Source organism: Anopheles marshallii, chromosome 3, assembly GCF_943734725.1.
Source record: "Anopheles marshallii chromosome 3, idAnoMarsDA_429_01, whole genome shotgun sequence".
NCBI lineage: Eukaryota > Metazoa > Arthropoda > Insecta > Diptera > Culicidae > Anopheles > Anopheles marshallii.
The window spans coordinates 44,591,495-44,699,772 of record NC_071327.1 but is presented as its reverse complement, the minus strand read 5'-3'; the positions used below and the strand labels follow the sequence as shown (position 1 = coordinate 44,699,772).

At 39.6% G+C, this 108,278-nt stretch overlaps 2 protein-coding genes across 2 annotated transcripts; one reads left to right on the top strand and one right to left on the bottom strand.

Moving 5' to 3' along the window:
* Positions 1 to 6,673: 6,673 nt before the first annotated feature.
* Positions 6,674 to 87,289, bottom strand: LOC128713818 (SCY1-like protein 2). Its single transcript, XM_053808686.1, has 19 exons — positions 87,113 to 87,289; positions 52,324 to 52,449; positions 52,046 to 52,144; positions 44,770 to 44,910; positions 42,169 to 42,385; positions 41,952 to 42,097; positions 39,566 to 39,696; positions 39,101 to 39,215; positions 33,418 to 33,563; positions 32,978 to 33,131; positions 31,792 to 31,968; positions 31,639 to 31,711; positions 29,075 to 29,211; positions 28,771 to 28,984; positions 28,535 to 28,693; positions 27,490 to 27,584; positions 26,060 to 26,125; positions 20,059 to 20,208; positions 6,674 to 7,192 (listed from the first exon to the last, which is right to left on the bottom strand). The coding sequence occupies exons 1-19, from the start codon at positions 87,287 to 87,289 to the stop codon at positions 6,674 to 6,676; spliced, it is 3,042 nt and encodes a 1,013-aa protein (XP_053664661.1).
* LOC128713819 (general odorant-binding protein 72-like) lies at positions 62,162 to 62,954 on the top strand. The gene is made up of 3 exons (XM_053808687.1): positions 62,162 to 62,272; positions 62,519 to 62,686; positions 62,757 to 62,954. The coding sequence occupies exons 1-3, from the start codon at positions 62,162 to 62,164 to the stop codon at positions 62,952 to 62,954; spliced, it is 477 nt and encodes a 158-aa protein (XP_053664662.1).
* Positions 87,290 to 108,278: the final 20,989 nt, after the last annotated feature.

Genomic DNA, 108,278 nt, shown 5'->3' with positions numbered 1-108,278 from the left:
TCACAGAGTAGAGATCGATCGCGAACAGCATCAATATATGTCTCGTTGTAAGATTTTCTCTTAAATAAACACCCATGTACCATTGCAATCACGCTTTGATTGTTTATTAATTTAATCATTTGATCAGGGTTAGTACAAATCTCGAATTTTGTGTTAGTTAACATGTTCGTTCGTCCGATGTGTTTGATATTCAGTTCATTTACATCAAGATAGTTGTTAATATGCGCTTCAAGAGCAATTTGCATTTGCTATGCCGTTGCCGAATGGTATGATTGTTTGTCTTTGGTTTTAGTTTAAAACATTTATCCAGCTAGGATTGCTTTTTCCTCTCAAAGGGCAAAGAGCAGTATCAAAACTGTCAACTAAAAGATACGAAATAACGCACGGTCCAAAGTGTGCCAATAGGAACAATATGCAGTAGCAGTTATGCTATGTGCTAGGGAACAATGTTGATATATAATAAATACGTTACGATCAATCTTTATACGCATTGTGAAGGGAAATATGTGTATCTAAATGACGATGCGGTGTACGAGTGTGGCATGAATTTGTATAAAAAAGATTTATAAAAATAGTCATTGGTGATTTGCTCTGTTCAAAATGTACCAAGTGTTTGAGGCTTCGCAAAAAACATTCACAATCTAATGAACCGGGTGGTTTGTTTTGTTCTTTTTTTGTTGCTGCATGTTCAAACTATGCTCCACATTTTTGTGGCAGGTTTTCATTCGCCTTGGGTTGTTGTTATTATTATTTTTGCATTGCTAACAGCTATTGTAAAATATACGTTTAAACACTTGTTTTTCTTCTATCTGTTATGTATGTACGCTATCAAGAATATCCTTTATTGTGTATTATTTTAATTCCCATTCAATCGGTCACATCTATCCGCTGTGTGCAACACACTGATGTTTGATAATTTATCCAGTAAATTGTTGAAATGTTGCGTGACAAAAGTTGTCCAACAGTATGGGAAGGATGATTGTTTTGGTTTTGTGTACAGTTTGGGTTACAGCTCTGCTAGGTAGGATTGTCTGATTGGTATGATAGGTTCTCACTGCAAGCGCAAACAGCACAGGGAAGAGCGTGGAGTAAGAGGAAGTGAACCTGTACGCTTGTATTTGGATAAAGCTTACCCCCGACAACCAGTGGCACAAGAGTTGTGTCCATGTTAACGTTACGTTCAACCGACTGACGGTTACAATTGAAAGCATGGTACAGGCATGCGGTACAAAAATAATGGTTAAAATCCTTAATCTTCAATAAGCGATGCTACAAAAATATGCATGTTTTGTGCTCTTTTCCAGCTACGGTTTGACGGTTCCATCTCTAAGCGATGTTGTGATTTGTTTTTTTTTTAGTATCTTTTTCTCCGTTTCTTCCGTGTAAATATTTGTTCCTTCCAATTCACGAGATATTCACTCCAACAAGTAACATCAATCTTGCGTTCAGTAGACACATAGTTCTAGCTATAGGCAATCCTCGTCTTTAACATTCTATATTTTCCTTTCCCATGCAAATGACCGATTCAAAAGCTATGCTTCATTCAAGCACCAAAGGTGTGCGCGTATGGTTGCGTGTATGATATGTGATACCAACTGAATCTAAACCTATCGAAACAAGTAGCAAGTGTATGGTACCTAGAGAGTTTTTGTGCTGCCAACATTATAGTTTGACATTTTGAAAAATGTGACGAATACTAATTTATCAGATACATGTACAGATTATCACAGCAATATCCGAAACGAAAGCTAGGATGGACAAATGATCGGCAACGGTTTTGATGTAAGGTTTCCTTTTTGTTTTGCTTTTGCATTGTAAGGTGTCAGTCCCTTTCACGAACCATCATTCCGTCATGCGTTGTCGGTATCGTATAGGAGGGCCCTTTGTGCGCGTATGTGTCGATAGGTTTAATCTTTTGAAAGGATTGTCTTACAGCTCAGATACATCGGTTAGTGTGTTAGTTTCATTTCACGTACCATAATTACTAGTGTGCACAGTAGTGATGCCTTAACCTATGTCTACAACAGTTCTGTTCAAATGATTTAATGAGAAAATGTCTCTCTTAACCGGTTCTAGCTAATATTAACATGACCATACCACGAGGTGAATGTCGAATGGGCTTTTAGAAGATGGGAAAAATAGGTTCCCAGACAGTTAGATCGATGTGTTGTGATTTATATATTAATGTATCCATCATAGGCTCCCCCATAGAGCTTCAGGTGCTGTAGCTAATGGAATGGGGGTTTGCATTAGATAATTAGGGTGCTAGCATTATACCTTCGGATCGCAACACACAGACACATACACACATGTTTATAACAACATACAGTAGAATTTCGTACAATGGATCAGTTTTGCGTATAGATATCTTCCCCGCAATACACCAGTGTAGGATACCATCTTAGTGGGTTTGAAACATGCATTCAATCATCGTATTATTTTAAATTACATATGTTTGTTTGCAGTGCCCGTACATAGTATGTGCGTAATACTACTAATGCTACTTCTGAAATCCATTCGCTTTTTGCGAATTGTACGTTATGAAGTTGATCACTTTCAACGATCAACTGCTGTGTGGGGTTTTTTTACCATTTCTTTTCGTAATGCCGCCTGCGGTGGATTTTTCTAACGACACGCTTTTGTTTCATTTATGTAAACAAAAATGTATGCTAATAACAAACCGGCTATAAAGCGGTTGCGATCGTCTCGACTTATGTTATTATGAGTTATGAGAATAAAAAGAATATACGAAAAAGCACACTATATAAAACAAACCGGTGCACAGGCGTTTTCAATTGGATATTGATTGGTTGGTGGTTAATTGTAAAATGTACAGGGCTAACAAATTTCGATACTTCTTCTCTTCATGTCCGGTGAAACGTGCACTGTGGCAATCATATCACATCTACGGGAACAGCTTTCTTATCCTATTGATTTGCATGTTGTGTATTTGTCCTTTTAATATCAATCGCGAGCACCATTTCTCTCGCTAACTCCGAGCATTTCTCCGTGTATGTTCACCATTACACAGTTCGTGTGCCTGTGTTTTTTTGTTGAGCAATAGGTTAAAGACTTTCTTTAGTCGTAGTAATGGTTAATGGACAACAGGTAAAGGTAGAGGGGGAAAAAACGTCACTAAGTGTACGTTTGGTGATTGTCAAGGATTAATGCTATACGGACAAAACGGAGGTAAGGAAGTGTATGTTGTAGTGCGTACAACAGAGGTAAGGACGTTCATCATAAATAGAAGGACTAAGGTTGATCGGTTCGTTTGGTCTCATATTTTTAAAACGCACATACACACACACATTCCCTGACATACGTACGCACACATACTTATAACACATACACACACTCACGAAAACGCACATGAAACATACATTATTATATGCTTACATGCTTACAGGTGCATATTAAAATATGAATGGAAAACAATAGGATGCTTTTATTTATAACATTGTTTCTACAGGCTATGCGGCACGTCTGGCGAGCGTGCGAGATGAAAAGTGTGTGTGTGTGTGTGCATTAATGCTATTTCTAGGTTCATATTTTTCTATAGTAATAATTCCTTCAAATGGTGTGGCGGATCGGCTGCACAACTGCAATACCGATGGGTTGGTAGGCAACCATCTGATCGATGCGACTGCACCTGCGTTTCCAGTTGATCCCCTACCATCACCATTTGTTATGATTTGTTTTTTTTTCTTTTTGTCGGAATAAATTAGAATGAGCTACGCTATCCTCTCGTTCTGAGTGATTTACTTTTTATATACTTCATCTTGCACTTCATCGTTCTCTCTCTACCTCTCTCTCTATTTTTTCTCTTTCTCTCTCTTTCTTTACTTTATCTTCGTCATGGTTTTAATGCATATGTATATCAATATTACGAATGCAACGACAATGTTTGATTGTTTTAGATACATTTAGCTTTGTGATATGTACAACGATTCGCGTATTTATTGTGCGCGTTTTGTTTTATTTCCAGTACGTTTACTTGAGCTTGCAATGGACAGCCTACAAAGGATGTGGGAAAATTATCCTTAATTCAACGAAAAAATGTCTTAATATTGATTAGAGAAACGATGTTTTGCGTAGATTTAATGTGAAGCGAGATAAATAAATGCAAAGCATAAAAAAACACTTAAATGACTGTATAATTTGGGATTGCATCTTTTCTGTGCAACATCGCACAGATGTTTCTTAGTTTTTTGCAAAAAGTATGATTTTTTAATGTACGTTTTGCATTTATATGTTAGCTGTTTCAGCTCGTGTTGGTTAAGATTTACAGGATAAGACACGGAGGGGAACGTTGACAGATCAGATTGTAGCGTATATTGGTATACCTTCACCAATGTGAGTTCGTTTTCAATATTAAATCTCATCTCATCAGACTTGTGCATTTGCTTCTTCTTACTGAACTTTGCTACACGGTGTGCGACATGCAAATGTTACCCATTATCCTCTACTCCGCCTGACTTTATTTAACAACGGATCCATTATGTTGTGGAATTGACATGATTTGTGTTATTGTGTTTGGTTTTTTAGATTTAGTTTTTGTTTCGATAACATTCCACGTAGAAGTAAAGTGCTTTATATTTGCATTGCCCATTAAGAAAATTTAAAAACAATATTAAAAAATGGTTTTCACAACACACACGTTTCAATACAGCGATTCATGAGCCTAATGGATTATGTAGGGCTGTGATTCTGGGTGCAATTTGATCAGTCAAATAAACATTAGTTGGAATTCTTTGAGAAGAAGCATCGAGATTAGTACATTACACACGAGTTTCCTTCCATATGAACCTAACCGAAAGATTCGTTAAAAAACCATCCCATGTAATGTAACTCCGCGTGACACTGTTTGCCATGAAATCATGTTAATGAGCTGTAAGCAAGGAATGGAGGGTGTATGCCGAGATGAACAACTATTCATCCCCTGCAAAGAAGTTCCATTTTCCGTTGCGCACCGTTTGACATTAAACATTCATTGTAAGAAGCGTGGAAATGAAATAGTTACTCACTACCATCTGCCTTCCCTATGGGTGCTGATTGCTTCGCGGGCCTCGCACGAAAGTTCGCAAGCAGCGACGCTGTGCTTGAAAGCACAAAATTCACAGCACGTCATACTAAACCCAACCTTGCCACTGGAGTGTGTCTACTCGTGCACACTATGGCTGCACCATAGTAACTGACGATCATACGGTTGCTTTCACTTTTGAGCGACGGGCGTGAAGTTTGCTTCATTTTAATCATTCCGCCGCCATTTTACACAACCGGGGCACCGGGGCCAGTGGTAGAGATAGTGTGTTAAAGAGTTAAAGCAGCACGATGCTAAGTGCTTGATGGGTTACGGTTAAGAAGGACCACGTATGGAACATATTTTTTCCACGTCACGTATGATGCAGCGGCTCTTTGATGCGTTTGATTATGCAACAGCTAACGAGCGTCTCTTTTTGAGAAAGTGTAAGGGCGGGGATTAAATGTTTGAACACAGTACAGTGCGAGCAGAGAAACACAAATAATATTTTTTTTCTACAAAGTTCTACAAAGAACCACTTGTTGTCTACATAAACCATTTTACGAGAATGGGTGCATGGAAATGAGCTGTCAAGCGACAAGGGTGTTGCAGTGTATACCGTACATTTAATGTTGCGTTTTCTTACGATATAAATCAACGTGTGTTGTGTTTTACATCGAATGGTATCACGTCCAGCGTGATACCGTGCGTGCGACACATCTGTTTAACAAGGTTTCATTGAACAGCTCTTAGCTGTCGGTAGTTTAACAGGTAAAATATAGAACATCCTCTCGTTTGATCGTTGTGTTCGGTCTGACCGGCTATCCGCCAACGTTAACGGGTTTCAGTTGTACAAAATTGTGACCTATGTAGATTTGCAATACTCCTCATTAGATTGGAAGTGGTGTTTGAATAGATAATGAATCTTAAATGAATCTTAAACCAGCAGCAATGTCGAGAATAAAAACTGGCACAAATAAAATAGATTAATAGAAAGCAAAAATATTTTGCTAGGTAAATCCAGGAATTGCCATTTTATGTGACAACAAAAAGTTGTATAACTACCAATAAAAAGTGGGTTACAATTGTACATGCGGTTTCGCAATATCTGTTTTTTAGAATAAAAATAAGTGTAATGGAAAGCTTTACAGGACACACTGCACACATGTTCATGCTTGTGGACATGCAGCTTACTCAAAGGCTACTGAGGCTAAATTTAATTTTCCACAGTTATTTTGTTCTTCTAGAATCAACTGTATTCCTTTCCCAGATGATCAGACTGATAATTGCTGTAGGGCAGGTGCAAATATGAGGCCATTTTTTGTATTATTCACATGAAAATTGGAGGGCCACTTTAATGATCCTCAGAAGGTCGAAGCGCTAACAAAAATATGTAGCTCACAAGTAATGAGATTCACTACTGACGTAAACCGAATACTGTTGGTCAAGTTAATTAAGGAAACCCTGAATTTTAATCGTAAAAGATAAATATTTTTTTTTTACAATCTTAATAGATTTATAAATGTAATTAGTTTAATTTAAAGCGCATGCATAAAGCCTTCCTATAAGGGCAGTGTTACTAACTGAAAGTATTAATAAATGGACTGCAATGGAATGAATTTTCTCTGCCACCTATTTTACAATAAAGTTAAACTAACGATGTGCACTAGTTCCAAAGGTTGGTGACTTTGCGGCCATACTTCCGATTGGCAATGTCGTCGGTGGAGGAACTTGTGCAGTGATACGATTTGAAAGGGAGGTCGAAAAGGAGGTAACGGACGTCGGCGCACCCAATGTGGTACTGGCTGAACGGCTTCTCGTCCCCGTGGAAATGGTACCGATCGTGCTGCCCTGGGACGAACATTTGGAGAGTTGGCTGGCGATGGTCAATGACGTTGTAGAGCCGTGGCGACCGCACGAACCTACTAGCGGTGTGGTAATGTTGGGTGTACCGGAAGTAATGCTTGCATTGGTAATGGTTGCGATCCCACCGCTGGTAAGTTTAATGGTGCCGACGGTGACGTTAGCCGAGCAACCAGATGTAACGGATGCAGTGTTGAGAGCGGTAGCGGATGCTGACAGAGGTGCGTGCGGTTTGGGTGGTGCCTGCTGTGCACTACTATTACTGCTGAGCGTGAATCTATCTTTGGTCATTAATGCGTACAGCTGTCGCTGCAATTCAGAGAGGAATGGTCGATTTTTTGTTTTCGGTTTTTGATTTGGCGTGATGCAGGCGAGTGGGTTGTGCATTCGTGACCGATGCAGAACCCCCCTCCCAGATGACGGACATCAATATGGGTTGGTGCACGTGGACGATTCGACAGAGATGAGGGTAATGATCATAAGATTATAAGAGCAGAGTGATGATTCATGAGCAGATGAAAGTAAAGTTTAAGAGGGAAATGTAGAAATTGAAGAAGAAAGAGAGAGAGAGAGAGAGGCAAAGAGAAAAAGAAAAATACTACCATGAGCAACTAGAAATAAGAGCATGGCCACATTGAACTACCAACTACAATATATAGCAACACACTGCACATGTACATCCTACACACCTATGCACCTATTCGTACGGACAAATAAAACACAATCGAATGCAGAGATGATTTGCATGGTGGGATATGTTAAGGCAGATGAAGTTTTAATTGTAAATATAGTTAGTATAGTTATAATATTTTTATTAGCGCTGATTAGGGCGTAGAGAAAATATAGCCGTACTTTTGAAATTCAAGAACCACTGTAGTGCAATGGTGCGAACCACAACAGTGATTTATATTTTCTTTCACCGTTTCCGGGAACGGTATGAGAGAAATGTAATAAAATAAGCATTCTGAACCGCTTGTTGAAAACGAACCGCACAATTAATGTTTGATTGAACACAAACCGCACGAAGGACCGAACGCGATTGATCGGTGGCAACAAAATATGGGAGTACTTTTTTTAAGTAACGTTGCAATTATGTAATTATGTTTCAGCTTCATACATTTATTTATTCTTCAATTGTTTTTGCCTGAATCGCCGTATGAAAATGTTTACAATCGAATGACTTTCATGAAACCATGGAATACGAACGTTCGAAAAGTAGAACTTTTTTGGCGTAGCGCTTTAAAGTTGGATGTTATTTAATTTGTATTCACTGATTGAGGTTGGAAAACGTGATTAAATTTGAAGGTTATTTGTTTTTTTTTTTGCTTCATTGAAGATTTGCTGCTGGCAACGAAATTGCAACGGAAGTGTGTGTTTGGGAATGTGCCAATGATGTGATGTAATTTTTCCAATAGTAACTGATGAGCTGATTCGTGATTAATGTCAACCGATATTAAACCATACGATTTCACGCATGAAAAGTGTTTAAAGAGCAATTGGTCGATAATTATCGTTAATTGGATCTTGATCATGTTGGTAATCGGATTATAGGTCAGGAGGACCATGCCTTCAACAGTGTTGATCACCCGTCGGCGCTATGCATGATTATGGGATGTATGAAACATTCAGTACGGTCCATTTACTATCTGTTAGCACTAAGAAACAAAACACATCGCTCAACAACCGTCGATAGGCATGCAATACTGAAACATTGAATACACAGAGCAGAGTTATTAACCAAACTATTTACGCTTCAGCTCTATACATAGTAATGCCTTTCATTCTTCAACGGGAAAACAGGAACGGCCAGATAGACGAGCAAGCTGAAAACGACCAATGTTTAAGAACAAGCAGTAAATCAGTGAAGGTAATTCAAAACCAAAAAATACTACGAGATTTCAACATAGTTCGGTTGCGGGTCAAGCATCACGACACTTCGAAATGTGTTGTTTGGGGAATTTGTTTGTGTTGAAGATAAGGTTAACCTCGGAAAAATATGATAATTTTTATGCGAAACATGCATTTGATGATCAATATGTAATTGTTGAAGGAAATGTAAATTATGATATAGTGTAAAAACTATGTGTTTTTAGTACATTTTAGTACAACATCGATAAAGGTTCGTTGAATTGATAGCACCTTGCGCATATTTGTCTTCAAGTACCGCTTTATGTTTAGTAATGTGAAATAAATAATTTTTTTTTTACAAAACTCCTGTTAAAGATAACATACATACAATTAACAGTTGTTTGTGCATGTGTATTAAGCGTGATAGTCTTTTGTCTGTAAAACATAGCTGTAGGAACTAATAACATATCTAAAAACATACATAACATTGCATTCAATACAATTCTGACCCTAATTCCGATGTTCCATCAAAGGCCAATCTGTGCATTGGTTGACGAATTATTATGTACACTCTTTAGTACATTATGCTTTTTCTTTGTAAAGGGAGGAGGAGTAGTGGAAAAATGGTATTTTATAAAATACATACTGTATCGAATTGGAGGATATGAAGAGGTTTTTTTGTTTCCAATTGCACTGCACAAGATAGCAGTAGCGCTATAAATCAATTGACAATTGTACTAAAACGGTTGACATAAAAATTGAAGCACAGTAAGTACATTTTTGGTTCCGTTCTCCTGACAACGAGACGATATGTTGTTTCACGGATAAAATGATCAATAAAACAGCGATATTCTACGATGTAACTAAAACCAATAGGAAAGACAGAATGAAATATCCCACCGGTGTGACGGTATGCGTAATTTTGACTCGATCCAATACTAATCTAAACATCCGTACTAAAACAGTACACCAGCAGCGTGTGGCACCAGTACGCTGTCTACTTGAAGATAAGAGCAACTTTCAAACTACGTCATTACAGCGCTATAGGAAAAAAGAAAATTCACGACATCCTGAATGCGTCCGACGCTAAACGTAAATGCGTATGACATGATTGCTACGACTAAAAAGGATGTCTACTAGGTATGTTGTCTACTCTAACCGGCCGGTTAGTTGATTTCCGTTTGCAACCATCGCGGGCCGGATTGGCTAAACATGGCTTACCTCGGAACGCTTCGGTTCACTAGGTTGTCGTAACCGATCACTCGGAGCATCGGAATGAGGGGAAGGGCGTTGGACAAATATGGCTTTTGTTGTGGTGTTGGGTTGTTAGATGCGCGGCGGTGCGTGCTGTCTGTCGGGTGGTTATTTGTTTTATTTATTTTTAAGCACAGATGGATTCAACGGTGGAGTACGTGTGGTTTGGTGTTGATAGTGGCTGGAAACGTTCACCGATCACTCGATTGGTGGTGTGAGGTGGTCGAAAAATGGTCTTGTATTCATCGATCTCAAGGGAATAAAGACGCACGTGCACATACTCACACATACACACATACATTCATATATATATATATATATATATAATATAAAGACATGATGTAGCTATATTCTCTTGTCTGACGGTATGTGGTATGTGGTGTATCGGTGTGTAGGAAGGTGCTTTGACATTTCTTCGCCAGATGGCGCTAATATCCTTTCGCTCTAATCCAGGATTGGACGCTACAGAGCGTTTGTACACTCAGCTGGGGAAACCATTACAGAGGATCTTGTGCATCATGTGTGTATCGTGATGGGGTGTTTATCTTTCTCTATTATCATTATTTCCCCCCTTTGTTTAGATGTGCTTCGGAGGGCAATATAATTAGCGTTAATAGTATTTTAAACAGTCAGTGCTCTTTTAAGGTGCATCCATATTGGATTTATACTTCTAACGATCATTGTCCACGCTAAACAGGGATGATGATCGGGGACGATTTTTAGTAACTTTTTCCAGAACGGATTTGAAGTTTTTGGTGTTCAGTATCTGAAAATATACAGATGATTGTGGTGAACAAACGGGCCGTCAAGCAGATACGTGAGCTGGATGATGAATGTTGGAAGATGAAGCATGCATCACAATGGTGAGTGGAGGTGTGAGTAGAGTTTGGTGATGGTAGTATGAGTGCAAGCAAGGGATGAGCTTAGCAAATGTAACAGAAAGTACCAGTTTTGGAAAGAAAGTAAACACCCGGAGAACCAAAATTAAACAGAACTTGCTATTTAGAGTATTACGAAAACTGATAGGAACTGTACGTGTTTTGTGTGTGCAATGTTGTTTGTAACTAGCGGTACAATTGCTACAGTATTTGTTTACCAGTACAGTACTTTAAATCGATAGATAAGGAAGAGATTGTTTAAAAAAGGAGTGGAAAATTACGGTGTGGTATATGAAGGACTCCATGGAAAAACCGTTGGTGTTGCGAACTCCTAAAGGTTCTACTTGGAAAAGTCTACTGTTTCTACTGATACGATCTTACTTGTTGTGCCTGTGGGGCAGGGATGGTACTAGTTTATCGGGTCGGGTCGAAGATCCGCACTGTCTCTAACGCTACTTTGCGCAAAAGACGATACATTTCTTGTACTGCTCATAACTGTTTCTTGTTCTACATGCACAGCAACACACTCATACACCCAACACGATGATTGCGATACAATCGATGAATTGACGTTCATTTTGTAGTCCTAGCTGCGGTTAGTGGTGAAATTGAACATCGTAGATTTGTGTCCCATGTGTGTTTGATTTGATTAGTTTGATTTTGGTTAGCCATTAGCGATGGTGTTTAATGTTGTTAACAGGTGATAGCCACCGAAAGATTGATTTGTTTCATTATTATTCTACAGCCAGCGTTCAATTCCTTACTCCTAACAATAAACATCGGATGATTGCAGTTAGAAACCGGTGGCTTCACAAAAATGCTCCTAATGCCACTTCTACTCTACGTTGGGGGCGGCACACGTTTAAATGATCCATTTGCTTATGTTTTTGTTCGTTTACCAGTTTGCCCTCTGACGGTTTCTGGTGTTGTTGTTACAGTGGTGTCGTACTTGTTGCATGCTGTGGCTTGTGTACATTGGTGTCTTAGTTATGATTAGAATCATATCATGACGGTTGGAACTGCTGTTCTGTTTTGTTCGTTTTGTTTTTGGCTTCAATTGGTCTAACGATATCGAGTATCATGCAGACAAAGGTATAGATTCTGACAGGTACAGAAAAAGCGACAGTGACAGTGCAGACTTAGTAATGGATTGGTTGTAGTAGTTTGTAACGAGCTACGGAAATGTTACGCAAGTCGCTACAGAATGAACTTCTTCTATTTGTTTCCACAGTCATCTTTTTGACGGTTTCCCGGTTACGACTTGTGCACGTCTTGTTCCATTCTAGCGACATAGTAAGTACTAAGAGATACATTCATTGGGCAGCAGTACCCCGATCCAAGTAGGCGAGATGCATTACTAAGTTTGACGGTGTTAGAGCTACCACCGTTCATGCAACGATTTCGGTCCATACATTTCGGTCCATATACACACACACATACAAGCCATGATGAAAACCAGATAGGTATATGAGAGCATATGTAAAGCGGAAAGTAGCGAGAGAATGTAAGAGATCGAATATGGCGATGTCGGCTTGGGACATTGTCTCGTCTTGGGGAAATTTGAAAACAATAGATCCGAAATTGATTCCAATCCATTCTTCCATTAAACGATGTGCTCGCTTTTTCTGCGTTGCTCGCTCGGTCCTACTTTCCCAATGCCTTCTGTACGGCATCGTCCCAGGTATGGCTTGTAGCTTTTCAGAGCTTAAAGCTTTTGCGCAGATTTTTGATCGCCTTTTTCTGGCTCTTCTGAAAGCTGCGCTGGAAGCTACTAGTTGCGCTGGTATTACGCGAAGCCGGAGCATAGGACAACAGTTCCAATGGCTTGAGGTTGGAAATTTTGGACGACTGCTTGACGACAGTAGACTGTCACGGTTGCGTTGTTGCGAGGGTCGAGATGGATTTAGTTGTTCGAGTTTATATGAAGATTTTGAAATATAAGTATGTTTGTTTTTGTATATTAGCACATACACAGATACACGGACATACACACGCACGGACGCATTAACACAATTGTACAATGTGTCAGTGGAGAGCAGATATAAAAGAAAGAGAAAGAGAAAGAGAGAAAGAGAAAAAGAGAAATCTTTTGTAGGAGAATGTTCGGTATCCAATCGATTCGGTTTTTTTTGTACGCTGTTCTCGTCTTAAAGCTTTCTCGTTCAAAAGCTACATATCTTGTAAGACTGTTTGTGCCATAGGTATGTTTTATTTTCGGTGCTTTGTGTCGTTCTGAACTGTGGTTGTTGTTAAGTGGTGATGATGTTTGACAGTTGACAGTTGTGGTGACTTTAGTGATTTTTTAGTAGCTGTAGTTTTGTTGTTGTGTTGTTTATAGTTCTACATGACATTATCTGTATACTGGTAGTGAGTTGTTATCATCTTCTGGGAAAGCCAAACACGATGCAGTGATAGCGTGCCACAGTGTGGAGCATTGAGTAGCGAAAGCATCCGCTCTATGGTGACTGTTGATGTTTGTAGGAAGATACAGTGTTGGTGTCGTAGTTAGCGGCTTATCTTAGTGGTGCGACGCCACATTCAATGCAGTGTAATTCGTTTTGCGTGCAACGTTTTTCTTTGTGGTTGTTGTTCTGATCGAGTAAATAAACTGTGCTCCAAGCATTTGTTCAAAAGCAAAGTTACGGGCGTACAGTGGAATCGCTGTGTGCTTTTTGTCCGTTAAAGGCGGTGTGCAGCCAAGTTGCTGGCATCGTGGTGCGGGTTTTGTTTATGCAGTGTGCCTCAAGCGCTTAAGTAAATGAAGATTGAGTATGTTGGTGCCAGCTTTGGTGGGTTCACTGAATTATTAAAATTCAAGCAAGGTTTCATAGCATTAGGCGGATTTGTGTTGACGTCAAAAGATCTATAACAAAACTTTATAAAACAAAGCGCGTATGTACAGGAGCAAAAATATATTAAAAACGTACAAAATATGCAAAAAATCTACAAGGCTCATTCCCCGGGGAAAATCTTAAAAAGTACCTGGGAAAAGGTGGCGTGTGCTATTGACAAGAATAATTTTCCATTGTTGCAATCGGTATATACTTTACTCTACGACGTATTGTTTCCACAAAAAGAAAAGAACAATGACAGAAAGGTTCCATTGTACGCTGCCAACCACTGTGAAAAAGTGGTATGAAATGTAGTGTTCCGCAAAAAATTCGAACACAGTTTTGGCAAGTTTGACAGATTTCTTTTGGGGGTTGTTGCTACGTTTGGGTGAGCATAGAAGATTGTTTTTATTCGCATCAGCCATAAGCGATCATGTTTTTCATTCTTTGGCCGAATCTTGGAGAGTATACAGATTGGTTGTCTTTAACGATTGAAACGCTGATGCGAGTCTGTTTTACCTTTGATACCACGCCATGTTGTCTCGTAGCACCGTCTCGAGGGAGCACTGGCTAGTGGAAAAATGACATACACAACATATTTTCAATGCCATCGTAAGGCTTATACCCAATTCCGCTTTCACTTTGCGTAAAATTCTACTCTCGGGGTTCCCATATAACAGATGGAGTGAGATTAGATGGTGCCATGGGTATGGGTCATCACGTCGCGAGGCGTCTGAGTAATTGCACAGGGGACCTGGCAGCTACCGTAGGCAATGCGAATAAAATGTTCATTCGCAAGAAAATGAAATTTTCATCCAACTGTGGAGTACAACGTTTAATCTGATTACAGACAAACATAAAATGGTTGCTCAGCGTTGTACCATGCGTGTTGCGCCCGTACAATATCGTTTTATGGAGCTTTTAGATAGCGGGGCAGATTAAAGAGCATCAGGGAAAAGCTGCTATTGTTATTGTTTTCTTTTGTGATTGTTTGCAACAGCTGATGATGAATATTCAGCCAAAAATCCTGCCCAATTGGCATTTATTTATTTGTGTTTTAACTGCGATGCGTTAGTTTAAAGGGAGTAAGCACCGGTTACTTTAACATTTCCAACGCAGGTTATACCGTTGCGCAATTTCAGCACAGAAGGATTAAGGAGCAAATGATTTGGTATTCATTTGTATTCGGGTACACAATGCGCATACACAGTGTATATTTAGATACGGTACGGAAGGCACAGTCACCGATTGGATAGGAATTTCACGGATAAATTGAGCCGAAACCCGTACACCGATAGGAGTGTGTAAAATTGGTACAAAACCTTCAAACAAGAGGCAAACAACTGGCCGACTGGCGGTCTGATACAGGTGGAAGGATATGGACGGAAATGAGAACAAATGACAACCATCAAGAAATATGGCCGCTCTGCGAGGGTCGCAATCCGTACGATGGGACTTACCACCGCGAACAAGAGCAAAGGGGCCAAACTCACGTAGCACATATGCAACATACCGCTAGCGCGCGTTACGTGTATGTAGCGCCGTAATACATCAAACTGGATTAGAACCGCAGCCTCGTAATGAAATACTAAAGCCATGCTCGTTGCCGGTGCGCTACTTCCACCTGTGCGTGTGCTGGAAGCGGAATGAGAAACCGGAAGCAGCTATCGATGCCAGTAGACCTGTGTTAAAGCGTGTATGGAGGGAGGTGCAGTGCCACTGATTCGATTTGTATTGTGTACAGTTGTGCATAGCGGTGAGCAGAGTGGTGATACGCTCGTTGACGCGCACATTCGATGCGCGTGAATATATGTGTGTGTGTGTGTGTGTGTGTGTGTGTGTATGTGTGGGCTCAGGTGTTGCATGCAAAGTGACGTGCAAATCCATGCCGAATCGTTTTTCACTACACCCACACTGAGCTGTGCAACATGTGTTTGTTTGTGTGGGAGGCAGGAACCTGTGTGGAGTTTCTGATGGGTGTTTGGTTTTATGTCTCCTTTATAATTAATTAAATATTCACCAGGGTAACTGAAACACACAAAAAAGGGAAAACCAACGAAGGGCGTAAAATGAACAGTTTAATTATTGTTTGTTTTTATGCTTTAGTGTTATGAAAAATTATATGATTCATTAGCTTTACCGCAAATTAGTACAATAGAATGAAGAATTCTGGGTTTTGTAAAAAAAACTTATGAAGCTGCCTGGTCTTTCGTTCAGTCAGTGGAGACGCATGGTCACGTGTTGGTTTAATGGAGACGCATGGTCATACGTTCGATGAGTCGAACCACTTGTTAGGTTTGATGTACAGAAACTCTAAACACAAGTTCAAAATCAAACAAATAACGCATATCATAATATAAAAAAACATAATATCCGTATATACAATAATAGCGTCCAAAATGTGTCAAACGAAATTTGCTGAAAAATAAGATAATTTCTTTAACTATAATCCATTTCACTGTACGATAAACGCTCGATAACTCGTACTTCATAACGGCATCAATATAACTGAATGATGCATATTTATATATGAAAATAAATTAACATCCTTATCGAAAACATATTTGATGGATGATAAATCGATAAGAGTATAATCAAAATTAATATAAAATATGATACTTAAATAATGAATGCTAAACGAGTTGTGCTGACTGAGTTACATAACAAGCTACCTTGTTTACAGTACTCAGCATGCAGATTAATAAAATAAAATTGGTCAGGAAATAATGTTGGTAAACGTGGTTATGGTCTGATACGTCGAATAACTTGACTCGACCGAGAACAAAGGCAGCAGATGAATTTTTTAGTAGGGCGATAGTGTTGTGGTTCTTGCAATGCAGTAATAGTACAGCTGCTATAGGTACGTTTGGCAAACGGAAATAGCAATCATACCATTGCAGAAATGTTCAAATGGTTTTGTGGAAATTTCCCTTGGAGTTTTCTGTGTAGAAATATTTGTTTATATCGTTTGACAGATAATGTGCAGCAGCATTGTGAATGAAGTATTGTTGTGAGCGGTTTGAGGGTTGAAAATCATATACAAAATGAATTATTGTAGAATTTGTTTCAGGTTGTTGAAGATAAAAAATAAACCGTAATTTTCAGATGAAATTTTTGAATGTGAGGAGTTATAATATATGGAATTGTATGGAATTGTACAACAATGAATTTTGAAAGGATATGAGAGGATCATCTAAATTTAGAGAGCTATATATATATAGTGACAAAAATAACATATAATAAGAAGATTTAAAAAATATATAAGGCAAATTATGTTAAGGAATGCGAGGACTCCGGGAAACTAATGGTGATTTTTAGCAGAAGCACGAACAGCCAAAATAAAATCCGAATATAATATTTTTTTTTTGTAAAAGAAGCATAAGCATCTCACACGATTAGTAGCGAAAAACCCAAAGCTCATTAGGTAAGACTTAGGTTGACTTAGACGGACTTCTTAAACATTCTCATTCATCATTGCAAAGATAGGATGCATCTCTGATAGTATTAGAGGCAAATCTGTAATATGAGGTTTGTAATAAAGTATACTACAACAAGATCATTATTGATTCCCGGGCAGAGAATGGTAACGATGACTCAAATGCTCTAAAGTAAAACAAACACAACTTTGTACAGCACAGATGAGTGTTGTGCGAACGGATCACATGTTAATTGGATGATAGTTTATGGTGTAATTAATTGCGACAAAACTCTGTGGAACCGATCTGGAGGCTTAATGCTATTATCATTTGATATTACAGCTATAGGTGGAAGGCAAACACAGAGCCATCGTTCTATTTTTGTCGATTGTTGTGTTTCTTGTATTTGTAACTTTAGCGACTTTATATTTACTTTTATCAACATAAATAAAAAAAGAAGATAAATCCTACAGCACGATGTGATACATCGAAACATCGACACATTTAGCAAAGCTCGCACAACGTTGTTCGAAGATAGCCACAATACAGAAAGGCGAATAAAGGTAAGTTTGGATAGTTGGTATTTAAAACCGCAGGCGTGTGTGTATATATTCATAGCATTCAGTATAGTAGGAAGATGAGGACAGTTTGAAAGCTTTTCAAACATAAACGTTTGACAACTTTACCGTAGACTTAGCAAACAATGCACACTACAGCTTAACCGTACGGTAACATTAACAGGAAAATTTGTGTAACCTTTGTTGACAGTTTGACAATGATAAATGTTGAATAGATGCATCCACTGTGACAAGGCATGATCATGGCAATTTGTCTATTACTAACAGAGACAAACATAATTATTTATACAGTTGGACGCTTTTAGTAACGTGCAAACCTTTTTCTAGCTGTGAGGTAGATAGAGAAGTATATAATTACACATTGAACATGTTGTACACAAGCAAAACTAGAGATTAGTTCATTGGATAGGGATAGTGAAAGGAGAAAGAGCTCTGATAGAATTAAGTTTTCAGAAAGGTAGGAAAACAGTGAGAAAGATTTAATCCCATAGCAATCGATAGGGATAGAAACACGAAGCCACTAACTGTTCATTAATAGACACTGTTTTTGAGGGGTTCGTACTTTTTGTTCCATCATTATAATATTGATTTAAGGAATTGTTACTGCACTTCAATGACTATTACTCCTTAAATTCTGAACTTGTATGATGATAAAGAAATTTAATGTCATGACCATATATTTTTAGCAGCTATAATGAAGCGTTGAATGCTTCACTGTATTAATATATTAAATTAATCGCGCATCCTTGACAGAAATTTAAACACATAACAAATGTTGTATGATGATTTCTGTCCATTATATGCCGAAATTTGTTCAACAGTAATATAACTTATCACTAGCCAATTAGAGCATTTGTTACTGTAAACGTTACGAACAGTTTATCAATGTATAATCTAGCACACATACACACATACGCACTCTCTCACATTCATTAAACACATACATTTGCCCACAACGCACGGGCACAGAAAAACAGGATAAATTACAAGAAGGGAACACATACATTCAACACCCACCAGTCTTATCGTTAACCATTGTTGGTGGTGAGCCCACCAGCACCATCGTTTGGCCGATGATTTGTCGACGAAGGTTACCAACTAGCCCACGAATGATCGTTGTACTTATCGTTATACTTACGTGGTCGGGAATGTATGTACGCCATGTCTAACAGATGGCCGTTGCATGTTATCGCTTATTTAAACTTTCTACTGTCCAATTGCGACGGAAACGCTTAGTTATGCAATAAAAACCGTTCGTTACTAAACACTCAAATCTGCCCGGGATTACAATGAGAATGTTGTAGAGTTTGTCTTAAACTGTCATAACGTTAATATCCGAGGGCGCATTCGTTAGCGGTATGACGCATTAATATGTATCTTCATGTTTACCTATCTTGCATTTGCTGTTGTGAATGTGTAACGTATTTATCTTCATTTTAATTCTTACATTGTTACTTTATGAATTATTTCTCGTTTGCGCCTCTTCATTATTGCCTTTTTTGCCGAAAATTTACGGGGTGTTTTATTCGTGTAATTATTGTATTCGTTTGATTGTTTTCGTTTGCATAATGTGCGATTGTTGCAAGCTTGTGTATGCATTTTGGGTAGAAAATTAATAATGAAAACAGTCTGCGCAATCCAAATAAATGATTTAGACGAAAAAAGGTGCACTCGTTTCGGTTACGTGAAGAAAATACAATAAGAAAACGTGCCAATGTTCGGTATCTGGTTATCGTTTAAAATACAATGAAGAAATAAATGGAGAAGAATGCTATCAATTTAAAAAAAAACACTACATCAATGACAATTCAAATACGTTAACCAAAACAAACAGATTTTCCAAGAAACAAGAATAACAATGAAAATGAGTGAAACGCATACGTAAATTTACGCCAATATAGCTATAACGAAGAATTATTAAGCAAAATGATTGATTTTCTGCCAATGAGTAAAACAGAAAACAGAGAAACATAACATTATATAAATAATAGGCATATTTTATGATGGCAGAAAAAAGAACCTTTTGAATAAAAAAAGCAATGAATTAAACAAATTGAATGCGATGAAGATATGGTAAGGACGGTGGATGAAAATGTGATTGCGATCGTGAGCAAATGATGGTGAGTGTTGCGCGTGGAATGCGTGTGAGTGAACCTGCGATCATATGAACATATGTGCAAAGTGTTGTTGGGTGTGCGAACGTGGTTCGGGAGTTGTATGCGGTGTGTCTTAACGGCTAAACGTAATATTTAGTGACGGACACTTTCGTACATAATTATTTCGAGTCTGACTACTAGAATTTCCATTGAAAAGAGACTGTTGAACCGGACTTGCGGCACCGGAGCCACCATAACCAGTCAGTTGTCTTACCATGCCGGAACCGAGCTGTTGGAGCAGACCGGAACCGGAACCGAGCGGTCCGGACGAGAGCACGGTCGAGGTACGACGGCTCCGGATCGATTGCATGCTCGACGACAGTAGGAACGGAACACTGCTCGAAGTGTTCGGCATCGAGCCTCCCTGCGGTACGTTGCAATCCATGGTCGGGTGTAAGGTGTAGGTTGAACCAGGCCGTGCCAGAATGTCCCCAATGATGATAGAGACATGAGAGAAGAAAAACATCGACAGGAAAGGAAGGAAAAAAGAGAAGAGAAATGTGAAATGCAATTAGTGGTTGTCAATTTTGGTTCGGTGGAGTGTTTTTTCCACGCTGTTGTCACGGGTCATTTGCCTCCCGTCCCGTCAGGGTGTATGAGCACTGGCAGGGTTGGCCAATTGCGCACACCTTCCATTTGCTCGTTTTTTTTCGTTTCGTTTGTTTCTATTCCGTGGGTGGTAAAAACTGTCATCGGCAGGCGTGTTTTATTGCTTGATTGGACGATGTGGGTTGTGATAAGTATACTGTTTCCAGCTTCGTTCCATTGTTATTTGGTACCGAACGATAAAATGGCGGGCATTTGGTAGGCACTTTATGTTTCAATATATGCACAAGGGTGCTTAGATTTTATGGACTGTGCGTTTTAAAGTGTATTATAAATTGTACTAAATGCCAATGTTTGTCTTTCATAGATAGTTTGCCATACTCTGTGTACTTAATATGTACTAAAGGTCAATGTCTGTCCTTATAGATGAGTAGCCTTAGAATGAGTCTAAAATTAGGAAAAATGTAGTATTAGAGACAACGATTTACATATTTTTTAGTACTTCACATTACCAAGAGTATATTAACAGTAATAACAAACGACCTGCACAATGACAGTTTTTACTATTTTCACTAATGCACCCAGCTACGGTACGATAAATGGTTTAATTTTATTAAATTTAAAAAAAATAATTAAATAGCATAGTTAGATCAAAACTGTGCCGATAGTGTTTTCAATTGGATAATGTAGTAATGTGGTATAAAAATATGTAAAAAAATAAAGAATCGAAATTGGCTTTACTAGTAGCAAGCCACGTACCTTTAAATGATGGAATGATTCGAAAATTATACTTATTTTACATTTATTACATATAAAACAAAAACAAAAAATAGATCCGTCTCTAGTTGCACCTAGAACGAGGTAAGTAAGCACAGATAAATGGTAGCAGTACGCGAGCGGTTGTCCAGCTTCACTTTACAGCCAATAATAGTCAATGCAGTGTATTCGAAACTAAAAAAATGTTACAAACGACACAATAAACAAACCTCAGATACATTAAAAAAAAGTACGTATGAAAAGCATCCACCTGATCTGATTCCTGACAAAAGCAAACCACCATAGGACAGGAGAACATTAAAGCTGCTCATCACGTTCTGCACACTTTCTTGATGCAAATGCGTTCCTTTTTTTGCGTAACAAGTTTCGGTAATGGAATGGATTGTTGGCAAGGGATTAGGGAAAGAGCAAACGAATACGTTGTGACGTGTTGCAAGAAGTGATGTGGCACAGAAAATGGCAACGAACAGAGATCCGAGCCAGCCGAGCTACGAGTACTGTTTGTTTGCATAAAGGAGTTCTGCCAAACTCTCGTCGGGCAAAAACCAAATGCAAACGTTACACCGGTACACACAAGGAAAGAATGAACGGCCGGGATCGGGTAATTCAGGTGAACCCGCAAGTTTCAACACTACGTCACGAATAGAAATCTTACAAAAATAGTACCCGTTTGGTTGCAGCAAGCAAACAGCATCCTTCCGTTGATAGCGGTTTGAACAGACAATAGAAGCAGTACGGGTTGATAACAGCATATCCTCGCATATACAAAGGATAATAGTTTTAGAAGAAAAGTGATTTCCGGCGGAAAGGATAAAAGTAAAACAAACACTAGTACTGTAGTGGCAGTAAGGGATTCGGCCAAGAAAACTTCATCGCCATGGTTTGCGATGGAGTCACCTACTCGGAAGAAAAGTACTGCGAGTCGAAAGATAGTCCAGGTGAATGAATGTGTAACCAAGCTTGCCTGCAGGATATGCTGCGCAAAGACAAACAATGGAAAATATTTTTCATCGGATGCGGAACCTTCAGCGGCTCTGAAGCCCTGATAAGCCCGTACGTTGCATATCCCTTCGCTAGAAAGGGGTAGGAAAAGAAAATGAGTCGGATGTGGTATTGATGGTGTGGAAGTGGTTGGAAAATTCCGGGGAAAACAAAAACTCTTCTACCAAAGTACGAAATGTTGAACCCACAGGATGCAGAAGTTCGATCCCGGACGGGCCGGTTTCACGGAGGTATATTAACGCATACGCTAGAATATTGTAGGAAACGCAGCTACGGTTACGGCACACGATAACAAGAAAACAAGAATTACAGATAGATAGTACTCACGATCATGCTCCGTGCAAGCTAAAGAGTCAAACGGGAAGAAAAGCGTATATTTGTTTCTGCTCATCTTTCGATTCGAGTTGGATTGATACGATACGGATAATGGTTGTTTGAGTGGTACGAATGTTTACTAGCCCGCGTAGTACAACGTATGCGCCAAGTGCATGACAGCATGACTGATGATAGTGTCAGTGTGTTTGAGTGGCCCATCTTTCGCTTTTGTTTGGTTTCTGATTGATTGTTGTTGTGTATGCTGCGTGCGATTGCTTGTGCGGTTTGGAACACACCTGTGTCGGCAGGTGATAGCGTGTGTGTGTGCCTTGATTACGAATGATGTGGTTTTAATTTTGTTGATTGTATTAGAAAAAATAATGCTCTTCCCGAATAGCCTTTTCCTATTGATAGTAAGCAAAGCTTATTGAAACAAGCTTTTTTTGTGTGAAACAATTTTTGTACCAAATTTCATACAATGGAAGCTTAATATTTCTTCATTGGCTTATACATGGACAACAGTTTGTGAAAGATGTTTTTATGTTTAATACACAACCTCATGTTTAAGTTTAAACAAACTGCATTTAGAAATAGTCAGATATAGTAGTAAATATAGTAATCAAAATAAATGCTGTCCTAAATATAGCTTTTATGGCTGATTAGAAACTATTTTAAACAACGATTAAATAATTGTGTAATTCCATTGCATAATTTGGGTAATTTCGTACCAAAAATGACTCGAATCTGAAAAAATATCACAACACATGGCACTTAATTTGAAAATACTGTACTGTTTTCATTATTGTTAGCTTAGATATTTCAGTAAAATAGAATCACGTAACAGAAACGAATAAACGCAATCGAACTTAAAATGAAAGCAGTACTTTAATCGAATAGATCTGAAAAGACTCTTTTGTTAGGTTTAAAAATGAAATTTGAGTAAGAGTACATTTTTACAGGTTAAATAACAATATAATGAACGCATTCAGTTTTAACAGACATATAGAGAAGATCAATCGTTAATTAAAAAAGAAACGAATGCAAACCACAAATAAAGCTCAAACAGACGAACGAAACGAGTACAATAAATGTAAGCGGACGTCACAGGACAGTAACTCGAAGCAAAACCATTTTAGCCGACAAGAGAAACAAGCGAACGTTGAAAACAACTTATAAATTGTGTAAAATATATCATAAAAACGTATTAAAGTAATGCAAGCGTAGAGAAACTTTATCGGAGTTCAGAGTTAAATGAGTATGAGCAATAGGGCAGCGATAAAAGCATTTGAGAAGTGAAATTAAACAGAAAATATCAGTATGGTATGCAAATAGGTTCGAGAATCATTAGAACGACGCAGAGCCGTTTAAGATTGAACGACTCGTTCCAAGTGGAGAGAGAAAAGGTAATTATAAATTTAAAATTTGGCAGTACTGCCCATTTGATTTCAGTAAATTTCAATCACATTTGTGTAAACAAATTGAAAAGAAATTGTAACAAATTGTAAACAAAAAATTACATTACGCACACAGAAGTGGGAGTAGCAAAAAGTGGATGGAATCGAGAAAAGCAAATAACAAATATCGTACAATGATAAGAGCGGTTGACCTCACTGACCTGACCTGAATATTTAAAAGAGAAAAATCCAAACGAATGATAAATTTTTATAAAAACCAGAGTGTGGTGATCAAATCGTTTGAGGGTGACCAAAAGGATTGGAAAACTTATCAATATGATGATGGGAGTGCAATTACCAGTAATACCATAAGTAAACACTTGAGAGGCTGATGTTGTTTGGTATTATCGTGAAAATTCCCATACGTTTTATGTTGATGCCTTTATTTGATAATGAAATGTATTGTTCATTTAACGCTCCCTACATATCTCAGTTAGAATTAAAAGGCTTTATACAGAGTTAGAAGCTGAAAATGATGCTACCCACAGCTTACCAAGTACTACATTGTGTGCAGCGGTCTAAAATAAGTGCACAGCTTCACGTAGGGTAAAATCTGTCGCAAAATCGTGTTTGTGGTTTTGTTTTTCGAGACACATTCTGTTTCAGTACCGTACGGTACTGTATTGTACCACTCGCGCTCTCACGTCCCATTGTAAAGCACTAGTGAATGTTGTCGCGAAAACAACAACAAAAATGTATACCACCATAGAAGCCATCATAGAGCATAGCATAGCACAGATCGTTATCGACGGGACAAAAGTAAAACAGAATGCAAGCCAGAAAGGACAACCACAGGGGTAAAATAGGAAAAAAATGTGAGCAAGCTAACATTTTCCGGCCAAATGCCAACAGGTGGCTTCTGTTCAACAGGTTAGGTGTGAGTAGCTTTATGCGCCTTTATGTGGAATGTGCACCGGAAAAAAGCAGCTCAACAAAACTGACAACGAGCAAAAAACGACAACGGAAGTGAGAAACGGGAAAAACAAAGTGAAATGGTGTTGTTTTTTTGTTTTTTTTTTTTGTGGGAGCAGTAAACGTTATCTATGTGATGCAGTAAAAGTGACGATGATGCACTGATGCATAAAAAAGTAGGGTTCTTTTGTTTGGTTGTCTGTTTTTTACTGTTTTGTTCCGAGCGCAACACGTGAAGCACACTGCTGTGAAGTTAGGAAAATGGCTTTTTGCCCAGAAAAGGAGAAAAAACAACTCATCACATCTAATCAATCAATCGTCTGAGAAGGGAGCTGTGGATGAACGTTAAAAGCCATGGATTGTAAGATAATTGCCGACACGTAAAACCTAACTCTCGTCAGACTAATTGGTAGGGGGTGAGGGCGGGGGGCGGTATGCAGGAAAGTAAGATCAAGTTATTTCGTTACATAATAGCACAAGGGCAAGGAATGTTGGGAAAATGGCCAAGGGATGTTTTTTTTGCGGTAGAAGTTAATTTCTGGAAGCATCTTGAACATAGTCAACACCACACGGAACATAGGAGAGCACTCCGATTGGCACATTGATGCGGACGTACAGAAACACATACACAAGGAAACAGAGCAAAAAGAAGCAAGCATCAAGCATGGAAAAGTCACATTAAGGTGGACAGCGCACAGTGGACATTGTAAGACACAACAGTAATAACGCATCAGCCAACGAACTAGACTGTGACGACATGTGTGCAAGGCGACAGTCAGCACGGCCGTGTAAAGATTTTGCAAGTTTTTGAAAAAACGAACATTTACGGCATGGCATGGAGCCGACACCGAACGAGACAAAAAATGCAAACACACGTTCAAGTGCAATATAAGACATACACCGATCGCACCGATCATCACATGCGAATGGAATGGTGTGCGATGAGAAAACATTCCCACCTATCTCACTTATCGAGCGAATCTTATGTTGGTAATAACTTGATCGCAAAAAACACACACAAATACATTCTCAGACACAGACGTGCATGCCAAAGACGGACGAATGAAGCCACGCAGGTGTGAAGAAATGTTAACAAAATTACAACATGACGTGACGTGAAGGTCCTCAAGAAACAGCCAGAACAGGCAGACGAACAGTGTGCTCATTCATTCACTTCATCGTCTATTACATGCGCTCTCTTAAACTTACTACGTAAGCGGATGAGGAAGGCACAGAAAGGCTCGACCCGGAGCCTCCTCGAGCGCTGAAAGCCTGCTACAGTAGATGGAAAATGGAAAAGTAGCATGTTGACGGATCGGCACCGAACCCATCGGGCGGTCGGGAACGATCATTCGGATGATCCCGGCCGAAGATATGGAAGAAACAAAGCGCAGAAGATGAGAAGCACGTCGGAAGTTTACAGATATCATGTATGAAACAAAAGAAACAGAGAGCATTTGGTTTTGATAGGAGAGAAGAGAGAAAACAGAAATGGAAACTTTATGTTAGTTTATGCTGTTACAGCGATCGTTAGCGATGTGATAGAACGTTCTTTATCGATCTCATATCAAATACACCGCCAGGACTGTGGCGGCGTAGCCTGTGCAAATTGCAACGTCATGATGTCTAATGAAGTGTGTATCGTGCGACCGCAATGAGTGACCCTTTTGTGAAGGGTAGCGTACAGCGTGTGATTGATTACACGATGGGAAGGACTGTTTGGAAACTCATTAGCCAATTATCGTGCGACGGAAGCTCTGTCCACTTGAGCTGTAGGAGTCTATTATGGTACGACCGTACGCGAACATATTGTTTGTGAAGCGAGCTGTGTGTATACTTGAGATGTAATGTTAATTAAACTATTGAGTTCAGTTCCGATATGGCTTACATACACAGGGCGCATAGAAATTACATTACTCTGAAGTAAATAAAGTTTGTACATCGTCGCTATTGACAGAATGCTTTTGGGGACAATGTAGAAAGCAACATGTTATCATGTTTGTCTTTGCAGGACAATAGTCAGTGTCACTTTGGTATGGAACTGTAAATTTGTTTGACCTTTTCGTAACAATTATACACATGTTTAAGTATGGTTGCGAATTTTTGGGCTGTCGTTGGTTTCACACACAGACACCGTTCATGTGCTTTTAATTAATTGAAATAAGTCTACTGTTTATAGTTGAAGTCTGAGAATGCAGACAAGGTAGTCTGTGAGTCCACTCTACTGATTAACCGTATTCGCGGTATGCTTTGTAGGCCTATGATGATTTGACTATTTATGAGCATAGTAGAAATTCAATTGCTTTACTATATGAATATTATATAGCAAATGACGATTATAGAACAGCAACAGAGTGTTGGCGTGTATGCATGTACGTGAGAGAGAAAGATCGAGAGTATGATAGCAAAGAGAAACAGAAATAAGGCACTAGGCATTACAGCTGGCAGTATTACTAATGCAGCTATACGCTACTTGGGCTATTTGGATGCTACTTGTTGGCGTGTTGGGTTATTCACTTTTATTCCAATACTCTTCTCGACTACGCGAAAAGTACTACAAAGATACACGCACACACACGGACATACGCACGCTACAACAGGGTGATGATAGGTTTGCAGATCGACCACTTGCTACTTACAGTCGGTGGTGACAGATTGATGTTGGAGCCACGTCGTTCCTGCGGACCAATGCTCGAGTGTCGTCGTATCGGTAGCCCTCCGCCCGGGGTTCCACCTGCAACGGGGAAAGAATAAGTAATGCAAACACCAAAACCAGTGAGAAACACACGGAAGCTGAGCTGGACCGAACGATAGAGCTTATGCCCTAAGCCTATTTTATCCTTTAAGTGGGCGCCGGTTAAAGTTCACCGCAATGAGTGCAACTGGAGTATGACACTATGGCATGACCGAAGTTGTTGGTATCCTGTACGGTGTCGATGAGCAAGCCTTGAGGTTTTCATGTGCTTCAGTCAGCTAACTCAAACATCAACTCAAAGCTGCTAAATTCTCAAGACGATAGCCAAGTTCCACGCGACGAAGCAAGGAACATTGATAATTTATAGGTTGCAATGTGTTGTAATTTGTGCAATTATTCAAAGGATTATTGTGGGTCGAGTTTATGTCGCTTCGTACAGTATCGTAATCTGGTTCGTACAACGATATTAGCAATGTAGCAAATTTCCCACCGAAAACAAAGACTGTTGAACAGAACTGTTAGACAGTAAATATTTTATATGGTAGAGAAAGGATTAGGGCAAGGGATTAGGTTTGCTTGGTGCAGTGAAGCAGAGAATTTGTATCTTTTGTAGTGAAAATCTACTGCCACATGATTTATCTTAATTGCAGCATGTAAATAAGTTAAGAGACAGAAAGGTGTTACTGTCAGTATTGCAGTAAAATCTATAGTATTTATCTATTACATCAACTCTAGAACATAGAAAAACTGGTAGAACTTTGTCGGGCAAAAACATATCATACCAGTTATGAAATTTCTTTGAACTAGTTGCAATTTTCGCGCGTTGTTTGGCCTTGCAGGCCCAAGAACCTTAAAAAATATGGGCTCTATCGATGTTACCGTGTGCATCTTCATATAGAACACGTCACTAGAAGGGTAACGTTTGTAACAGGTTTTGTTTGCCGGAACATGTTGAACAATAATATTCCCATCATTGTATTTCTACTCACCCGGAGACGAAGCACAAGAGGGCGCGATGCGTATTTTCGGCGTCATGAGCGTATTGTCGGACAGTCGGCGGTTGGGGAAAGCGTTTACCACACGCAGGAAGTTACTGTCCGGCGAGGACGGCGATCCGCCGAACCACCAGCTACCTAGAGCACCCGATCCTGTTAGAAATGGGGTTACGACACACACACAACTATAGCATGCACACGTTTAGACATTCCTATACCTCTTCGGGTACCTGTCGAGTTCTTGCGTGCCATATCCTCAGCGCTCGACGTTTTGCGCTGATCGATGCGTAGGTTCGGTATGTTGAATTGCTGGGCGTTCATATTGTCGGACGAGAACTGATGCCGTAGTGGCCGGTGCCGGTCCGGCGACGGGAGCGATAGATTGTCCAGCTTCAATTTGTTACGTTGTTGTCTATCTATTTGGTCCAGCATTTCTTGAAGCACCTGAACGGGGTAGCGTGGTTTTGAGCGGTACATAACATTAAAGATGCATTGTTCTGTGCTGGTGTCAGGCGCTAACGGTTTTATACGTACCTCCAGAAGGATCATAAACTGTTCGAGATTTAACGACGGATTCACTGTTTGCGGTAGCAGCGTGGGCATCACCTTCGTCGCCATGATGTTAACCGTTAAGCCATACTTTTTGTCACACAGCATGATCCGGTAGATGTCTGGGGATAGTGGAACAAAATGGGAAAATAAAACTGGTGAGGGCAACAGGATGTCGTAAGCGTAACAGAACTCACTGCCTGGTAGCAACAAAAGGGGTGACGAAAATGGAAGGAAATCCTATGAATAATTTTACGCCAACCAACGTTGGCTGCTTTATGTATGCACACACGTATAATTTACACGCGACACATCGCAACATCACCGTGCCATTGTGGGTCGGTTGAGGGTGCGGTACGCTTGCTGTTCAATTTGCTTTATTAGTGTATCAACTGGTTTATGACATGATTTCCAGCTCATTAAATTACATTTACTAACAGCACCGGATTCCAAACTTCACCACGAAGCGTCACCGAGTGCAGGGGGAAGATAATTTTATGTGGACCGTGAGCGTCATCTGCTCTGGGAAGGACTATGGCTTTTATCGTATGAATCAAACCATGCCCCGAACAGAGTGCTTTGAAGCGTGGTTGAGTGTGTAGCTGTGCTGTTTTCCTCATCGATTCGTCGAAATTCGTTGAAAATGATCCTTTGATATTGGTGGTGAAAGTGTAATTATTGCTCACCGAATTACACGATGAATTGTGCATGCATTAGAATGAAAATGCGCGGTGCACGTAATGCCCATTAATACGTTGATTACTCTCCACAAGCTCGTATTATTACCGACAAAAATGGCTTGCCGAAGCATTTAATGTCAAACGGGCTAGTAGAACATAAGAGTAATATAATCATGGTACCATATACTCATTATCGATGTAAAAGTTTATTTAAAAACTTGAATATAGGTATGGTCAGCAATATTATACCCTTGACTATTATTATATTCTATCATTATTATTATTTTGTTTATTATTATAATCATTGTATTACTGTAGCATGTCTATTATTATACTCTCAATTAAAATTATTAAACTTTTAATAAATGAAAGACCATTGGCAAAGACGCACATAACGTCCCTCGCTTTAATCAATACCTCCTATGTGCAATAATTCTTTGAATTTGTCAGACACCCACCGATAGTATAAATAAAGGTACAACACTCTGTTTCCATAGGATGCAACGCCCGAGAGGGGATATTTTCTTGTTGTTGGTGCTCCAGTTGTTAATATTAGTACGCCTCCACGATCGTTTCGATGACGTTATGCAAGGACCAGTTTCCACCGATAGCAACAGTATGGCTAGGCAAAGTTTTTCGTGTAGGTGTAGTAGGATATTTTTATACTTAAATTTTCGACCACCTCGCCCGAAGTGATTACTTTTCTTTTTTTTGCAGTTGCAAAAAGGTGTTACTGTTTTTTTTGTAGACGATGGAGTAGTTACAAAATATTTTGATAAATTTGTAGTTTAACCTTACAATTATATATTTGCAAGAAAGTTGAATTTTATTTCTTGAATGGTTTAGGTAAAAATATTTTAGTAGATAATACTTTAGTCTGTGATATTTGTTGCAAAGTTAGTCAACGATTTTGCTGTCACAATTCTGTCTTCAGCATAACAATTGTGAATTAATCGTACAAAAGTCATAACCGTTAAACAAAAGAGGAAGCAAGTAAATGTTCACTCGTCCTCGGGCTTGTCCTTGACATTATGATGTATTACACGGTCATAAGGCCACATTAATGTTACGGGTTGTAGTACAAATCAACAAACATTGCCGGCAACAACAAAAAAACACACATTTTTCCTGTTATTACATGTGGAAGCACATGTTTCATGCATGAACTAGCGCCTCAGGTCTGCTTTCCTACTAGTTAACGTACTGTCCATTATGCCTCTGCAGGACTTCCAGGTGGGGTTGATAAATTGTGCACCATTAATAATGAGCGTACGGTTAGTTAATTTCTGACGAGTTTCTTCAAGTACTCATAACATACCTTGGAAAACATTTCAAACAATATTTTTCTTATGGTGCTTATGCCAAACTCGTAGATTCCATTCGTTGTGAGGCTAGACTCCAGACGACGAACGATTTGCTTTGCATGGTTACTACGCACGAGTGCTTTTTCTTTGTATCATTTACCGCCAGGGTAATGACTATGGATGGAATTGCTGAAACATCTCCCGGACATTGGGAGCACGATAAGTCCCCAGATGAGCGTTACCATCTGCATCTCACAATGGTCTCGTCCCAAATGCTTTCGGGCTATTGCACAACAGCAGAAAATAGACACACACGCACAGTGTACGGTTCGGCGTACGGCAACGTTTATGCTGCAAAAGCCCATTGAACTGTCTCGGATGGCCGGTTCAATGGAAAGATTTTGCAACGTAAAGCAAACCCACCGCAAGTTAGATTGCAACAGGTAAACCCGCTGGCAAGTATTTTGCAAAACTGTCATCTCACAGCTAAGTCGAGCTTTCACGGATACGCGACGAGTGTCGTGGGAAGCACATTTATGGGGTTTATGGGAAGTTGCATACTTACTGACGACGCGCACCACGATGTCCGGATCGGTGAGTCGTACTTCGAGCAGCAGCGGCAGCACCTCATCGATTATCTGTCACGGGGCAGCAAGGACACCGGGATGAGAACTGGTTCCCATTCGTACGATGGCGTACCGGGATGGTGGTAACTCACCTGAGACTTATCCAGCTTATCCAGCGTACGTTCGACGCACTGTAGCACGTTCCCCATGATTTTCAGATCACTCTGGTTCTTCTCGAACACCGACTTTAGCTTCGGCAGCACCAGCTTCTTGATCGTGATGTCGTCCAGATAGTCGTACACATTGGTTACCGCCACCAGGGCCGCACTCTGTGAACGGGAGACGAAAAGCAATGCGAACGTGTGCATCGAGTGCGAGTGAGCAGCTGAGGCAACTGTGGGAAATTAATTTATCACAACTTGAATCACGACGATATCCTCTATCTCTCCACCTGCGGGGTTTGGGGGTTTCAACAAAGCGTTCAACCGAAGCATTCAAGAAGTTTCGTTGCCTTGCAGCGACGATTGGTTCGCGCTGCAGATAATTGACAGTGGTGAAAGGGCGAAATACACTAGCCATTTTCTCTCTTTCTGTTTTGCTACTAGAGCTGGATGGAATGGAAGTTAATCTCCACTTGAAGGCGTTGCCCAAGAGTATGCGGAAGGTGATTCAGGGTTTGATCTTGATAGGACAGTGATGGATTTGATTGAACCTCGTCTTGTGCCGTTCGAGTTAACGATTTCAGTACCAGATGCAAGGATGGCATTAAGTGAAGGCAAGCATTATGAAATTCAAATTGTAAAACAGTAAAAAGCAATCGAATTGTGGATTGAACTATGACGTTAATTTCTGTCGAGGCATATCCACACCTTTATCACAACATAAAAACTAGAATTGGGAAACTATTTTTTTCTTTTCAATTATTCTTAAGGAAAAAGCTATTATTATCATGGAACATTGCTGCGGTCTGTGGCGAGTTTGATATAGTATTTGAAAAAGGATTATTACCGTGCGAAATTTAAAACAATACACTTCCTAAACAATCGTTTAGCGCTTCGTACACCTTACGAAAGAGAGTGAAGTATGGATCTAAAGCTGTGATTTTAATTATCTTGAAACCAACGCATTGGATGCTGGAGGTAGGAATAAGATCCCTTTTTGTTGGAGATTACCATAGGGTGATAAAGAGGTCGAGAATTACATAATTGGATTGCTTCCATGATAGGGCAGACGGTGCCATTTCGCATACCACACTAAATATCGTACCTGCTAATAACACATGCCACCCATCCCAGCCAGGCACTCGGAAAACGGAAAATGGAACCTCTTCAAACTCACCTGAACCTGTATCGTTGTGCTTTCCAACGCGTTGAACAGTAAGGGTAAAACCTCCGTCCGTATATCATCCCGTGGTGTTTTCTCTAGAATAATGTGTAAGTTCTCTAATAACGCTACGGTTGCTTGTATAGATTTTGGAGCTACAAAAACAGTCCTGTGGGCGAGTGAGAGCGCAAACAGAAAAGAAGAGAAGACCAAAAATTGATACAAACCACCAAACCGCATCGTATGGGGATGGTGGTCGGTACCGAGGATGTGTGAAATCTGTTAAGATGTTGCTTGTAAAGTACACACAAACTGACACAGTACACCCAATGCGATGGTTGGGAAAGTGCAAAACATCGTCATCGGATAGGAAAGCTTGGGACAACGAGATGGTGGTGAGGATAGGAATGCTTGCATACACATTGGAACGAAGGTAAGGAAACGATGATTCTTACTTAAAGGTAGGTAAAATGATTGCTTCATATTCCGAGTTTGAAGATTCTTGGACTAGGGTTAGGGCGGGCTGCAACACTGCGGCTAGCACTTCATCAGCACGCATTTCCTGCTGCAGATTAGGCCAGATATGTTGCCACCAGAGTTTCTGTTGGAAGAGAAAGAGAGAGAGAGTGGCAACATGGCAACCGTGATTGTACATTAGCAACACCGACGTGAATGGTTATGACAGATAAATTGAACAACCATTTGAAGTTTATCTGTTCCGGCGCACGATTTCATTGAAAGAAAACTATCTGTTTCTTGAAAGCACTTAACGATAATAGATTGTTCATCAGTGATAAAGCAGGTTCTTTCATTGTGGCTGTTACACTTATATCCCATTAGATGACAACCAATTAATTTGGACGAATGTTTACTATTGGTTTAAACAATAAACTTTAATCGGAGTATAATAACAAAAAAAAAGAACGTAAAAATACTCGTGATTTCAGGAACGAGCACCGGATATTCGGATGGCGCCGTAATATTTTCGCAATATACGATGACACCACCTAAGTACCATGGCAGCTGTGTGGAAATTGAATGATTTTTATAAAACGGTCTCCTAATGTACGACCTTCAAATCTAGTAGAGGAATGTGGTTACCTACTTTGTGTGGACCAAGATGATAATAATCGTAAGAAAGAAAGTGCGAGCTATCTAAGTAAGACCAACGGTAAGGAGCTGCAAAGCTGATTATTTTCTATACCCAAAACTATTGACTTGTTGAAAAAGTTTTCAAACTTGAAAACATTAAGTTTTTATTTCATCAGTTATTTCTGTTAATTAAACTAATTAAACTAATTATTATCAGACTGAGAATTATCAGTATCAGACCGAAACTTTTTTTTCATTGTGCAGATTTGTTCGGAAGGCGATATTCGAGACGTTTGTCAAACAAAGATAATGGATTATTTAAGATGTTTGGGATTCTTTCCTTAAGTCTCCTCTACGGATTTAACCGGACTGTCGATGTTGCTTAATAATGTGGTGGTCACATTCATCCACTAAAATGTTGGGAATTGGTGGATGGATTCCTCCAACTCTCAGATTTGACAACAAATGCTACCATTAGGATTGAAATATAGATTGATTTTATTTATTTTTGGGTCTATCTATAGGAGGATGCATACAGTTTTTATATTCCGCTGTTCTGGACTTGGTTGTACATTACATTACTAATCAGCTGCTCCTATACGATAATCGTTTAGGTCAAATGAAACCATTCGTATTTTGTGGATAGAGTTAATTTTGAATGAATGAATTTAGAATTTTTCCTTGTGAGACTAAAATCTGACAACTAAAAACAGACAACTAAATCAGATCTGTGAGAAAGGTGTAATACATCGTTTATTGCCTATTGTAGCAACACTGTAATTTGTCTTAACACTAGATAATCGGCCCGGTTGCAGGGCTACGCAACGGAACTACAATGTTTACGCAAACTCCTTGATATTGGAAAAAGGGTTTTTCAATAATGAACGGTGTTAATTTTACTTTTATTAGTTTTATAAGCTATAAAATTTCTGCCCAACCTTGGCTTTCGTATATAAAAAACTGTTTGGTAAAACATAATTCAAGTCACATTCAGCTGTTATTGTAGTTATTTGTTTAGAGCCTTAGGGTCTTCGTTCGTTTCTTAGTCTAATAAAGCCATTCGTCTGATCTGGACATCTAGCGTAGTATTTTAGATATTTAGTCATTGTAGTTGATCAGTCCTGAATCTTGATCGATTATCTCGATTGAAATATATCATAAAAATATTGACTGTGTGATGTGACGTATCATTTTGACGTAAAAACTTCAAATTACACTTAAGCTGTTCTTAACAATCTTGCGTCTCCTAATAAATTATCCTGGTCATTCTGGCGGACGCATTAACGTCATCACTCTATCACAATTTGGGCCTACCACGCCTTCTCTGTCCATGTGGACAGCCTAAAAGTAATTTATAGGCTGGGTCGCCCGGTATCACTCTCATTACGTGATCAGCCCTCCGGCGCGTGACGTTTCTAATCCGCTATACGACAGTATGTATGCCGTATAGCTCATAGAGCTGGTCATTGTACCAGCTCTTCCATTGTCCTTCCACATATCCGGGACAAAAAATCCTACTGAGCGTGTTCCTTTCAAACGCAGCTAAGAGGATATCGTCAGTTTTGGATAAAGTTCATCTCTAAGAGGCGTATGTGAGTACACAGTAGAAGATAAAGTAGATTTAAAAAATATATGGGAGACCGTCAAAAAACCTCGGAACGATTTAAAAAATTGATGGGAAAAAATCTCGGGACGGATTAAAAAATAGACGGAACGCAATCAAAACACCTTGGGAAATTGTCAAAAAAATGCGGGATAACATGTAGCTATAATTTAACCGAGCCTTCTATTCTAAAGATGTTTCCTGAAGCTTATGGCGATATTGCATATTTTGTCTGTTTGCATTTGATGGCATCTTGACCATTGGAACTTGGCTCTTCAAAATTCTACGTCTCCAGAAACCCGGCAGCTCGGGAATGATACATTTTTATAGCGTTTATAATTTAATATAAACTCCGATGAAAACGACCTGTAGTAACTCGTGAAAATCTGTACCAAATAACTTAATCAAATAGGGCAGAATATCTTATTCGTAGTTGTTTCTGAATTTGGCATCGCTTCCACTGTATCACCGAGTAAAAGGAAATTCATTTTGAAAATATCTTAAAAATAGCGGTTAAAAACTGTTGAGGACCGCGTGGCAACTGATACCCACGAAAACTGTAAAAAAACTCTCAATTCGCCCGTGGTAAAAAGTTTGATTAAAAAATATCTTCCAATGATAAAACCACAGTAGTCATAGAAAAAAGTGTATTGCTAGCGATGGAATCATTGAAGGCATTGAAAGGGGAAGCCTTGCTGCAAAAATGTGAAATGATAAGTGCACCACACAGAAAATGATCCAACAGTGTGCGAAATTACGTTACCATGGAAACGTTACGTTACTACCAACTACAATTTGTATAGCGAAGATTTTCTTCTTAAAATATAATATAATTCTTCTAATCAATGAAATAATAGGTGTACGCAAATAATGGATTGAAGACAAGTCAATTAAAGAAGCATCAAATTATATCTACCTTTAAAAGAACGTGAACGTATCATCGAATATATTGCAAAATACTTTCCGTAGCCAGATAGTCTACCCTACGGATTTGGATTTTTGTTTTCACTCCACCTGTCACGCGTATGATCGCTTTCAGCACGCAGGAATGAGGTGTGAGCTATTAAATTTAAGACCCATCATCCGTAGGATGGCAAATTAAACAGAGGGCAACAAGAGGGAGCCATGTATCGAAAACGGTGAGATTTATAGGGCACCAGCATGATAAACTGATTACTGTTGTTCGTGATGCTTGCCTGCCCCCTAAAACGTAACCAACATTGTGAGTGTGGGTAAATCACACCGCGGAGTTCTTTCGTGCCCTTTTACGAAGAGAGTAATGCGCTCGATGGGATGATGGCATGGCAGCAGAAAACAGGAATATCGTCAAACGATGCTGAATTCAATATTGTTGCCTTTAACGGACTGCTGAAGTGAGAAAAGTCGGATGATCAAATCTAATTTGCACTTTCACATTGTTAACACCGTCCGGATTGGGGATCGCTTACTGGTTTGGTGAACATCCTTCGCGAATCATTCGAAGAAAATCGAAACCCATTCCCCACCGACAGCGCACCGGTTTCGATTGGATCTAATGGTCCGATAGCTGAAAAGTGTGCAACAGGTTGTGCCGGGTAAGATGAGCTATGAGCCTGCACACTCGTCACAAACTCGGTCGGTTTTCACAAGCAAGTGAAGCTTGACTGCTACCCAGCTATCCTTCGATTGCATCGATTGAGGTTGATTGATTTTTGAAACCGGGCTCGGTTCGAGGAAACTGAGTTTTGCATCAGGTCAATTTGCCTCGGGCGGGTGAAAGAGCATTGAGAGGTTTTTGAAGCATTGGCAAAATGGCTTCCCTTAGGTTCGACCACACTCTAATAGAACGTTTGGGAAACGATTGGAGCAACGTTTTGCAGTTGATAGCCGGCATGAGGGACGGGGAAGACGAACCCTTATTAAGCAGAAACGCAAATGAACTGGAAAAAGAGAAAAGGTTGTTTACATCCGGTGATTGGTGTGCAGGTTAAGGCAAACAGACTTGAAACCGCATAAAGGATCAATCAATCGATGAGCCCTGCCTGTTTTACGAACAGGTCTGATAAAGACAGAAAGCTCACGTTAGGGTCGTTGTTTTATGTGAGACATTGGTATGAAAATAGCTCATGGCCGTTGTATTACAAGTTTTTATCAATTTAATATGATCGATCGCGGTAACGGTTGTTTTCCTGTGAGGGTTTCATAGGTAAAATAATATGTGAGAAGTAAACGAAACACATATACTTTAAATATTGTATATTTTATTTGCTATTGATTGGAAAAATGTGCAAATTTTGATATTTACTTTATTTAATTAGACTTACAATTGGCTAGATAGATTGATCGATGCCAGTGGAAATTTGAATAACCAAAATTTATATTTGTTCTGATTGATGCATCTTTAAAACTACATGTATTTGTAACACATTTCAAAACATCTAATAAATCCAGCGGTAAAAATCGTAAAGTATATGTTTACTGCAACATACGCCGAGGGGGTTATTTTGAGATAGAAGGGATGTGTATTAAATAGTTGGAATTTGGAATTTGAAGAATTCAAGTCACAGTGACACTGAGTGACCAAGTGACAAGTGGCCAAGAAGAAGAATGATAACAAATAAATGGTTGCATAGATGAATTGTAAAATAGATTATTGAAAATCAAATATGTGCTTTGAATATTTAGGTAAAGAACTGAACGCCAGAAAATGAATGAAAATAAAATAAATTATACATACAACTAAATGAAATAAACTAGCGCAAAACATACTAGCCTAACGTGTATAATGGCTATGACACGATAGACTTTCAATTAAAACAGTATTTTATCGGGTTATTCAAGCGACATGCCCATTTGCTGCGCAAATTATAGTTTCACGCTATCGCTACTCATAAAATAGTGTCGATTGCTATTGCAATGTAATGATATCACATTTCAGGAAGCATGCTGTACACATCTGCACACATATATTACGCTTGTCGGCAAACAAATCATTATCGTCGTCAGCAAACACTACCCCAAGTGAACTCACCTAAACGTTAATCAATTATGTGGTCACCCTTAAACATGAAACAGAATTATACACACAAAAGCAGGACCGTAATTGTGCGTTATATTGATCGGCTGGTATTCAATCATTAACTTCGGTTAACTTATTCGGAGCATGGTTTGGCCTAGGACAAATTTGCCCAGCGGCTTCCAAAATGGTGGCATTATTACAAATTTGTGTCGCGAAGCGAAAAGAAGCAATTTTTGCGCAAGCCTTTCCCGTGTCAGGTGCTAGCAGGGTGGCGCGCATGAGAAGCGGTCACTCTGAGCATGCTGGGATGCTAGAGGAGCCACTTGAATGAATTGTTTTTGCTAGTTCTTGCCAGCCTACGAAAGACGCTGCGGATCGTTGGTGATCAGGAGAAACAGCAAATGGAAACATATTTTACCGAAGCGCAAACTTTGCGTTATCTTACCCGCGGTATGAACGGTAACACTTCTCTGAGGGTGCTGCGGTAATAGTGCGTTTTCTGCGTCGGATCCTTCATGTTGATGACATCGAGAAATTGTAGCGCCTGGACGGCAGGATCGCTGTGTGGGTCGGATGAGAAGGAAAGAAAAAGAATAACAGGAAGAAAATTGAAACCGGGGTAAAAACATCACCCATTCTGCGACAGTAGACGAAGATGGGAAAATAACGAAATGCCAACCATTCGAAACGGAACGGAATGGAATTAGGTACCGAACGGGGCACGAAAAAACACGGACAATCCAATTATTCCGTTCCGTTTCGCGTGCTGTGCATCGATTCGCCATGAAACTTCCGGGAAGAATGGCTGAGTGAAGATGGAATGGCTGGAATATGTTTGCTTTTTTTATTCCTCCTCTTCGTTCACAGTCACCCACCGAGCGAAGTGGTAAAGTAAACGTGTCCATCCTACCTGAAGTACTTGATGAGCGTTAGTAGCTGAGCGGTCGGGCGAGCTCCGGGCGATTTCTTCAATAGCCTTGTGGTTGCCTCCTGCAGCGGGATCGGTATCCTTGGAAGGATATTGTGTACGGCCTCATCTAGCTGATGATTTATAGAAAATTAGTTCACGTTTTCCATTCACTCGCTTTCGCTCGCTCCGTTTAAACTAATCACCCACTGGCTCAGATCTAGTAAGGGACTAGTGCTACTGGTGTCCAACGCATCCCCGGTGTGTGACGGAAGAGGAAGCATGGCGCCAAACGTTGGACCCAGACAACCAGCACACACCGGCACAGCGCAGACAGAATGGCAACGGAGTAGATGTCCGGGTTTGTTGCCCACATTGATTGCGTGTGAATGGTACATATTCGTGTACGTGTGTCGTGACGGAGCTTTATCGCGTGGGATATTTGCAGTATCAATGGGCTTCTAATAATAGGATTGCTCCATTACGGCCTGTGCCTTGAGCTGTCTTTCCCTTATACGCACACAAACACGTGTTTTGCGTTGGTGCTCCCGAGATTTTCCTTTCTTTGCAAATAATTTAACTCCCTTTGCGACTTTTCAGAACGACAAAAAGAAGCAAATAAAAATACGGCTCCAAGTTCGACACCATACTAGGGAATGAATTTATTTTTGAATCTAATCAACAATCTCTGTGGCAGTACATAATAACAAATTTTTGTTAGTCTTCCTACCCAGTCGAACGAAGGTGGCATACAAAATGCACATGTACGGTGAACTCTAGTCTCCAAAACAACCTCAAGCCAACTGCCTCCAATCGGTGTGAAGCAGGTGAAAAAAAAAATGTTTTCCGTAGCAATTTGCCATCAGCTGGTAAGGTTGGGTGCTACAGCTCGAGTAGCAGACGGTTGCTCGTCTGCAATTGTGGAGTATTTCTAGTGAAAGGGAAAAATCATTCCTTGTTTCCGTTCGGATGGTCTCGCGTGGTGTACAGAGTTTGGAATTGATTTAATTATTGTTGTGAATAAAATGGAAGCTAACCATGTTAAAAAATGAATATGTAAAAGCTCTTGCCGTGAGCGACGAAGCTAGAAATTCAGAAGTATACGCGTAACCCGTATGGTTCCTTACACACGTGTCAAGGTAATTTATTGTTCAGCTGCAAAGTTAGCACCTCCAGCGTGCTAAACAAGGCAACATGCGCTACATTTTTATCATAAGCAATTGAAGTGTATGAAATACATTAAATACATGTTTCACACACTTAATTCACTCATTAAATAAAAAAACGTACATTACGTAAAAACGTAACAGTGTATTGCCATACAGAATGTGAGGCAACAATCAGCACTATATAAGGATAATATCTATAATTTTTCAAGGTGTTACAAGCATAATTTGCATAAAATATTAAAAGCGTCGTACCAGATACAAAAGACGTTTATGTTTGTAAAATTAGTCCCATCCCATGCGGTATTATAAAACCATACAAAGCAACGTAATGACATGATTTGAAGGTTAAAGACTTGATAGCGAAACAGTACTAAAAATCTCTTCAGCTGGGATAAAACAGTTACGCTGTAACGGACGTCGGCCTGATTTTGAAACGGAATATTACGCCTGGAACCTGAACCATCAACCCGTCTCGTTGGCTGCTTGCTGTGCTCGTGCGTTATCAAAACCAGTAGCATAAACGATGTACGGAATTTATGATTACACTGAGGACGCTTACTTCCCTCAGTGCTTGTATTAATTTTTTACCTGGCTGTCATTGCACGAATTGTGCGAACGCCTTTTGTGGGTACGCCCATGCCATCGCGAACGTTGTCTTCACGAAAAACGCAAAGAAAGTTACTTTCGAAGATTGCTTTGTTCGGCGAAGTAAGCTAACCTGCTAGGTTTTGCAGTGGTGTACTCAACCAAGCAAGAGACCAAACCCGCCAGTCGGAAAGATACCCACCGTAGATCAAAGCTTAAATTAGATACTATTCACGTGCTGACGACGGAAAATTGGGAAAAAACATCAGTCAGAAACTGTGGAATGTACCCTAGACGTAGCACGTGATAGTGAGTGCGTGTGTATAGGTATGTCCTTAACCAGCCCCGTACTACAGAATGGAGTTTAAAGCGACGCCTTACGACGCCGTTTTAAGTTCTTTGTTGCATTCAGTGAGTAGCTTTACGTTGACGTTGGGATGAATATTTGTCATGCCCGTGAAGCCACTCGACAGACAAAGAAGACAGGTCGAAATAGTTCATTCCGTCGGTACACCTAACAGTGTGGGGATGCAATCGCAACATGAGGCGTGAAAAATAGTGATGGAGGAGCATAGAAAGCATATTCGTGTATGAAACCATATCTATGCCGTGTGGTGCGTGCCAAAAATACCAACCAGTTCCATCTGCTTCAGGTAGGTCGAGGTTGAGTTGCTCGACTGAATCAGCGAGCGGCCGTGGTTGAATATGGCACAAATAACCATCCCGAGCGAGAACATATCGCTCAGTATGCTGCAGCTACTGTTGATCTGGATTTCGGGAGCTGTGGATGAGATGTAGCGGGATGAGCTGGATGTGCGTTTTCGCTGCGCAACTTATAGGTGAAATCCCTACCCATGTAGTCTAGATTCGGTTGCACCAGCTTGGAGGCTCTGGTTGACCAAGGTTGGCACGGTACGGGATCGGTTGCATCGGTTTCGTTGGTGCGCTCAGTGAACTCGAATCCGGCCAACTTCCAGGTGCCCTTCTTCGTGATCAGGATCGATGATGGGCAGACATTTTTGTGTATCACTTGTCCGGAGTAGTGCAGGAACGATAATGCTTCGGTTATCTGGAACAAATGGAATGAACAAATTTTACTATCGTTGTTTCGTTTTTAGCATTAGAACGTTGTAAAAAGTTGAGAATGCAATTAAACGCTTTGTGGGCGGTCTTATCGTCTCTTATTGTGGTGTTTGGTAAGGGTAGGCTATCGAATATCACCTGAACAGGAGTCTCGTTTCAAGTATTTTAATCATTTATGTATTATTGTTTTATGACGGTTCTTTGACGGTATTTCTTGATCTTTACATGTACTTACAGTAGATTTTTTTTTATTCAAAAACAAAGTATTGCTTACAACTAAAGGTAACTTAATCTAAGATATTTTCGTTTGAAGACAATTCCTTCGCCAAACAGTGAAAAGTCACCTCAACCCGGGTGTATTTAGCCGACCAAAAGATAGAATAAATGTAATATAAAAATAAATAAATGGACTGCCCGATTAGCCTAACTGCGCTTAGCGAAAGACAAGGAAAAAATATTGTAAATGACTATAGTTAAAAAATCCCATAAAAGTAACCAAATCTAAAAAAACGGTATAAACAAAACGAAACGAAAGTGAAGAAATAAACTGCTAAATATTCTTTTAAAATGGTATAGTATCGTTATGACAATTTAACCCAAAGACTCCAACAAAGTTGAAAAGTAGTTTGATTACAGTTGTGTTGATGTTGATCATGTTAAAATTGTTCTAAAGAAATCATCTACGATCAAATAGAAATAGAGAAATCAAATACTACCGATTGTTTAGTGTTGCGATTATGGTTATGGAAAAAAGTTTAAAATTAATTAAAGCGGAAACATTCATTTCTTGTTTTCTTAGTAGTTAATGTAAGTCGGATATAGGATGATACTTGTTAGCATTTAATATTGCATACATAGGCAATGTTGTCATTTGTTTTACACCTTCTGCCTGATTCTGTATACTCTAACACTATTGCAGTTGCAAGATAAGTTATAAATAACGATGGTTGCCAGCTATAACCCCTGTTAATGCTGTCAATAAAATTGGCCTCATTGGAATGCCAACATTACTTGACGGACCACAACTTTATCCGTAAAAGCTAAGCAAGAACACGCATCAGAATCGTTCCGCATCTGTAGTATCGTATCAATTGCGGTACTGGCAAACTGCTCGGCCTCGTTTCACTTACAGCTTTTCAACAGAGAAACGTGACTTTGGCAACGTGAAGAAATGCCATTTGAAATCATCATTATTCTGCACAAAGAATAGTTTCCTTCATGCAATAGTTCAGCGTGTGGTAAACAGACTGAAGCAAACGGCTGCAAAGCGGAAACCTCTATAATAACGAGCATTGGCAAAGGCATTATAGCCGAAAGGGAGCGGATCGGAATCGGGAATGAGCAAAGAATGCATTTTTTAAACAAGTTTGCTTGAAGCTGTACAATCGGGTGGTTACTAACGAGAAAGTATAACGTGCACGTGGCCCCTTTGCAATTCCATCTGGAGAGCGATTGATTGAGCAGTCGATTTGAGTGAAATGTACTATCTTCGTCGTCGATCTGAAGTTTTCACGTTCTAATCGATCATACTGCCCAACAATGGACATTTACGGGGAAGCGAGCAAAATTACAGCAATGTTGCCCACGTTTGTCACGTTTTCCATGCACGTTTATGCGACCAAACGTTGACAATTATCAAGAAAAGTGGAGTGATATTTTATTCTCCTATTTATCGCTGTTTTCAGTGCAACAAAATGGTTTGAATGTTATAAAAATGTCACCGATAACCATTAGATATTTTGCGGTGCAAGAATTATTTTTTGCGCATGATGGCGTTCTGTCATTGCCTCGGTAAAAGCGCACAAAACCGTTTGTTTCCATTTATTTATTGATCCGATTTTGCGCTCGCTCTCGAGGAAAGATGACTGCTCGAATAGAACAAAAAAGGTTGAAGAAAAAGGACGGCATAAAATAGAAGCGTGCGATCTTCCAGTTGACCGGTACGGGGCACCTGCCTGTACTTCATCGTCACAGTCGGACGACGCAATGATACGATTTGGAAGAATGTTTTCCTGACCAGAAGCTGTTCTGGCTCGGGAAAAGGTGGCTAGTTTCACGAATCATTGGTTCTGCGAACGCTTTAGGAATCCTTTCTTGTACTTCTTTTATTTTAGGATGCTTTGATAGGGCGGGTTGCTATGTGCGTGCCTGGGGTTTTGTTAGACCTAAGGCAGCTATTGGGAAACTCTCTTTGCCCGTTTGTAAGGCTTCGCGGTCCGATGACAAATTGTGGAGACCTTTATTAATAGGGTATTAGATACCGGTGAATGGGGGACAGTTGAAAGGGACGGTAGTGTTTTTGCGGCACAGCTATAAGGACCGGGGGAAAACAATAAAGCCAAGAATGGTTCAATACTATAGCAACCATACCTGTAGGATTCCGTACTTCAGCTCAATGTCCAGGAACGTGTACTCTTTCGCGTGGGCTGGTCGATTCGGGGCGATAGTGTTTGGGCAGTGCTGTCCGGATGCTCCCGTAGTCGGTGGTCCCGTAATTGTTCCGCCTGCTTCCTGGCTCGCAGCACCGAATAGCGAGTGGAAAGAAGAGAGGATGATACAAGATAGAACAGGTTACTTGATTGTGGGTGTTCTGTTGATAAAATGAATCGAAAAGCTTTAGTAGGCGGTAGAATTGAAATAACAGTACAGGGTTCGGGTCCAAAAAGTAGGTGTAATATTCTGTGTATTTGTAATATTCTGGTGCTTTTTACTAGGCAGTGTCACGTTCAATAATAATATGCCCCAAGGCAATTGGGGAAAATTTGTTGTTAGAGGCTTGGAAAAACTCGTCCTTAGCACGGTGCTTGGAGATTTCTATAATAATAATTTTGTTGTTCATCGCAATGCCTTTCCTGTACAAATAAATACAACAATTAGCAATGCGGCCGTTCTTCTTTCGGTCGAATAACAAAACATGATTGCAATAATCAGTTTTACACGATAGTGATTGAAGAATTATTATTATATTTTCATTTTCTGGAGGCACGTTCTGAGTCCTGAGTTTTATGCCGACCCAGATTTCTTAGCGTGACGGTTTACAAGTTTGACGGACCACAGATTAAGCAAGCTCGTTGCTCCACAAAGATACTTCTAAAGCGAAGGTACTTCTGAGGTTAGTCACTATGATCTGTATAATGTTCGGGTGGTTTGATGGTCACCTTTAGCAATACATCTTATCTCTACCTCCAGCTACCCCGCCAAACAACACAATCGAAGTCTATTGATAGCCTCCGTTGATGACGGTCGTTTAGAGCTTCGATAATGATCACGATGTTGACGATAATGGCGCTACGGTGATTCATGCTCGATCTATCGACCATCACATAAATTCACCCATAATGGTTCCCCATGCCACCGTCATGTTACGCGTGGGATATTGGAAACGCAGTCGGTACGTGTGGCGCAGGTGTGAATGCATAGCGCGGCAATCGGAAATAGCATACCATTTGTCAAAATACCTGTCGCCGCTGTTGCCCGAAACGAGAGCTTGTTTGCAGGACCGATTGTGAGTGTCTTATGTTTGTGGTTTGATGGACCCTTGCCAACGCCTTCCCCCACCGTTGTGTAGATCCTTATCAGCATCAGTAAGGACGATACCAATAATTGATACACCATAAAACCCGATGGCCGAGGGTCAAGTGTTGGGCGGTTTTCTTCTGAGAAATCGGAACACAATTTACCGCTGGGATGTGGGTTTGGTGGTTAAAATTGTGGTTAAAATGTTTCCATTTGCTTCGTTGGATACCACACGGTATGTTTCTGATTTGCCATCTTGGACAGATGAAACCATCTATTACGCAAAAGCTGAGCAAAAGCCATAACAAAAGCGTCACAACATATTGAACTTTGTGGTCGAAACCTCATTTGACGACATAAAGTGATTATTTTTCTGCTAAAGGGCAAACATTATTGTACCAGAACGCTCAATTTACGAGTTAGATGAAGGGTAGAACTTTTTATGACAAAAGCAATTATGTTTATCTTAATCGTTTGGCTGGAGTGTGCTTTGCTTAAAAAACCAACAGGTACTAGCGAACGGAATTTTTTCATATCATATATTTTATCTGTGTTAGTACAACTCCCAGCTTATCTAAATCAATGACACATGATGCATACTCTACGATTTGTTTTAAAGTTTAGCGATATATTTCAAATTAAACAAGCACACTAAATTGTGGCTAATATTAAAAGTCATCATAACTTTAACGATTCTATATCAAATAACGCCTTTTAGTTTCTATTTCGTTTTCAACGTTTCGTTTTCGTTTATTTTTTACAAAATGTTTGTTTTTTACTTTATTTTCATCGATTTCTTCTCAAAAGTATACTGTAACGCTTGTGTATCATCATTTTATAAAAAAAAATTACAGCAGCATATTATAAAACTTATGACATTTTTGATGCTCATTTTTACAATTCGATTATTCCAGAAATTTACACACTACAAAACACAACATAATCGACCGAAATTGTTCCACGAAATTTTCCTGGCACTAAATACACTATTAAATGATCATCTGATAGCATAAGAAACAAGCTGCTCCAATTTGTTTAATAAATACAGCTTAAAAAATAATATTTTTGCGCAAGAAATTTCATACGCATAGCTCATGACTTCGTCTGAGCTCAAATGATTGTGTACTAAATTGAAGCATTATATTTTAATTGATATGAATTAAATTTAGACGTAACCTGAGCTAAAACCTAATTATAACCGCAGCTCTAGCTAGACCGCATTAAAGGGCAAAGGAATGGTTTTGACTATAGAATTTCAATGGTATTTAAAGTACAAAGTGTATTGCAACATCAATGTGGCTTTTGTAATGAATTTTATTACAATGCTTAAACACCAATGCAAGTCATTCTCAATAATTCATCGCAAGCAAGTGTAGTAATGTGCTAGGAACGGTCGGTGGACCAGATTGGCATTGCAATTTGCTTTGGATTGTATCTTATTCAGCTTCCTTCCTCGAATGACTGGCACTATTTGGCAACCGTTCTTCTTTCGTACACCACTGCGCCGTACATGTGATAAAGCGCAATTGAGCAATCAATCACATCAAACGAAGTCTAAATGTTTAATGCCGCTGTTGAGGCTTCGTTTACAAGCTTGGCTTAGGAATGAGTATAGTCAATGTTCACTGGCGCTACAGCGTACCGTAGGAAATTATTACATTAAAATCATACTGCAGCTGTACCGTCATTCCGTTGTATACGATGGTAAAAACCCTCACTGAGGGAAACCATGATGCGGCAGTGCAAGTGTAAGGCACATTAGCATACGGCGGATGGGGCGGTGATGCATATGCTTGCATAAATGTAATCTTGCCTTTGGTGCAGAAAATGGGTTACGTTCGTGAAGGAGGCGATACGGTGTGGGCATGGAATGATTTTAAAAATTCATTACCTGCTTCACCAAATGCCCTTTTCCATCGAGGAACGCGACTGTCGATCTTGACGCCTCTTGCATAGCGGGCAACAATCAAGCGCAAAGTGCACTCGAAACTCAACAAAGCGTAGTGGTCCCTGCACCGCACCGTTGGACGCTATTTTAGCCCGTGTCTGTTGTCCGTGAAAGGCGTGCGGTACCGAAGGCGGTTCTTAATTCCTTAAATAATCCTTCGTGTAGTCAACGATGGTATGCACGTAGCAAAGGTACGGATTACCTTTTCGTAGGCGAACACGCTACAGGTGTGCACCTGATGGCATGTACGGACTCACACACACACACCTACACACACGCACACAAACATTCAAATGGAGGTGTGGTTTGGTGCATCGCGTGCCATTTGCCGCTGCGACAGGATATGCAGCGTACCGTCACGAAAGGCTCTTAGCCCTGCCAACTGAAAGAAAAGTATCACTTTCAACTAAGTGCCGCAATGAGCCGAAGGTAATGAGTAGGGCAGGAGGGCGCGTGTGATACCATTGTGTCGTATCGAAATCCCGCTGTCATGAAACCGACAGCAAGGCGTCCGAGTATCAAGACTGCAAGAAAATAACAACCACGTGGAAACGCTCGCATGCCAAGATGTGCATGCTGTGGGATTAGTACACCGTTACTACACCTTACTACACCACCGAGAAACCTGGACAACGACATGGGCGTGTGACTAACGTACCGCAAGAATAGCTATTCGGAGTGAATTGTTTTGTACCGATTCTGATGGAAAAAAATGTTCAACCCAGGCGCAGTAAACCAGATGAACTGTAAACTTTTCAAAAGACTCGAACAAGAGTTTCATAAAATTTAGCAACAACAATTCAGCAGAGGAGACAAGTGGGACGATCGTACGAGTATGTTGTTGTTCACCAACAACTTCACCTGACAGCTGACCACTTGAGTTAGACATGTCGAGGAGAAGATGTAACAGATGTAAAGCATGGAATGTGCACTTTCCACCAGCTGTCAAGTTGCGAGTAGTATCTATTAATGTTTCATTCGTTTCAAGTGGAGCAAAGCTTGTAGAAAATCCAGATTATCAAACTTACCTTTTACGAGTGTTGTTAAAAATGGTTGAGTGTCAAACAAAGGTACATCCTTTTGTTGAAGTGCATTTACACATTGTGAGCTATCGAGCTAAGTAGGAGAGTAATTTCTCCGCGAAAACATTGTTAACCATGGAACCTCTAGAAGTAGGATTGTTGTTGAAAGAATGCAACACGGTAATGGATATACACTCTTTGGTAGTGGAAGAAATGTTGGTAGCAACAAAAAGAGCAAGTCTATTAATTAGGATATGCTTGCCCTCGTGTCAGCGAATCGGAAATGGATCGATTTCTATTTTAGTGTACCACTACTACCATTACAACAACCATCATCATCACCTTTGATGCTGCTACCTGGCATTCCTGATGTTCATTTGCCAGTTGCCATTCCAAATTCCCTGCTCGGCAGTAAGCAAGGTCTAATGTGGTAGGGTTAAAGGTGTGGTACTGATTTTGGGAGTGTTGGGGGGTTTGTGTTTCGGTTTAATCGAGCTGCTACGCTCTCCACCCTATGTACAAATGACCAACACGTGAACGTGGCCAGGCAGACAGGCAGGCAGACCACGAACCGGAAAGGCATCGAAATTAATGAGCCTACTACATGCATGCACTTGGGGAATTTCTATGTCGTTTCGGTGCGCGTTCATTGGCCAGTCGCCGGTGCCGGATAGAATGTTCGAACCGTGGCGGCACTACACACGTGTATCGTTTGCAACGGATGGTAGGCAACTTGAAGCCGATGGGTTGGAGTGAAATGTGCTTCTCGATTAAAGTGCTACGGGTGTTGTGTGTTGTTTAGCATTCTGTGTTCCACTGTCGGTAATTTTGGGTTGATGAACGAGAAGGATATGATTACTGTAATATTAACATAACGAGTAGTTCCTGTACAAGTTGCTGGGTATGTGTGTTATTGTTTCCATTATTGATAGTAATTCTATACACAAAATTTATTGAAATGGGACTGTGTAGTAAAACAGCGTTCAGAACAAATATGGAAACTGTCACACAATAATTTATACAATTAGAAATATTTAGCAAATGCAGACGAGGAACAAATATAGTTTCAATTCCGATTTTTTCATTCAATTAGAAAACACTTTCAAGTGAATTATACACACATCTTAATGTAATAATGTAATACATGCTCTACGTTCCATCGAAGTCATTATAAACAGCGATCGCTTGTAGGGTTCGAAGCATTTGCTTTAAGTTTGTCCGCTTTAATTTGCTCGTGTTAATGATAATGGAAAGTAATTAAACTAATCTGTTATTGTGTTTGTTTTGGGTTTTACGCAAATGAGACAGACGCAACATGTTGTCAAACGCAATATGCTTTACCCTCGTTGTGCGCTAACAGGGTTAAAATGATAGTGGCCGAACGAAGCATTTCCCATTTAGCTGAAGCTGCATATAAGTGGAAAAGGATAATGTGTGAAGACACATTGCGGAGCCACTGTGTAGGAGATTTTTAATTGGAGAACTGTGTGAAGTGTTTTACAATTTGCTTTTGCTGAAAAAAAAAATCTTTTTAAAATGAAACATTATGCCATGTGTCGCTTTTAGACACTTGGACCCAAGTGTTGAACTCCCCTATATGATGATTTAATGGATTGGCAGACCAATGCGCTCAACCGCGAACGGTTTAGAAGACTCCTGCAGCAAGCGAAGACCGCGAAGCGGTAGTAGCGCCGGATAAGCAAGCAAATATATGATGATTTCAAACTCTATAAGTTTGAAACTAACTATTTGCTGATGGAATATTTGTTCCATAAATTTTCGTAAAATAACGAACGCTTTTGTTTGTGTGCGTTAAAGACAATTTACCTAGGACTATTGAATGTTAGTTTACTCATTTTACCACTCTTTATTTGCAATCCTTTAGATATAGCATAATATTTAAAAAACATTTCTATGCTATGCAATAAAGCGTTTCTATTCGTAATCAGGTTAGCATTCAATGCATAGTGAAGTAAACGAATTTTGTGCACTAAATGCATGTTTTTCGTTAACCCCTACGGCGTGCAGATTCAACAGAGGAAAATTTACTTTGAACTAAACAACACCACCATGCCCAAAAAACGGGATCGTACCAAACGATAAATGCACCTGGCTTATCCATTTGGGCATGCAAACAACAAACCCTGTTATACTGGTGTTTGTTTTTCTTCCGCTCGAAGAGACACCCACGGAAAGGTTCGTTGGACGGAGCAAAGTTTCGTTCCCTACTGGTGGAAGGAAATGGAACACAAGGGTTAGGAAGGAGAGGGGTGTGAGACATTCATCTATCGTTCCATCGTTCGCTCATTAGCTTCATTATACGAGTGAATGGTCGTGAAAGGAAATGAGTTAGAACGAGATAATCACCATTCCATGATTGTGTGGCCGTGTCGTTCCGTTTGGCCTCGGTCCATTACACTCGCAACAAAAGAAACACAAGAATGAATTCCTCGTCTTTCTCCCTTTTTTATACAGCCCTCCACCACCTAATCCCCTTGCCACTCCACAAACGTTAATGGAGCGAGCGTAGTCGAAAGAGTTTTCCTTATTGTTTACGCAGTTCCGCTGGAATGGGTGGCTGTGCGCTTCGAGAGTGTCTTTAGTCGAGAAACAGACTCAAATCTGAAGTTTGCAGCAAAGCAACAGCGTGACAAACTATTGTTCGTAATGTAGACTCATTTGAATAAATAAGAATGATAAATGTCCTTAAATGTGACTCTCCTGCATTTCCCTAGCTGTCCAACACCTTCATGCTGTGTTGTTCAGAGCCCTCGCGTTGAATGAATCTTCTTCGTCCGTTTCGTACATTTTAAGGAGCCCAAGGAAAGTGCTATACTCCCCCCATGCTTTCACTACCTAATTTAGTGCTGTCAATTTTGATCAACTGCAAATCAACATTAGCGCACTCATCGCTACAGGATAATTGCGGAAAGTGTGATAACCTCCAAAAAACTTTGTACCGCACAGTGGAGTAGCGGCGTTTTTTTCGTATTTTAAATCGTCACATTCTAGTTTTCCTTCTTCAGACGCGTCGGGATCACTACCCTTAATGTTTTTGTTAAGACTAGACGGTGTCATTTTAAGCCACAAGCTGGTTGATGTTGGTGTAGCTGCAAAACAGTACTGATACGATTACAACAGCAGATTAGGTCTCACTCACCTGGTAGGCCAGTATGTTGGCTAAGCTGGCTATGACGGGTTCGGTAGCGAACGAGAGGGTTTCCGAACTTTCCTCCACCGTATGCATGATCTGCAAGATCTGTAAAGCAAATTAGGGACAAGCAAGGAAGGAAGGCATAAATATTGAACACAAACTGGTTCCGGATGCACTCGATTCCTGTGTTGCAGGTCGTACGCTCCGTAAGCATCGTATCGTCCAGAAAATGTAGCGTGCAACGATGTTTCTCTGTTCATTTTTTCTCCCAACGCTGTACGTACCTTGGGATGCCGAAATCGTTCCAGCTGCTTTACAGATGCTCGCAAAATTTCTGTAACCGTCTCCTTCCGTTTTGGTTTATGGAGCTTTTCGGCCGTCCGTTTCTCGAACACAAAAATAGAACATTCCTGAAGCGAAAAGAAAAAGGGCAGAACGCGTTGTTTGTGAATAAATAATAGTTCTCATATTTCAAGAGGATGCTAATAAATATAGCGAAGCTATTAGAGATGGGAATAACGATTCTTTTTGGTGAGTTAACTCAGAAGGAATGAGTTTTTATAATGAGCCAACTCATTTAACAAATCGCTATACAAATTGTAGTTGGTAGTAACGTAACGTTTCCATTGTAACGAAATTTCGCATACTCTTGGATCATTTTCTGTGTGGTGCACTCATCATTTCACATTTTTGCAGCAAAGCTTCCCCTTTGATCCCAGCGCCAACAATGCACTTTTTACGATAAGCAATGGTTTTATCATTGGAAGATATTTTTTATGTATCCAAACTTTGTACCACGGGCGAATAGAGAGTTTTTTTTTACAGTTTTTCTTGGGTATCAGTTGCCACGCGGTTTTCAACAGTTTTTAACCGCTATTTGTAAGATATTTTCAAAATGAATTTCCTTTTACTCGGTGATACAGTGGAAGCGATGCCAAATTCAGAAACAACTACGAACAAGATATTCTGCCCTATTTGATTAAGTTGTTTGGTACAGATTTTCACGAGTTACTACAGATCGTTTTCATCTGAGTTTATATTGAATTATAAACGCTATAAAAATGTATCATTCCCGAGCTACCGGATTTCTGGAGACGTAGAATTTCGAGAGCCAAGTTCCAATGGTCAAGATGCCATCAATCAATAGGTAAAATTTTTGAATCCATCCCATATTTTTCAACTGCGTCCCATCAATTCTGAAATGCAAATGAGAAGGATTTTTCGCCCCGTATATGTGGAAGGATAATGGAAGAGCCACTACAAAGAAGAGATCTGTGAGATGTACTGCGAACTTACTGTCGTACAGCGAAAACGACCGGCGCCGGAAGGCGGCTCACGTCATGAGAATGAACCGGACGACCCAGTCCGTAAAGTCCTTTTAAGCCGTCTACATGGACGAGGAAGGCGTGGTGGACTCAAATTCGGATACAGTAATGGCGATGATGCGTCCGCCATAAAGGCTGGAACAATGGATTTGGAGACGAAAGCACTCGACCGTGAACAGTAGAAACGCCAGGCGCCGGAGTACTGCTCACATCATGAGAATGACGCCAGACGACCAAGCCCGCAAAGTCCTTTTAGACCGCCCATATGAACACAGGAGGTATGGTAGGCAAAATTGAGATAAAGTGAAGGCGCTAGACCGTGAGCGGTTTAGAGGACTCTTGCAGCAGACCAAGACAGTGAAGCGGTTATAGCGCTTGATAAGTAAACAAGTACGCTCCATGAAGAAACATTCTAAAATATATGTAAAGTTGAACAGAATAGTGGGGAGTATTTATTAAAAGATAACGGATTACAAATTCAATGTGCTTCCTCTTTGACCGTCAATACGCGAATCCCTAATCCAGCCGCGCGTGGCTAATTATATTCTTTCTATTCCTTCTCTGTCTCTTCCACACCTCTTCTCACCTGTTTATGCTTGCTTCGCTCGCGCTCAGTGTTTTTCTCTTTCTTTTTCAATCCTCTTTCACTTCCTTACACATCCACATATATGGCAAACCGCAAAAAACCTCGGGTCAAATTAAAAAATGTATAGGACGCAGTCAAGAAATTGTGAGACCCTTCCAAAAATTGCTGGGTCGCAGGCAAATAATCTCAGGATGGATTCAAAAATGGCTGGGAGGCAGTCAAAAAATCTCCGGGACCGATTAAAAAATATCTGGAAAACTGTCAAAAAATTGCGGGATACCCTGTAACAATCGTCAGTTCAAATCACACCAGCCAAACCCGATTGGCTTCCACCATCATCTTAATCATTGCACTTCACCGGATATTTTGGGTTTGCGATTGCAGAATTCTTACCGTTCATATTTAGATTTTATACGGGACGAAACGATTTTTAGTAGTGCAAACTATTATTTTTAGCCGTTCATTTGTGCTTCAGTAATCCATTACACAAGCTGAGCAAAACCTCAAGAGATATAGGCCTACTAATTCGGGCTTTTTTAACTGTATTTACCCGTAACTTGGACATTTGTTCCTGGATTGGTTCCAGCTGGGGGTATAATCTGACGCAAGATTGTTGAAAACAGCTTAAGTGTTATTTGAAGCACTCATGTTAAAATAATACGTTGCATATGGGCATCACAGAACAGGTGGGAGTTGAAAGCAAACAGGATGTGTCGTATGTTCTACGATATATTTCATAACGTTCAGGACTAATCAACTACAATGACCAAATATCGAAAATACTACGCTAGCTGTCCAGACCAGACGAATGGCTATATAAGACTAAGAGGCGAGCCTAGAAGACCCTAAAGCAAAAGGTCTGTTAAAACAAATAACTACAACAACAGCTTTATGGGACTTGAATTATACTTTGCCAAATAGATTTTTATATGTGAAAGCCATGGTTGGGCAGAAATGTAACAAGATTTTAAACTAATAAAAGTAAAATTAACACCGTCAGCTATTGAAAAAAAACTCTTTTCCAATATCATGGAGTTTGCGTTAACATTTTATTTCCGTTGCGTAGCCCTGCGACCTGGCCGATTAGCTAGTTGATACAAACCAAGCATTACACAAACGTGTAAGTAACGGGTCTCACTCATTACCAGCGTTTATGTATTAATGAATATTTGGTAATTACTTGAACTCAATTGATAATGTTGAGGGCGATTTGGAAGAGTAAATATGATAATATGCAATGAGTCATCACATATTATATGAAAAAGCAATTTTACAACTCTATTGCAGAATCCAAATTAATCTAAATGAAAGAAAACACAGAATGTAATTGGTTTTCTGTATCCCATTGTTAGTTCGATTTTATTTGTAACGGACGACATAACGTCATAAACGCAAATATTTGAAAACCTTGCAATGGTGTCAACATGCGATTCCTATGTTTATAATTTTTCATACGACGAACAATGCAAACGTTTCACACAGTGGCATCCAATAACTAATAGTAAAAAAATATGCTTCTCCATGCTTGCTCAAAAGCGTTATTTTAGTTTCAACTTTTCATTTTTGTTGCAATTTGCACTTTTACTATGTTCACACTCTTTTTACTTATGAGTGAGAAAAACAAGTTGTAATCTTTCGTTCCAACTCGTACACTTACACACTCCTTACTGAGGAAAACAAAAAAGAGTCATTAAAACTCCCCGCAACGAGTGAGTGCAAGTCACTTATACGTTTCAACTCATTCACCCACTCTTATTGACTATGCACATTTCTTGATGCTATACGAAGAGGATAATTTCCCGTAAATGGTTAATAAAAATTGAATAATCGAATTCAAGTTTAATCTATTTGGCTTTGCATTTGATAAAAAAAAATATATTATAATTAATGTTGGTTGGATTCTTTACACCTTTGTTAAAATTTTCTGATAACAGCTCCTGCTGAAATAAATTTTGTTAATTTCAATTAAACAAATTAATGCTATTAAATAATTTATTACTCTATAAGAGGTTCCGATCGGAAGTGATAAATCTGGTCAAGTTAAACTCAACTCAACTCAAGACTAATAAATCGGTACTTTTCCTATCAATTATTTTGATTGTAATCAAAAGAAAGTGTAATTTGAACTTTTATTACTTATCTATACGTTAGACTTGTGAAATTTATTTTAGAATAGGTTTCAACAGTGTGGTGTCCGTTCGCTAATGTGCAGTTGGAGACAATCCAAGCCCTTCGCACATTAATGAAAATGACATGTAATACGTTTAAAAGCTTAATGTAACATGAATGTCTCGTAGCTTTTACTGTAAACGTAGGCAAGTCTACCTATACTGATCATTATGTAATGAATGTCAGTAGAAGGGGATGTTTTCGTGAAAGGTTTGTTATCACAATATTTGGGAGAAAGGATTATAAGAGATTCGTAGGTCCATCGATAAAATCCTCAGAGTGGATTAGCCAGCAGAATACCAACCTTTCTTTCAGGTAACTTTAGAAGTTTATCGTTCAAGATCATTCAGTGCAATAGTAAACTTTCTGGACATATAATCAACACTAACAACATGTTATCTAGTGTCATCAGTCTAACGATAACGATAACGATAAGATTCTAATTTTCACAGAATTTAAAAATGTGAAAAGATAGCTTTGTTAACATATAGTAAACATACAGGTGGTTATTATTAGCTAAAATTAAAAACACAAATACACATCAAAACTTGTACAATGAAACAGCAATACACAGATACGTCCGTATAGCACGCCGATCGGGAGCAGCGAGAGTGTTTAGCAACTCGGCCTTTGACGCCGAATGTCAAAAGGGAGTGCTTGACGTCTGCACCTAGCCCAGCATTAGCCCAGCACAGGGTGCTCCTAACAGATAGCATAGACTTGAGATATATGCGCGAGCCTGGAGCTAACTTAAAGAGTGGTGTGGGAATGTATCACACTCAAACTATTGGTTATGTTGTGTGATTTGTCTGTGCGATACTGGTATTTGTAGGTGATCATTAAAATATGCATGAGAGGTTTGCTATTTTGGAACGTAGGTACACGATGTTAGATATTGATGCCCAGTGGAATTGGCTAGATCTTAAGAATTTTTCAGTGATAATCGTAACTCTCTCGGAAAGAATACCTAAAGAGTGCCATTAACGTAGAACTCAATTGGTTAATGTTTTATGTTAGATGTTAAAGTAGTCGTTTTTCTTATGTCTCGTCTTCGATGTCACAGAAGAATTACTTTTAAATTTCCTCAAAGATAATTCTGCCCATCACTGTTACGTCTCAAATCAATGTTGGGGTACGATGTGGAAATGATCGTTTTTCAAAATAATTTCTATAAACCCACAATAAATATATTATATTGCTGTTACAGATCTACAGATAGAGGTCTACTCAAACCTCGGAAAAAATAGCGTGTGTGAAAAAGCCTTTAACGGGCGGCCCGGTGGCATGATGGTAGCGGCGCCGGTCTTCACACGAACAGACCGGACCAAAATCCCATCCGGGCCAATCCCCCGTAGCAAGGACTGACTATCCGGCTACGTGGTAAAGTAAGTCGATACGGCCAGGCCGTTCTAACGAAAAAAAAAGCCTTTAACCCAAGAGATTGTTTATAACAGCAGGAAAATTAAGAAAAACAATTTAGCTTGAGGTGAATTTAAACAAAGAACATTGTTCGGGTCTATTGCCGTGGATGAAACCGAAACATTTATAAAGCAGCATTTCTTCGTTATACAAAAATTGACAGTGATTGAGCGAAAACTGAAATACATTGTGCCTGCATTAACATCTGCTCGGTGTATGATAATGAGTCAAGCATGTCGAAGTGCGTATCAAGTACAAGATCTGTTATTTGCCACTTTGAAAGTTGCGCTTCACCGATTTTTAGCCGCTTCGAAACCACAACATCGTCGAGATTGATGAGGCAAAGGTATGCACCGCTGCCATCTCCACCAGAAAGATAACATTTACCGTCCGTTGCAGTGCATTAGACATGTGCATTCCAAGTGCAGGAACCACCTGTGAACCCTTTCCACCGGTTGACTCTACCATCACGGAACGTCGATGAATTTATTCATCTCTACACGACGCTCCTTGCTCACTTCGCCCACCATATGAAGAACGTTATTTTGGTGCGTTTGCTGAAACGTTTTCTCGGTTCAAACTTGTTAGCAGGCAAGCAGCTTGAAACTCAATGTTCCGGACGAGCGAACGAGCGTCTTCGCTGCTAGGCATCTATATGTTCCATTTCCACGCACGAAGCGGGGAAAACCCGACACAACTTTGGTGCTGCTTGTAAGCTGGGTGACAAATCACTGTGCCGTGCCACTTGGCTGTCCTCTGCTCCAGCTCTCGCACACACATAGAGCCAGAGGTTTACCAGAGAGTGTTTTCTTTTCGTCCGCTCCCGGTGTGCCAACCACATTTCTGTACCCGTAGCATGTTGCGACGGAATTCTGCCGTCGAGCATTTTCCAATGTTCATTGCAGACATATATGGGTAAGAGGGTATGGGAAGTGGTTAGGGAGAAGGTGAGTTACAAACACTTCCGCACGAATAATCAAATTCATTCCGTGGAAAATTGAATTTTATTTCTGTTTTATAGTGTTGAAATATTTGCTGCCCTTTCGGAGGGATATGTGGGTGGGGGTGGTAGGACGTAAGACGCGCTATTTGGAAGCTGTAACAACAAAGTACGACCGAGCATTGTGTACCACAGCGATGTTGATGTTTTGCCTTTCACCGAGTACATCCAATCGTCTTTGCCGGCGAATACACACCGACGTGACCGAAGAAAGGTCGTAGAAATCTTAAGCATCTTGGGCCGAGATTCGATGTGTACCATTTGAATCTTAAAGGACATTAAATTGAACGCATTGGAATTGTTTGTATTGTATTGTTTATGTATTTATTAGTGGTTTTTCTGAGAGCGAGTGTTCACATTCTGCAACAGAGCGTCCCCAGTAATATGTCAAATTTTCAATAAGAGATAAATATTAAAAGAACATATCTAGTCCGTTGATGAAGACACAAAATCATTTAATAGTTCCTTCAGTGCGCTGTTATATAAACAATTACTGTTGTATTAATTGTATTTTTAAAATAAACGAATATATTTTTTCTTTTATGCCAAAGCGAATGCTCCTTTGGGATTGGCTTCTTCACTAGCTTTCCTGGCTTCGCGCAGGAAAGATCTTTGCTGTTTGCTGTTTCAAATGAAGGAAAACCCCCTTATAATGCTGGCGTATTAGCTTTGTGGTGCAAAAATGCGTAGCGAATTTGTTGAGTAAATAGTGGTTAAGGATCTTTTCCTAGTCCTTTTTTCGCCTATTCGTATCCTTATTTGTTTTTAGAGTAAATAAAAACTTGCTCTAGCTCAAAAACTTCCTTTGTACAGTATCATGACAGACTCATGGCATTAAGGAGAGACTTTCAGCCTCCAAACCGTGGATGACACAAACGTTGCTGAAACACGATACACAAAAATGGATTTGCCATTTCTATTGTACACGGTGATGTTTGTCGGTTTTTCTTACACGAATCGTTCAAAGCCATTCAATATAGCTTAAAAAATATGTATGACCTTGTAATATTCAGCCCTCAGAAGCTGAACGTGAGCATCCTCGAGCCGCCGGGTGTAGAACACAACCAGAAATGAAACGAAAATACTTGGAACGAAACTTTTGTAAAGTTTACGCTTCCGATGAATCTCATCAATGGATATTGGGCGATATCTAACGTTGTTTGTTCATTTGCAACTGGGAAATAATTGTTTGCATTCTCAGAAAAAGTCATTGGATCAGTTTTGGGTAGAAGCAAATTGATGGATGATTGTTTGGTTTACAATCATTTCCAATTTGTTTTATTTTGAGGGCAGTAAGCATGAAGCAGGATGAAATAATTGTAATGACATGAAAAGTTACTTTCAAATAGTAATAACTCACACGCACCACGCTTGGAACAATTCGTCATATGGACCAGATGTAAATAATGGTGATGTTTTTAAAACCATTATTTCATTAACAACATAAGTACTCTTTAGAAATACTTTCAGTTGAAACTTCCTTCGCCTCTTGTTTGGTAATGTGAAACTGTTCCTCCTGCTTTATAACTCTTTTTCCAATTATTATGTGCAAAATTATATGATTCGCCTTTTACGAATTCGCGCAACTAGAGCGTCGCATAACTCGGGAAATAACTTTACTTGCTTAATTGAAACTGCATTTTCGAGTATCAGCTAACAAAGAAATGATGTCAATACTTCGACGAGCTGATGAATATGGTTAGGCTAGTAGATTTTCTGAAATGTAAATGATTCAAAACTCAAAAAAGCTCCTAACGTTAAATAACTTAAATATGGATTTTCCCACTTAACATGGAATTGGACATATCTGGTCTCAAACATGACAAGACATTTTAACCCATCTGGTCGAAGAGGCACTTTCGTGATCCTGATCTTTTCAGTGTTAATTACACTCTATCATTGATGAGAAAGGCGGTGTATGGAACATTCTCTTCTCGACTGGAAGTTAAATTCATTCATCTTCATTATTCAACAAAGTTATCTCGAGTCGACGAAACCGTCATCCTAGCCGTGCAGCAACGTTTAATAATGAATGAATATTTTTTCAAACAGAGGTTGGACTGACAGAGGGACTGTTTTTGGGAAATGTGCCCCATTCATTAAATTTAAACGACTATTGATTATCGGCACTTTAGCAATGATGATATAGATGTTCTTAGTACTTAGGGCTTTTTTGCGTCCCTTACCCACGTCCCTTAGTAATTCATGCGCTAAGAATACTGGCTCGATTAGGTAGCAATTATTTCCTTTCCATGCGTTCCGTTGCGGTACGGTCAACCGGATGAACATGTTTTGCATTTTGCAGATGCAAATTATCGACGGTGACGAGAGCAATCGTGTACGCTTGTGTACACTTTATCCGGTAGCGTTTGGGTGAATCAGCGTGATCCACGAATCGACGTCGACGCTTTGGGACTGAGAGTTGACTCATGACAAATCTTCCTAGCTGATGCGCAAAATTAAAATAAATTGTCGAAGAACAGAATGTGTGTAAAATTACTTCAAAAGCATTTTACTAAAGCAAACTAATTTCATGACGTTTTTTTGGCAGAGCGAAACTATTTCACTAGAATGATTTGACATGACATACCAAATATTTTTTATGTTATACAACAATACTACTATTATTTCCATTATTGCATTGCAAAACGACTATTTTACAGCTGTTTTCTTTAACAATTTCCGTGACATCGTTCGCTATTCATCATATTCCAACAAATAAACGAACATTTTTTTATAGATGGTGATTATTACCAACTTATTATGAAGTGATAGAGTGTAGTGAACATTCGTGCAGTAACATTTTTTAGCACTACCAAATAACGTGTAAATAAATTTTTCACTTAGCATTCCAACGTGTTACTTTCAGTTGTAAATAAGTGACAGTTAGCGAAAAAACCATTATCACATCTTGTTCCACAATGAATATTTAAACAATTTATGCCAAATATTAGCAGCAAGGAAAAATTGTTCTGTTCTGATCGACATTCGTCATAAAAACAGACAAATGGCTGTCTTCATCATTCCTTCCCTAGCAATGGTCCTTCTTCACAGGAGTATTGTGACAATGCAAAAGAAATGTATATGTCGACTGGTGTCAATCGTTTGGTCTATCGTTTGTGCGCTGCCTTGTTCGCTATACCGGGCAGTGAACACAATACTTTTCTTCGTCTCGGCCCGATTGCAACAAATAGATGCACGCACGCCAAAAAGGTAAACGGTTGCATATAAAAGTCGTATGAATAATGGATTACGGGCGTATTAGTTACACGATCGCATAAACGGTGGAAAGCTGCCCTGGGACGCCATTTACAAAAAAAAACACAGTTTGTGAGCGCCGCCAGTGCTGTGCTGTACGGGCAGCGTGGGTAAAGCGATAAATATTATAACCGTGCGCGTGCTTTTCTTCGTACAACGGAAAGAAGAGAAAGTTCGCCCGGACGCTGCGAAGGAAACGGGGTCTCGTGTTGTTTCCCTTTACTGCCTACAACGATAACGGGCCGTTTTGTTCTTCTTATTGTTTACTTCGTACGGAAAAAAAGATAAAAAGTTATACGGAAGCACTGCAAGTACCGCTTGCGTGCCTATACACACACACATATATATACATACGGCCATCAGCAATGTCGTGGAAAGCGCGTAATGTGGAAAGGATTTCCCCTTTCCGGAGGTGTTTGTGGATTGGCAGCCTGTTGCTGTTGGGAACCGTCCGGGGGCCAACACTGGCTGAGGGGGTAATAATTTTCCCATCCCATTCAGTTAGCGTATTCAATCGGTGAAAAAAAATCACACGATCTCTAGGCACCATTTAACGGCTTCTCCGCTGGAGGGCTGCTATAATACGATGCTTTGCATCGTCAGTTCATAATCACAGCACAAACAAATAGGGCTACCAGGGAGAAGAATTTCAAGCTCAAATCACATTTTCAAAGAGGATTGTTTTTTTTTCATGTAACCATTTCTTGCTCATTGCCGACTAGAAAGCAACGGTGGAGCAAATGATGAAATCGGGTGAAATGATACGGTCCGTTTGCTTGGGAAAGACGAAAGTTTCCGAGGAGCTGGCGAACGGATTGCGCGAGTCGAAGTTCGCGGACGTTAAGGAGCTTAAGTGTTACGTGAACTGCGTGATGGAAATGATGCAAACGGTCGGTGGACCGCTCACTACGCTTCGTTCGCACCCATTACTGATTCACGCGTACTTTACCGTTCTTGCAGATGAAGAAAGGAAAGCTTAACTATGACGCATCGGTGAAACAAATCGACACAATCATGCCGGACGAGCTGGCGGGACCGATGCGGGCAGCGCTCGACATCTGTCGGAATGCGGCGGACGGTATTAAGAACAATTGCGATGCAGCATACGCCATGCTTCAGTGCCTTTCGAAAAACAATCCTAAATTTATTTTTCCCTAGTACTGGGTGTGCTTTAGTGGATGGTGTAAAGTAAATGTTTTGCATAATTATTAAGATCTAGGCGTCCTGTACATATGTTGGTATCCTTATTGTATTTCATTAAATAAATTACAAGCAGTAATTTATTGCTTTCCGAGAAAAAAACTCAACTTATTTTACCTCGTAACCGAATAGTCAGTCCTTGCTACGAGGACTTGGTTCGGATGGGATTGTTTCTCGGTCCTGTCGTATTTAGACCGGCTCTGCTATCTACCCGACTGCGCCAAAAGTATTCAATTTAATAAATTACAGGCAGTAACCGTTTTTCAAAATCAGACCACATTAACACACACACACATTATCGTAAAGCGATTAAGACAGTCTGTATTGGTCATGCACATGCATCAAGAAGGCGTAGTAGGTCTACACTGAGAAGGAGAGATGGTAATGCAAGAATTGTTATGATGAATGATTAGCACACGACTACGTATTTTGATTAAGAGAGTTTTTGATTGATTCCGAATAATTTATTTAAAAATATGTATCGTACTTATTTTTGTTTCAGGTACCTTTAATTTTTGTATTTGTTTAAATGTTCAAACCAAGATCAATTGCTAAATGGGCTGTAGAAGAAAACAGAAATTATATCTTCAGTCTCTTAAAACTATATTATCTTAATTGATAATACAAGTAAAAATCAACACAAAGTAAAAACATTTGTTATTGTGAAGTCCCATTTTTTTCATTAAACTATCAGTCATTCTAGTGTGAAAGCAATATTAACCGCACAAAACCCTCATAATAAATCGCATTAAAAACAACATTAGCAAAGTAAGCGATGAAAATGATTTAATCAACTGTGGTAGTACTGAAAATTGAACATGTTTTTGTTATAATGTAAATCACACACAATACCACCACACACGCACACGTACATCGTAAATGTTTGATTGGAATTTTTGTGCGGTTCTGAAGGTTTTTTTTTACGTTTCAAATCAAATGAATTTTGCACCACTTTATGTAAGCACACCAACGCTTTCGTTTGGTAAATAACGTGCAAAAGTAAACCCGATTAAAGTTGGTGTCTTTCCCGTGACTGTTTTCCCTTCAGTATGGTTTATAATTTTCTTCTCGCGTCAGGGGAAAAGTTTGGTTCATTTTTCTTCGTGGCATGCTACAAAGTTTCCATCAATTCTTGATCGCAACAAAGTCCGCTGTATACAGGGAAAAAGCAGCATTAAAAACCGTACAAATAAGCGAGTGTGTGCGAAGCTTTCCGGTTTTCCTCGTTTTCGCATTCGTGTGATGAGGCTTATTTGAAAGGAAATAACTTTCAAAAGTCATCAAAAGCTGCTCCCACTTCCGGGACACCCGGGTGGTATATCTTATTTTTTCGTACTGCACACGCAGCCCAGAATCAGCTCGCTGTGTCAGAACTAAGATAAAGTATTACAACAGCACCTCGGAAGCATTCTGTTTTTTACCGCGGGCGGATGTGTTTTTCTTACTCGATGCAGCAGCAGAATTCAAGACATCCTGCCGGAAAATACTTGGATATTTGTATTATTAAGTAGGTTAATTAAGGTTCACATAATAGCTGTAACTATTAGGTTAAAACAATGCGATTCATCACTAAGCCAGCTTTGTGCTACAATTTGTTTAAAAGTATTTCATACAGATAGTTAAATAACAATTTCTTTTGTTATACATTTTTTAATTGCTGATTGGCAAGTAAGTCGAACGTTTGTTGTAAGATTCTACTTTTAATCATTCATTTTCGATCTCAGAACGAAGACTGCAATGCTAAAAATCGAACAACCATCAAGCTGCATCGCTTTATAAACCTTTACGCTTTACGAACGAAGATGACGGATAATTAATTCAATCAGCCCAGCGAAACTAAGCGTTTTCCGCTGCCACGCCACGAAAAGCTACAATTTGGCTGATTGCTTCGCGAAGCATTATCATTAAAGTCGTCATCTTACGGTTGGTGAACACCAGAACCGTTCGACGGCGTTTGCAAATGCAAATTGCTTCGTCACTTTTCCACTGAACAACGATCAAAGTGTGCGAGATCCAAACGTAAAAGTGGGAGAAAGAGAGAGTACGCGCGTAACGCTTTCTTTGGCTGGAAGCAGGAAATGAATTTGGCATTGGGAAGTTTTGCCACCGGGAGCTTACCGATTTTAATCCCGGTCGCATTTATTCTCAGTTGGGCTTTCAAGATAATTTTCTGGGCAGTGCTTTACACCTACGGGATCATGATCTTGAAAATGAGTTGTATCGAGTCGTTCGTTGAGTGAAGATTCCGAGTTTTAATAATAAGTTTAGTAAGTTTGTTGCTCGTTTTGAGGCAATTTTAAGAAAAGCTTAGACATTAATATATGTAAGGAGAGAGATTTGTTTCTTTATTGAAGTTCAAATCGCTACTGATAACAATTTCAATTTTTGTTCTTACCTAACCTATCAACTCCTCTCCGTTCTTTCTCTCTTACTCTCCTGCCTTCGGCCTCTTCTCCTTCTTACACTCGGTCTTTCCTGACTCTCCCTTGCCCTCAAGGGAAGGTTGTTAGTTCATTGCAATTCTTCATCAGTTAATTCCAAATCATCATTTTTCAACGCATACGACCATAATTTCATGTAGTCCACGCTAGTAGTAGTAATATTCGGGCCTTCGCAGTTTGCCGCTTTTTGTACCTTATAGCGATCGTTTCGCTTAACGCTCAATATCTCATATGGTCCTAAATATTCGTTTGCTAATTTTCGACCAGTAACAAACTGGGTCCGTTTAATAGCTACCAGGTCGCCCACCTTATATCCGATAGTTGGTTTTCGTGTCTTATCGAAGTTTCTTTTATGTGCTATTTGAGCTTTCTCAATCGCATTTTTTGCTTCTTGTCTCATTTCCGATCTTTCATTTTCAAAGGTTTCGTACATTTCTACTTCAATTATTTTTTGTAAATGACCTATGTCGCAATTACGCATTGTAACACCAAACATGACATTAAATGGAGTTTGCTTGATAGTAGTATGCCAATGATAATTTAGCGCGCGTTGAACTAATCCTATCGATTTATACCAACGAGATGGTTCTTCGGAACTTAGTTTCGCCAATGTGGACAATACTGCTCTGTTAACCCTTTCGGCTTGCCCGTTTCCTCTTGGAACACCGGTAGTGTTTACAACATGCTCTATTTGCCTAGTTTTTACATAATCTGCAAAACAATTCGAAGTAAATGCGGTACCACGATCAGTTACAATCCTCTGAGGATCTCCAAAAATGTCAGACCAACTTTGTAGTTTCAATATAACTTCTTCCACACCTGTAGATTTTGTAGCATAAAGCCAAACGAATTTGGAAAAGCCATCAACTGTCAACTGTCAAGATGTACTTATATTGTTTAGTCGTAGCATCCATCGGTCCAATATGATCCAAATGAATGGTTTGCAAAGGAACACATCCTTTGTCAATGGGATTTAAGAGTCCCTCTTTTTTACAAAGATTTTTATTATGCATAATGCATTTCACGCAACTATTGATTACTTGTTTGACCTTGTGCTCTAAGTGCGGTATAAAATATTGCTGGCTTATACTATGCATGGTTTTTACACTAGCGAAATGACCCACATTATGCGCATCTAGTATAATCTGTTTTTCCATATTCTTAGGAATAACCAACAAATCATTTCCTTCAACCGTATTGTAAAGTATTCCACTTTTCATCTTGTATGAACCGTATGGTTTTTCTTTTAATATCCCAATAATGGCTTTAAGTGTTTCGTCCTTCGACTGTTGGTTTTTTATGCGAGCTGTAACCTCGGAAACTAACATCACGTTTTGCTCGGGATATCTACTCAAACAATCTACATGACGCAATTTTTCACCTGATCTGTGTTCGACGTCATAATCAAAATCCTGCAGAAATATTACCCATTGTGTAACTTCTCTTGGTATATCATCCTTTTTGATTGTTTGTTTGAATGCTATGCAATCAGTAATTATTTTAAACCTAATTCCCAACAGATAGTGACGCCACTTTTTCACAGCAAGAAAAATAGCTTTAGCTTCCAAAATGTAACTATGCTGATTACTTTCTCCTTGAGTAGTTTTTTTACTCCAGAACATAACTGGGTAAAATTTCTCTTCAAATTTCTGAAACAACACTGCGCCAAAACCATATTTAGATGCATCCGTATGCACTTGTGTTTCTGCGTCACGATCGTATAATCTAAGAATCGGTTCCCTTACAAGCATTTGTTTTAACTTCTGGAAAGCATCTAATTCCGTTGGTCCCATTTGAAAACACACATCTTTCTTTAACAGGTCCGTTAGTGGCCTAGCAATAATAGCATAGTTTTTTATGAATTTTCGAAAGAACCCCGTTAAACCTAAAAATGCTTGTATCGCTTTTATGTTTTTCGGTACGCTAAAATTCTTCACTACTCTTATTTTTTCATCACTGGGTGAAATCGTACCTTTTTCAACACGATGACCTAAAAATACAATCGACTGTTGCAAAAATTCACATTTTTCCCAGTTTACTTTTAAACTATATTCCGAAATTCTATCACAAACTAATTCCATTTTCGCTAAACATTCTTCCGGAGTAACGCCATGGATAACAATATCGTCCATGTAAAGATCTAACACGTTTTCGTTAATTAGAGATTGAAACACGTGATTAATAAACCGTATAAAAACTGCTGGCGAATTGCAAAAACCAAATGGTGCTTTCTTAAACTCATATAACCCGGTTTTTGTAGCAAACGCAGTATATTTCCTACTATTCTCATCTATTGGTACATGGAAAAATCCATTTTTCAAATCCATTACCGTAAAGAATTTAGCTGTTTGCAACTTTTCCAATACTTCCTCTATAACTGGGATCGGAAAACCGTCTTTCAAAACCATTGTATTAAGCTTCCGATAATCGACGCACAAGCGATAACTGCCGTTCTTTTTCTTTACGATCACCACTCTGCTCGCAAATTCGGACGTTGATTTCTGTATAACACCTTGTTCCAACCACTTTTCGATTTGTTGCTCCACTACACCGCTCTCAGTTGGAGACAAACGCCTCGGAGATTGTCGAAAAGGTACTCCCCCCTCGTTGGTAGTAATCGTCATTGCTATAGGTGATTCTTTTTGTTGTTTCTCTTCGGATACCTTACACTTCTCGATCATCCGCTTTACTTGATTTTCAAACAAACTCGGCACCATGTTTTCCGGATCGGTGGCATACAGGAACTCTTCTGCTAACAACACACTGCTTTCTGGCACACTTTCCTTCTCAGCGACTCGCGGAATTGTCTTTACACCATCTTTTGTCACTTCGACGTCAAAAAATTGCAGCGATTCTCTTCCTAGCAAAACGTCATAAGCCATGGTTCCGTCTGGCACTACGAAAAACGCTACGCTAGTGTATGGTTGGGCGTTCACACACACATCCACTGAAAATCGGCCCATTGCTTTTGTTAGTGTGCCCCCAAATCCGTTGAACGTCATAGCTGTGTTCTCTAGTCGTGGAGCACCGATACGCTGGAATGCTTTATTGGAAATTATATTATATGCACTGCCACTGTCAAACAAAGCAAGCAGAACACAATCGTCAATTTCAATAGTTACCGTTGTATCATTGCTGTTCGTCACCAAGTTTGCACCTGAAACGGCTGGGCGTTTCTTTTCGCATTCACTGGCTTTGTGTCCGCGCGCACCACAACCGAAGCATTTTAATCCATTTGTTTTTTCTGCACAACTAGTAGCCACATGCCCTGTTTGACCACAAAGGTAGCATTTCGTTTTCCGCGTATTCGGGACCTCTATCTGCTGCTTCGATGTCTGTACAAATCCGATACGTTTTTTCTTATCGGTTTCAGCTTTTGCATCCGCCCGCTCTCTCAACGCGATTTTTCGTTTAAGTTGAGCTATTGTAGTGGCTTCATATAGAATTGCTCTTGTTGTTTCGTCGGTTGAAAAACCGTCTACGATGAACTCACATAGGCTGTCTTCCTCGATATCGATGGACTGTGCAAGTTTTTGCATCGAGTAGATAAATTCAAGAGCCGACTCCTCCTTTCTCTTTTTCCGTGAAGCCAATTGTCGAAACACATCGCTAGCTCTCACCACAGTCGCGAATTCATCCAGCAAGGCTCTCTTCAGCGCAGCATAAGTCACCACTCCGCGCAAGGTTGCGAGAAAACTCTTGGCCACACCAGTCAATTTCTTCCGGCACATAATGAATTTGTGCCCATCGGACCAGCGCGCTAAGCTAGCTATCTCGTCAAAATCCGCAAACCACGTGATTAGATCTGTTGAGCCGTCTGCGCTATATGCTTCAATCCCTTCCTCCACGTCTCTAAAAGAGTAGGGACAGGAGATTGCTGCATCGAATTTGGGAAGCGGTTCCTCTCTCAGTTCCGAATCCTCCTGCAGAGCATCCAGAAAAGGGGCCGTCGTAGACTGATCAATCTCGGACAGCTTAACTTCACTTTCCACCAGAAGACGTGCCATGTCCTCTTTCGTACCCGTTGCTGGGAATCCCTCCGCCACGCACCGTTTCGCTAAACCGGCACGGGTGAACTCCTCAATCATGGACAGAATACGTTCTTCCGCCATAGTATTTTGCACACGCACGCACTCAGCGTATAGTTTTGCACTCAACTATTATTTCAATGCACTCAGCTATAATAGTATTGTACGTAGATATTATAATATCGCACACAGCATTATAATATGACACTGTAATATCACACTCAGCGATATTCACACTTAACCGCACGCACTCAGCGTTTAGTTGTGCACTCAACTATTATTTCAATGCACTCAGCTATAATAGTCTTGTACGTAGATATTATAATATCGCACACAGCATAATAATATCACACTGTAATATCACACTCAGCGATATTCACACTTAATCGGCTCACTTCTTAAAAGTCACGAGCGGGACATATCCCGGTTGAGCCCCCAAATGTAAGGAGAGAGATTTGTTTCTTTATTGAAGTTCAAATCGCTACTGATAACAATTTCAATTTTTGTTCTTACCTAACCTATCAACTCCTCTCCGTTCTTTCTCTCTTACTCTCCTGCCTTCGGCCTCTTCTCCTTCTTACATATATCTATTACAAGCCGTGTTCAATTCTATTACACGCTAACGATTCAACGATAGATTTTCCGCGATTTTATATTCTATTCTTCGTTTCGCTCGAAACAGATTCATGCGTCATCATTAGTGAATAAATTGCAGTTATGAAGAAGTTTTACCTGCCATCCACCATTTTGTCCGTTTTTTTAGTCGTTAGATTGATGCTTTCAAAACAAATAACAAGCCAACAGCCAACGAGTCAAAAGAAAATAAAAAAATAACTGTTAAAAACTGATTACGGATTTATTCGTCAGCATTTTATTTTTGGTTTATCTTTCTTTGAGATAGATATCCTACGCTTGTTATTGTTTGGCACGTGGGGAAGCTTGAGTGTTTTAATTGCTTTCGCTGACGTCGTTAATCGCACAGATTCTTCAACGTTAAAATAAACTGTAGATGAAGCAAAACAAAAAAACTGTTTGAGCACATCACTCGGTTCAATATCTTCATCTCCTTTACTTTCGTTCCTTCATTTAGTCTGTCGGTTGATTCGTAGGTTTCCCAATACGGGTTCGCTCAATAGAATATAAATTGACCTATTTGATACATAAATAATGATTCCCTAGGTAATATCTTCTTCCTTTTGGTCCATTTGAAGTGGAAACCGTTGAAGGAAAAAAAATGTAGCCAGAAAGAAAAGGTTTTCTACGTGCAATTTACCACACCTGCTGGAGACCTTCTTCGCTGTTGTCGATGATTTCGATGTTTCCGGAGGCGAGGATTCAATGAATAATTTCTATCTCATGGCACTCACCGAAAGCATCGGAGATAGAAAGGAATAGAAAAAGGAGCAAACCAAAAAAAATCCCATTCATGCGGCATCTTTGGACATACGCCTTCCAGATAACACCGTCTGCACGATTCGCGACCGATGCAGAGGCAACGGAGAGCAGTGTAGAATGAGTTATCGTGGTACTTTTAGTCAATTTCTAACCGCCCGATTTGACTAATGGTTGTTCCGGTGGTTGTAATGGTGAGTTAGCAGCAACCGTGCCTTTGCATGCAATAAATATCAACACCCAACAAAGTATGATGCCTTGCGCTATGCGCTACTGTGCTGGTTATTTGTCATAATGATATCCTGAACAAATGGTAAAATCCCTACCACGTATGATACATGTGTGACCAGAGAATTGTAGCGAAAAGTTTATGCTGAAAGACAAATCGCTATCAATTTATTGTGGTTTGTAAATATCCGACCAGATGGATACCAGGAGAACAATTTAATAAGCAGAGTGATTTTAAAAGCGCGCAATTGATTGTTCTCATTGGCATTTTGGGTTGGATAGTATATATTTCAATTTGAAAGGGTGAGACATTTAAAATACTATTCGTAGGCCTTTATTTTGGTTTGCTGAAAGATTTTGACATTTAATTCATATGTTACCAACTAAAGAAACCATGATCTTAATGCCTTTTTTTTCTTTGAGAATGGACAATCTGTACAGACCTATTTTTACTATATAGCCAGGTAGTCTGTCCTTGATGCGGGGAAAATGTCTGGATAGGACTTTGTGCCGGTTCTTTTTAGTAGGACCTTATATTGTCTATTAATGGCTTTCCTGGCGTGCCATTTTTGGTAGTTTTTGACGTTTTATACACGTAAGTTCGTAGTTATATAATGTGCGACATCCATTGTTGGTGAACCGATCACGCGAAGCAAGATCGATTCCGAAACTCTAGCGCAGTTTCCTTGGCACCTTCAGCTCTACTTGAAATCAGACTCAAAACTTCTTTCCGGATGGTTGTTTATTTAAGCCGATTACAATGATCCCGTGCGGCAAGTTACAATTTTTTGGACGAACGCCCGGTGTAAGGAATTGAGTTGTAAAATTCAATGAATCAATGGGAAATGAACAATCACATTGTCGCGTTCTCAACAGTGTGAGTGGATTTAGTAATCTCCTGAAGTGCGTTGCGACCACTACAAAAACAGTGCCACCCTTAGTATATACGATTATTGTACGCAGTAAATATTATTTTGCTACAATGTACCGTTTGTATGCAGTACAATGTACAGCAATGAATTGCTATAGTATAACATTGTAAAATATGCATAACATTGTTGCATAACAAATATGCATAACAAAATATGCATTGAGTATGTTAAATATTAATAAAAAAAATCAAAATAGTCGTGTTAATATATTTCAGTTGATTACAGTGAGAATCTTACGGTTTTAAACAACTGAACCATCCGATACCTGGATCATTATTTTGTTTGACGCAGAACTGTTAGTTATAAATGCTTAAATGTATTAGGATCTTATTATAGGTTTATTTAAACAAATACTGAATCTTCACTGGTATCTAACTAAATTTCCATTATTAATACCGTCTATTTGATATAGATTTTAATTTGTTTCCTTTAGGAATCTCTAGAGTAAGAGAAATAACCTTTAATCACACTTAGTAAACCCTTAGTAGCCCCACTATACCGATTGTGCGACCTTCGATCCATATCGAGTGTGGGTTAAACTTGTAGGATAAATTCAAAAAATTATCAAATATAGTGTTATGGCCCGGTAATGTATTAGTGTTAGATCTTAAGGTTGTTGTGCCTGCAGAAAAAAGTTTTACGTTATAACGTTCGTTATTAATATTGATAGAATCGATTGATACGACTTACATTTGAACTACATAAAATTAATAACAGTTGTCTTCGCTTATTTGCATAAAACTATTCCCAGTGAACACAATGTTCTGTGAATTATAAACACAGTTTGCTTGCTCAGCTTTGTAATTAATTAACTCATATCTGTTCCTCACTTGATCAAAATGAATTAAATTGATATTATGCAAAATCTCGTTCCGAAGCTCATGCCAAATGAACTTTTACATCCAATTTGTCTTTCGTTACGAATAGCACATTGAAAAGTTTAGTGATTTGATCGGAACCTACGATAAAACAGTGAATGTAGCTACTGTGATGATTGAATGGTACAATTTGTCTATGCGTTATGGGAAAACTTTAGACGAAAGTAATGCTTCAGGTCGGGAAACTTCCTGTTAACGATACATCAGCAAATGAGAATATGACATATGGGTGGAAAGTCTTCAGTTCTCTACGCCTACCTTTTCGGCGAACGGAGGGACATTCTTCTAACTTGAGTTTTCCATACGATATCGATGAAACTCGGTCGCTTCGTTTCTGAATTGTACATGTTGTACGTATCTGGTTGGCATAAATCTCTGGCAAACACATTGAAACTATCACCAAAGGAACAAAAAAAAAAAGAAGGGTAACCATTGCACACAGCTGGCAGCTCATCAGAAACCATTCGGTGTGATGTGTCAGGTGCCGTTTGTATCAGACCACCGGGGTGCTTACCGTTCCGTGCAAGGTAATCTGTCATGGGAAATTATGACAAATATTGCACGATGATCGCCGGTAAAACGAAACGCTACTGAATGCTAATACCATCGTAATGTGGGCTACCGTGCCACGTTGGTCTCGATGTTTTGGCTTTTGTAGTTGGAGAAAAAATCATCCCTTTTAGGTCGGGTTCCGACTTTTGGCATGTGTGAGATAGCAACACTCGATTAGAATTTGGTTGGGATCCACTAGCTGCATAACCACCGCTGAAGGTTCGGGCAAAATGGCAAGAATTTTCCTTTTCTTTAACTACCGGCTTACTGGCTGCAGAACATGACATCATCGAGGATGTAAACTGAATTCTGTGTTATGTACAAGGCACGTTGCTTGTGACATTTCCGTATCGCAAAACCTGTCTTCACGCTCGTTCTCCCGTTGGTACACGTGTTTGGTGTTGGTTCGTTGTCAACTATACGGTGACTTGTAGACTATACGCGTCTGAGGCAACCAAGGGACAGAACCGTTGTGTCATATTTCTTAACACACGATGGAATGCTTGATGATATTTCTTATGAGTTATTTTCGGAATATGTTGGAATGTGTTATTATTATAGATAACAAAATAGCCAGAACTGTTTCACCGTTAAGTGTTTCTAAAACGGGTTATACAGCAGATCTGAGTCACCAAGTCAAAAACATAGTCGATTGAACTCGATTTACGGATGATAAAGAGTAGCGAAGCACTAAACGATTATTTATTATTAACAGCAAAATTGAATTCTAGAAGCTGAACTGAATTGACGATGGTATTTTAATTAGGTTAGTTTTACGGAAAACATATTTTCTCGATATCTGAAGATATGAGACATTGCCAATATTTTTGGCAAATCATCTTCGTTTAGGACATAATGCATCCAAAATATCTTATCATTATACACATAATATTTAATCGCCCGACTGATATCCTTGCAATTAAATTTTCAACAATGATTTTAGTACTGTAGTCCGTATTCCATATGTGTAGACTAAAGCAACAGTGATGGCGATCCTGACATGAGACGTTCAACAGCGGTAAGAGTGAAGCAAAATGAATGGTAAGCCAGTGATCTGTGTGCGTTGCGTTTGTAACAGACTGCATAGGCGATTAAGTATATGATGGCTAAAGGTTATGCTTTTCGATAGCTAAAATTGCCTTGACATTGCATGACTCTAGTGCTAGATGCATTAAGCGTCACCAATACAGCATATACAGATTCCGTGGCAACAAAATCGAGGAAGTCTTTTGCACAACCGTGCTTTGACGAATCTCAAGGGCTGCACTTTGATCGATGACGAAACTTACGGCAAACTCGATATAAAGCATCTTTCTGGTCAAAAGTTTTACATCGCGACCAGACGTGAGGATGCGATGAGAAAATGCTAAATCGTGTTTACCAACAAGTTTACCAACAACAAGAAGGGCAAGTGATTTGCGTTTGTGGTCTAAAAACTAACCCATTTATCACATTCTTGGCGTTGAAATCCCAACTTTACATTGAACAGTACATAAAAACGCGTATATTGCCGTTCATCCGCAAACATAGGGGCACAGTCATCTGTTAGCCCAATTTTGTCTGCCGCCACTACTCTAAGGTGGTTCTGGAGTAGTACACTGTCAACAATATCGATTTTGTCCCCAAGCTATTGAATTCTCCAAACTGCCCGGCATTTCAACCAATCGAAAAATATTGAGCAACTTCAAAGCGGTGACTTCGACGAAGGGGCAAACATCCAGAAAATGCAGAAAAAATGGTAGAAATATGCTGATTTTGTGTCCGTTTCCACTGGGCGGAAGGTGAAGGAGTCCATGAAGAGGAAGATTCGTACGAACTGGAGCAATGTAACCATAAGATGGATGGATATAGATTTGAAGTTCGTATAAGAATACTGGAATACAACCATTGATAATCTTTTGAATTCATTGAATTCCGAACTACAGGTATTGATGTGCGTACCAATTTACTTTTAGCCAACTTTTATCAAGAATTATCGTTGGACAGAATTTTAAACATTTCCTTTTATTGTATCCAATTCGTTCAACTCGGAGCCAAGATATTGCGTCGGTGTTCGGTAAACACCATTTGCATACAAAGGATCGACCTTGTTTTGTACTTGTTTGATATTGTTTTTAGACCGCTGCAAGTTTCGATCGATGGCGACGATTTAAATTACGACGTTGGTTTTAAGATCGTAGTATCCGAGGAAACTGGAAACTTAGCCAGAGTAATCTTCTTGAAAAACGGATTGACAGATCTCGCTGGAAGGTTGACTTTCCTGATGTACAGTTGTTGATAAGTGTTTTATGTATCAATACTACGATTGCTGACTTCGGCGCATGTAAATGTTACCGAAGGATTGCTGATCATATGGAACATGTTCCGCATTCTAACGACAATCTATGAAAGTTGTCGGTGAATTTTATAACGGAGTGGCATTGCATCAAACAACGCCTTTCACTACAGTAATATTTGTTACCTTTGTTATCCTAGATATAATATAACATAAATTTCCTTTACATTATATTTAGAATGAATCTACTTAATAAACCAACTTGTCGATTTGTAAACAAACGAAAAGATATTTTACATCAACACCTTAAATAAAGTTCGTCCTGCTGAGTGATACATTAGATAGTAAAGTTTTTTGTCTGCATACTTCCATTGCTTTTAAATCCCTTAATGTGGCCATAACAATTTTGATAATGTGCTTCCAACCTTGTTCGCATTTCAGGGAAAAGAACAAGCAGTGAAAAGTCTTGGAAAAAGTTTGGTCGAATGATGATTGCCATAAATATGCCGCCACCGAAGCGCAATAATGTTGTAGTGGCTGCGAGAAGTTTCATTTCCCGTTTGGTATTGTTTTTCTATTCTTTTTATCTTTTTTTTTAATTCCAACCTGGCACATGGGTAAACATAACCTGACAGGAATAGAAGCAAACAGTAAAGAATACAAACAGAAAATATCCATTTTCCATTGCTTTTAAATCCCACCTGCTGGCATGCTTCGCCGGTAGGTTTTGTTCGTCGCTTGGTATCAGGCCGCGGGTCGGCCTCGGTGTCGCTCTTTCCTGTCTGCCTCTTAGGTGCAAGTTTGAGCTGTTGGTTGACTTTTATTGCTTTTATCTTTGCTGTTCGACGCGAGAGGACGAAAAAAAAAGAAAGAATGCCAACAGGCAGCAGGGGAATATTCAGAGCGAGCGAATGACATTGCCTCCATCGGTGTACTTATCCTTCGCGTCAAGTTTTATTACTTCTCGTGGCGCTTGCACGACCGGGAGGAAGATTTCCAACAAGTGGTTGGCATTTATTAGAATGCTACTAGATCAATTTTAGTAGGGAATGGGTAGAAATGGACTTCCATTGGACTTGTTTCCATGGGCAGCAAAGCGTGGCGCATGATCATGTTATTTTGTCTTTGGAATATGGTTGTACTTCTTAGGATTATTAAAAGACTTGTTAGTGATTTATGTATACTTAATTCATAAAATCAAGATACATTATGTTGAAGTTAGTACAATGCAAGTCAAATGATAGTCCTTTTCACTAAAGCCTTGCAGGTATGTCCAAAATAAAGTTAAGGCTCATTTTGAGGAATTTCATTTTGAACATTTTCATCGTACGGAATCCGATTTACCTTCTTCAAGTGGCTCTAAAGAAACATTCCCGCAATAAACAGTATTGGCGCCATAAGTTTCACAGCATAGAGATCAACAATAATGGATGCGAAATTAATACTCGTTTATTCTATTACAACTTGTATATATTGTTGTTCTTCAGGATAATAATGAATCTTCTTCATGTTTTGGTCGTCTGTGACAGGCGACTGAAACATGTCTCGAGCTCAGTATGGATAACCCCCTTACCGAAGTAAACCATAACGTGTGTTTTCAAAGCATGGTAAAATGAAGTAAAAAAAAAAGTCTAAATTCCATGTCCAACACTACCAACCTAGTAAACGGAGGAAATGTAAGAGAGAGAATGATTTTATGACTACGAAATTGCTGAACAATGTTGACACTGTATTGTACCGGAAAAAGCAACTGCTGTAGAAAGCAGAGCGTTGGGTTTTCCGGATGTCCTCGGGATGTTTGACCGGGCCCTGGACATTGTAAAAGAAAACCTAGGTCGGAAGTAGGAAGCAACTGTTCACTAGACGCCGGTTCGGAAAAAGCTTCTTAGCTTTTGGTACAACAATTGAATAAATCTCCCGACGGGAGTTATAATGTGATGCTCTCGAGCGTATTGAAACCAGGCGTTGGTTGGAAGTTCCACCAAGGAGAAGATTATTCACACCCTTCTGATGAATGGAAATGGAACAGTCGACAGTCAAATAACAAGGACATAAATTGATAAGCTCTATGCTGGAGGCATGCCGCTTGCAGACCTAAATAGATGGTGATATTTGTGTCTGATGCACAGTTTTGGAAAGTTTTTGCAAACGAAACATAACACAAACTGGGTTATGTAGGTTTATCAAAATGCTTGATTCTTTTACCTTAAACTGATGAATTAAATGAAGAAACAATCGTAAGAATGCTGATCATCAAGCTTTTTCAGGGTTAGAATTCAGAGCAAAAATTCGAAATGTAGATGAAACTCCTTTCCGTTTATGATTAAAAAGTGCATGGGAAGCGGATCACTCTTTAGAATCTGCCATGGTTTCGTATTTTGGAGAAGGATTTTTTTAATCTTTAATTTTTATTCATCTTTAATAAATAATAATGTACTTACCTCAAAAACAAAATTAAGAGCAACATGAGTAAAAATGTTATATTCTACTACTTGGCAAACCTTAATAAAGATGTTCAGAAAGACCTTAAAGGTGTTCAGAGAGCGGTTTTGGCATAAAATTTATCAGCCTCATAGAATAGATTATACTTTTATAGATTTAAACAAGAATATTTTAAAAAAAGCACTCGTCAAACATTATTCTAACGGGAAGCCTCCGTGCATTCTTTCTCGAATTCTTTCAGGTACAGGTAGGTCAGGTTTTGTATGTTTTGCGAATACGTCAAGAATGAGATTTACAGTCGGTTCTGTCATGTGCAAATCCGGGCTGTTACGTACGCGATTCTTACGGATTAGGGATTTTACGGCGAAAACCCACTTTTAGGGAGAATTGTTTTGGTTTTTTTATCAATTTTGAGAATATTTATTTTTCGATGTGAGTTTATTACGTAAAAGAACTATAAATTACACTCTAGAAACACATTAAACTACAGTTTAAATTACACATTGAATTACAGTAGCTGCACACTCACGATTCCACCCTTGCTAACGGCCCAGGAAGAAGTGGGAGCCTTCTCGCGTCCTAGTGCTCACGTCAACAAGGTAACCATCGAATGTCACTTGTGAGTGGCATATTTGTCGGATTATGCACAATTGAAACTGTTAACTTTTATGTGAATAACATGAATCATTGGGGCGGCCCGGTGGCATGATGTTAGTGGCGCGGGTCTTCACACGAACGGACCGGACCAAAACCCCATCCGGACCAATTCCATGTAGCTAGGACTGACTATCCGGCTACGTGGTAAAATAAGTCGATACGGCCAGGCCGTTCTAACGAAAAAAAAAAACATGAATCATTTCTTGATATACTTGTTTGGCTGGCCTTTTAACATTCTGCCGGATTCGGATTAGTGTTAGCATTGGATATTTGAAAGTTTATGAGCAAAGCGTCGTAATTAGCTACATTTTCGAAATTATTATAGTTATATCATAGGAGAAACATCTATCAGCAATGTACAGCGTGCTCTCGATGTTGCTCGTGTTGTGAATATTGTGTAATATGTTCCTAGATTAAATGCAGATTACGGCTTTCGTGGATTCTCGGGTTGTAACACATAAAAGAGCCCTATGTGTGGTAAACGAAACTGAAAGCTACGATAGCCATTCTAAATGAGATAAATGGATTTTCACCGTTTTTACTAATGCTCAAACCCCTCCGAGTGTAATCCGTCAGATTTGTACCTTTCCAAACCTTTGAAGGTCCTTCAAGTTGACGATGGAAGCCGTAGTTATCCCGAGTCAGCATCAACATACCCGTCATCATCATCATCATCAGCATCAATATTATCACTTTTTCAAGCAACCGAGCCCGTAGTGCATTTGGGATCAAGAATCATTTCCCATCATTCCCATTTCGAAGGTAAATTGACATAACCTTTTTGGGGGTTATATTTTCTGAAGCCGGTTTTGGAACATCAAGTCCCGTCCTGCCAGGCATCTGTACACGTCTGTCATGGGTTTGTGAATAGTGTCTTTTACTTCTGACGTTCCACACTCTTTGGTCTGATGGGCGGTGAATGTTGTGCATGGATGTTCCCTGCAAAGCGTATATCGTTCGAAGAGTCTAGGAATAAAAACTAATACAGCGTAAGAAGCTGAGTGCATGACTGAGTCTCTTTAGTCTCTTTAGTCTCTCCCATCTTTTCATCTTCTGCACGGTTGACCATGAGTTTTATAAAATAATTTACTGTGCGTTTTATTTTTACCCTCCCTAAGCTCAGGAGTGTATCCTGAAAATATCGTAAAAGAGAGAACTGAATTAAAAATATGTTGTCATCGTCGGAGTATGGCGAAGAGTGTTGTGGATGTATGACGAGCAGAACGTTCGTAAAGAAAATAGACCTGGATCAATTACACAAATTTAGATGATGTTTAACCATCGACATGACTGTGGTCGTGACAGTAAATACAGAAATGAGGTATTAGATGTTTGGTTTTCATTTTCCCGGTGGTTAGTATAGAGGATAATGAAAAGAGCAACGGTGATTAGCTTTGAAGAAAGTGCTATGAACCGGCTAGCGTTGTTTTAGGATGTGAAGATTGAAACCGTGTAACCCGTGTAAGTTCATGCAGGAACATATTTTTTGCGTCAAGACAGGAAATTAACAAATTGTGGGGCTTGTGGGGACAAAGTTCGGTCAATATTAAAAGCCATTGACTCGGCTGGTAAACCAGAGTGCAAAATTATGTAAAGTGAGAATCAACTCTTAAGCTTAATTATCGTATCATTATTGTTTTGCACCCCTAAACATCCAACCACACCACAAAACTCGCTCTTGCGTTCTCTTTCTTTGTTCGAACCACTCACTAGCCTACGATTGTTTGCGTTTCCCTTTCTTAGGAGTGTAATCGATACGCTATACGTGTACTTCAATTACTAAAGCTTTTGATAAATTGGATATTTATCTTTGACGCTCGACCGTGGGAGTAGAACCGAGCTGATCGAAGATTAACAGATCACCGGGGCGAAGTGGTACTGGAACTGCCAACACAGATTGACGGTGAATGGCGAAATTGCAAATTGAAAGCAGAACAATTAATTTACCTGAGCAGTTGAGGTGGAATGTGCGTGTACCATGAAGGAATTATTTTGCCTGTCGTTAGTTAATTGATTGGTTCTTGTTTTCTTCCCTTCCGAGAAGCAAGTTGTTGTCTTTCAATACAGTTTGGAAAGTATCAAGCAAGACGCAAAAATCTATAGTGGGATAGCTTTTGAAGTGGATCAATCAAATGAATAATTGCACAAATGTTGATATCAATGGCTGGTTTTGAAATCTTTTGACAAACGTAAATAGAAATTTAATTGAACCAGCGAATTACACACCGGCTTCATTTATTTATCTACATAATGTGAAATAAATACAAGATAAAAGTTGAGTGTAAAAAACTCTAACGCGTTGGATAAGCGCTGTAAAACAATTGTAACCAGGAAGTTAACATAAATTAGTTTTAGTCTGATTTTGTGAAAAGTTTCCTAATCGTTCCATTAAATTGTATTTGAGTTTTAAACTAGAAAATAATTTATTTTGAAAATCAATTCAGCGTTTCAATCCGAATAACCTTTCATGGTTAGAAATAGAAAATTTCAAATCAGTTTTTGCGGTTAGATTGATGTACTCTCGGAACTGTTGTACTGGTTCAAGCGATTATTGACCCGAAGCGAAAATAAACAAACCTCGAAATCTATTACGCTGCCTCACAATCTGAAAGCCATCGCCAAATTTTATCGTACACTAAAATAATAGAGAGCGAGAAAGCGCGGTCAGAGTGGAGTGGCGGTTTCGCCCAACATGACAGCACCTGCCAAAAACAATAGCATAGCGCAATGGCGATGGTAGTCCGCGTCCCACCTGATGAACGGAACTAATACACTTTGATTTTACCGGTTCGTTAGTAATTGTTTAGTTAAAAGTTTTCCCATTTTCTGAGGGATTTCTGGGACGGTGGCGATTGTTGCTATCGTGCCGATTGTTGTACCGTAAAGGTGTGCCCACCATACTACTCGCCTTGGGACGTCTGGTGTGTAGTACCACCACTACCAACGCTGGTTGTGGTGAAGGAACATTTTGTCGGTCGGGCCATAAGTTTTAATTGACTTTACCTGAGTGCGTTGGCCGTTACCGTTTTAACGTTTTGCGCGTCCCGGTTAACTTGGAAACTTGTGTCTGGGTCGCGCCAAGCTCAACAGACAGCTACCAAAGGTGGTCATCCGTATTCTTTGTAAGCACGAACCGAACGAATATGACAGCATTGTGGGTAGAATCGTAACTGACGGCACAAGAAACTAGGGAACCAATATTTTGCATTAAAAATTAGGAGAAAGTTACTGTCGCTAGGATGAGTCTAACGAGTACATTTTCTCTAATGCGTTTTTGCAACATTGCACCGTCGGTGGGGTTCCAATGTCGACAGAGTTTCTTTACAAAGTTTGTGTATGTATGTATGTGGGTATTCTAGGGAAAGTATAACGAAACAAAAAAGTTACTCGAACTTTCTCGATGCATATTATGCGCTGTCCTTAACTCGGGAACTGAATCGACTAATTTAAGCTTCAATGTTGCTATGATAATACACCATTGAATATAGGTTATAAATAATGTCTTTACAAAGAACGAATTGATTAATTTGTATTGAATTTGCAATTGCAGTTCATTCGAACTTTGTTTCTGTATTTAAAAAATGTCCAGGGGTTTATTTTTAATAGCAGCAATTTTAAGTTAAGTAAATATATATATATTTTAGAATGGCCATGCCGTATCGACTTATTTTACCACGTAGCCCGATAGTCAGTCCTTGCTACGTGGGATTGGTGCGGATGGGATTTTAGTCCGGTCCGTTCGTGTGAAGATCGGCGCCGCTAACACCATGCCACCGGGCCGCCTTAAGTAAATAGTTGGGTGGCCAAAAAAAGTAAAAACCATTTTGGAAGATGTAAAAGAATAATGATTTTTGGAAACGGACTCATTTCTCCAGAGGGCCCATGTACTAAACTTCGTGCGTTTTTCTAGCATATTTCATACAGTTTTCCTTACTAAACATATTTTTTCGTGGACCCAAACGGTGAGGCACTAGGCGGCCGCCTACCCCGCCCACCGTTAGATCCGCCACTGCACATTGCTATTGATAACTTTTTTGTTTAGTCGACTTCTTGCCGAAATCCTTGCCGGCTTGCTGAATCACGAGCCGAAAAATGGCTACTTTTCTATGAACATAGCCGTAAACCCAGTACTGTGGATTAGTAAGTAAAGGCCCAGCAATCTGGATTTCTCTATAGAACCACCACGTAGAAGTACCACCGAGGTGCCTCACAGATATATAAGAAAGTAAAGGTTTGCACTGTTCTACCATCAAAAGAGCGAGTATTGTTAATTGTCACTTGCTGGGGACTCTTTCCAAGCCGCGCCATTTCTGGCTTCCCATCAGGTTAGACTCTGTTATAACTCACCAGGTTAGGTTATTGTTCTTTCATAAGCTGACTTTCGTCACTGTCGAAAACATGATTTTTTTAACTACGTCCGAATGTTTTTTATCCCGAACTTGTATATGTTAGACTTATTACGTAACATTACATTATAGTTGAAGAGACTGAAAGGATACGGTGGATGAGTGATGGCGATCTCTATGAAGGAATATCGTGCTCAAGAACAACCCGTTTGGGAAGAGCTGTACAGAACCACGTTGGCTTGATTAAGTAGAACATAATTTGTCGAATCACGGATACAATCAAGAGTAGAGGAAAGCAGTTCCGGGCCGACAATCGTGGAAATCATCTTTTGACTTGCCTATGTCCGTAAGGCAGATTAAACTGTACATACGTTATATGACCTGAACTTCTTTCCAACAAACTGCTTTATTACACCATGTTGCAAAGTAAATAGCTTACAAGTGTAATTTCTTTCCTAAGAATTAAGAAAGAACGAAGCTGGGACTATATAGATCTTATATAAAATTCCTTATATATAAGTAAGTACACACAATAAATATATATAATTTATCAATATTGTAAATAGTTGATGATTGGTTGTGGTAGGGTTCCCGAGTGATGTTATAAATATAACACAATAAAGATAGATAGAAAAAATAGTCATTACAGCACGCAAGGAATGCGTTTTCGTCATCTGTAACTGACAGCAAGTAAATTTACCACAACTACACAACCGATCCAATTGCTCGTGAGCATGTGGAATCGACACCCGAACACAACCCCCTATGTCACCATATATCGATACTTTATTTTTCACCCAAAATTGGTTTCTGGTGAAGTTTTCCAATTTCAGACCACACTATTGATTGCTAATAAAAAATGGAGCAGAAATCAGCCAGAGAGCAGCATTCCGATTAAACTTTGGCAGGGAAGTGGGAATGTTCCGGTTGGCAAGCGAGTGCGCACCGCGTTGGATAAGAAAAGGATGTCTGTGAAGGATACGGCATGCCCTTGGGATATTTCCATTTCATTTGCAGTCTGGAGGAGTGTTCTTGCAATGGGTTGAAACGTTGAAACGAACACGGAAACGAAGAAGACCGGGTTTAAGCTTCCTTCTTTTTTCTTTGTAAGAACACGACCGATTGAAACGACGTCGGCGACGATGATTATGGTGATGATGATGGTTACCCCGTGCTTTGACTTGCGAGCTTTCATGCATAAGTGCTATCGAAAGGTGAGCTCTACACATCGCAGTGCGCAGTTCCTTCCAGAGAAGATGAGAATTTCCATTTTCCGTCTTTTAAACTTTGGCAAAATTTTATTGAATTGCCTTCTTTTTTACCGGTATCGATCAGATCACATCCATGTCTGTGAGCGTGACCATATTTTTAGAAACGAAAGCTGCCCCAAAAACAAATGCTTTCCCGAAACATGTTCTACCTGTTCGGGAGTAATGTTTATTTACTATTGTTTTTGGCAACACCACCAGCAGAAAAGAAAGAAAGCAAACTCCCCATCCAGCATAAAAGCAAGCTTTATGCATACGGTTCAACGATGGCAATTTAATTAGCTACAGAGAAATGCGATCAGGCACGCAAGCATCGTAGTTATGATGCTGTCTTGGCAAGTAGCGTCAAACGTCGCCTCGAAGTAAAACAAGAAATGGCATGTGAACAAACACACACACACACACACACACACACACACACACATATACCTGAATATTGAGGACGAGCTTTTCGCGTTTCGGTGGAAGATGTTTGTCTTCTGAATCGGAGAGGATTGCGAGTGTGCCAGGGTTTATATTTCTTCCAAGAAGTTTCAGAGTCTGACGAATGGACTGCCGGTCCCGGGCTTAAGAAGTGCGCACATAATACCATTTCCATACATAAACACATGCCCGCAAGGTCTAGTGAGGGTTTCAGAAGGGCAAGGCATGGTGATGAATGGTAAATTGTTAATCTTCCACGTTTGACTTTTTCCGGGGCGGTTGGGAAGGTACCGAATGGGTGGCATGTTGGTTCCGTTTCGAGTTCCTTCCAACGCGAAACCACTGACAGTGTGGGGTATAAATCAGGCCTTCTTTCTTGGCCCTACACTCACGGCGAACTTGTTTCACTGGCACTATAAACACACACACACACCGACGCACCGTTGCTAGCATGTTGGACGATATGCTGACTTGCTTTCGGCACAACCTGTGGCGTGTTAGTTGTGAGGAGGATGCCCGGAATGACGAAATGGATGTCAGGTGCGCCACTAGCTGACTCGTGCGAACATGTCGTGATGGAATCAACACAAAAATATAGTTGTTTTTAGAAGCACGTTTACGTCTTTCTTTACCCCAACGTGTATACGTTTGTGTTTGTTTTTTCGTGTTCGAAGCAAGAATACCGCCAGCAAAAAGCCCTCGGACAGAGATGCGCCGTGGGCAACGCTTTCCTCAAAAGTGCTCACAACTTGTTTTCGTTATTTAGTTAGCTATTCTTTGTTGCTTCTTGATACCAAACGGAACGGGTTTTTTTTTAAACGTAGACCCAATCAACGACCGGTAAACATGAAGCTCGTTTTTGCACAGGCAACCTCAGTTCCACCAGCAACTTTTACATAAAGTTAGCCGGCACGCGAGTCATGATTGTTGATGTATGCAGTCATGTAGTCACTCGATTTCGCTTACACTTAGAAACGCATTTGTACGGCGTTCCTTTATATAAAGAAAGCGTCGACAAAAACGAGCCTCCAAATGCACACATCTTCCATACGCTTTGCTTGTCTCCTGAGGGAAACCTTCACCAACGGAGAACGGAGCCCTTGCTTCTAATAAAGAGCAAACTGATGAGGGTGGAAGTTTGTCTCTGTCCAACTGCACCACCCAGTGAGTAATAAATCTGTCACGAAGTTTGCCTCATAGCACCAGACCTCAGAACGACGCTCTTTCACTACGAGCTGTTTGTCACAGACTTCGGCAACGGGTGTGGATCCAACAGGTTTGGTTTGGTGCGACACCCGAAATTGAATTTTCTTGTGTGGCGTGTGGTAAAAACAAGGTTTCTAGAGCAATACGGCACTGTGACCGCTACCTTGGGTTTAGTGAGTTATTATTTATTGCTTAATTAAGCGTAATGTGAGCACGAGCATGTGGGAAATGTATGATAGTTTTGCGTTTCGAGACACTGACTGAATGAATAGTTTAAAAATAGCCTCAAGTCATTTAATCACGTCACTTCTTTTGTGATAAAAATGAAACTGTCATACGAAAAGGGAGCTAAGAAACTTGTCGAAGAAAAGGTAAGAAACTCACTTACATTACATTAGAGATGAAGTTTGGTCGAACAATAAGTGCTCAGAACATATTGGACAAAAAGGTGCAAAATTGCAGCTTGCATGGAGGCGCATGGTCCAAGAAGGATGATCGTAGCCTACCATGGAGGTACATGGTTACGGGTACAAATATGCAAAGGTGTCAATTTTTTTATTCCAAAGTAGAATTATAACATCTTGAGTGAAACCTACTGGAGAAAAACTGACAGAACTGGACCCAGATAACTATTGGTTATAAGTAGTTAAACAGAAAATACCAATCAATCATTTGCTGTCATGAAAAAGAGTATAACATTCAATCATTATACTGTTGTCAATCATTCTTTGCAAGATTCTTCGTTTGCGATTTTCCTTGCAGAGCTCGGACAAGAAACTAACATATCAGTATTTCCCATTTTGGGTGTTAACTTCAATAAATGTATGGTGGTTCATGAGCGAGGTCAACATTTTCTATGTTGAATTTGATTTCGTGTGAGCAAGAGTGCGAGAATAATTTGAAACATATGAAAGATAGAAAAAAGCGTTACGTTCCTTGCATGCGGATTAATGTTCCTGTAAATAGATTCTCTAGATCTAGATTCATTTAAATTTAAGCATATACTAGAGTCTAACAAATTTGTTACATAATATGCTTCGACACTTACCTTGCCATCCGTTTTCCTGTAGCCTTCGTGAATTTTCCAAATCAGTTCCGGGCCGGCGCAGGCAACCAGTTTTCCAACTTCAAAGTACTGCGTGATCGGATTGTTGTCGTAAGAGTTTTGAGGTGGCGCACTGGTGGTGGCACTTTTGAACTTGGAAAACATGGTCGCGGCCGGCATAACATTTAATTGAAATAGCGGAATGTTGACTGCTTGCTTGGACACCGCTGGCGACAACCGTCGAACGTCGTATGTGAAACCGACCCGACGAGCTGGTTTCTCCGCCTAGTGAGCTTATATTCGTGTAGAATTTTCTTTTTGCAGGAACCGATACCAACTTCCGACCAATGTCACGTTTGTGCCGGAAATTGGTATTAGCGAAGCGTATGTACAACAGAAAGTGATGTTTTGCTTTAATTTCGGTGGTCTTGCGCCGTCAAGGTGTATGCACGTATCGGATACTTTCGGAGTTCTGAAGGGTTCCGTGTGGCTTGAGTTTGTAAAAGTTCCACCACCTTAATCAACCGGTCAGGCCAACGGAACGGATCCTATTTTGCATTTCTCGCTGGACGTATGTATGGAGTCGTCAATGCTCGCAGCTTCCTCGTCCTAGGAATACCCCCGTACATTCAGCTACCTGCCGTGGGTATGATTAATGTCGGACCTGAACCATCATTCCACCTCAAGGCTCATTATCCCTTTTTGGTACAATCGAGTTGGCGTAAATGCACTGTTGGGCTGTCGAATTGGAAAGGTGAAACAATGTATGAAAATGAAACGGACCAGCGGACGAAAGGGTACACGATATCTTCGGTTCGTGCGTTCCTCCAGACCTTCGTATTAAATTAGAATTGTAGCGTAAGCTTTGCGTTCTGGCACTTTTCGAAACGGAAGTTTTTGCTTTAAATAGCTCGATTCGGCACAGTCCTAAGGGATCGCTGTTTCTCCTTGCTGTGAACGTTGGGAAGAGATGACAGAGCGAAATGTTTTGCACTAATGCCGAACGTGCTGACCTTCCTCTGATGAGATGCGGCCAAGAATCTGCGAGGAAAAATACAAGCAAAGAAACCGGAAAAAGTTATCAAATGAAATTTGATTGCAATGCAAACGAATAAACAAGCAGGGCAAATGGATTCAGAAGTGTTTGTAATTAGTCCCGTAATATGCAAATAGTAAGCTGAAACATTTCCTTTTGCTGTTCAAGTCAACGTTGATTTTGGATTCTCATAAAGTTCATCAAACTGTGTATCACCCTAATTACTAAAAAGTGTTTTTATTCGAAACAAAAATAAACAACTTAATTACAAGTTAAGACATAAAAATTGAGTAAATATTAGTTTATGCTATCAAACATGAGTGAAATAATTCCATAACTTACTTTAAATTTTGTAAGAAAGAATTTTAAGATCTTTTCTACTTTCAATTAAACAAATGAAAGTTATTTGGATGACGTCTTCGATACTTCAAAGTTTATTAACCGTAACCCATTAACATTTTCAATTATTGTCGTAAATCTAGTTGATGTAAGGACCGGGTTACAAAACTATTGTTATTGGGCCGCATTTTTAACATCTATGAACTAGATCAGAGGTCTCCAAATTATTATCTGCGAAAACATATTTGTTAATCTAATAATAGACTGTCTTAGCAATAACATTATATTTTTAACTGTAGCGTAAATAGCCCCCAGCGTAAATAACACCCATGTCCTTGATATTAAATCTAATTTTTGAATATTAAGTAATCCTATCATGTGAGATGAATATAAAGGAATAAAAAAAATTAACGTAATCACACACTTTTGTATCAGTTTGAGAAGACACGAAACTATTTAACGATCTTTTTTTACCGGCACAACAATCTTAAGAGCATTTGATTTGCCATTTCTGATTTTCTTTGGCTATGTTCACCTGTAACTGGATAAGCAGTACGCGGATTTGGATGATTTTGTACCGGTTCTGTCGTGTGGAACGACCTCCACTACCAAATACATCTTCGGGCGGCTCAAATGATTACAACAGTTATATGAAGAATTAAATAGCTTGAAATTCTTCTGAAATCCCTATACATCGGTATGAATGTAGAATATGGCAGATTACAAAATACCGAACATAAAAACTAAATTTATATTGTGTTGTAAACAAAGTTCAAATTGTTAACAAAGTCGTAGAACTAGTTATATACAAAATAGCAAAGATATGACCGACAATGCTCTCTTTTGTACAGAAAAATAAGAAAAAATAAGGCAAGTAATTGGTTGGTTCGCATCAAACAAGAAAGTTAACGCCTAAGCTGTTGTGGCTGTAGCGGTTCCTGTTCTCACAACGTTTACATCAGTCAGTCAATAATCCAACAAGCCTTATTCACATTGAAACATTTTGTTATATTTATGTTTTATCTGCGCATAAAAAAAAATTAAAAAATCGGAACCACAAACAAGCCCTTTAAAGTAAACATCGCATAAGCCTTCAAACCACTCAACTATTCCATCGTGTCAGCGTTCGGTTGGATAAACGATATTAATGTTCCGTTATTAAAAAACCCCCAACGTTTACGCTGTTTCTTTTTTGCCGGAGAATCGGTACGATAACCTGCCATTAGTCGGGTGCCGGATTAGCTTCGGTATCAATAAACTGATTAAACAAATCCTTCTTCATTAGCGTCAACGTTATGTCCTTGGGACAACGCACACAGCAAACAGTCTTACCCGTGGCTAGGCAAGCAACAAGTTCGCTCCAACTTGCCAGCAATAATTGACAGCTTTGAAACGGGGTGTGGAGGCTAGTATAGAGAGAGGCAGAAAGAGAGAGTAGGTATATCCAAAACGGTAAAAGAAGAAAAAACCTCAAACAGGAATAACGATGAGGAGGAACTGTTCGTTTAAAAAAGTACGTTCTACCTGGTCGAGTTCCGAGGTTACGTTCGGTGGAGTTTTGCGCATCTAGCGAACGCACCGCACACCATAGGTACGGAAAAGATTTTTCCTTGCTCCAGGGATTGTTGGGTTTGGTCGTTGTTGATTTGTTTGTTTAAAATCCATAACCATAGGTACGGAAAAGATTTTTCCTTGCTCCAGGGATTGTTGGGTTTGGTCGTTGTTGATTTGTTTGTTTTTTCTTTTCCTTTCTTTGCGTTACAGGCTCAAATTTTCCCGTTCTCTTATCGATATTTTTCGTCATCTCAATCGAGTGAAAATTGATTTCCTCCCCAGTGTGAAAAGCCTAGGATACACTTTGCGCCACTTCCCGGGCTGAAAGGATGTTCGATAAAAGGATTTTTTTTCGATTTCAACAACCATGGCACTGCTGGATACGAATAAGGGCCTTGTCAATGCTCGATCCGGAGCGCCTTGAGGCACGGATGAGAAACAACAGATTAAAGCCGTTTATTAAAATTTTATGAATCTATTTCACGTTTTACTATGGCAGGGAATTCTTTGTATGTATCTTTTTTGTTGTTGTTGCATTTTTAAAACGACACCAAAGTCAATCCATAGCAACGACTTCTTTAGCAAGGCGAAATGCCAGGGAAAGCAACAAAAATGAGTATCTTTTCAGTACAGTTTTCATAGGAAAAATCATGGCAGTGTTGACTACAAGCTGATCCCGGTATCAGATGGTCTATGGAGAATGGATCGTAACGGTTTTATCACACTTTTCTCAACAAAGAATCTTGCGTGAGTTTTTGTACCGTGGTCCTGAGTTTGCTGATCGGATTGAGAAGATTTTTCGATTCTACAATACAGGGTTACTTAACATGATGCACATTGGCTAGTTTGTATAATAGTGTTTTTGGAAGTTCTATTTAAATCATAGTTTTTAAACTACTCATCAAATTGTGGTACTTGAATTACTTCTGTTCCTTTTGTCCGACTTGGACTGGGAAAACCAAAATCGAAAGGAAACCATAAATTGCCGCTGAAGTTCATAGTCAGAATTATTTGTTTCTTTTCTATTCATATTATTATTGACAATTGTTGTTGATAATGATTACAATTGTTGTACGCACAATTCCAACCGGGCATGCCCGGGATAAGGAAAAAGATAAGGAGGAAATGCCTTGAGGAATCTGTACTCTACTCAGCCAATATATGGTTGATAAAACGGCAAAGAGCCAATAAAATGTAACAATAAGAAAATAAAAATTATAACTCTTGTCCTTAAACAAAATGTCCAGAAGCTGATTGATTTGAACAAGAATAATAAAAGTTTTTTTATTATTAGTTTTCCCAAAATAATAAATAAAATAAATATAAATAATATAAATTATATAATAATTTATATAATGAATACTATTTGGAAAAAGTAATAAAATATATATACGGGATAAAAAAAATACTTTTTGCACATGCAGGCAAGGCCCTAAAATACTTAAATCTTCATAAGATCCCCTGTCTTCCTACAACGTGACAAGAATCTTCGATTTAGTCGAACGATTCGAATATGTTGAAGAGGCTTTATCCTTTGTTTTGCAACTTGTCTATGTTTTTTTCGTATGTTTGTCAAACATATTTGCCAAGAATGAGAACCACAGAGCTTGCGAACAAATACTCCAAAACGGAAACGCAGTGAGTGAAGCGTGTTTGGTTTTTGCTTATTTTTCCTTTGCATAAAACATGCAAACTCAACGAAACAAATCAACCGATCGATCATTTTACGTTTCGGTTACCACCGAACGGAATGATAGCGATGATGTGCTGCTAGGTTCGCTTTTTTTTAGCATACACCGGTCCGTTTGGTAATGTTCCAAAATTATTGTGCTTCCATTGTGGAAAAAATCTGTACTTTAATGTGTTGACTTTTGTTTGCATTCCCTTTTAACGAGGATGCGATCAGCTTTTTAGGTCTTTTTATTTGGGTAAGGTTATTGGTATGGGACAGCTGGTATGTGTGAATTTCACAAGTCAAAACCCATCGGAAACGAACACTGGACGGGTCGGCTTTGCGTGAAAGGTGGACTCATGAAAAATTCAGTGGTCCACCGATGCGTCGAGAGGGTTTTTCTGATGCTAATGGTTCCACAGACGGTAGCACCCAGATTGCGATGGGGACATCGTATTAAGGGAGTGTTGCTGTTGAGATAAAAAAAAATCCCAGAAGACTGTATACAGTCGTTAGCACTAACAACGTTGTGATGAAAGCTCAAATATTATGATTGTGAGCGAGTTTTCATTAAAAATGTAACGGGTGTAATTATAAATTACTAATGATAAAAGGAAGAACCAGATAAGAAATTTTCAGATAACATTCTCTCATTTAGCTGGATTTTATATAGAAATGAACTCTATCTAACAGAGAATCATATCGCTTGTAACATTTTGCTCGATTTTTTTTTGACAATCCTTTCGTTTGACGTCTTAGCTAAAAGCAGATATTGGAAAATAGTTCGAATGCCTTAGCTGCTGTAAAAATATCCAACTCAAACGTTTGTAAGCCAGTTTAAAAAAATAATGACTACTTATTTCCTTTTTGGTTCGAATCATTTAAGTCGCATATCATGAACTGTTCTTGAAACCATGAGATATTAAATTTTTTAACTGCTATCATGAATTCGAAAGCATGCAGTTAAAACTATAAGCTCGGCTGGTAGAGAAATATGCAACCTACTCCTTAATCTTACGGGAATTTCAACAGAACATAATAAATTCTTAAAGAAGGCATCTCCCACATTTGCCAACACAGACAGCTGCTGAAGACGGTTCACGTTGACTAGCAAACGAAATCCGTAAGAAAACTCGCGCTCGGTCTAGTTAGATTTATGACCAACACGGAGGACAACAACACTTCGGCATAACTTCGGTCGCCATTACCATTCTCGCACAGACTAAGAGATTGGCCGTTGAATAAATCATGCACTCCTTATGTTGGGGCCACTCCGACACAGATCTGCCCTGAAACTCTGATCCACGGTCTGTTTGGCAGGGCCTGACCACACATTGAAGGAAAACCGCAGCTGACTGATTTTTGACACAGACATGATAGACGCATGACGGCATGGAGAAGCCAAAACGCGTTAGTCAAGGTCCATGAAACCACCACCCGGCGTGTATGTGTTTTGCAGCCATGTTCATCTCCTGTCCCTTTTTGCATACATATGAAAACATGCGTTTTGCAAAACCGAGCGCTGGGTTAACCACATCTGCCACAGGCCGGATTCCGTGGTGCCAACAGCTGTCTGAAACCGTGAGCTATCCATGGGCCAAAAATAGGCTACTACCCCGGACTATAGGCTTGCGACCGGAGCGTTGCACGTGGTGAAGCTCCATCAAAATGGTAATTATTTTCCTCGACTCCATATACAGGCTGTACCATCGTGAGTGGGAAGAGGGGCTGAGCGGTATTACATCTGGTGGCAAAGTCAAAATTTCAACGGGCTATGGTCGAAAATATGCCGATCGAATGAGAACCGATCAGCAAGTACAGCAAATGAGGTTGTTAGTGGACCATGAGCACGCTACGGGTAAGGGTATGATATTGTCTTTTTACTGCGCCTCGTACCATGCTAATTACACACGATTCTGCTGTCTGCATCGACCGGATGCTACTGTAATGAAAATTTTGTCGTTTGTAAATATAATTATGAAAACAGCTCATTAGAAAACCAACTTATGAGATGGCTTCCGAAATAAGCTTTGTCCTATGAATGCGTGAGCTCATTACAACATTGTAAATTTGCAAATTTTAAAAAGGCTGAGTATGAGATAATATTAAAATAAATTATTCAAAGTGGAAGTACACTTTTTCATTCAAGTGCAATGACACTCGTCTGAACTGGTCGATGTGTCAATCACACCTTGAACCTTGTGATCTCACATAGCATGCGTCTTAGCATGGACATTCATTATAGATCTAGTGTGTCCAGCCTCATGAATTTTACCTCTATTCTAACAAAAACACTATTTTATCAATAAAACTTAGGTTACCACCTTGACGACACATTAATTTGAAAGTGGTTTTTGCCTCCTTTCACTTCATTTGCTGCTAACAACAAAACTGTTTAAATGTTTAAAACACCTTGCCGTCCCCACGTGTTGTACAGTTTTTCCTTTATGTGCTGGCAGCACAAAATGAAAGCATTATTCGCTTAGCCAGTTGATTGTTTAGCGTAATTGGTCAGCATGTAAAACGTATGATATGCATAAAAAAGACCGTGAAATATAGACTACTGGAAACCCGGCTATGCGTTTGATTTACGAACACTTAGTTTATATTACCACTGATCTTTCAATGATTCAATCGTCAATTTATTCTATCGGCGACTGCTTTTTCCGCCCGATTCCGATTTCTTTACAACTTTTTTACGTACCTTTTGGCAAATAATCGTGTAAGTGAGTAAGAATCCGAGTGTCATTTCTTATACTCTTTTCCTGTTTTCCTAGATACTAGAAAAAGCATAGCGAGAAGCCTAACGAAGCTCTTTTTATCTTTTCTATACTTTAAAAGATCTTGGGGATTGTTGACACGCTAAGATAACTTTAGATGTACATCACCAATTAGATTATGCGTGTGTTATTGAGATACTTAGCTGGCATGCTAATACTTGAATCAATCCAGAAACCTTTAACACGCCTTCCTCAAATGTGTTGTCGCATAATGCTCGTTATCACGTTCCTCGGTTAAGTGTTAAGTACTTGGCCTAGAGATCATGAAAACCCCTCAGACTGTTATACAAATATTCTTCATGGTCGGTCAAAAAGCCCAATGGTGATTATTTTCCTTGTCTTTGCTGTTAGGATTTATGCTCTTCATCGTAACACGTCTGTCCTTAATACTAGATCCTCGACGCTTTTTTGCTGATCCTAGAAAACGAGATGTCTTCGTCTTCAAGAAATAGTTTTACTACCTAGCGGGTCTGACCCAGCTACATGAAGCTGATTTGGATGAAATTTAATTCCTTTCTTGAAGTGTAGTGGAACGGCGTCAATCAGGCGTCAAGCCTGATAACATTGAGGAACCTTGTTACCGTCAGGTTTTACATGTTTCGTACGTGTTAAAACAAATTTCATTTAATAATTAAAGCAAAACTTGAATTGGGCTGAGCTCATAGAATTCGCAATCGTATTAATAAACCACAACCTTTAGGCACACAACACTATCGCTTGATGAAACGAGCAAATTGATTAATGTCTGAAAGGCAGCAACACAACGATGTTAAAATTAATTGGCAACCGATGTATTGCATTGTACTGCTCACATGTTTTTCCGTGTGTTAACATTCGACTCGTATACTCCGGCCTGAAAGCCCGACATGGAACCACAAAACCTTTCGCAACAAACAGCAACACAGTTCAGACCCATCACCGATGTTTATCCTTATTCAGCCTGCCTGCAAACCCGCACCGACCAACATTCTCGCGTTTCGTGGGCTCTTACCAAAATCCCGGGCAAAGCAAAACAGCCCATAATGTTCACTTAATTGAGTTCGGTTTTATTTGCTTGACCGTTGGTGTTCGGTTTTGTTCTTCCGGACAGTGAGTTCGCAGTGTCTTTTTTAACGTTGTTGCAGACGAATAGCGTTGGGATGGGAAGGTAAGTACGGCAAAGGAAACACACTCCAGGAAAAGGTCGTCACCATGGTTCGCTTAGGGCTTAGTCGTTTTCGTCGTAAAGTAAAACAAACGTGATTATATTCACGTTTATTGTGACTATTAGGACTTGATTGCTGCGTTGCGTGGGATAGTGTTGAGCTTCCCCCGCTGAACGGGGTAATTTTAGGCACCAGCTGCAAAGAAGGGGTTGACAATAGGGCGATATCGCCTCCCATTCTCCAGTACTCAAAGGCGATACAATCTACTATTAAAAGGTGTTGCATGGTTTCATTCATTCATAAAATTTTGTTTTGTTACGTTCATTAGAGTCTTTAGCCCCATATTGCCAACTGCGATAAGACGGTCGCCATAGTTTGTAGCCATTCTGTATGTCGCTGTCAATTAACAAAATGTTTCATCAGGAATTCGAAGATCCACGTTGGGAAAAGGCCTCATAGTGGTTGGACTGTTGTAGAAAACAGACATTTGTCGGAAGCAACAGGGTGAGCCACCTGCAACCAGCGTTGATAGGTTACTCAATGGTTGTCTGGGTGTGTGATTTATGGTGCGATCTATGTTCGTGTCAACACCAACGGAACGAGATTAATGAGTGCCTAATAAATGTTAAACCGTCCTTTACTAGGGTTATAACACATTATCAGAGGAATCAAACTCATTAATTATCAATAAGAAATCTCAAATTTACGCCGCAAGGTCAAGGTTAAAGAAAATGTTGTGAACGAAGGGGATGAATTTTGTTTTGTGAAATGCACACAGGTTTATTTTCATTGCGATCAGAGTCTGATCTCCAGCTTCTTAATCTTATTCAATTCATTGAAAATATAACACACAGAACCAGTATTCTGTTGGATACCAAGTCACACCGGTATTACAGGCAATGAAATGCCAGAAATGTTCGCCAATAAAAATCAAATCTCAGCGGAAATAAACACACACACTATATCCAGAATGGAAAAATAAAAACACAATTAAGACACAACATAACAGGGACAATAATAGGGACACAATACAAACATGGTATTATATACGCTTGACAAAAACATGACAAAGCGTTCTTTCAAATAAACTTAGATCCATCAAAACATCCATGTTACCCTGGCCAGATATCCTAAATAGTCAAGCTCCGCAAGTTCCATCCAAATTACGAATCGGCCATACTAAGCTAACTCGCAGCTGTTTAATTTCAGTAGACCCTCCACCAATTAGCCAATACTGTGGAACATAAAACACGATACAATCCGACATGAGCTAAATCGCATAATGTTGTATATGTTTCGCAAAAATCTTTTGTTAACGGGTTGAAATATTTACGAAAACTGAACATTGCAGTAATTAAGCATGAATTTTCATTTTTCATATGATTTAAGGATTCTCTATGGCTAAATCAAAACAAGTTAAGCTCAAGCTAAGATAGGTGATAAGCGGTGATTCTGGTTTTTCATAAATTTTCTCCTTCGTTCATTTTCAATTGAGCGTAAAAAACCACCGGAGTGAACGAGTAACATGATTGCACTGTTTATGTACAATTACTAGTTGAATCGCTTAATTGTGGATACATAAATGTTATTTGAGCTGCACCACTCTTGGGACGGATCGCAAAAGAGGAATATTCTCTGATCGCAGCTCCCTCAAGATCTCACTCGGCTTTCACGCACTGATGACCGTGACCGTGTTTATGTTAAGAGGATGTTGTTGTTTTAATTTCAAATCTGATTGATAAAGGTGTCAAAACAAGTACTATAGTTTAACTGGCGTAGAGTAATATGGTTGAGTTGTGGTATCCTACTTAATAAAAACGATCAATATCCTGAACCTTCTAACGGACGTATTACAAATCGTTAGAAATACTTTAAGTCTGTTAGATCATAAAAGTGTCGTGATTTCTTTTTTGGGGATATTCTAGTCTAGATCAGATCTAGATCTAGAAGTCTAGATGAAACAAGGCACTACGAATACATGGTTACAGTTTGATAATGTAGCGTAGGATGTGTTATAGTAATTATGCTTAGTAACTTGTTTTCGAAGCAAGTAATTACCACAAAATTAATAATAATACTGTATAATAGTGTATAAATTAAACATGTCACACATAAAGTTCTCTTAAAATACAGCTTATAAAATTATAGACTGAGCGATAGAATAATAGCACCACTGTGTTTCTTGGAACAGTTTTTAAATCTACTAAACCAATTGTGCTAATTTTAGTTAAGAATTGTTACGTCCCAATGTGGGACCAAAATCCTATCTGGACCAATACCCCGTACGCAGGCCAGACTATCCAGCTATGGGTAAATAAAGGCACAGAAAGTAAGAAGTGGCAGACCTAAAACCTTGATGTTGTTGTACCGATAAAGAATAAGAAGAAGTATACCCACACACAAGAACTTTTTAAAATATAAAAATAAACACATTTTTTTGTAATGATTACGTTGAAATGGTAAAAATTGTACGTCGTTGTTCCTGCATGATTAAAAGCCGACAACTCCGGAAGCCTCATCAGGACCATCTGATAACGATGACCTCGCTGTTTCAGCAACTTTCGTCGGCGACGTACGTTACTGATGACACGACAACATCTACAGGCTAACGCAAGGAGCAACAGCCAGGAGTGTCGAGGTACGCAACAAGAATGTTAGTAAAATCTGTTTAACAATTTTTCAATAGTATGCAAGCGAATTTTTGAGGTCCATTTGCATTTAAGCCACATAATTCATAAAAAAAACATGCGAAAATAAAAATAACTCTTCGTTAGCTTTTGATCCGCGTTTAATTAAATAAAAAAAAAACAAATTGCAACATTTTAGTATTTAGAATAAGAGCCATAGTTTTGATTTACTTCTATAAGTCGTAATTTGATGAACACGTTGGTTAACGTTGACAAATAGCTTATCATTTTAATGAACGCGGTAAGCAATAATTATCCAGAGGTTTTCTATAGAATTGAAATCAAGCTAACATACTGGCCACTCGAGAGCTTCTATGCTTTTGACAGTTCCGAATTGTGCATCGCGGTGTTATCCTGATAGAAAACAAAGTCTATCTTACTTATCAGTGGCGGATCTAACGGTAGGCGGAGTAGGCGGCCGTCTAGGGACCCGCCGTGATGCGAGCCCCGTAAAAAGCTGTTTAATAGGAAAAACTGTATAAATTGTGCCAGCAATGGGTCCGAAAAGCGTCGCTTTAACCCTCTCCGAATGCTAGAGGGGTCCGTAGTAGTATACTACCCCCCTCCCCCTCCGGGTTGTTCTTATGACCTCCCTCCCCACTCTCAGCGCTTTTTTGTTGATTAGGGGCTCCGTTTATCTTTCCGCCAAGGGCCTCCAAGGGTATTAATCCGCCATTGATATCAATGATTTGTCGTGTATATCTGTTAAGCTAACCTATAACATTTCAATGTAATTTCCCAGTTTAGTTTTGTTGAAATCCATACCAATGGAAGATCTCCTTGAAATGAATAACCTCCCCGAATAATCATAAGTTCCGACTCCTATGCAATGCAGGTTCTTTTCGAAGATCGTGTCTGTAGTATAGCCAACGTTCAATAACATCGAGGTTAAACGCATTTTTACCCAACATAGAATATTTTTCCATTCATCCGTTTAGGAAAAATACGGAGCTGTTAATCTGTTCTGTCCAATAAAAATATGCTGTACACGTATTTTTATCAACGGAATTTGACATTCTGTATGAATTTATGATGCTATTCCTTTTTGACTCACAACTTCTCGATCAATGTTTCGTCTATCTTGTACCGTGAGTTTACTTTTCCTCCCACGTTTGTCTGAACGGGCCTCATTATCGGGATATTTTGAGAACTGACTCACAACAGTATGTTAACGGAAGATTTTCGACCGATTTCGCTATTAGAGAGGTCTGCATCATGATAAGTATTGATTTTAACCTTTTCTTGAAAGGTTTTATGCTCGACCCATTGGTGTTAGATTATTAAAAACGAGAGGGTATTTCACTAATTTACGAATAAAACTTCACCATTAGCGGGAAGTGGTTTCTAATGACTCAATACCATATTGGACTTCCGGCCCCGTATTGGTCGCGGCGCTTTTCTTATTTTGCACAGTTTTTTTTTATTTATTAACTTGTCTAAATGTAAATGGTCCTCACAAAATCGCTTGTTGTTATTGTTGTTGCACTAAAAAGTTGTGAAACAGATTTTACTAACATTCTTCACTGAAATTAGAACAATTGGTTTAGTAATTTCAAACATATTTCCAGGAAACAAGGTTATTCTTATTTCGCGTAGTGTAGCGAGAGTGTCGTCTGTGGTATAACTGAACCAGAAATGAATAAATAATAATTTAACTGTTTCCACATTTTGACAAAATGGTTATGAACATGAGTGCCTAGTGTTTCCTGAGAAAAACACAATGTAACAACAAAAGGCAGCACCTTGGCTTAGTTCAAGAGATTGATTATAGAGCTAGCTAGCCAATTGATTATAGAGCTTATTTTTGTTACATTTTCTATAATGTTAATAACTATACCACCATAAAGAAAAGGTTCGCCTGTGAACAATTTTCAGTAGAATGAGTAGTTGTAGGATATTTGTCGTAAAGTCCACGTAATTTTGAATAGCTAATTTCGAGTGATAAGCAATGTGATCATATTCCGAATCATCATTTAACAGATGTGTGTTATATTTTATAGCAAATGACAGTTCTGCTCCATTGAAAACAAAATACAACAAAAGTTCGATTCTTGAAACATGAGTATGAGTTTCCATTAAAACCGCTTTATAATACCTACTAGAGAATGGCTCTGTTCTACGAAAACAAGCTTGCGAGGTGAGAAGCATTTTCTAAATTACATCATGTTACCTGTATTCTCTATCGGCTTCCGGCATACACCAGACAGAACGATAGCGACCATCTGTGTGTCGATAGAAAGAAAAAAAAGAAAAACAGTGTGATCCCAAATAAACGGTATTCCATTTTGCATTACTTTTGCGTCCGCATTCATTCATCGTTCCGATGGTTTCCCATTAATTACTGTCAAGTTGCGCAATCCCCGTGGGGTTAACAAGTTTTTTTATCTGTTAGCTATTACTTTCCTTCCTAATAATCCTTCGTGCGAAAGGATGCAACAGGGATAGCGAACAACATCGGATTTGGAGAACAAAAGAAGGATATAAACGTGTGTTGATTCAGCAAAAAGATAGGTAAAAGTTTTGAGCCCACTAGTGTTGTGTCCAGCTTTTTATTATTCCATCCAATTTGTAGGTTGATTAATGTAAATTCATTGAATGAATATTTTATTTGCATGCTTTTGCAAATGCATGCTTGCTCTTCAGTTCAGTGCCAGAACAAGGTATGTAACACAAAATTTTAATAAAAGAGCTGGTTGAGTCAATGGATGCATACTGTTCGGGATGCGATTGCACACATAAATCGTACGATTGTAAAAGTGTCTATGTTGCCATTACATCTTTTCACGTGGGATACAACCCTGAATTCGCTACATAAATTGTACAATCCTTCCGATTTGGATCGCAAAGTGTTGACTTCGCCATTGAACGAAGCAACTAGTGTGCAAACAAAAAAGAATTTGACAAAAAGAAAGGAAGGAAGAAAGTAAACTGAATGCTTAAAGGATTTCCTCGCTTTGATGGCCATTCGATTGAGCAACCCTCGGGAATAGCATATCCACCGGCATTCTGGTTCCCAACGATGCTCTACGGATGGACGCTTTATTTTCTTTTTCACCGGAAGCGCCATCCCATCGACAATGGAAGCACGGAAATCGTCAATCCTGCCTTCAACAATCCTCGGGGCTTTACTTCGACACGGGCTGCACTCGACCTGAGCTTAAAACCCGACGAGCCGTTCCCTTTCCACCCGGCAACTTTTCCTCCTCTCAGCGAAGATGGACGAAACCTTGCGCGTGACCCACCTTCGTAACAAGCGTGCGTTCCCGAGGCCGAGAAAATGCGAGATAAAAATAAATCCCCTTTTAAACCGGAAACGGACATTGAGGAGCAGTATGGTGTCCGTTGACCAGCGGGGCCAGTTTCCAGGGAGGATGCTGCTATCACTAATCAAATTGGGGGATTTTTAGCGAATCAGTCTGTCGACGTACACTACCGACAGGTTCGGCTGAAGGTGGCCTTCATGTGGCGCTGGGTGGTATACCCCTCTGGGTGCGGGTGGCAGAGACATGGAGCGTGCGTACTGATGGCACTAGCGGTGGCTTAGCCGAGTACATGGTACCGTAAACGTCGCCCGAAATAGAAAGAATCTTACCATCTACACTCTCATGCGCCACTGAGAAAAAGCGTAAAGCTGTATCGCAGTGAAAAAGGCAACAACCAACGACGCAGAAAATGATTTCGTTTTAGTTGGGATTATGTTTATTTCCGGCTTTCAGGATAAGGTCTGGAAACCTCGTCGTTGTGTGACGTGGAACTGGTGGTGCCAGTTCCTCTCGAGGGATGCTAATTTTAAAAACGATCGAACAGTACGTGGCAAATGATACAGAGTTTATGTTAAAGATTAAAACTGTTCCATTCCGCACTAACGGTTGGGATTATCTTCAAACATTGCGTCCCATTTTAGTGTGGTGTGTCATGCCGTTTAAAGGTGCTGAGCGTTCAATATTTGATGCTAAAATCTATGGAAGAATATTGAATCCAGGTTTAAAATTTCAGTTTTTGATCTTTCAATCCTGCCCTTCCTCGACACAACTAAAGAACAAAGTTAAACAACGAAACTCAACCCATACCGTACCGTGCAGGGAGCTGTGACCGAAAGATAAATTTGCTCTAGCTATGGTGTTTCTAGAAGTTTGCTCACTGTAGTCGCTTGGGCTTTGGAGCACGTTCATCGCAGTTGATGACGGGTTTATGCTGGAGAAAGTTTTACACCGATCGGAAAGGATGCTTTCACATACGGAATCCAGTAAAGCATTATTATTGTCCTTAATATCCGCATCCTTTTAAAATGATGAATTATGCACATACTTTAGTTATTTGCCATGTTTCATAATTTACTTTACGGATGTCATCTAATCATTTCCCTGTAGTATTCGAATAAAGTCGTTACTATAAGGAAAGCATAGGATTATCGGTTATTTACAGCTTCTAGTATTCAAACTTCATTCATATGACCACAAAACAACGGGGTTGATTATAACTTCAAATTGATTAACGCTGCTAGCTCTCCATACAAATTGGCAGGGGAAATAAGCTTACAGATTAACTTTTAGAATCATTTCCATTACAAATACTGCTCAAAACATGAATCAAAATAAAACATAAATCATTTATCTATGAATTTTGTAAGTGTTAGCTTATGTTTTTCTAAATCTAACAAATATTTCAATGGTCGTATGTTCCATGTGGAAAGTTTTTTATTTGTTTTAAGTTTAAGTTAAAATTTTTATTTTTAAGGCACCTTTTATAGGTTTATTCAATTGTTTCACAGTCGTTGTCTCATATGTTTAGCTTTCTAACCTAAAACATCACCAACCGCAATGAATGTTGCTTCTACATGGAGACGCCTGGTATTTGTTGTCAATGGAGACGCCCAGTATTATGTTTTGATTTGAAAAGAATGGAATACAATTCGCACCCAACCATTTAAAAAACGGAACTAATGCAATTGGTTGAGTTAAGCTTTTTTCAATTTGGTTATAGGTTCGATCAAAATACATTCAATTGTATCTAGTCAGTAAAATACCTTTAAATAATATTTTTAATACCTGCTGTCCTGTAGTTCCTGGTATTGTGTCGACCAATTATAGAGCACCAATAAACAAATTGAATAACCTTTCCAAAGTAATATTAACTTCGTGCAACTCACTCAAGAACCTATTACCAACGATATGCAACCCAATGTATGGTGCCGCTCAAATTAACAACGTAATGCTGAAACACTATGTCCATCGCAGCAAAAGTTAACGAAAAGTCAACATGCTGTGAGTTGGGTTCTATTGCGCGATGTGGTAATCTTCCGATTAGTGAAACTTATCGAAAGGGGCAAGTTTCCGGGATGCCCAATTTCATCGCTTTAATTTTCGTCCATCAAATCCAAGATATCTGCACAATGGTAAACACACTTCCATCGCGACTATTGCACCAGAAGCAAGCGTAAAGTTAAAACAGGGAACCGCAAAACCTACGCTCAAACACCATCCCGTTTGGCCACTTTCTCTACCCCAGACTACCCAACTACTTCCGGCGAGTGAAGCATGGCATTCGGTGTGCAGAAAAGGAAGCAAAGGTGGTTGTTTCATTAAAATTTAATTAAAATTTCATAATTCCACCGAACCGACAGACAATGAGCTACCGGGACACCTCGTAAGTTCATCAAGGCCTGGTGGTATAGTGGATTGGTTGTACACCGTTCTCACCTTTGCGTGGTGGGTGCAAACCGTCCTGGGGTGGAAGAAAGACGACAATGAACTGTACTATTTCGGAAACAGTTTTCCGCGCTCCGGGAATGTGGTACCGGATGCTTTATCATCGCTAAGAAACCGGACGAGCGGAAAGTTTCCCTTCCGTTTTGCTTGGAAGCACAGAAATCAATGTTTGCTTTTTTTGGCACGAGGCATTCGTTTTCAGAATTAAACGAACAAAAAAGATAATACCACAGCAAATACGTACACACCGCCGCCGGTATATCGTGAAAATTGCTTCACAAGAAATATTTGATTCAGTTCGCGCGAAAGGAAAACGTTACGTATCGCAGAGGTTGAAAGATTGCCACAATTTTCTCGACTTTCACCAAAACTTTTCGCACGAACGACAGCTACGGGTATAGGGCGTAATGGGAATTTAAATTACCTTTTTGTGACAGTTCGATTATACCATACCGCGCGGACTCTGAACTAAGCGCAAAATTAATTACTGCAAATAATTAACTCGTTTTTTCACATGATCGACCGACCGATGATACGCTAGTTGGCGATTTCGATTCCCCAGAAGTTATGCGCTTTGATGTCCACGTAAAAATTTCTGCTACAGCCAACAAAATGGTAATATTCCTCTCGTTTGATGCCGACGATTGAAGCTCTGCTTACTTCACACATACACACACGCGAGCACACGTACACACATACATTTCTTCACTATCGCATTCTCTTTCTATGACACTTGTTCCCGTTGAAAGGGGTAAGCGAGGATGAGAAAAACTTGCACTGCTGCTGTTGAAGGTAAGCGAGAAAAACCACAAATCACCGACAAAATACCACACAAACACACTCACTCACACACAAGGCGCACAAAACCACAAAACGACTACGGCAGGCGCAAGCCCAAAAAAAGGTAATTAGCTAATTATCATCCAATTTTAATGTTGTCACTTGGCTGCACGTCCTCTGAGAGCAGGAGAAGATGAAAAGATGATCACAGAAGAAATAACGAGTTTCGCTCGTTGTCTTCTTTACCACATGCTTTTACATGGTTGTGGTTTAGAATGTCATGGCTCATCACTTTTTTAAACCTTTTCACACACACACACACACGCATATATACATATATACACCAAAACACACATGCGTTCCACCTTGATCACCAGTTGTTCTGTCGAAGCGTTTGTGTGACTGTGACTGAAGAAATTGGGGGAAAAGTATTCACCTGTCGTTACTGACAGGTTGCAGCACGCAACACACTAGAAATGGCCCACCTGCAGTTTGGCCGTGGGAATGTTGCTCCAACCGAACGAGCCGATGACCGATACTAAGAAAGGAAAACAGCTAAAACCGTCCCTAGAAAAACTTAACAGTGGTCGAAAAGACGTTGTTTTCCGTTTAATCCCTAGTCCCTAAACTTTTGTACGAAGAGAACAAGAAAGGTGAAGAGAAGGAAATACGGCGGATGGTGTGACAAACTGGTCAAACAATTGTGCTGATTAATGTTGAATGATGGTTCCTACGTTTTCTTTGCCGGAAAACATATTTTTCCCCCAAGGGTAATGAGTGGAAAATGAGTGAAGAATTTTCACCTGCAACAGGCGCTGATAAAATCGATAACTTGTAATGCCTTTTCTCAGTAAAAAGAAGCATTCTTAATGCAAAAGAATTCGACAGCTTGAAGGACAGATAGGGTGAAATTTTCATTTTTAAGGCACAGCAGGCATATCCACTTTTGTACGATATCTTCTATCACCTTTAAACCGTCAACACAACAAAATTCCCGGATGTGTCAAATAAAATATATCCCTCAGCGAACTTTTTTTTTGAATGGCTCATTAAACGTTGGCTCAACAATGTTCCCCAGCAGTGATGAATTTTTCACCTTCTTTTTGGAATTCATGTGCAACAGTTTAACTCCACGTACGGTCTTCTCTTCTTCTCCCTGCTACCACACACTTCACGTACACACTCTCATTTCCTCTTTCTCTTTTTTTTTTGCTTTCTGCAACCTCACCACAAAGTATCACTGGCTATCAGCAGGTGCAAAAGGTTTGCTCTCACACACAACGGAAGCCGCAGCAAAATGTACCGATATCCTTGTTGCGAGCTTAGAACCGCACGGTTCGATGTCTTTATCAAAACTGAAAGTTCTCCACGAAGGACGGCGATCGGTGTGGTTGGTAGTTGAACTTATCGTATCCACTTGCGGCCCGAAAACGGCGGACGGGGAGACTCGGTAGATGCTTTTACGGTGGGTCCGCGTACATTGGTTTCTTGTTTCCCCACCCGGACAGGAACGCTCGGTCGTCATCGGCTGGCATCGTTAGACTTGCAGGTGGGGATGAGTTCATCTGTGCAACAATTTTCCAACCGGGTAGAAAACCGGACTGACTGACTTGAATGCTTGCCGTTCTCAGAAAAGATTGAATGCAAATAAAAAATCACGTTATTTTCATATGGAGCAGCATTCTTACAAAATTGTTTTGATAATAAGTTTACGTTTTCTATTCATTTTTGCGAATTTACAATAAAATCTCGTGATAATGTTTATGATTTTATCTCATCTTTGTAATCTTTGTAAAGTTTGTAATCTTTTGTTTTCTGAATCATAACTTACTTGCTCCCAATACTCTGCAATATATAAAATTGTATAAACAATTTATTCTGCAATCGTAACAAAGAGTACAATTCAATTTAAATCTAGTTTTTTGGAAAACAGTTATCTTTGTGGATTACGATCTTGTAGTACTATAAATGGAATATAATTTCTTCATACATTTATTCGCATATGACAGCTCTTTGAAGCATTATCCGCCATTTATGAGTTGAAAATGGTAAAATTATCTCAAATCAATCCGTCTTTGGTTTTTGCCTTATACTGGGCTTGATAGTTTGAAGAATGTTGTATGTAATTGTGTCTATGTTATCTTCGTTTAAACCAACCGATGAAAGTAGCCAAGCTTCTACTGTACCAGCTGGAATTCATCTATGATCGGTGTATTGCGATATGGCAATAGACATAGAGATTACTTCGTTCTGACAAGCAAGATGTTTCCCTTGCAATAACAACTTGTTGACACTGTACGTTCCAACCTGCAAACTGTTGATGCTGGAATGAACATTTAATTCCAGTTTGCGGTAAGGCGCACGCGCTGGAAGCACAAGCACCCAGTTCGTTTCCATTCGGCCGTGGTTTATTCACCCTTCCAGGCGAGGTATTCTACTACCTGTTAATCAAAACAAAGCTCTAGCTCTACGCCATCATCCAGGCCGCGCAATTCCGTCGTTCCGAAGCATAGAAACCAGCTTCATCTCGCAATCGGGCTAACAACATGGTGCGAGCTTTTTCACTTTTTCGCTCTGGACAGCTTTTTCCGGTGTTCCATTAAATTTGCGTAGCCATGTAATTCGTGTTCCGGAAGAGGAAAAATAGACATTTTCGGGGCATGGGAGAGCCAACGTCGTGCCGGATGATGCTGCGAAATCATCTGGACCTGTGTATCGTCGGCATTCGTCCAGGGGAAATAAAGGTCAGCAACGAACTGTAACCGGAATGTACCATTTTTCGATAAACTGGGTCAACGCAGCACGGCGGCCCAGCACAGCGAGCCCAAACGAAACTAGGTGAACGTTGCTCAACACGACAGTGACTGTGCGCGAAATGGTGCTGCCGAGATGCAACAGCTTTCAGCTGTGTTGTGCTGGCGGCTCGTTTCGTTGCCCTATCAGCCAGCCTCGTGTCTAGCCACCTGCAGATGGAAGGCATGCAGGAATGAGGTGAACAATTTTGAGCGTGTTGTCCGTTCACAGCTCCGGACATTGGGGTTAAGTGTACCGGGAATGTTCTGACGTTATACGGGTGTGTGTTCTTTTCTAGGGTGGCGATGGGCTACATGATACACATTGATTGGCTTATAAGTGTATCGTACATAAAGCTGGCGTAGATTCAAACTATATTGTTGAAAAGATATTCATCTCACTATCGAATCAGAACTTTTATTTAGCATAGTGAAATAAAGTTGTCCATAGTTTATTTCAGAACTTATAGAACACACGGAAACAAAAAATGACATGTTTTCCGATAAACTGACTGATGAAATTCTAGTGTTCTACTTTATCAGTGGAAAGCGAAAAGCCTTTTCGATTGTCGCTTTCATCTTGCTCTGTTCGTGATCATTATATGATCAAACGGAAATCAAACAGATACATTATTTAATCGACAAAAATAGATAGCGTCTTACCCGTTGAACAATA

Excerpts from the sequence above, each read along its gene's own strand:
- LOC128713818 (XM_053808686.1), bottom strand. The coding sequence starts at position 87,289 with ATGCCGGCCGCGACCATGTTTTCCAAGTTCAAAAGTGCCACCACCAGT. Across the intron at positions 39,697-41,951 it reads ACCTGAAGCAGATGGAACTG|CTAGATGAGGCCGTACACAA; the intron begins GTTGGTATTTTT and ends ATAAATCATCAG. Across the intron at positions 28,985-29,074 it reads AGTTTATGATCCTTCTGGAG|GTGCTTCAAGAAATGCTGGA; the intron begins GTACGTATAAAA and ends TACCCCGTTCAG.
- LOC128713819 (XM_053808687.1), top strand. The coding sequence starts at position 62,162 with ATGTCGTGGAAAGCGCGTAATGTGGAAAGGATTTCCCCTTTCCGGAGG. Across the intron at positions 62,273-62,518 it reads GGCCAACACTGGCTGAGGGG|AAAGCAACGGTGGAGCAAAT; the intron begins GTAATAATTTTC and ends ATTGCCGACTAG. Across the intron at positions 62,687-62,756 it reads TGATGGAAATGATGCAAACG|ATGAAGAAAGGAAAGCTTAA; the intron begins GTCGGTGGACCG and ends CCGTTCTTGCAG.